The sequence below is a fragment of the Lonchura striata genome, chromosome Z (genome assembly GCF_046129695.1).
Source record: "Lonchura striata isolate bLonStr1 chromosome Z, bLonStr1.mat, whole genome shotgun sequence".
NCBI lineage: Eukaryota > Metazoa > Chordata > Aves > Passeriformes > Estrildidae > Lonchura > Lonchura striata.
The window spans coordinates 46,552,903-46,660,422 of NC_134642.1; the positions used below are offsets into that span (position 1 = coordinate 46,552,903).

At 44.2% G+C, this 107,520-nt stretch overlaps 3 protein-coding genes across 3 annotated transcripts; 1 reads left to right on the forward strand and 2 right to left on the reverse strand.

The window, feature by feature from the left end:
* Positions 1 to 14,707: 14,707 nt before the first annotated feature.
* Positions 14,708 to 22,965, forward strand: SIGLEC15 (sialic acid binding Ig like lectin 15). Its single transcript, XM_077789942.1, has 5 exons — positions 14,708 to 14,759; positions 16,635 to 17,018; positions 19,509 to 19,868; positions 20,816 to 20,846; positions 22,875 to 22,965. Exons 1-5 carry the CDS (start codon positions 14,708 to 14,710, stop codon positions 22,963 to 22,965), a joined length of 918 nt encoding a protein of 305 aa, XP_077646068.1.
* Positions 22,966 to 25,017: 2,052 nt separating this feature from the next.
* On the reverse strand, positions 25,018 to 81,482 carry EPG5 (ectopic P-granules 5 autophagy tethering factor). Its single transcript, XM_077790117.1, has 44 exons — positions 81,405 to 81,482; positions 76,914 to 77,831; positions 74,548 to 74,791; positions 73,567 to 73,703; positions 72,898 to 73,005; positions 71,855 to 71,928; positions 69,981 to 70,089; positions 68,839 to 68,953; positions 68,185 to 68,335; positions 67,160 to 67,315; positions 66,649 to 66,806; positions 62,910 to 63,064; positions 62,222 to 62,362; positions 61,856 to 62,020; positions 60,532 to 60,654; positions 57,115 to 57,374; positions 55,111 to 55,251; positions 54,567 to 54,711; positions 53,574 to 53,771; positions 52,753 to 52,863; positions 51,891 to 52,010; positions 50,324 to 50,490; positions 49,908 to 50,132; positions 47,954 to 48,077; positions 46,913 to 47,054; positions 45,702 to 45,873; positions 44,392 to 44,554; positions 43,667 to 43,809; positions 42,258 to 42,414; positions 41,065 to 41,259; positions 39,913 to 40,126; positions 38,991 to 39,151; positions 38,674 to 38,881; positions 37,880 to 37,955; positions 36,952 to 37,055; positions 36,589 to 36,764; positions 35,940 to 36,125; positions 34,262 to 34,471; positions 33,975 to 34,119; positions 32,722 to 32,964; positions 30,994 to 31,213; positions 29,273 to 29,488; positions 28,067 to 28,181; positions 25,018 to 27,001 (listed from the first exon to the last, which is right to left on the reverse strand). The coding sequence occupies exons 1-44, from the start codon at positions 81,450 to 81,452 to the stop codon at positions 26,819 to 26,821; spliced, it is 7,722 nt and encodes a 2,573-aa protein (XP_077646243.1). The 5' UTR covers positions 81,453 to 81,482; the 3' UTR covers positions 25,018 to 26,818.
* Positions 81,483 to 84,719: 3,237 nt separating this feature from the next.
* On the reverse strand, positions 84,720 to 104,860 carry PSTPIP2 (proline-serine-threonine phosphatase interacting protein 2). Its single transcript, XM_031507508.2, has 15 exons — positions 104,791 to 104,860; positions 97,370 to 97,470; positions 95,712 to 95,789; positions 94,806 to 94,840; positions 93,235 to 93,341; positions 92,489 to 92,551; positions 91,561 to 91,659; positions 91,337 to 91,382; positions 90,867 to 90,946; positions 89,246 to 89,344; positions 88,645 to 88,741; positions 88,263 to 88,344; positions 87,529 to 87,563; positions 87,186 to 87,223; positions 84,720 to 86,650 (listed from the first exon to the last, which is right to left on the reverse strand). Exons 1-15 carry the CDS (start codon positions 104,821 to 104,823, stop codon positions 86,186 to 86,188), a joined length of 1,458 nt encoding a protein of 485 aa, XP_031363368.2. The 5' UTR covers positions 104,824 to 104,860; the 3' UTR covers positions 84,720 to 86,185.
* Between the last annotated feature and the right edge of the window lie 2,660 nt (positions 104,861 to 107,520).

Here is a 107,520-nt window from a genome sequence, read left to right on the forward strand (position 1 = left end):
GACTTGATTTTGGTGATTTTTGAGTTAATCTCATGATTTCTTTTAATATTCAAATTTGGTAATGGGCTAGCAAAGGAGGGGACATCAAGAAAGTCATTGCTGTCCCTTTCCTATGCAATAAAATGGCTCTGTTCAGTCAATGCACAAAAATAGAACTAAATTGAACTGATCTTCTGGACTTCTCTCCCTCCACTCAGCTCAGGAATATCAAACAGCAAAATGTTGCACTGTCCCAGCTTGCTGCTGAAGCTCAGGAGGCTCAGAGGGAACCTTCTGGCTCTGCGCGACTCTTGACAGGAGGGGACAGCCAGGGGACAACTTCAAGGGAGCAGGGAGAGGAGGAGAGGAACTGGCCTCAAATTGTGCCAGGGGAGGTTTCAATTGGATTGGATTATTGGGGATAATCTCTTCACATAAATGGCTATCAAGCCTAGGAACAAGCTGTTTGGGGCAGCAGTGGCATCCCCATCCCTGGAGGGTTTTAAAGGCCTTGTGGGTGTGACACATGGGGACATGGGACATGGGTCAGTGGCAACAATTCCATGATTCTGTGAAGCTGCTGCTCTGCCATTCCTCTCTGCCCCACAGTGGGAATGGGACATTTGAGGACCCTTCCATTTTGGCAGTCCAGCAGAGCTCTGCAGGACACCAGCCATGTGCCACCTCTGCCCAGGCTCCCAGGGTGTGCAGGCAGGGAAGAGGGAAGCAGTCCTTGCACTCAGCAGTGTGGGTGACCTCAACAGGCATTGACTCAGCCCCTCAACCTTTCAGCCTGGCTCACTGACATACTCTGTCTCATGTAGAAGCTCATATCTTCACTGAAACTATTCCATGTGCTCAAGTTCTTCAGCTGACAGAGCCTACATGCATTAACGTCACACCAGGAAAAGCAAATCAAAACCTGTTTTCCATGTAGTAGATGAAATAAAATCAAGCATGAGTTTGGTGTTCGGAATGGGGGAAAAAAAACCCAAACCAGGTATTTTTGCAAAAATCACAAAGGCCTGACTGTAAAACATTTGTGATGAACTGTTGGCAGTATCTTCTGGTGAAGTTTTAGGTTTTCAGATGTTCAACAGGATTTCTGTATGACTGATACTCACTTGTAAAATGTAGCATTTCCATGATTTACTTAATAAATAGCCACATAATGTTCTGTGGAGTTAATTTCTAAAACAAACATACATACTTTTTCGAGTTTGCTTTAAGTTTCTCTCTCTTTATTATCATTAAGTTCTTCCAAAGGTAGGTTACCTCTTAAACAAGTAGTGTAGAAGACACTGGAAAATAAAACTTCTAAATCAGTGTGTGTAGAATACATAGGAAACTTTTAAAATCTGTTATTTGTGCTTATCACACAATCACAGAATCACAAAATTGTTTGGGTTAAAGGGCCCTTATTCTATCGCCCCTGCCATGGGCAGGACACCTTCCATTGTCCCAGGTTCTCAAGCCCCATCCATCCTGGCCTTGGACACTCCCAGGGATCCAGGGACAGCCACAGCTGCTCTGGGCACCCTGTGCCAGGGCCTGCCCACCCTCCCAGCCAGCAATTCCTTCCCAATATCCCATCTGTCCCTGCCCTCTGGGACAGATTCCCAGAGGGAATCTGGGAATTCCACTGATTCCCCCTGCCACCCAAGACTTAGCCAGAATCCTCCTCCAGCTCTCCTGGAGCCATTTTAGGCACTCAAAGGAGCTCTAAGTCCTCCTCAGAGCCTTCTCCAGTATGAACAGCTCCAGGTCTCTCAGTCCTTTTGCATCAAACCTCCATAAACCTGCAAGTGCAAAGCCTGGTAATACACAGGAGGCACAATCACCCCAAGGGACAGCACTGGGTCAACAGAGCTCTAGTCAGAGCTACAGAAACCTCCTCAAGACCAGGCAGTGGTTCATTCCTAGAGGAGATGCTGGACAGACCCCCAGACTGGGGTTAGATGAGGCCATGTTTTGTCTAGAATATTCCTGGAGCAGGCACAGAGGGCTGTGGAGATGCCCTGGGGTTTGGAGTTCCTCTGCTTTGGAGCCAGGATGGGAGAGCTGGAGGTGCTCACCTGGAGAAGAGAAGGCTCTAGGGAGATTATTTTGTGGCTTCTCAGTATTCGTAGATTTCTTTAAGAAAAATGTAGACAAACTTTAAATCAGGGCCCGTTGCAATGGGAAATGGGTTCATGGCTTTAAACTAAAAGTGAATCAATTCTGACCAAATTAAAAGAAATTTTTAATGGGTAGGGTGGTGAGACACTGGCTCACTGCCCAGACATATGGTAGATGTTCCATCCCTGGAAAAAGTCAAGGTCCACTTGGACAGGTCTCTGAGCCATTTGGTGCAGTAGAAGTTCCTGCCCATTGCAGGGGGTTGGACTGATGATATTCAGGTGCCCAACACAACCCAAACCATTCTCTGGTTCTGTGATTTACCAAACTGTAGTGTAAAAGGGAATTTTAATGTCTGAACTGGGATCTCCCCACCTGGGACCAAAAGTGCCCCAGAGAGGCAAACCAACAGAAGTTGCTTTTACCCTGATGTCAAAATATGCACTCGAGCAAGAGAACACAGTTTATGTCCAGTGTAAATCAGCAGATTTCCTCTGACTGGTGCTATTCCAGCCTGCTGTTGCTGAGCAACAGGGACATTTTGGCAGTACCATAAAGAAATCATACACACAGAACTGAAAAACAACAAAAGATGAAGGCTATGTCCCAGTCATTTTGAAAGATTTTACACATCATTCAGAATTAATTCTACATTTTACATTATCCAGAGAATTTATTCTTCCCATCACCAAATAGCAAATAACAGCAATTTGGAAATTTGACATGTAAGTCAGTCAGAACATACATATTATGCTTTTTCCCATTATTGTTCAAAACACTGTCTTCGCTAACAGAACTAATTTATCTTATTACTGAAACTGGGTTTTTTGGCAGGTTTTCTTTCTTTTTTTTTTCTTTTTCTATTTTTTTTTTTTTGTCTTTATATCGGATAAATACTATTCAGGTCACCCTTCTTTTTCAAGCATTCTTTTTTCAGTGTTGTCTCTGATACCCAAGTGATACCAGTGAAACACAGTGGGCAGAAATGTTGGGGTATTCCCCTGGACTATCTCCCTCCCAGTGCCAGCAAAGAGATGTCATTGTGTACAGTTCTGAAAAGAAATACATATATAAATAAAATAAATAAATACAATTAAAAGTAATTCACTGGGGGAGATTTAATAAAAACAAAGAAACAAACCAAACATAAATAAAAAAGTAAAGTTTTATTAAAAAAAAAAAAAAAAAAAAAAACATAACTACTGGGAAACATCTGCTGGAAGTCACATTTTATCCAAAAGTCTAACTCAAATGAACTGCCTGACACACTCCTAAGCTGCTTTCATTGATGATGTCTCATGTGCACAATTATCCCCAAGGCTCCCAGTTTCATGTCAAGTGCTCAAATCTGGGGAAATGCAACAATGCAACATCCTTTATCTGATCCTCCAGGACTGTAGCAGGTTTTGTTTGGTTTTCTGAGCTGCACATGAAATATAAACTGTATAAAGAATGCTGGTGTTGATAATTATCTAATCTTTTGAATCTTGACACAAAGTGAGAATGAATTGACACAGAATTTGGCTATAGCTGGGCATAATTCACCTGCTAAGAAAGATGCTACCCATGAGGAAGGAGGACTGTGCATTGAAAAGATTATTCTTGATTATTTCCTGATTGTTTCCCTCTTCCCTCATTCACTGTATGACAGGTGAATTGTTAGGCACAAATTAGCACCTTTCTGAAGTTTCCCTTTGTCTTGCCATGGAAAACTGCCTTCAGGTAGAAAGGCCCATTTTGTTACCAGTAACTGAGCTTTTTCTGGATTTGGAATGAGTGAGGAAACTGTACAACTCTCAAAGCAAATACACTTCAATAACTTAGGGCCATCACTCTCCATCTTCTCAGAGGCACAGACAGACCATGCAATTGACTTTACATATGTTGAAACAGAAACTGTTTAAACAGGAGTTGGAGGCCTTCATATTTCAGGGATGTGGGTCAGAAGGATCATTTTAGCTCCCCAAAGGTGCTTTATTTGCAAAGGGGCTGTGAAGGATGAATTACTTACCTTGAGGCTGAGGCACCCTGACTTGCTGTTACCCTCCAGTGCATAGCAGAATCATAGAATAGAATCACAGAATGTCAAGGTTGAAAAATATCAAGTTCCCCCTAGCACTGCCAAGGCCGCCGCTGGCCCCTGTCCCCAGGTTCCACATCCACATAGCTTTTAAATCCCTCCAAACATGGAGTCTCCCACCACTGCTCTGGGCAGGACCAGCCAGGGCTGGACAACCCTTTGAGTGAAGAAATTTTTCTGTGGGAGCCCAGGGCAAGGGGAATATCTCCCTGTCTGACCTGGGGTACTCTGACTCCCAGGAAAGCACTGACTTTGACCTTCATTCATGGAGAAAGCCTCCAAAGCTTCAAAGTAAACTGGAAACCATAAAAGTGTGAAATAGATTGTAGAGAGTAGTTTAGTATGTCACGTGGGTCAGTTTAGGTTTTAGGATTTTTAGCATACTGTAGATGGGTACAAGACGGAGGGTACAGGGTGTTGTCTCAAGTTCCTTTCTTCTTTATTCTTCTTCCTTCTTCTTCCTTCTTCTTCTTAGGTTTGGGTGATATGTTGTAATTGGGTAGAAAAATCCACATTGCAGGTCTCTAGGGGTCAGTTATTGGGTTAGAAAGGGAAATAATCTAGATGTCACTTCTTAATTGGATAGTTTCGTTTTTTATTAGACTTAAAAGGCCTTGCAACATGAGGTCATTAGCCATTTTTTGTGCTGTTTTCCTTCATGCAATATCTCTGTGAAAGAATTCTGACTTCTCCACCCCACTCAACATTTCAAATCCACTAATCCTTGACATTCTTTAGCTGCAACACCTCCAGTTTCTACCAGAGGTAATTCAGTATCTCCTTGCACCTTCACTGTCTATCTGCAGTCACCCATGAGCAGGATCCTCACCGGAGTTCACCCCACCCCAGCTGCCCTCAGGAGCTTATTAGGAAGTACATACTATCCATTTCTCTCCTGATAAAAAAACCCTAAAGACACAGAATTCTATTTCTGTGGGATGGAGAATGATAAAAAACATGTAACCTGATAAAAGGCTCCACAGCTCTAGCAACTTACTCCATCCAGGTGCAGGATCAACATTAAAGACCTTGAGAAATCAACAAAACCATCACTGAGGCATTCAGAATGGGCAGATGACACGTAATTTGACCCCCTTTCAATCCCATGATAGAGAAGACATTTTCAGATTACACTAACTATCTAGAAAATAAAAAAAAATCAAAAAAACCACCAAACTGATTAAAAAAGGAAAGGATCCACACAGCAATGCAACGAAAGACCAAAACATAATGGGGTTTTAAATAAGACAGCACAAGATTATCCATAGCCAAAACATGAGTGATACAGCTTTGAGATTAATTTGCCATTTTACAGTTTTTTATTTTACTAAGACAAGGGTGAATGCTGATCAAGGCAGAGAGAGGAGATAGAATAGTTTTGAAAGGGCAAATTCACCTAATAAACCAAATGAGAGATGTTTGATGTGGCCTCAAGTTGTGCCAGGGGAGATTTGGCCCGGATATTGTGAAAATTTTCTCCACAGAAAAGATGGTTGGGCACTGGAACAGGGTACTCAGTGCACTGGTGGAATCTGCATCCCTGGAAGTGTTCAAAAGGCATGTGGCACTTGGGGCCATGGCTGAGTGGCGAATTCAGTGCTATTTCAGGTTGGAGGCTGAACTCTATGATCTCAGAGCTCTTTTCCAATCTTAATGGTTGAGCCTATGATTTTATGTTGTGAACTGCAAGTCCTGCTGGAGAATAAGAGCAGAGTAGCAAGAGCAGAACAGAAAAGGAGACCTGTGCTTATCCCTGAGGTGTTTGAAGATGTGATGAGAGGCAGCGACGGGGGTGTCACAGAAACGAGTGACATCTAACATCTAATGTTCTGCCTCAGACACAGGCTGAGTGAGACTAAGACATCCAGGCTTTACTCACTGAATATCAAAGGCTTTTTTCATTATCACAGAAGAATTCATTTTTTTTATATTTTGCCTGGAATGGAAATTCCAGAAGAACATTTTCGCCTGACTAGTACCTGCTGAAAGCAGAACTTGTCTTTCATCCTTAGCACCAGCAGGTGCCAAAAGAGGAATTGCACACAGGGGATGCAATCTGTACAGGTCCAGCCTAAACTCTGCTGAGACTTTGTGTGATGGTCCTCCATAGCAAATCAAACCATCCATTAGGTCCCTCCCAGTGCTGGAAATCTCATCTGTAAGCACATCACTGCCTCCCAGAGTGGGAATTCTGCAGGGAATCCACCAGGCTTACACACACCACCCAGGCAGAACCAGTGCCTGCCTTCAAGCTAGAGCACATGGCAGGCCAGGGGATTTTGAAGCCCAAATAGCTGAGGAGGAATGTCCAGAAGAATGCCACACAGGAAAGTCCATGCAACAATGCTTCTCCCAAAGGAGACTGCTAACTTGGATGCTGCAGGTTTAGGTAATAAATCCAAGGAGGCAACAGAAGCCCCATTTGTGATGTGACTTATAATCATACCAGCAATTTTTGCACATTCCTTTGTTGCATTTTCCTTCCAAAGAATGATGGCTGTTTGTAAGACTTGCAGAAATATGTGATTTTAGATTAAGCTCTGAGAAAGCAACAAAAGAAAAGCACCCAAACAGTCTGACTTAGACATATGGGGCTGTTCCAGTGCTCCTCATGTACACATGACCAAAATTTCCACTGGTCACAGGAGGGGTAACCACAAACCAGGACTGGAGAAGACAGTTGCCTACAGGCATGTTACAAATCCATCCAAGATTTAAGTTCTCCTGGGAACTTATCCAACAGCATTCAGAAGATAACTCAGAATTGTTTATATACTCAGAGAAAAAGGGCAAAACCCTGACTATTCAAAATAACTAACCTGACCAACAAATGAGTGATTGTCTGTCATCATGGGCTAGTCTTTCCATAATGTGATTATCTGTACCAAAACAATGCTCTTTGTCTACAAGAAATTGGCTGTGTTTCATCAACATGGGCTGAATAATAAATTCTCTCTATGACAAACTGGCACAGGGTGCCCAGAGCAGCTGTGGCTGCCCCATCCCTGGAAGTGCCCAAGGCCAGTTTGAACAGGGCTTGGAGCAACCTGGGATAGTGGAAGGAGTCCCTGCCCATGGCAGCAGGTGGAACTGATTGAGCTTTAAAGGTCCTTTCTAACCCAAACTATTTTATGATGCGATGACCTGCATTCCACTGCTTCCAAGCCTGCCTGTGGATGGCCTCAGTCACCCACATCCCCAACAGAAACAGAAACCTCCTTTCCATCTTACATCCTGGGAACTACAACATGAGCAACCTAGGGCCACATGTTTTTAACACTTTGCATGCTTAAGGACACGCTACAAACATGGCAGAATGAATCTCAAAAACCCCAAAGGTAAGCCCAGACCCAGCCCAGTGGATTGTGGAAAGCCCAGGAAAAGCTTGTCTGCAGAGACTGCAGAGCCCTTCTGGTTAAGCGCACCGAGGTCTCTGAGGATGTCACATGAGAAGCAGAGCTTTGTGAGAAACCCGCCTGCCCTGTCTGCCAAGAATGCCATTAACTGTTCTCTCCATCCATCATGTCCACTCCTAACCAGCACAGTCCCTTCACCACCTGCTTTACCTGATCTCAGCTCTAGTCCACCAGTGTTTTATCTACCCTGCAGCCTGACCAAATTTCATTGTGCTGGTGCCCTGGCTCCGTCCCATCCCACTGTGCTTTAAGGCAGTCTCTTCATAAAGGTCACAATCCATAAGAGGGCTCAGGACTGGAGAGAAGAGAAATTATTGTATGGAAATGGTAGGCAGCAATCTCTGCTGTCTGTGAGCAGGGACAGGACCAAAGGGATGGCTGGACCTCTCTCAGGAGAGCATAAGGTTGGATATCAGGAAAATAGGTTCTTCCCCCAGAGGTTTCTGGGCACTGCCCAGGCTCCCCAGGGAATGGGCACAGCCCTGAGGCTGCAGAGCTCCAGGAGAGTTTGGACAGCACTGCCAGGGATGTCCAGGGTGGGATTGCTGGGGTGTCTGTGCAGGGCTGTGAGCTGGACTCCATGATCCTGTGGGTCCCTCCCAACACAGGATATTCTGTGAAGTATCCTCATGCAAGGGGGTCCTTCCTGCCCTCAGCTCCATGGTTCTGCTGTTCTCTGACAATGCAGCATCACCTCTGCCACACTCCAGGCTGCACCCCTCCTCCACCCCATCTTGCCACCACACTTCCTCAGCGTCTCTCACTCTGCCACCTCTGTTTCAAGAATTCTGGGAAGTTCCCTTTCCAATCCTGCCTGTACAGGAACTCTGAGCTTCCAGCAAGGCCCTGCCAGTGAGGCAACAGCAACGTGCACACACAGCTGTGAGCAGGGAGTATTGAGGAATGTAAATTATCTACTGTTTGCTCCAACCCGCATGAGGCGAGAGTTGATATGAACAATGCACTCCCCATAGCACCTCTCCTCCACCTTATCAGCCTCTGATCTTAATCCCAGGAGTCAATGCCATCATCAATCACTGTTAATGAGATTGAGCTCCCCTAGGCAGGGGCCTTATCGCACTCTGTATCTCAAGAGACACATGAGGTTATGTCAGTCTTGCAATTAAGTAAAGGTTACACTGGCCTTTAGAGTTAGCACTGGCTTTTTTGGGAGTACTTCTGGGCTATCAGAGATCAGATGAAGCAAAAGTAAAAAAGGCAAGTTTTCTTCAAACTGAGAGTAGGTGTAGATTAGATGTTAGGGAAAAATTCTCCCTTGTGAGGGAGACTGACAAAGGTTGCCCGGTGAAGCTGTGACCATTCCATCCCTGGAAGTGTTCAAGGCCAGGCTGGACAGGGCTTGGAACAACATGGGATAGTGGAAGGTGTCTCTGTCCGTGGCAGGGAAGTTGAAACTAGGTGATCTTTAAGGTGCCTTAACCCAACCCACTCTATGATTCTATACATTCCTTTACATGCTACATGATACTTCCATTTTTGGTACTTTCTGATCCAGCTCAGTACCAACAGCACAGAAATAGCAGGTTTTGGACACTTACATATATTTTGCCACCTATTGCCACTAAAGGTTCCACTTTACCTGAAATGTTTCCTGAGGTTAAAGTAAAGAGTAAACACACAGGCAGTAACTTTGAGTTTGTGTTTCTGCATTTATATGATTTTGATTTAGTAAGTCCTCTGTAAGCCCTGCTGCCTGCATCAGTCAGAAAATCACACCCACTGAGGAAAACCAGACTCCAAGAACAACCCCAGTGAAAGTTTAACTGCAAGAAAAGCCCACCACCAAACTGCCTTCTGAAAAACCCCTGCCACAAGGCAAAAATTATTTCTCTTGGCTCTGCCAGAGGCAGATCACTCCATCAGGGCAAGGGAAGTTGCTGCCTTCATCTCTCTCATCTAATTCCTGTCCCAGCTAGAAAGGAGCTGATCTTTCACTGACAGGCTCTGCCAAGAATTCAAGTCAAGGTCTCCTGTTCCAACACCAGTTCAGAACACTGCCTGCTCTTCACCCAGGTCATGTGCTACCTACAAAAATTATTTGTTGTGGTCTCCTTAAAGGCACAGGTATCTACAATGCCATTAAAACACTCTAGCCTCTGCCTATAACTCAGTGGCAGATTTAACTGTAGCGTAGACAGTCCTGGGACAATCAGGTCAAGGCTGTCAGTGAATATTGCCTCTGGACACAGTTTGTGGGGAAGAGTGATCACGCAGCCCTGCCTCATTTATTATCTCAACAGCTTGGCTTCAGAGCTGCAGCTCTCCTCCCAAAATGGCCCAGTGCAGGAGCTGTGGGAGCTGTGCCTCCCTCCACTCCTTTCTTCCACACATGGTATCTCAGCACTGAGGTCAAATCCAAGGTTTGGAATTCAGTTCAGGAGAAAATGGATGAAAACCCTCTAGGCTATGCTAGGAATTACATAACAGAACAGATTAACAGACACAATGGTATCATCTGGCCTTTATTAGTTTCAAACTCATGCTGGGCCATTTCTAAGAGTTGAGATGATAGTGAGGTACCCTTGCAAGGTTACAAACCTGTGGATGATGCTTACAGAAGCTGAGGAGCAGTCAAAGCACTTCTGGAGTTACACAGCAACAGGTAATGCCAAGTGGAGAAATTCAGCTGAAGTTCACCAGCAAGGGGAAATGGCTAAACAGTCCAGGTTTAACCACCAAGATTCCAGAAAAAAAAAAAGAAGGACAAAGGACAACAGGGTGGAACATTTCTCAGAGAAGATGCCACAATAAATGCCACTTTAAAGGGCACAGGATCTCAAGCAAGGCAGGATGTGGGTGAGTGAGTGACAAGTGACAAGAGGTGCAGAGTTATTCTCCAGAGGCATATTCTAGAGAGGTGCCACATTCATTACTACAGAGTTCTTCTGAATCTGTTTGGAATCTGTGAAGTGAGGCAGCAAAGCTCAGATCATGGATCAGACCCACCCCTTTTCACTGGTCAAAAGTGTTCTGTCAAAGGAAAGTTCAGGATGTGCTTCAGATATTGTGTGGCCTAGTGGGAAAAAACAGTCCACACTCTTCCCAAAGGAGAGCAGCTCTCATCCCAGAGAAGGGCTATGAAATCTACAACTAGAGGATCATAAATGCTTAAATCACCAGCTGTGCCCATTCAGCAGGGAGAGACAGAGCACATAAATCTCCAAAGGCTCACTTTCAGTGGGAAGGGTAGGCAGGGACCACTGTTCTGGTGGCATTTCAAGTGCCTTTGATCAGACACATCATTTGGATTAGTCTAATTGGATGTTTGGCATCTCTGGCCTGCCAGCTGGCTCAGCTCCTGGCTCAGGCTAATCCCAGTATCACACAGAGACCAAGCCAGATCCTCTGTGCTTGTTTGGGTGACATAATGGCCAGGCCAGGATAGAACACTCAGTGGCTGGTGAGCTGACATGGGTCTGAGGAGGCTGGCAGTCCTAAAACATTCCACAGCTGTCATTTAGCCAGTTGATACAGATGCCTTGTGAGTCAGAGGTCTCTTGGGGTTCCTGTAATGAGTGGCCACATCAGCACCAAGCCGTGGTTAGAGCAGGGGAATCTACACAGTTGGCTGAGCTTAGGACCAGGGCCAGTCTGCAGGAGTGAGGACCAGCACTATCAAGGCCCCAGGATCATCCCCTTATTGGCTTTGACCTGCCTGGGTATGGGCAGAGCAGAGAGCAGCACAGCACTGCCTGTCTGCAGGTGTCCCACGGTCAGAGCAGGGCACAGGATGTGAACAGGCAGCAGCAGGGGCAGAAATGCAAAGGTTTGGGAGATCAGAGCAGTTCACCCAGCTCAATGGACATCACTACATCCAGCTACATCAACAAACAGCTTAGAAAGAGACACTTCCTTTGCCTTTTTCCACTGTCATGCACTGCTGTTTTTCGTGCAGTAATTGCCTGCTAGGTGCAAATTACTCAATTATGCACTTAATTTGCTTTGGCTGATGCTCACCAGAGGCAACAAAGGCTCACCAGCACCCATGTTCCAGCTCCATCAGCCTGCCAACACATCTTTGGTGATAGAACAGGCCCACACTTGGAGCAATGGGGTGGCAGTCAGGAGAACCTCCCAGGTCAGGAGCATTGGTGAGGGGCTGAGCAAACACCACAGGCAGGACACTGCACCTATAGAATTTTGTAATTTTCAAACCAGATCAGCAGGAGCTTGAGGCAGTGGTGACAGTGTTCTGCAGCAACACTCAAAGCCAGGAAACAGGATCAGTGTCACCAACAATAATGGTGCCTGCATTTTACACCTTTCTACTTTCCCTGCTCTCTGTAGGTTCACCCACAATTTTTTTTTCAGCCTCTTACTTGGTGAGGATGAAGTGGACGCAGAGGGAAGACGGGCAGCCCACAGAAGCTTCACAAAAAGAGGAGCATGGCTCCGGTTTCTTCTCCTGACAGGGACCAGACAGCGGCAAAAGCCCCCTGTCCTCCCAGCTTCCCTTCCCAGTGCATCACAGAGCCAATCCCTTCAGGGAAGAGAGCCAGATGTGACAAAACAGCAGGCTTTTGCTTTGAATGTGTGCAGGTTGGCACTCTCAGAGCACTGGGTGCAGCTATACAAATAACTCTTTGCTTTAGACCTCCTGGGACCAGGAAGGATGAGCTCTGATGTGTTCATCTCCAGCTACACATTGCAATTTGGGTGCAGATCATCACCACCCAACCACAGAGCCATGGAGCCATTTAGGTTGAAAAGCCCTCTGAAACCATCCAGTTCATCACAAAAAACTGCAGGAATTTCTTAAGGAGACAGGAGAAATGTCATTATTTGCAGCCTTTAAATTTACTAGTACTAAAACCAGTATTTGATAATTATGGACGGCATCCTGGTTTTGGTATTGGACCAGAAGCAGGCATCCATACTGAAATCTTACATACTATTTAAGTACAGACCAGGAGAAAAAAGGTCACACAGTCTGTGGATCATCCATACTCATGGATGATTTTGTTTACAAAATTTTTTGGCTGATTCAAATAATAGTAAATCTTTTCAGCTATATGTTACCAACTCTGTATTTTAAACACTAAAATCCTTCATTCCAACAGCCATGGGATGAAAATTTTCTTCTTCCAATAATAAAATCAGTCCACAGATAAAACTCAAAGGATTTGTAGCTCTGCTCTGATTTTCCAGATTTTTTTTTTTTTTTTTTTTTTTTTTTGGAGATGCTGCAGTAAAACATTAAAGAGGAAGAGGATCATCCTGGTGTTAACTGCAGCTGTTCTTCACATGAATCATTTATGCTTCACTGTAACAAGATGTTTATAACATGGATTTCACTTTAATCTTTTACTTCAATCCACTGAGTCCCACTGTGCCATGAGTGGTGAAATGCTTAAAAGTCACACCACCAAAAACTTTACATCACAAATAAATAAAATCAAACCACACATAGGGGAAGAAAGAGGAGGCACACAGAAAAGGAACATAGCACAGATGTGATAGAGATTACAGTCTCTCACCCTTACCCTCTGGTTCCTCAGCGGCTGGTGGCATGAATTATGTTTAACAGCTACTAAGGACAGTTTGCTAAGTAATCAGACCACTGGTCCTGATGCTTCTGCTCAAGGATGACCTGCAGAAGGGACAGGTCAGGGATCTAAGTGGGCATTTGAAAAATTAACACCCTTGGCTGAGTAGCAACAGGTCCAAACAACCTTAAATAAGAACTGGGTACTCTCAGAGCCTCCTCCAAAAAGCCTGGGGAAACCAGAAATCTCTCTCTTGACAAACACTGTACACAGAAGGAAGAAAGGGATCAGGAAGTGGTGAACACACTGCACACTACCACATCTCCAGGGCCCCCTCCTAGGAGATTTTCCTCAAGTTCAGAAGGGAACAGAGGTGCAGGAGCAGGGATGAAGCGCCAAGGGGGGCCCTGGCATCGCTCCTGTGGGTGGGCGCTGGCTCTGGGCACACGGAAAGTGGCAGCAGCCACTCAGCAACATCTTGTCCTGGCTCTGGGAGCCCTCCAGCGGCTGCCTACAGAGGGAATCACGGAATGCTTTTGGATGGGAGGCGCCTGAAACATCATCCCGTTCCCACCAGGGGCAGAGACACCTTCCACTAGACCAGGCTGCTGCAAGCCCTGCCCAAGCTGTCTGTGAGTCGGGTGGGTGCTGCTGTCCCTGTCACCATCCAGGAGGGAGGCAGCACCCCGGACAAAGCGAGAGCCTTCAGGGATACACCATTCCTCCCTCCTTCCTTTGGCCTGAAGCAATGGCAACCAACCTCAAGGTGAACCCAGACAGGGAATTCACGCCCCAGAGTTGTTAAACCTAGCCACGAGATTGCCATAAGGGAGATGGCCGGGGGAAACACCATTAGCTCCCCATAGGCCCCAAGCTCTGCAGATGAGCAAGCTGCACAGTTAATTTGATAAAACTAAATCCAGAAGAAAAGCAGTAAGCATCTGCACAAGGATGCTGGGCAAAGAACTGGAATTCATCTTATTTCAAAGGAGGGAATGACTCATGGCTCATCAGGATCATGTGAGTGTGGACAGAGCAGGGTGCCAGGGCACACCAAACCACTCATCCACCAGTGAATCTTGGCACAAGTGCCTTCAAAAGAAGAGTGGTTTGAGGTTTTTTCAATACCTAGGGATTACAATATCCAGTGAGCACAAGGGGTAAAGCACAGTTGGTTTGAAGGCTCCAGGTTCAAGAGAAGGAAGTGCCTTAAGCTAGGACAGTAAGAGTCTTGCTTGTTACAGCCTCAGGCATATTGCAAAGGATTTCCTCTGGGCTGGTGACTGGGTGGCAAAAGCCATCCCCTCTTGTCCCATCACACACATGGCACTGGATGTTTGCAGCTCCAGTCTGCAATTCCCTCCTTTTAGCTGGAAAATGATTAATACTGTGATCCTTCTGCTGTAATTTTCATATGACTGACCGCTGAACTATTAATACCTAAACCCAGAGCTGGTTCAGCTCAACAACTCATTCCCTCCAAGGAGGAGAAAACCACAACTTCTCCTACCCCTGGAAAAACCTTTCATCACTGCAAGATCAGCAGCTCAGATGTAACAAGATGGTTCTGGTTTGCTGATGCCTCTTAGGGGAGAACATCGTGCAGCATGAGAGAGCTCAGCTTGGTTCTCCTGTGCCTTCTCCGCATCTCCAGGAAGGGTGAGTTCTGAGCGTGCTATCAGCCCCTGTCTGATCACAGCTTCTCCTCTCACCCTAGTCCAAGTGACAGGGAACTGCCTGCTACAACAGACTCTCCAAGAATTGCATTCTCCATCACATTGCTTAGAAGTATCCTGAAATTCCAAGTGCATATTACAACACTGAGAAAACTCAGGCTTAGCAATTGTCAGAGAGGTCATCAGTTTGTGGGTGTTTTTGCATTTTTCTGTTTTCCTAACTTGAGCAGGAGGTTCATCTGACTTTTCCCCAGCTTTGTTCAGCGGATGCAGCATTTTCATCACTGGTCTGCTTCATATTCCTTAGGAGTTATTATGCAACAATATTTTCCAGTTCCACTGAGCACAAGCTCACATTACTTCAAATATGTGTTTAAATTCCATTAAACTCCATAGGATTTGCTAAGCTTCACTGCCAAACAGCAATTGCCAGAGCAAATGTAGTTGTGAGCTGGTCCCCAGCTCTTGCTGTTGTCCTCATGACTTTTCCCACTGACCACCAGCAGTAACACTGACCTAACAACTTCTTTTGGAGGTACCTTCTGTAAGGTGTGTAGGCTATTTGCCTGTCTCTTTCTTGTGAGAGCTACAGTTCCATTAGCAAACGGAGGCTGGATGGTAACAAAAGGAATATGAAAGATCTGCCACTCTGAGGCTTTAGAGTTAAGGGTAAATTATACAGAGAAAGTTGACAGCTCACTTCACTCATAACTAGGCAAAATGTGTTTCCATGGAAATGGGCGGAGATGCTAACATTAAAATAACTTCTTTTTAACATTATTTTTCATCTGGAAGGCAAGGGGGGCTTATGTGCTAAAAAAAAAAAAAGTGTTCTTTGCTTAAGATTGAAAACAAACAAAAAAAAAAGGCAAATCAAAGGGGTGGCAGAGAGAAGCATGTCATACTCAAAAGGATACCACCTACAGTTCTCCTAAAGTAAAGGTTACAGTGACATGCTGCAAAATAACTAAAACAATAGCAAATAAGCTAGAAAACAATAGCAATTACTGTTTTCAGTGCCAGATGTTTGTGCTCAAAGCCCATGAGCTTCATGAAGCTCCTGCAGTGCTGCAGCATTGTTTATTAGATTACCTGGGCTGGAAAAGGCGCCCATACCATTATTGTGTATGACAGGGCAGCACAACTCCAGGTCTCAGTAATCAAAATACTGGCTTAGAGCTGACTCTATGTAAATATCTGAACAGAGAACTGGCCCTAGGATGGCCTTTGTCCATTGTGTAACACACAATAGATTAATACAAGCTGCTCTGCCACGTAGGTGTTTGTCAAGGGTTATGGACCACAGATACAGGAACAAAAAAGAAATCTTGAGTCTACAGGAGTAATCCAACAGCTGAATGCCCAGCTGTTGGATTACAGACCTGGTCTTACAACAAGACCAGGGATGGGTGGAAATACTTACAGGATGCTTTTCCATTTTACAGGTGTTCTTAGCTATTGAGAGCCCCGATATAATGGAGCTTCACAAGACAGGAATGTAGGCACAGATGTTTCTGAAGACATAATCTGCTGCTACAGCTGTTGATAGCAGCAGAACACTGGGTAGATATATGTCTAGACATGTCTATAGATTAAACTGAAAGAGGGGAGATTTATATTAGATACTAGGAAGAAATTCTTGGCTGTGGGGGTGGTGAGGCCCTGGCACAGGTTGCCCAAAGAAGCTGTGGGTGCCTCTGGATCCTTGGAAGTGTCCAAAGCCACACTGAATGGGGCTTGGAGCAACCTGGGCTAGGAGAAGGTGGTCCTGTCCATGACAGAGGGGTGGAGTGAAACAAATTTTAAGGCCCCTTCCAGCCAACCATTCCACAGTTCCATGATCCCTTTTTGCTTGTAGGTGTGCAGTGCAATGGCTGGTCTGTCCACGTCCCATCTGACGTTACTGGAGAGCTTGGGAAGATGGTTATCCTGCCCTGCACCTTCACACACCCCTACAAAACATTTGACCGGGCCCTCACGGCCATCTGGAGGATCAAGGAGCCTTACAACGGCACAGTGATCTTCAAGTGTGTGAGCCAGAGCAGCAGTGAGCTCTGCAAGACTGCCATCAGCCACAAGAACAAGTACAAACTGCTGGGCAATCCCCGGCACAAGGACCTGTCCATCAGGGTGGACAACCTGACCTGGAGCGACAGCGAAAGGTACTTCTGTCGGGTGGAGCTGGCTGGAGATATCCAGGACAAGTATGAAAGCAGGAATGGGATAAAGCTGCATGTGATTGGTAAGAGGGCCTGAGAGGTAAAGGAGGCAAAGCCACCATCTGGGGAAGAACGACGGGGTGTGGGAAATGACAAATGGCAGCAGAAATTTACCGGAGGTGGTTTTCCAAAGGGTTGGGTTTTCTTTCTCCATTATAACAGGGAAAATTCATTGTCCTCCTCAGACAGTGGGGGAAGGGAACAGGAACAAAACTGGTAAGGAAATGGCAGCTGGGGTGAGAGCCCACCAAAAGCTGTGCATCCCACTTTGTCCCTTGCAGCACAGGATCAGGGCAGGCAGCAGAGGGAAAGTGGGGTTAGCTAAGCTGGGGTTAAAGACATCCTCTCCATCAGCCCCTGAACTGGAGAGCCCAGGTGCTGAGCACAAGTTCACAGATGTCAGCACTGCAGGGCCTGGGGGGGTGACAGGGGATTGGAAAGACAAGATACCTGGTACCCAGGTGCCATAAATCTTCTGGAGCATGAAACACAAACCTGGAAACCTTTTTTCCCCTGGAAAACCAGCTCAGAGCAAAAAATGTCAAATGTTAATCCCACTTCCTGGGGCAAGCTCACAGATCAAGGGGGAGCTAGGAGACACAGGAGGTCTCAGAAGCAGACTCAGATCTTACCTAGGCTATGAGGTTGAATGATTTTGCTTTTGAGAGGAAGTTCCTTATGCCTGTTGTGCAGTGTGGGTGTCCAGATGGGACCCGAGGATAAGCTTGGCTGTTTCTTGAGAAGTTCTGCTCAGCTGAGGCTCTCCTTCAGTTGCACCAGTTCCTGAATACCCACAAACAGCAGGACCAGGGCAGGATGGCAGCAAGACCTGTCTCTCAGGGTCTGTGTGGATTTTAACACCAGAGGAATGATAACACACACGAATACAGTACCCTGCTCAGGAATGGGACCTGACACTGTGATTGGGAGGGCTTAATTAGTGCTTGAAAATTTAATTTAAATACCAAAACACACAGACACATGACACACAGCCTCAGATTCCTCTTGCACTACATGGACAGAGAATGACTTGTAGTAGGTGTTTGCAAACTCTGTTTTTGTTGTCTAGTCTGAAAAAAATGAATTCCTGCTCTTCCACTACGAGGACATTTAATGCTCTTCACTTTCTGTAACACCTTTTTAAACACTTCCAGGGGTGAGGGCTCCACCATCTCCCTGGGCAGCCCCTTCCAATATCCAATCAACCTTTCAGTGAAGAAATTTCTCCTAATGTCCAACCTGAAAGTGACCTGGTAACTCTGGGGCTGGAAAAAAAGTGATCAAAAATAGATTGTGGCGAGAAGCAGATATCTTCCCTATAATAAACCTGCCAAATGCAGCAAGTCTCAGGCACCGAGGAAAGGGCTCACACAAACGGGTCCTTCCACATGCAGTGCACTCTGCAGGTCAGAGATCAAAGAAACAGCCACAAAATGCTTGTGCAAAATACTGTGGGTGACATGTCCTGGACCTTGTGGAGATGCAGCCAAGTCCAGTAAGGTCACCAGCTGCACCTGTGCCTGCAATGGTGGATGGCACTTCTCTGCCTTCTGCCCCCAAAAAAGGTGTGCCCAACAGCTGAAGATGGGCAAAGTTCAGAAGAATGTGTGAGCCATTACTGAGATAAAACAAACAGAGGTCACATCCTTACATCCAGGCTTTGCTGGGTGAATCCTTTTGTCCCTCTATCCAACACAGGCTGAGTGGGGAAATCTAGAAGAAAGTGCCAAGAAAAACAGGGAAGGAGAAGGCTGATCCAACCTTCCATAGAGTCATTACATAGTTTCTATTGAAGAGAACCTTTAAAGCTCATCTTGTCCAACCCCCCTGCCATGGGCAGGGAACACCTTCCATTAGATGATGTTGCTCCAAAGCCTGTCCAACCTGGCCTTGGAGACTTCCAGGGATCCAGAGGCAGTGACAGCTTCTCTGGGCAACCCTCTTTTCAAAAAAAATTCCTCTTTACATCAAATCTAGATCTCAAATCTTTTAGCTTCAAAACATCAACCCTTGTGCTGTCACAAAATGTCCTGCTAAAAAATGTATCCCCATTTTGCTTGGAGCCCCTTGAGGCCCTGGCAGGGGCTCTGAGCTCTCCCTGGAGCCTTCTCTTGTGCAGGTGAACAGCTCCAGCTCTGCCAGGCTGGCTCCAGAACAGAGGGGCTCCAGCCCTGGCAGCTGCTCCGTGGCCTCCTCTGGAATGGCTCCAGCAGCTCCACGTCCTTGTGCTGTTGGAGCCAGGGCTGGGGCAGTTCTGCAGGTGGGGTCTCAGCTGAGCTCAGGGGCAGAGGGGCAGAATCCCCCCTGCCCTGCTGCCCACGCTGGGGGATCAGCCCAGGGCAGGGGGGTTCAGGCTGGGGCAGGTCCAGCTCTCACCCACCAGAATCCAACTTTACCCTGAAAGAACAACGCTGAGGGTCCACCAAGACCAAATCTTCATTCCAGCTGTTCTGCACCTGATCTTCCTTTGCAGCCTGACCCACTTTCCCTCCCCTCCATTGTGATACCCGCAGCCGCCCCCAGGATCATTAACATCACGGTCAGCTCCAGCAGGGACCACACCTTCCAGGCCCGCTGCACGGCCGAGGGGGAGCCAACACCCGCCCTGACCTGGAGTGGGCCCCCCTACAGCAACCTGAGCTCCACCAGCAGCTCCAGCCACCGCGTCACCAAGGAGCTGCGATCCCTGACCCACGATGGGAAATACACCTGCACTGCTGTCAACAGCCACGGCAGGGCAGAGGGGGCCATCTACTTCTACAAATTCAGAGCCTCCGACAGCTCCTCCTTCATGATCCTGATCTTTGTCCTACTGGGAATCAAGGCGGTCATTTTGCTGGTGATACTGAGCTTCAGCGCTTTCCCCAGAGAAGGTCAGTGTCCAGACTTCCCTCCATCCGACTGGCAATCAGGGATGGATGTGCAGACAGATCAGGCAGAAGGGGACTGGGTTTGTTTGGGGGAGGGAGTGTTAATGATTTTATGATTTTCTGCCCTAGGAGAAGCACAATTCTAGCCGAAAACCTAAGAGCCAAGACCTTTTGGCTGTCTCTTCACAGGCTGCTGTGAAATTTGGAAATTTCCTTTGGAAATTCAGAGGGAGCAGGAGTTTCCCTGTGCCCAAGAAGAAATGTTGATAAGGGGAAATCAGTGGAGAACCCACTGCCTACATAACCAGATTTTTTTTTTTTCCCTTGAAGCAGGCTAATTACTATCTGTTCCCCTGTAGCCCACAGCCCAGGATTCACCTTTGCTGCATTCCACCCAAGTTTAATCTCCTGGGATGGGCATCCTCATTTTACAGACTGCCCCTGTCAGTCCTCCAGTGTCTCACTACCCAGTACTTCCCAAGATTTGTGAAATCCCAGTCACGCCAAGGCTGTGAGATCAGGGAGAGATTACAGGAGATGAAAATCAGACCATGGTCTTAGGGATACCACATCCCAAACAGTCAGGAGGCCACTGGTCCCCAGCCCTCCAGTGCTGCTGAGTGGTGGCATGGGCAGGAGAGGACTGAAAAGAATGAGACGTCACATCACTGTGACCCGTCTGCAGGGACAGTCTGATGTCACAGTCATGGAAGCCACCACTTGCCTTGAACAGTAGAAGTTGTGAGACCAACCCAAAATGCTTTGCTCCTTATATTCCAGTGCCTAATTCCCAAGCACACAGAGAGGGCCACATGCCAGACTTCAGGGCTTCTTCTCATTCACTGTAGTGTCACAACCACACTCCAGTGCAGATTCTCAGGAGCTCTAGGTCACTCCTGGCTCCCCCAGCCCACTCTGACCTAACCCACATCATCATTTCCACTTCACAGGTCCCCCCTCTGCTCCACCCAGCCTGGCCAGGTAAGGATGTCTTGCCTTCTAGTCGTGTTATCCTGCAGGAGAGTGAGGATGGCCAAGGTGAGAAATGCAGCTTGTCCTTGGTCTTGGTAACGATTTTCTGGCCTCAGAGCAGGCTGCTGAGGCAAGGAGAGGGTTGAGCTGGTGGCCAAGTGAGCTAGTATGAGGGAACAAGGGCTGGACATTGTTGGGAGGAAGTTGTGGCTTGGACACAGCTGAGAGGAGACCCCAGTGGAGTGAGGACAAGGGACTGGACAGCAGTTTGGAGAGACTGGAGCACATGGCTGCTGTAGCAGCAAAGGGCTGACAGAAGTTTAGATGTGCCATAAACCCAGAGCATGGCTGGAAGGTTGCAGACAGGCTGGGGCTGTTCACCTGCACAAGAGAAGGCTCCAGGGAGAGCTCAGAGCCCCTGCCAGGGCCTCAAGGGGCTCCAGGAGAGCTGCAGAGGGACTGGGGACAAGGCAGGGAGGGACAGGACACAGGGAATGGCTTCCACTGCCAGAGGGCAGGGACAGATGGGATCATTGGGAAGGAATTGCTGGCTGGGAGGGTGGGCAGGCCCTGGCACAGGGTGCCCAGAACAGCTGTGGCTGCCCCTGGATCCCTGGAAGTGTCTCAGGCCACGTAGGACAGGGCTTGGAGCAGCCTAGGATAATGGAAGGTGCCCCTGCCCATGTTAAGGGGTGGAACTGAATGAGGTTTACGGTTCCTCCCAACCCAAACCATTCTGTGGTTCTGTGATGCCACATTAAACCAACAATAGATCATCCACCCAAGGGAAAGGTCAGGGATGGGGTATGTACTGACACTGTCAAACAGAAATCTTCCCCTCCCTCTGCACCCCAGTTTGTAATGGAGTAGAAAAAGTTAACACAACAAAGCTGATGAGCTCAGCCAAGCATGCAGGGAGAGACTGCAAACAGCCCAGCTCAGGTGTGACAGGGCCTGATTCTTGGGCTGGCATCCACACCATGCTCCCACAAACCTCTGGCATTTCCCATGGCCCAACACAACTGATCTTGGACACTCCTGACAGCTGGGGTGGCCAAACTTCTGATGTGAAAAAAATTTGTAAAAATTAAAAAAAAAAAAAAACTCAAAAAAAAAAAAACCACACACACACACGAAAAAAAAAAAAAAAATCCCACCAAAACCAATCCTCAACCTAATAGTAAAGAAGACTTATCTGAGGTCAAGGATAATTACATCTGCGTGTGGTGTCTCCCTTACAATCTGAGTCATTTCTTTGTGATACTTCCTTCCTGAGTTACCCCACATGTCTCCTTCTCTGACCATTCCAGTAGGACAGTCAAGTGGACAAGGAGGGCACAGCTAAAGAAACAAGGAATTCATTTAATCCTACACTCAAATCTCTAATTTCTTGTAAAATAGCATTAAAAAGCACTGTTTTTCTGATTTATCAGGATCTAAACCACATTGTACCCTTGGTTAAGTTTGCATAGATACCTACACAGATAAGAATGCTTAAAGTCAACACTTACATGAGAAGATCCTGCTAGAAAAGGTTTCACAGTATTCACAGAATGACTGGGTTGGAAGAGACCTTAACGATCATTGGGTCCAACTCATGTCCTAATACCTCAACTAAACCATGGCACTGAGTGCCACATCCAGTCTTTTCTTAAACACATCCAGGGATGGTGACTCCACCACCTCCCCAGGCAGACTACTCCAGAACTTTATCACTCTTTCTGTAAAAAATTTTTTCCTAATATCCAACCTGTATTTCTGTTGGCGCAGCTTGGTTTGTCACAACCTCACGAGGTTCTGGGCAGGACAGTAGCACAGTGGCTGCTAAAGGTGCAGGAGAGTGTTCTGCATGCTTTAAGATGTAAAAGCTTTATGGTGTAAAACAGTAGTTGCAGCTGAGACCCTTAAAACTTCTGTGAAGTAGAAGAAGCTCTGTCTCAGAGTGTCACAGACACTTCCCCTGACATCCACTGGAACCACTGGGAAATCCCAGAGCAACCTGAAATGCCCTCACTGTTCCCACATTCCTCCTGCCAGGCCACAGCTGCCGGAGTGCACCTACGAGAATTGTGACCGCAGACACAGCCAGACCCAGCCCAGGGCAGGGGCAACGCCCAGGTGCAGCTGAGGGACCAGCGGGACCCATCCCCACGGATCTCCTTCCCCAGGGAGCACAGAACCAGCCTTGGCTGAGGCACAGGGGTTCAGACCAGCCTCGGGGAGCTTGGAACTGCATCATCCCTAAACTCCCTTCCACAATGCAATGAATTCCAGCCCTCCTTCTCCTCACAAGTGAAAGCAGCCTTTTTGGTGAAAAGAGAAGAAAGAGTGATGGAGCTGGAAGGACAAAACGTGATCAATTTTAACTTATCTGTGTTATTAGCCCCTGTCAAATATCTAAGCAAGCAGGCAATAGTATAGAATTGCCTCAAAGCTTTTTGCTTTGGTATTTTTCAAACATTGCTCTGAAAAGCATTTTCACCACTCCACTTCTCCAACCACATCCAAATGGCTACTGACGTGATAGAAATCCTAGCTGCGGCAAAACACTACTGGAATTTCTGATGGAGCTTGTTCCTTTTTTAAAAAATTATTATTATTCCTAAATGCCCAAAAGAGTTTATTTTAGAGTTTAAAAGGAAACCTTAACTTTAAAGAGGAGTCCAAGAAAAAAGATGTTTTCCAAAAACTGGTAGAACTGAAAGCAGGATATGAGAAGTCTAAAGTAGACTGTGTTGTAACTCTGCTTCAGGTCCTAATGCCCAGAAACTCAGAGCTTTGTGATAAATTTTCCAATACACAAAATTGTTAGGTTGGTTTTTTGTTATGTTTTTAATGGCTAAAAAATATTTCTAAACAATTTCCATCTCTGTATTACACAAAGGAGTTTCTTTAAGGTCTGACTACTCATTTCTTAAATCTCTCTCTTCTGAGATGAAGTCACTACTGCAAAATCACAAAGACCATTAAGTCCCTAAGGCAAACCACAGCCAAATCTCTTACACAACTGTAAACATCCTCCAAGATCAAGTGAACAGATACAGCTTATGGTATAGGGCAATGTGGGTCAACCTGGAGTCCTGGGGAGGCAAGCAGAGGCCCAGGATAGAGCTGGAGACAGCAACAGGTTGGCTTAGATGGGGAGGAGGAGAAAGAATTTAGAAAGAGCAGTTGGCTTGAACTTACTTTCACATTTATACTGCTGGATTTGATGCTCTGTGCAACCATCTCAGTGCAGCAGCTCCAAAACTGTTCCCCAAACAATCCTGCTTCTGGTAACAACCACCAAACTGCTATCATCAAGCTTACAAGCTTGACCCCAGGCTGCAAATCATTATTTTAAAGCTCACCTCTTCATAAGATCTGCACTGGGAGAGCAAAGCAGAATTTTAAATTACTTGGCCAGAATGATAAGGGGGAAAGAAAAAATAAATGGGAGGATATACTTGAACCTTATCTTTTAAATCCCTACATAAAATTCCAGCAGTGACAAAGCCAGATTTAATAAAAAATAAGAAGAGATGTAAAGAGAAAAGGGAAGTTAAGGCAGACAGTGTAGTCACAGACCTGTAAGCTCAGTTTCACGGGTGTCAGAGATGAAAGAGACCTCAGAGACATCAGTTGGACAAACTGAATTGGATTTCTGAGCCCTTATGATTTACAGACATACAGTAATGAGATCTCACTTCTACCTGTGAATATGATTTAGGCTTGGCTTCCTGAATTTTTCTCTCAAAAATTCTTTCTTTAACTCAGGTAGTTTGGGTCCAAATAGAAGCATCAGACTCCTCAGGTCCCAAAACCAGCTGGTTTCCCCTGGTCCTCATAGGAGACTCAAACCACCCACTCAAACCAGTATAAATTGGAGGAACAAAACACAGCAGTGCACCCACCAGGATGCTTCTGGTATTGAACTCGTCTGGGAGATGCGGGGAATGCCAAAGCCCTTCCAGTAAAACTAGAAGGAATAAAAAGTCAATCTGTTTGGCACCACTTGGAAAATAAAGCCCCAAACTCTGGAGTTCACATGTGCACGGAGAACTGCAATACAGGTTCAGACTTCAGCCACCACACTGATCAAGAAGCCAGAAGACTGTCTGCAGGTGACACATACAGCAATTATGTATTGTCAGACATGGATCCTTCTACCAAGCTGAAAATATCACAGTGTCTGTCACCATCTGGTTGATTTTCCATTTTTATTTTGCATGGTCTTTGCAGACAGAGCATGTTATAAATACAACATTTGTAAAAACTCAACAGCTGAAACAATTCCTCATTTTGAAAGTGCATGTCAAACACGTATTTCTGACTTCTTCACATTTATATGCAACTGATCAATAACATTTAACCTAATAAACCCAGTGCTTTTAAGTCTTTGGGGGGAAAAGCAGCAGAATGCATTTCTCCAGACATGAATTTTCCAAAAAGGTCTGTTAAAAACCATGCTGCATTGGTATCTGGTTACTATACAGAGGGATGTACATATATATATTTATTTATAGGCTCGCAGATAGAGCAGAGAACTCTAAGACCACATTAAAATGACGGTGATCTAATGACCCAGCTGGCATAATTAGCAGAATCTGCCAAGAAGAAAAAGGTAATCTGTCCTCTAGCACCAGAACCATGGTTTAAGAGCAACAGCTCAAAGCATCATTGACCAGTAGGTAGCACATTTCTATCCCCTATTGACCCAAACTCATGTTTTAACATGCAACCATGTCAAAAACACAAAGGCACAATTAATGGAGGAAGAGGAAAAAATGATCAGTTCCTTCATAGAGCTGTAGGGACTGGGATTGCAGGACCTTGGGCCAGCTCAAACAGATCAATCATTAAAGGGACATCAGACAAGCACCAGGAAAAATTCGCCTTCTGCTTTTCCTAAACAAAAGTGCATCCTATGATCAGACAAGGCAACAAAACCAGTGATCGTTCAGCTGAAACAATAGATTTACAGGCTCAATGGTTCATGCTTTGGCAACAGAATTTTAACAAGTGATCACCAAATTTAATACAACAAAAATACCTCTTCACAGTGTCACCTAAAATCCTGTCATGTCATGGCCAGCCAGGCAGAAGAAAATAAGCTTAAGTGGTGGTTATTAAACATTTCCTAAACAACTGGACTTAGGAATTAAGGAATCCTATTTAACATGATTGTAACTGACTGTTCCCCTCTCAGACACTAAAGATCCAGAAAATATGTCTCTGGATTTAAATCCCCTTGAACTTGGCTAGAAGTTACTTGCATTTAATCAAGCAATACAGATGCAGACACACTATATTTAGAAAACAGGGAAAAACAATGTTCTTAGTTCCTATTTGTGTTGGTATTTACAGGAGTGGGTAAAGATTGTAGGCATGCCTCTAAACTATTGACTTCTGTGGGATAGCAAAAAAGTCAAAGTTTAAAATACCATCCTTTCAAATACAGGGACTTCACAAAAATTGTTAGACACACAGGTAAGACTCAGGTAAAATTGTAAGACTCAGAGGTATCCTGGTTAAGAAAGTCAAACCTCTTTTACACACAATCCTCCACTCACTTTTGAACTGGTCTGAATGATGACACGCTGGAAAATAAAAAAAAAGGCACCAAGCAAAAAATTCAGATACTATAGGATGAGCTGTGCTGACTAGTGATTTGTACACCTATCCCCAGGCACCCCTTCTCTCCAAAGGGCACCACACACAGAAGATATTAAGAGCTTTCATTCAAAAAAATAAAAAACAAAACAAACAAACAAAAAAACCAAAACAAGACCAGAAATGCAAACCATTAAGCAATTCCACAAGCCGAACAAACAAAAGGAAAGCAAGAAAACCTTGAAGTGGAGAAAACTTGACAGTGTGCAGTTCTTATTCATAGGTCTGACTTAATTAAAGTGGAACTCTGAAGGTAAAAATCATTTGTGCAATAAGGACACTGTTTGTAAACCAGAGCCACCGCCGGTCCTGCCACCCACCCAGCACCGCTACCGGATGCTGTCCAAAAAATGCACTTCTGGGTACAGCGTGTTCACCAGGAGGGACAGGAGGTTATTGCCATCCTGAAGGCAGTGCTCAGGGTGCTTGATGAACAAAGAGGCCTGGGACAGCTGCTCTTGGTAATCCATGTATTGTTTGTTGGATGACATGGCTTCGAGAGCACTCAGTGCCTACACCAAAAAGGGAAAATTCTGTTAATTTTGTGCATTTTAGTCTGTGACACAACACCATCTGCACAATTCCCCTAAAGGATCTTCACCTACTACAGAACACAGAGTACTCAGAAAAAACAGTTGCAAACTGCCATCTCATAACAGTATTTCAGGTCACCTTGTATTTTTCAACCTGTTCTCTTCAAGATCAACACAAAATCTGTCCTGTTATTGCTTCCTAGGATTCTGTAACCCAAATATTGTCAAATATCAACTTCATGAACTCAAGACAGAGTTTCACAGAAATTATGTCAAACTACAAGCTGCAAAACACTTAAATATTTACTTTAGGTTGTTCTTATAAACATATTGACTTTCATGAGAGTATTGTTTTGCTCCCATTAATAGTATTGAAGTTAGATATTAACTGTCAAGTTAAAAATCTTATGTAGAGAAGTCGGTTGGCAGGATGAGCACGGGCAAATGTAGAAAGTATTTCTGAACAAGTTTTGTTCTCTTCTTAAAGAAACAAGCTGTACCAAGCTACTTTACTTTGGTTTTTAACCAACTCCTTCCTTTTCTCAAGCACTTACTGAAAGAACACCATGATCAGTGCACATGCTAAAGGGGAAATGTTTATTTGTCACAGGCCTTTTAAACCCTGACCTTACATAAACAAATGTCAGCGTGAGTGTAGCCCTGCTTTATCACTGAAAAGCAGTGCAAACACATCAGCACTGTTTTTTCCTGTTTGTTTTAAATTCCTTCTACCTGCTATGCACCAAACTTTCTGAGTCAGGCTTTACAGACGTAAGTTCATCTGCTCCTTTTAAATGTCTCAGATTCAAAAATGAATTTTTGAAAAAGAATGAATTCATATTAACACAGAACATTGTATGAAGTTTTACCCAGGATCACCTTTTGGACAAAGTCAAACACAACAGTCCTGCTGCCAAAACTTAGCAAAAAGGTGAAAGCAGGACTGACCTTGAAGAAATACTTGACTCTTACAAAGTTCACCCCAAAAGCTAAACGAGCAGGTGGAGAGGGCATGTCAAGCAGCCAGAGATGGGCACACCTCACCTGCTGAGCCTTCTGAGACAGTCTGGGCTCCAAGCCAGCCTTGAGGCGCACCTGGCTCTCTGCAGGGATCTGCACCAGGAGGAAGGTGGACAAACTGCGGGCAACCACCCGGAACCTGCACGGGGAGAGCACCGAGGGGCAGGGTGACACCAGATCTGCAAGTCTCAACAGCAGATAAATTGTAAGGTCTATCCATAAGTCATCTCTTGCATGAGGAACAAAGTAAAGGCTTCAGAGGAGCTATTCCAATGCATCAGAAACCACTTCAGTCTCACAGAATCCCAGCGTGGTTTGAGTTGGAAAGGATCTTGTTCCACCCCCTGCCATGGCAGGGACACTTTCCACAGGACCAGGCTGCTCCAAGCCCCATCCAACCCAGACCTGAACAATTCCAGGCGTGGAAGGGGATCCCAGCTTCTCTGGGTATACACACAATAGGACACAACACATAGTAGAAGATAATGTAATACTTTTATAGGAAATACTGCATCTATTTCAAGCCTACCTGAAACATTTCTGACCTCACATCTGAAATACTCCTCGCATGACAATGTAAAACACTGCTATCACCCAAATCAAGGGATGAGTTGAATGACATCAAGAATTCAGGGCAATTTGAACAGCAGTGCATCCCAGAAAGTCTTGAAAAATATGAAGATATCTTTAGGTGCAGAATTGAGTGTTGTTCCACAAACATTTATGGGTTTTTTTCCTCAGCATTCTTTCCAGAATGAATTTGATTTTGACACCTAACAATCAAACTTGGTGTCTCTGTTTAGAAGATAGAGTGAATCACAATGCTCCTTTGCACATCACTTAACATTTCCAATACCTCAAGGTTAGGACAGAAATTCTAACATGTCTGTTTTTATACAAAATCTCGGGAAGTCAACTGACATAGTTTTCTATAAATCAGATTCAAGTGCCTTCCTCTAACCAACAGTCTCCTACAAACTTTGCTTAAGGAGGACTTGAAGTCAGATTTAGAACTGCATTTTCTTTCTTTTTTCACCACAACCTTTGCAGAGGTTGATACTTGCTTCTTAACCTGATTAACACTCTCACTGTGCTGTTTCTGTGACAGGCCCAAAGAACATTATAGATCTGGGGTAAATGTGGATTCTGATCACCTTTTAACACTGCGCTGGACCTAGGCTGGGCATGCATGTCCCAAACCAGTTAATTCACCACAGCTTCAGCCCTCACCTGGGTGACAAAGGAGACTTCCTGCCTAAACCAATAGCACCAAGTATTCCAGAAGTGAGTCTCTCTTCAGCCAGCTGGCTCTGCCGGGCCTGGATAGACAGCAGGGTCCGGATGACAGATTCAATCAGAATGGGATCATCTTGCTCCAGCTGCACCAAGGATAACTGTATGGCTTTATGCCACCAGAGAAACAGCTTTGCCTCTTCCTTTGCTGAGCTTTAGGTAAAATTTAAAGAAATATGTAAGAGAAAATAAAAATTTAAGTCAGAGCATATGTTAAGAAGTTTATTCCCCTCCCCATTTGGTCCATGAAAAATTCAGCTTGTTAATTAATAACTGCTAATTTTATCACATGAGGATAGCATAACTATACTACCCCACCAGATATTATACTGCTGTGACTGCTACTGTTATGGATTTGATTCACCAGCTATCAGATTTTAAGGGCCTGTAACTAAACAAAGAACAGCTTCCTTTTAAGCTTTACAACTAGAAATAAATGCTACTGCAGTTGTAAGTGGATTTAAACTTGCCTAAGACTTGGCACAAAAGGAATGAAGCTGTATCTCTAACTTGTTTGTTCTTTTCTTTACTTACCAATAAAACACTTTAGGAAGTACTGGATGTTGTTACCACAACAACTTAGATATTTAATATAATCCTTGAGAAAAGGGAAGATTAAAGCTTTTTGTTGAGCAAAGCCTGAAGTGAAGTTCCCCCTATGCTATTTTTAATCTTTCCCCAAACAGTTGGCAGTTTAAATTAACAAGCTCAGATTTTCCACATAAAGCACCATCACAAGTTTCCTGCATCAGACTATCCTCACATTACTCCTCCCAGTTGTTTCCCATCACAGGCAGTCTCAGATCTGATGTTTAGAGCAAGGGTTAGTCTGCTTTATATGGTGGCTTTGCTGTCTCCTTCATACCTTGACAATGAAATTACTACAGTACCTACCAGTGAAAATATTTTTTTGAATTTCAAGAAACAGCAAGAACATACATTTTTCCAAATTGTTCTTTTACAGAAAATATGAACATTATCAACATTAACATGGAAAACTAATATTCACGTTTGCTAAATCCTGGCAATTTCAGTAGCAACTCTAACTACAGTTGCTACACGCATTAAATATTTTTATTTTGACCCCAAAGCTATGCATCCTTTCCCCTCAGAACCTGGTTATCTCAGAGGTTTTGCAGCAGCACAGGCCGCTAACCCTGGGCATCCCATCAGATGCACTGGCTCCAGGTTTGGTTCAGAGCTGGTGCACAGCCCCCATACAGCAGCTTTCAACACCAGGTGTCTCAAGAGTGCCAGACTGAATATTCGGCACAGAACTCATCCCACCTTGTGGACTCACTGGGAAGTGTAACCCAGAATCATTCAGGGTTTGCTTTGAGTCATTTTAACAGAGCACAAATCCAGACTGTTATTGAACCAAGCTCATCTGACTGAAAAATGACTGGAACTCACTCATTTTCTAGCAGATTAAATTCCTTCTTCCATTTAACCACAACTACTTTCAGTTGGCACTGCAGATGGACAGACCCTGTATTAGCAGATATAGAAGGACACACCATTTCATCCAGCACTCTGCTTAATTAACCAGGGCTACCTAATTATATCAGCTCTACGACTCTAAATAAACTTTAATATAAGTAACAATAATAATAATAATCCAAAACTCCAGGTACATTCAGAAGCTCCAAGTTTCATACCTGGGGTACACTTGCTCCAGCCATTTGCTGATGGTTAACAGGATTTTCATTTCATTAGTAAGGGTTTGATCAGTGTTCAGGCATTGCAGCAGGTAGACGTAGAGTGTCAAGTAACTTCCTAAAGACAGGCACTCCTGCAGGAATTCTTCCATGGTTAGCTCAGGAACTTGGAGGGAAGCAAGTATAGGGCCCCAGCCTAACTCCTGGCAGTGAGGGGAATCTTTGAAGAAAGAAGGAAATAAAAAAAAGTAAGTGAGAAAGCAGCACTTGGTAAAACCTAAGAACCAGGACTACTAGTTCAGAGATTGTGGGCTGGTTGTTTTTCAGGTAATCAGCATGTCATGCAACTCTGATGGAGAGAACAGAAGAATTCCATTATCATAGGGCACCTCCTTGAGGTCAAGGTGAGATATTTTCCCAGCATTCAGCCAGGACTAGAACTTGAACATTTTTGCAATGGAATTAAATGTATTTCCCTCAGGTGTACTGAAATCTTCCACACAGTGAAAGAAATAAAAATGTAGTTCCACAAGGATTACGTAAACAGAAAGAAGAAGAAAAAAAAAAAAAATCACACACACCACACTTTCAGAGTATTACCAAACCAGACAGATTTTTTCTTAAATTAGCCTACAGAACACTAGAGAAGGGGGAAAATGTCTTCAGCTCTCTTGGGGTGGCTTTTTTTTTTAATAAAGTCCTCCACTTTAGCTGGAAAAATGGCAACACTACACAGAGCAAATCAGTTTTCACAGAGACAGGTATTAAGATATTAATGGATATTAGGATGGATATTAGGAGATGGATATCACACAATTAGGGCAGCTGCAAGACCACAGTCACAGAATCCCAGTATGGTTTGGATTGGAAGGGACATAAAAGACCATCTTATACTATCCCCTGCCATAGGCAGGGGACACTTTCCACTACCGCAGGTTGGTCCAAGCCCCAGCCCACCTGGCCTTGGACACTTCCAGGGAAGCCACAGCTTCTCTGGGAAATCTGTGGCAGGGCCTCCCCACCCTGAAAGGGAAGAATTTCTCTTTTGATGCCCAGTCTACCCTTGTGACACTGTGAAGCCATTTCCACATGGCAGAGAGGCTGGAACAAGGTCGTCTTTAATGACCCTTCCAAGCCAAACAAGTCGATTAATTCCAGACAATTTGTGTTCAGCAGCATCCCATGTCAGATTAAGCCCTTTTCTGACCCAGAGATAGGGCAACTGAGAGGGATTTTAAAAATTTTTATCCCTCTTTCAGTCTCATGAGAAGGGTAAGACAATATAGATGCTATAATTCACAATTATCTATTTTGAATTATCCAATTATCCATCAAAATCAGAAGCCATACTGTAATTATTCCCTAATTACAGAACATTATAAGTGTTTCTTGGTCTATCAGGTTTTGCCACGCCATGCTGTAAACGTCTTAATGCCAATCATCTAAAACTACCCCTCCTGGGTCCCACTACAATGCATCTTTCATAATTCTATTTCTCCAAAGTATGCAGTCTTATTTGCAAGGCCATCCTTCAAAACTTTTTTCTAGCTCCGTTTCTCTCTCAACAATGTCTATCCTATTCCATGGCATTTCTAAGTCAGCACTTCATATCTCAAAGTTTGCACACAGATGCACACTGTGTGGGCGTTCTGTCAGGCCCTGAGAACTCTCTACAAATCCATTTGCCGCAGTGCCAGGCCACCCAGAGGCTGTGAGACAGGCTCCTACCGTCGCTGAAATAGGAGGTGATGCAGGCCTCCGTGGTCTCGGCCATATGGCGCACGGAGGCCAGGCTGTGGCAGGCGGCCGTGAGGAGGGGCATGGCCAGCAGCCCCTGCACTCTGCTGTCAATCCACTTGCGCAGGCTGCTCCGCAGGGACTCGGCCATGGCGATGCTGGAATTGTTCAGCATCATCAGAGTCTCCGTGAACAGGCTGCTGAGGGCCAGGTGACGCGTCTGCAGATCCATGTCTGCAAAGCAGAAAGCAGAGAACCGTCTCACTGAAGAGACACAGGAACCCACATTCAGCTTCACCACTGGGCACTTTCTGGGAAAAGCCTCTTCCTCAGTACACACCCATGGGCCGGAAGAGACACAAACCCTCACAACCATTTCAGTGGAGTATAGTGAGACATGGATTTCACCTGAATGCATAGTTTGACAGAGGAACCTCAAGATGGTCCTAGTAATAAAAATGAGACCTAAATGATCTCACCACACAATCCAGGGTGTCTGGACGTGTTATACCACTACGGTACACCAGTATACCTCTTCAACACTGCCAAGTTTTCCTGGTTTTATAATTTAGAACCATTTCTGAGTCACAGAATCATAGAATATTAAGGGTTGGAAAGAAGTTTAAATATCATCTAGGGTTCAACCCTCCTGCCATAGGCAGGGACACTTCCACTAGATCATGTTGCTCAAGGCCTTTCCCAATGTGGCCTAGAGCACTGGGGTTGAGGCAACCCCAGCTTCCTTAGGCAACCTGTATCACTGTATCACCACCCTCACTGTAAGCTTTTATTCTTAATACCTAATATAATCTTCCCAATTTCAGTTTGTACCCATTGCTCCTAAACCCTCAGGACCAAGAGAATGGATTCGTGCCCTTCTTCCCTTTAAAAAAGAGGTAAATGACAAGTAAAATAAAAATTAGAAAAAACCCCGAACCACCAGATGACTAAGAAACTAATTGCTTAAGCTCCTGTATGTCAGCCAGTTTTACTCACAAATTTAACCCCTGTTTTTAATGTTGCTTCTGTCACTCTTGACAGCTCTGCAGGGCGAGATTAATATTTTTGCTTTGTGCTAATATACCACCTATGTATACATCACCAAAGCACCATGCCATGCTGCCCGTAAGGGAGACATGACACCAATGCAAGTAATTAAATCGTCACAGATGTTCATCAATCCACTCAGTGCAATAAAGGATTTTGAGAGCTTTAAAGTAATTTGCCATTTCCTCAACACAAACCTGGGGGATTAAAGATGACTACATCATCTAGCAACTTGGCCATTTCTTGTTCCAATACTGCAAGCGTTATCTTTCCACTTTGTTCTAAGGTGCTGAGGAACTGAACCACCTGGCGAATGTATACTCGGCACTTCAGTGTTGCATCCTATCAAACAAAATTAAAATCAATTAGGGACAAAAAAATTTTAAAAAAGAGAAATCACACTTAGAACTCTTTCCATATTTTGTAATATACACAAGGAGAACTTCACAAAAACCAAGAACAGTTCAAAACTAGTTTAACTCACAAGGTGGATGTGACTATCTGAAGATGCTCCAAAGCCTGCTGAGATTTTCAGTAGCTTCACAATCAGTTCAGCTCCAGCATCCTTAGCAAGGATAACAGAGGGAGGGTAGTGACTGTTGCAGTAGCTGATGATGCTTTCATAAGATGAAATGCCCACAAGCTGCCAAGGAAGGGAGCTGGTCTGTCCAAGAAGATTTATGAGTGGAGACTCCTGCAGATTTAAAGACATCAGTTTAAGCTGCACCTTCATTGCAGTTTTCAATTCATACTCACAGTACTCAATATTGGAAGGAAGCTCTGGCTTCAGAGAATTTGAAGGAGATGAAAACCCACAGAAATAGATGACCTTAGGGAGTCTGTCTGAAAAGTACTTCCTTATTCAAGCAGTAAGCTAACACAAATACTTTATTTCTAGTGCTTGTAGAACCGTATCAGCCTGTTACAGCAGCTCTAACAAGTCTGTGAAAAATTACTTGACATGTAAACATGTAAAGACAGCTAGAAAGATATGGAGACCCTTCAAGTTAACATCACTTCAGTACAAGTTTAAAACAGGCATTAAAATATTATTTGTGAAAATGCATTAATGTAAGTTCACAGAAGGAATTGTCTCACTCATTTTCTATTTAGTGAATCATCCACCAACCTTGGGACTCCTCATGTTGTTATTCTCCTAAGTACAACCCTGAACAGCATAGCAGCCTCACAGCTCACACATTCAATGCAAGTCAGCAGATGTAAAAGTCTCTCTGTCTACAGGCAGCTTCCCAGCTATTCTTAAACATCTGCAGTGAAAAAGAGCCCCCTGGACACAGAGAAACACCAAGTGGTATGGAGCTTTGTTAGAAGTTTAGACTAGATATCAGGTAAAGGTTCTTCCCCCAGAGAGTGCTGGGCATTGCCCAGGCTCCCCAGGGAATGAGCACAGCCCCGAGACTGCCAGAGCTCCAGGAGCCTTTGGACAGCACTACCACAGATGCCCAGGCTGGGATTGTTGGGGTGCCTGTGCAGGGACAGGAGCTGGACTGGATGATCACTTCCAGCTAAGGATATTCTATATCCTATTCTATGTTTCCACAGGTTTTAGAATGAACAAATACTGGAATTGTGGTGACAATCCAGAACTAACCCAAATTACACTACTTCTACAGAAACGTGACACTGGTACAAGTACTACTCAGGTTGCTCATGTCCTGGAACACAGGGCTGAGAAAGTCTGAGATTTAGATCAAGGTGTCACTGGGAGGCAAAAACCTCCTGACAGTGGGTCAATTTAACTGCTGGAGGGAAGGAGGGAATTCCTGAGGCTGACTCAAGATTGTGCAAACAGCTATCTTCTGAAGCTTGAGAAGTTTCTGAAAAGCAAACACATTCAAGGTCAAAGCATGTGAACTCTGGTAATTTTCCTAAACTGAAATATAACAATGGTCAAAGGCTGTTGGGTGACATCTTGGGGCAGCATCTTGTGCAGCATTCATTTCAGAGGAAATGGAGAGCAGAAGATTCTGCAAGTGGAAGAAAGCTGACAGATGTGAAATGGGACTTCTTGAAGATGATCAAGACCCTCTGAAGACTCCTCCAGAAGCAATAAAATGGATTTAGTCACAACATCTTGTGTCCTTTCTAGTAAAGGATTACTTTTCTTTCAAGAGATGGGTATGAACCATCACAAAAATTACCTCTTCGCCTATAAGCTGTTCCTCCTTTGCCAACAGGACCATCATATACAGCAAACACACAATCATGCTGTGAGTCTGAGGGTGAGGGTTGGGATTCCAGGCATCAGAGAGGACACTGACCCAGTTTACTTCACATAAAACATAACCCAAGAACAAGAAACAACTCTTGGGGCTCCCTCTTTCAATCTAGGAACGAGAAAGGGAAAAAGACATGTGCATAAAATTATGTAAGACATAAGTACCTTTATACTTTTCAGTTCCTTAGCCAACTGTAAATCTACAGCAGCATTTTAGGTCAGCAGAGGAGTAGACAAATGTCTTTTCTCTATTATTTCATTCTCTCTCTTGCAGCTTTACCTTGTCTCAGACAACTTGAAGTGAGAACAACATGGCAAACAATGCCAAAAATACCAAATCTAACTAAAAATATTACATACATATCAATAAAGAGGGAGCTGTACAGCTCCCCTCAACTTTGTCTACAACTGAAAAGCACTCCTTCATAAAAATCCATCACAAATTGAGCAGCTGTGAATGCTAAAAACAAACTTTAAAAGCCTACTTGTTAATGGAACTGTCTCCTGCTCTCCAGCTATTTTCAAGGGCAGCACTGACTAGGAACTTAATTCAACAGATGCCAGAAACTCACTTTAAAGAACTCTTCCATAAGCATCTGGTCTGGATGCATTTCCTTCCATGGAAGCCTCCTGAACTCAGTGTGGAAAGCATAGAGAATAAACTCTGGCATTTTGGGGGCTGTGCAACACTCACAGTAATACATTAGGTGTAACCAGAGAGCCCCATGGTGGCTTGGCAACAGCTTTTCTAGAATCAAAGAAAATGGCTGAATTAACAACAGAAAAAAAATCAGATAAATATTGATTTCAGAAGGAAGTCTATTTTTGAAGATTAAAAACCTGTAAATTACACTCAAAAAAAAAAAAAAAAAAGCACACTAAAGTATTTTTTCCTCCAAATCAACAAGTGGGGAGGCTTAGGATTTCATGCTCACCTTTGAAGCTCTCATGCAAAAACTTGATGCAATCTGCAAAAAGACAGACCATGGTGGAGGCTACAGGAGTGTCACTCTCCAGCCAAGGGTAGCAAGGCTGGCTGCTGAAAAGAAGCACAACCCCAATTTCAGTGTTCAGTTACCTGAGCATAAGTATTTGCAATTTAAATACTCTAAAGCAGTGAAGTACAGGTATCAGCAGTCCTTCCAATTTCAGCTTTTTGGACCCTCCTCTTCTTCCTTAGAAGAGCTGCATTGTTCACTACCCTACTGAAGATCCACTGAGTAACCAGAAATTACTTGTTTGTTTTGATATTTCATAACAGAATTGAAACAACATTTTCTCAATTACATTATTCACCAACTGCAAACAACCTTCTAACTTCAGTGCTGAAGGCTGCACTCAAACTCCAAAAGCTTTTAATTTTAAAAGAAAACAAAATTTAAATGCGTAGAAGCATAAGTAACTTTTCATGTGAAGACAGAGGTACACAAGGCAATAAATCACCACAGCAGCCTAAAGTTTCTTTACATACCACTGGTATTTGGGGTTGATTTGTTTGGCTTTTTTGTTTTCTTTTAAACAGGCATTATAGATATAATGGAAGCTAAAAAAATGGGAATTCGGAATTCAAGTTTTAGTGTTTTTAAAACTGAGTGAAACCCTTCAATTAATCAAGCCTTGTTCACATTATTATAAGATCTTTCTCATATCTAAAATAGTTATTCTATCCAAAACTTGGAAAACTTTATACAGGTCATGAATTAATTTTGTAATTATTAAGGAAATTACAAAGTGAGAGCTATTTAAATGGAAGGCAAGAGAGTCACAAATTATTAAAAACCAGGTAATAATGAAAGCCATTCTTACAGGACTAAAGTCTCTACTTTAGCAAAAATTCATTTAATTTTAAAGTGCAACATATACCTTGAATCTTCCTTCTCCAACACCAGTATCCATGGTTTAAAGAGTCCAGCAATGACTGAGTACAAGGACTGTATTGCTAAAGGAAACAAAACATAGTTACTTTTTTTCTTCAAATCAAAAACAGTGAACATATTACACTTTCCTAAATTTGCATATAGTATCTTTTTTCATTCTAACATTCACAGAATTATAAAATAATAAAGGCTGGAAAATACCTCTAAGGTCATTGAGTCCAACCATTCAATCAGCCCTTTCTAGTCAAATAAAAATTTTTAAATACAATATGCTTAATAATAACTCAAGTTAACAAAAGGGCTGTTTTAACAACCATGACAGTACTTTGCATTGTTAAGATGTTTTACTAGTACAGCTTTAATAACACACCAGAGATTATGGGGGCAATAACAATTCACACTTTAAATCTGCACATATCAAAATGTGTTAATTAATATTTAAATTAAAATTAGTTAAAAAAAAGTTAAAAAAAAGTAAAAGCCAACGTTTTTCAAATTTAAATCATGCATGATGAAATCCAGTAGTGTCTCCTTCCAAACCTCTGCTCAGTGCAAAAGACTATTTTTCTTAAGAAAGTATAATCACTTCATAAAATAATTCTGAAGCAAGCTCAAATATTAAAAAAGCTTCCTCACAGCTTATGGCCATGGTCTGTACTTTAATATTATCATTACTTCTCAAATGCAAAGTAAGAAGATTTTACTGTATATTTAAGTGGCCCTTAACAGAGGGAATTAGAGAAATCAGGTCTGCTCCTATGTAATTTAAAGACACATTACCTGCTAAAATTCTGCTACTGCCAACAGGCTCTTGGGCTAAATTAGCAACTTCAGTGTCAATCAGTTGTTTAATGAGATACTCCAGGAATGTCTTCACTTCAGCCACATAAGGAGTCCATTTTGAAAAGAGGCCAAAAGTCCTGAAGTCCACTGAGGACAGTCGGAGTTTGCAGAAGGATGTAGAAAGCCACTCTATTGTCTCTCTGACCTGTAAAAAGAGGAAGCTATTAACAGCTGCAAAAAGGCTGCACAGCAGTGTTATCTGTCACTGGAGGGCATCTATTTCACCTGAAAAACATAAATCAAAAGGCACCCACCTGTTCTATGGAGAGCAAAGTTTTTGCAGCATCCCTCATTACAGAACCTTCAACAGAATCACTTTTCTTGAAACTGCCCTGCTCAGCCACTGCTGAATCACACCTCAAAGCTTGAAGGGATGCCTTCCAACAGTCGGGGCTTAGAAGCTGCTCTGATGAGCCTTAGGAGAAAGAAGGGAATGCATTTGTGAAAGCCAGAAAGATGTTAGTCCCTTTCTCAAAAAAAGTAAAAAAATGTTGAAATTAGAGCTCCCTGCTACATGAAAAATTAGGTGAAGTGGGAGTTTGAAAGTCACAAGTTTAATGGTGAGAGATTATCTCTAGTTTGCAAATGTAATCAACAGTTATTTTTAGAATCTACATGTTTCTCTTCTTAGACAGCTTCCCAGGCACTTTGTACATCCCTGACTGCAAATACCCACTAACAGACAGCTGCTCCCTCAGCAGGTATGGTTTGACAAAGAGATGCACTTTAGTTCTTATTTGAGGGGCACATCAGAATATGGTGGCATCAAATGTCAACCAGGACATTTTCAGCAGATTTCAGCATCAGTTACACATCTTCCTAATTCCAGCTGTCCACCTTACACTGAAGGGTAATCAAAAACAAGGGTTCTGCATTACAGACCATGGCATAACTATCATTAATAGCTGCTTCCATTAACAGAAGACTCTCCTCCATCCTTCTCTTGTTACATGTACTGAAATATCTGTTGTCACTGATGTGTGTGCCTTGACCCACAGAAGAGCTACAATATGTCTAAAAAAACCACATTACATAGCAAGGCATGTAAAAATGCCCTAGGCAGAAACCTAAGGAAATGTAAATCATTCTGCAGTTTAACTCTACTGCACAGAGTTCGTATTTTTAAGCCAGAAGGGCTCTGCACAAGGGCTCAGGATGCATCACCTCAGAACTCACTTTGCACAAACAACCTTAAGAAATCACTGTAGTGGTCAGGGAACTGATACTGGAGAAGGTTAGTCCAATGCTTGCAGAAGATATTAAATGGCATCAAAATATCTTCTTCAGGTTCCAGGCCACATGCACTGAGAGCCAAATGAATGGACTCCAGGAGCTGGGTACGCTCTGAGAGAGGCGGCTTGGCCATACTCAACCACTGGGTCAGGTCAAACTACAACAGAGCACAGGGAGCATTTGTGATTAAACAGACACAACACCTTTAGCAGGAAGGAGAAGCCACCAGGGAAATTAAATCTTGACATTTTTATGAATCTAAGAAAAACCTACTGAATTTGCATCTTGTAAGCCCAAACTCCAAACCTCACCCTCCAAAGGCTATGATTTAGCATACTGCAAAAGTCTCCAGATCTGTGGAACAGCCCTTGGGCAAGGGGCTCAGATTCAAAGATGTGTCTCATGTTTCCACTCAAGCATTAAACTGGACTGATGCCCACAGTCCCTACATTTTCAGGTGGAGGAGCAAAGCTTTTGTAGCCCTTGAGCACGTGCTCGGACCTTGGTCAGCAGGGACAACACTGGCCACTGCCACCATGGATAGCTTGAAGTCCTGCCCAGGACAGACTGCTTCCTGCTTCCAGCTGTCTCCCTGTAACTGAAGAGGAGAATCAGAGCAGAATCAAAGGCCATGAGTTACACAGATTTCTCCACTGGCAGTATCAATAGTAACAGGAGATGTGCAAATCACATCTTGCTATTACCTTACTGTTTTAAGACAGGCAGGAAGGATACAGGTGCCAAACAGACACTAGCCCAAATTTTTTTTGATTGTTAGATACCTGGCATTCACTGGCTATTGTAATGAATACCTTTGCAGAGACACCAGGCAGAAGAAATCAAGAGATGGTTTTAATTTCAGCAGTAAGCCTTGGGAAGCACGTAAGTGATACTATCTGGGCTAGAAAAGGCTTCTTGAGCTATTTGCTTTTGACTCCAGCCCCTCTTGAGCTTAAATGTAACACCATTCAGTATAACCAACACAGCTCTACAGAGCCTGTTAATGCTATTTTGAAGTACCAGATTTGCACCTCTTTCCTCTTTAGCTTAAGGACATGGTCTTTAGGCAAAGAACACCCACAGACCAGACTTCACCTTTGTCAGCAGCATGAAGACAACATCGCTGTTATCTTCACTCAGAAAGGCCACAACTTTTTTGTATAAGGTCACAAATTCACTGGGAGAGGCTCCAGGAGTGAAGTAAGGAGAAAGGAGAGTACAGAGCCTCCGATTCTGTAGGATCGTCTGGAGCAGATGTTTGCACTCTGATTTGGTCCCACTGATGAACACCTGAGAGAAGAGGGAATGGTAGAAAAAATAACACCCATATATCAGTCAACTGTAAAATACACCTCTTAAGCTTGTTGTTGAGACACCCACAGTTTTGGTCCTTTTATAAAAAGGGAAGTTTTTCTCAAAAACAAGAGACTGAAATTGTAAGATTAACATCAACTAAATGCTGTTATTCCACAAGCTATAACACAGAACAAACATGTCTTCCTAGCTCACTTTAGACAAACATTTGTGATAGCATATGTTGTCTAAAAATACTCAGAAATATCACTTTTTCTGATGGAATAGCATAAGAAAATGAATACTGATTTAACCAGCCCTGCTTCATAATAGGACAACAGAATTACAGCTGTGAAGAACTTCTCAGTATTTCAGCTGTTAGAGATGCTCAAGGACAGCTGCACATTGAAATAAGGTGCATCTAAGATAAAAGTAAGTATCTGGACCCAAAGCAGAGGCTAATGATTTTTCTCAGAGGACAAACAGAGCAACCATTACCACCACCACCACACATTTGTCTTCTCTACCAGGAAACTTCTGACATAACTCACTACACAGAGAACACTGCAAAGCTGCAGAAGAAAGGTGTCTAAATACAGAGGCTGACAAAATGTGCATCAAACAGAAAGCGACAGGTAAAAGAAAGTCTATGCTGAAACACACTTTTTTGAACAGAAAGTATCCAAACCTTAGTTACCTGCCCAAAACTCCAGCATTTAACTAACACAATGACAATTAATTAACACTAACCAGAGGCACCTCAGAGCAACAGTTTTTATTTTGCTTAAATGCAAGCTTCACCTCTCCTAAAGACTTTACATTACACAATTAATGGAAAACAAAATGGGATAGAAGCTTAGAAATTAACTTTAAGGCTTGTAACTTGTTTAGGACCACATCCCCCACCCCATTAACAGCAGTGAAGTTGGAATAAGCATCAAAAATCACATTTTAAAAATTCAGAAAATATTTTGATATTCAAAAAATAAACTCACTTGGCCCAGAATCTCTATGCAGGATGTGAAGAACTGTCTTGTGGGAGGGTTACGTTGAGTTTCATCACACACATATTCTACCAATGTAAAAAACAAACCAATTCCAACTTTCTTGATTGCAGGCATAGGCTGCACCTTGTAGATATTTATCAAGGCCCTAAAAAAAAATAAGTTAAAAGGCAAATTAAATTTACATACAGAGAATAACCTATGACAATAAAGAAATGTTTCTTGCCAATATATAGCCTTGAGATGAGTATTTGTGATACTCTCTGAGTATCCCTCCTTCTCATAATCAGACTGAAAAGACACAGATTTAGCTCATGTAATTTTGCTGCCTGAAATGGGTACTTCCAAACTTAGAAAGTCCCCATAATCAGAGTCAGAAAGTGAATGCTGAAGGATTTCCAAAGGACAGTTCCAATGGATTATTTCTCCCTTAAATCAGGTACTCCTCATATTCTGATGGCATCTCAACGGACTTTGTACTACAAGGAAAACTACTCCATTTTATTTCACAGGCTCAATAATAAAAGAATTAAAACAGAATCAATCTTCTCTTGCACATTGCCAAGTAAATGTTTCATTGAGACCAAACCCCTGTCTTCACTAAATCCGAATTAAAATAGGTGAAGAAGATGCAATTCCACAGATGTAAATCCCAAGAACTTTCTCAAGTACAGAATTTTTCAGATTAATGATCAAGAATTAAAAAGCAGAAGTAGTACATAAATCTTTTACTTGTACAATCATTACAATTTATAGTAAACCAGCTACACTAAGAGAATCCCAGCAGAAATCTGGAAGATTGAGGATGAAGTTGCTAAAGTGGACCTCTGGGATGAACTGTAAAAGTGAGGAAGAGGGCCTTGGACAACCTCATTTTATTCATACCCCCCTCAAAAAAAACGTAGTATTATCTAGCCTGCTTCCACTGCATCATTTTGTTTCACCTATTAAAAAACTACTTCAAATTTTAGCACTCTATTATGTCTTGCACTATAATGAAGAAAAACCTATAGAGAGTCATATTCAAATCATATAATTTAGCCTATGGCTGAGACAGCTGTGGTACAAGTCTGCCACTTCCTAAAGTTTAGCACAGCATCCTTGTCATTACTCATTGTCCTTTTACAGGATTAGGAGGGCTATTATAATGCACAGAACAATAAAAAGAAGTGGAAAACAAACAGAATTACAACACAATAGTGTGTGCCCTGTTGAGCCTGAGAGACCCTCTGATAATAATACTGTGCCACAAACACACAGGTCTCAGGATTCCAACTCTGTTGCTGGTCCAAGCTGATGAGCATGATGAAAAACACATGAACAGGTTCCACATTTTAACTCTAACACACCAAAATGGAAGCACAAACATCACTACCCAGAACAGCATCTGAACAACCTACGTTATGAAATTCTCCACGTGTACAGCTGCTTCCACAACACCCAGGGAAGGTGGCTTCATGGCTTCTGCCTGCAGCTGTCTCACTTCTTTACGCAAAGCATGAAGCTGCTGGCTCACTGCTTCATTTTTGTGTTTCCCTTCAAACTAAATGACAAAAAGACACACATTCATTGCAGAATTAACACAATTTTGCTAGAACTCTTCCACGTTGCAGGTGTTTCCAAAAACGAAGCAGAGTCCAGTCAGAGGGCTCTAAATTTGGGTGGCTTCCCCCCTGAGAGCTTTCATCAGATTTAGTACATTGCGCCCAAGCACACATCCTTGGGCATGTTCCCAATTAATTATCACAAACACTAATAGAATTCATGTCTTTTATCTCAGGCTTTTAATCTACAGGGACTGAAACTTAGAGGGGATCAAAAAATTAATTCACTAGGCAACATGGGATTATTTCCATAAACGTTTTCATGTTTCTGTTCCTATCAGCAAGCAAATTCCCACATCCATACACTGGGAATCAGTTTAGAATGGATGCCATAAGCAAAACAAATTATGCAACAACTTCCTCTTCAGCGTTGATCTGCTTCTCCTTTTGAGCATTATACATGAGGTGTTTTAGATCACTAATATGTGCGTGAATTTATTACTTTTGTAATAATTCAGCCATTTCACACTCATCCACTAGGTTCACCAGCCCCAAAACACAGGTGATGCCATGCTTCTAACCTGGATGGTGAGCTGAGCTGCTCCCTGGCAACCTTTGTTGGAAGTTCCCCGGCACTCCAGGTGGAGAGTAATCTGCTCCTCCCTGTTGACATACAGCTTAGGCACAGTGTCCAGGATCTCACTGTTCAGAGCAACATGTTGAGACTCCCAGAGAGCTGCAGTTCTGAAAGGCATTTATTAATAAAATTACCAAAATCTTTCCTGAAAACAGCAATGCTGAGAATTTATAAGAGAAGCGCTCTTTAATGTGCTGCACTGAGACTCATGACACATTCCTGGAAAACATAAAAGGCTATTAAATGAAATTGAGCTAAAACTTCAAAGTAACAACACTTCAAAGTAAAAAAAACAGGTTCATAAGAACAAAACTATTCAAGTATGTGTGAGTTCTTTTGAATTACTAGGTATGAAAACCTGGAAGGAAACTGAACAGAATAATCTCTATAGGAAATGCAATTTTCCATGAGACAGAAAAAAAAAAAAAAAAAAAAAAAACACAGGAGGAAAAAGAGAATCCACCTAAAATTGATACTGGAATTATTTAGACTCAGCCTCTCATGGGCTTAGTAGCTTTTGTTCTGGTTCATAATATTGCTATAAAATTACTACATTAGGTAAGAACAGCTATAGATTAACCAGTTGTGATTGAAAATAATTCAGATGGATTATCTGAGTTGGAGTATTAAAAACAGAAAGTATCTTTCATTCACAAAGCTAACAGAGCCAGAAACTAGATATCTCTCCTGGATCCTTCATATTGCAACTACTACTTTAGGGTTAAATAACTCATTGTCAACAAATCTAGCCTAAAAGGAGACTTTAGATCAGGAAATATGCCATAGGAGAAAATAAGTTAGATGCCATCTGATGTAATCTCAGACATTAGATAAGATTTATGCATTCTTATGTCAGCTGAAGAAGTAGAATAATAACCTGATAGACCAGAAGAAAGAGAAAACGAATGGGACAAGAAGCAGAAGTCAAGTACTGACAATCTTGTGCTAACACCACAAATGAGGACACTGTGAAGGGCATCTTTAGGAAGAAATTGTTCCCTGTAAGAGTGGGGAAGCCCTGGCACAGGGTGACCAGGGCAGCTGTGGCTGCCCCATCCCTGGAAGTGTCCAAGGCCAGGCTGGATGGGGCTTGGAGCAACCTGGGATAGTGGAAGGTGTCCCTGCCTATGGCAAGGGGTAGGATGGGCTGAGCTTTAAGGTGCCTCCCATCCCAAACCATTCTGTGACTCCATGATAATTTTAAGGCACTGCTGGACACACTGGAGAGGCACAAGAAGCACAGACATGACTCACTTTGCATGCTGCTGCAAGATCTTCAGGTCCCTGCGCATGAGCTGGATCGCATCTTTCTGGCTCACGAGAGTGGCAGAGGAAATCACTGGCACAGGAGCTTTCATCGTCTGCAGAGGCAGAGGGGGCTTGGGAGTATCAAGCTTCTTCAAATTATTCATGATCCTCACTTTGGCTACAAATTTTTTTTAAAAAAAAGCAGAAGCAAGTTTTGTCAATAAGAAAAGTTTAGGAGAAACTGAAGAAAAAGATTTGGTTTTTTGCATGAAGCATTTTTAACTGCAGGGAAATATTTCTCAGGTTTCCCTCTTAAAAAAAAAACATCACTCAAGTAATATTTTTGTTTTTTCAAATATTGACTTCTCACAGCTTATTTTCACAACCAGCTCTTCCATCACACAAAGATTAACCCACTGGTTTTCTTGTTTTCCCCAAACACACCTAACTTCCAGTTTTCCCGTCACTCCATTTATTTTGCATCTGACACAGGCACCCAGACAAAATTCTGTGCAAAATTAATCTTCCTTTCCCTAAACCTGTAGTCTTGTCAGTGTCAATTCCTTCTCAGAGCACAACCTCTCTCTGGTTCAGCCCTCTCCTCCTGCTGATTTCCAGTCCATTTCTTTGTCCTAACAGTGTAAATTCACCTATGAAACTATTCCAGTTCCATTCTATTCCCTCACTCCTTCCTCTTCTTTGGATCAGCCCCAAATCCAATCTCTCCATATCTTTAATGCAACAGCTATGAGTGTCATCCCTTCTGCACCCCTTTCACTATGCCAAAATTCCAGGGGAAACACATGGGGAAAAACAACACCCAAAAAAAAAACCTAACAAAGAAAACTAAGCTTAAAAAAATCCAGAACCAATATGTCTTCAGGCACAGCTGGTTTTACCTTTGCTTGCACCTGTCTTTCTCTAAATTTTGGGAAAATGTCTGGATGCAGAGGAACTTTCAGAGAGCTTTCCCATGATGCCCTAGCTCTGCTCTGTGACGGCAAACTTGAAGCCAAAAAGCATCAATGTCAGCTTCTCACAGGAAAATCTTAGTGAGAAAACCATGACAACTTCATGGAAAATATTGAACCCACAGAAAACAAACCATATTAGTATCTTTATTCACAGGGATCATCAAGATGCTAAAGAAACCAGGGCTTTGACATCCCAGTAGTTTTTTAAAGTGCAGTTTCCTTAACAGTATTTTTATCTCTTACCTGACAAAGGGTTGGTGAAATCTGTTTCCCCTGCAGAAGCACAGGCTGGATGTGATTCAAGCTGAACCTGCAGCCAAAGGTTCAGAGCTTCCTGAAATTCATGGTGTATGAGCTCCACATTGACATACTCCATCCACAGATCCTGGAGCACACAAGAATTAAATTGTCATCCTCCATTTTGGTCAGCACCATATGCTGTCCACCCATCCTAATATCTGTGAAACTAAAATAAGTACATAAAAAACATACTCTGCAGTTTTAAGTCACAGGAAATCTATTACTATTAGGGCAAAAAAACTAAACTGAAGAAAAACAGTGAGCTATTTTTATTAGATATATACATATCTACTGAAAAACATTTTGACATTTAGAGATGAAGCCTGACACATGGTATAATTGCTAATACATAGAGACAAAGGGAAAGACGTATTGTTAAAAACCTGCTCCTAAAAAGGGAATACAAGAGACCAAGACAGTCCAAAATATGGCATGATTAACTGCAGCCAGGCTAAAGCAGGCTGCATTTCCAGTAGTCATATACACTGGAGGAGTGAAAACAAAGCAAGCATAAGGAAATGCCCTTCCAAAATAAGTCTTTAGGCTTGAAGAATAGAATAATAGGAGAATAATTCAAGAATAGAATAATACACACTCACTAACTTATATTTGAATCTGACATTTTACAGACTACCAACACAAGCAGGTTTTGGCTTCCAGTCTTTTGTTATTTAAAGCTGAAACTTAAATAATCCTCTAATACTAACTTAGAACATAAAAAGATTTACAGAGCAGTACAGAAAAATGATTGTGTTGCAAGAAATGACAGATAGGCAATGAAGCTACATCTAAGTTCCCTTTCGAACATAAAGGAAGGAAGTTTGGCATAGCACAGGATTTTAGGGGAAAAGTTAGAGGCACGAAGGTATTATACATGCTGTATATGTATTAAAAAACAGTAACAGCTCTCTCTCTCACTCATTAAAGACTCATTTTAGCAAGTGGACTTTAAATTTCAGATTTTCAGTGTTATTAGCAACCCACCTGTTGATTCTGCATGACTTTAGCAAGTCTATGTGCATCATACTGCTTTGGTAAAGAGGGAATGTATGTATCTCCTTTCTGGAAATTCTCATCTTCCAACCACAAAATTAAAACATTACAAAGTCTTAAGGGGAAAAAAGAAAAAAAGGGAAAAAATCAGTGTGAATTTGATTGTTCTGAAGTTAGAATTAGGGAAACAAATAATGCTACAAGGTGGCATGGTTAAAAAAAAGATATTTTGGGTGCATTTTCACTCATTTACTGCCAAGTTAAAGACCCATAGAGTAAAGGAGGCACTTAGAAAAATATGAAGGGTAGCAACAAAGAGTAAGAGCACAAATTCTGAAAAGGAAAACATTCATGCAAACTAGCATAAGACCCAGGACTGGAATAATCTCTTATGTCAGAAATTACCACCATAATCCAATTCAGAAGATCAATGGAATAAACAGAATGCATGTGAGCAAGTTCGGCTTCTCACTCCAGAATCTCTCTGCAGTGCCTACTCCAAAAAGTCATGCCTGAGTTAAGTCACATATTTTCTTTTCAGGGTTTCATTCATTACTAGTTCATTCTCATTTCCTCCTTTGTTAAAACTTTAACACAAATACACCTTTTTTTCAGCTGACATCCTTCCACCAACTGCTACCATTTTTACAGTCACACCATCCAAGCCTTCCTGACAAGGAAGCACAAGAATGTCATTAAATCTTCACATTGTGGTATTAAATATCACTAGCAAATTCCTGCTTCTTTCATAAGTGTAATTGGTGAAAAAATGGAAGTAGACCAATTCCAAGAATCAGCCCCTAAAAACCCTACTAATAATTTCCGTCTTGTGTAGGAAACTAGACAGGCGATTAAACTTCCAGAGTATAAGATTTATTTGGGTGTATAGCACTCTCGTTTTCTGTTGGAGCAGGAAACTTATTTGAAATGAAAGACTGAAAGTATTAATCAAGTTCACCCGGTGACCATCTCTGGATTATTTTTCACAGACTATCAAGTGGGATTTATGGTCTCCCTCATTTGTTTGTACAATACGTACTGAGTGTTGAGGGGAACCCTGAGCAGGAGCTCAGATTACACATGTCCAGGACCCCTGAACAAGGGGCTCTTTAAAAATAATCCTTTCAACTATTTCCTCGCAATATTCACTTAATTTTTCAGTTCAGTGAACATGAGGTATAGATATTTCTTAGGAGCTACTATTCCTCACAAAAGTGGAAATTCACCAACTGAGTATCAGTGAGTGACTATCCTCCTCCTTAGCCTGTTCCAAGATAAAAAGTGAGTCCTGTGGCAAGGTTTTGGTAAGCAGATTTATCATTTTTCAGATCGCACAGAACACACTTGGCAGAGCTCACATTTAGGTTGCTAACTAAGCAAAGTGCTTGAACCATGTGCTGAAGACCACGTGAAGTAATGAAGTAATGCCTGATGAAGTAATCTTACTCAGACATAAATTCAGGCCCTGGTCTGTGACAAACATATACAGACACCAAGTAACCATTTCCATTTATAGCTAGTGATGTATATATGAGTAGCAGATATGCCTAAATAATAAATATTTTGCCAGCATGGGGCTACCTTTCATTAAAAAGCAAGACTTTTCCCCTAAAGGGAGTGACAAGCCTATCAACAATGCTTTATTTTTAGTAGTAAAACCAGCCCCCTCTCAAACTAAACAAATGCAAATAGAAGAATGGATTTGAGCCCAGCTATGCACCTGGAGACATGGGTTAATGGTGGCCTTGACAATGCTGGGTTAAGTGCTGGACTTGATCTTGGAAGGCTTTTTCAAACCTGAATATTCTACGACCTTATGTTTTAATAAGTGCCTGCAGTACATCTAAGGTAACATCCCTACATTCCTCACACAGCTATGACTGTGCTGTAGCAGTTACTCAGGCAGTTGCACTGATTAATGTGGAACTGGGCAGGCTTTTTTTACCTGACGAGTTCCTTATGCAGCTCAGGTGAAGTCAGGTAATCAGGTGAGCAGCTGGTCTTCTCTGGTGACTTGTCATTGCTCTCAGGACTCTCCACTCTCAGTGCTTTACTGGCAGCATGGTGGAAGTCTGCCACCTCTGTCAGCCGCTGCTTCATCTCACTTAGCAAGTTAACATGAGCTGCACTCTGAAAAAAGCGTCTTCCAATACAGCCATCTACAGGTAATCTACAAATGGACAATAAAGCATAACTAAGTCTTGTTGCAAATGTCAAATCAGCATCTCTGCACACAAACTGTCTCACCAGAGAAGCTGCTGATACCCACTGCTTTCAGAAGCAGTCAGTGTAATGCACTGACTCTCACTTGCTGTGCATTTAATTAGCAATTGATAGTCTGCTGGACCAGGTCAGACTCACCCATACTGCGGTCCAGGTCGGTGAAGGTACAGGAAGAAGAATTTCTGCCAGATTAGTGGCATGAGAGGGTGATCTGCAGGGGTAGCAAGGGCCTGGTGAGCCCAGCGGTAAATCATGAGCCTCTGGAGGGAAGGGACAATGGGCAGCTTCAGCTGGGTCTGGGCTTTCTGTAGAAACAACATTTCCAGACAGTGTGGTGCTGTTAACAGACTGTCACAGGTTAACTGAGCAGATTAACACAGTGTGAACACTTAGAGGAAAAAACTTTGGAAGCAGTCACACATCTGTTACAGGCCTTGAAGAATAAGCTGCCCATCTCAAAGTTATGTGCAGAGCAGACCTACATCTCTGATGCTTACAAACCCCCAGCATGATGGCTCTGACACAAGGCAAACATATGGGCCCTGGTGTTAATTACAGTTAATTACTGTTCTTCCTCACAGAAGTAGATGTTCCCAGTTTAGATCTCCAAAATGCTTCTTTTAGCTTTTTCCAGATTACATTTCATACAGCTCTAGTGAAAATTTGAAATGCAAAGTATAACTAATGTGAAGAAAGAACACAGAAGCAAAAGCAGAACAAAAACAAAGCAACCTATGAGTAGCAGCATCCCATCTTAACAACATCACAGACCCACTAAATCATTAAACAGTCCCACTCCAAGCTCATCTGGACTGTGCCTGAAGCAGGGGAATGGGAGGCTTTTCTGAGTTCCCAAGACTGGAAGCAGACCCTGGCACTTCTTCATCCCATACACCAAACCTCTTCTCCACACACTGCCCACAGTCTTTTTTTTTTCCCAGCTAAATCAAGACACTCAAGCAAAGAACAAATGTTCTCCAGACCAGTTCCAAGGATGCAAGATATGTACTTGTCACAGGCCAAGCAAACCTATTTTCACAGAGCCACTTCCTTCACTGAAACACACTGAAACAGCTGAGATGAAGGATGGGCCAAAAGTTACACTTTGAGAATGGACAGCTTTGGTTTCCACTTGCTTCCCTCCAGAATTTCTAACTGAATTTGGGCAAAGAAGCTGGAAAAGGCTGCAATGTAGCCTGAAGTACAGCTGATTAAGTGCCTTGTTAAAGGAGAGATCTAAATAGTTTTGAAAGCCTTGGAAAATAATTCAGAAAACAGAGAAAAGTAAAGGCCAGTCTTCTGCACAATTCAGATAATCTGTTTGAAATACAGACACGTTTTCCCACCTGAAAAATAAGCGTTCCCCATATCAGGGGTATAGATTAAATCCACTGAAGGTTGTGAGGCATTTAGAAGACCCAGAAAATTATGCAAAAACACAAATTAGCTTTCTTTAAATATTGGTATAGTAAAATGAGGTATTTCCATTGTGGCTTGTAAATGTAAAAGAACTCAAATACACTTAAAATGTCAATGAAAATTTCCCTGCAGTATATCTTGTCCTGCACAGCCAAGTAAAGAATTATTTATATATTTGTCCTGGTAAGAAAGTAGTACATAAGAGAAAAACTACATTATACAAGGGAATACTGTTCTCCAGCAGTTCTCTCTAATTTTAATGCAAATAGATGACCAGTTCTCTCACCTTCAAAGCTTGATCAGGAGTTAAAGCATTGATAACCAGCTCCCCCTCCACAACTCTGCGAAGCTGTGAATCTTCTTCAAATATTGATTCCATATTTAATACCGTCCATGCAAACCAGACCTGGACAAAACAGAAATGACAAAAATATTAACAACAAAACAGCAGGGGGCAGGATCAGGAAGCTTGATGATTTCTTAAGAGGAGTAAGTGTTTGACAGATTCTCACTGCAGAGCTGCAAAAAGCACTATCACATCTCAACAACAAAAGCTCTTTATACTTCCCTTTTGTACAATTTTGAAAACGAAGGGGAAAAGCAGACACAACTGCAGATAGAATCACCCAGAGAGCTCAACAACCTTCTCAAACTCAGTAAAACAGAGAGGAAACAACCTTCCTAAAACAGTTTCCTCGGAAACAACCTTCTCAAACTCAGTAAAACAAGATCTCCTTTCTTCCACCTGCACTACACATCTCTGTCTGGGGTACTCCGAGATTTTTCTTTCCTTTTTTCTTGAGTAAGGAGCTCACTTAAGCAGAAAGAAAGTAATTCGAATTCAAAATATTTGTCAGATAAAGACTGATCTGAAAGAAAAGTCAGGCTTTACAGATTTTGTCTTTTTAAACAGATTAAGAACAATAGTAAATTAGAAGAAAATTTAACTAATAAATCCTATTATATGAATTCTTGGATGCAGATTAGACAAACTCTCCCTGTGCAAAATATTCATGTTCCTTTAGTGAAATAGTGCAAAAAAACCCATAGCATTCTCTTAGGCTAAACTGGGACTTTATCACAAGAAGAAAAGTCCCCTAGACCAGTATGCTGCTTTTCCCATCACAAAACGCCATCATGGCACTCACCTGAGAGGAGTTGGCATTGCCTTCCAGAAAGGATGGTGTGACATTACCTGCCACAATCCAGCTGACCAGTGAAGACAGCATACCCTTGTCACAGTGATAGCCCAAAGCATTCTGTAAAGAAACAGAAAACATTTGGGTTTTTTTCATGACCAGGTGATTTAGAAGCTACAGGTAGATCACTTAATTTTTATCCAGGTTCCTTTCCACCTCCTGTTGCTACTTTACAACCTCAGCTCAGCCAGGAACCACTGAAATGCCTGCTTGGAGTTTCTATTTCAGTGAAAAAATCCTGTTGCAGAAACTTTGGTTTTTTTGTTTTTTCAGGAGAGGGCACTTCATTTCTGTCCTAAACACTCCATCAAAGATTTGAAATGCAAAGAAGACAAACCACAATAGAATGAAAACTGTGTTCCAAACTGGTTTTAGTAGTAATTATTATCATTATTATTAAAATATCGGGCATTTCATTAATCTTGACCCACTCAGAAAAAAAATTTCTTGACCAACTAATAAAAAAATCAGATCACCTCATCCCACATCATCATGACTAGCTGTCCAGAAAAGCTGTCACTGCCTCATCCCTGGAAGTGCTAAAAAGCAGTTTGGACAGTGTTTGGAACAACCTGGGATAGCAGAAGGTGTCCCTGGACAGGGGAACTGGATGGGCTGTAAAGTCCCTCCCAACCCAAACCATACTAGGGTTTCACAGTCATTCTTGCTGCACTTCAGGAAAACACATTCACATGAAAACCCAACTGTGCAACAGATGAGCTGACCATTTACCCAACAGCAACACCAAAACACCACAGCTATTTGTTTACCTTGTGCTGCTGGTAAAGCAGTTTTTGCACACAGTCCTCCTGGCTGTACTGAAAAGCAGCTTTGCACAACTCATCCAGCAGGCAGAGCGTGGCCCAGTCCCTGTGCCACAGCTGCTGGCTGGTGAGGACCTGCACCCAGAACTCCAGGACTGCAGCTGGCCCCACTCCATTCGGATGGTCACTTAGAAAAATGTGAGTCTGACAAATTAAAGGGTAAAATTATCAACAGATCACAGCTTTAAGTAAAGCTTTAGAATTTATTGGAGAACTGTTCACTTGCTTGAGGCTGTGGGGCTATTCTTAAATTAAATAATTTACAACAACACTCTCTATATCCAAGTAAGGACAGCTTTGTCATCTTCAGCTTCCAAACTTCTGCAGATTCTGAAGCCTAGAGAGCAGAGGACCTTGTGCAATCAGCAAAAACACAGACAGAAGCCTTAAGCAGGAGACCTGAAGGCATAAACAGCACCTACTTCCAAAGTCCAAGCTGCTGCAGACCTTCCCAGAGTAGGTCTCTTTCCATTATCCCTCTCTAATGTTAGAGGGCCTTGGATTTTGACCTCTCTGCATTTAAAAAACACTACTGCTCCCTAACTCAAGAACATTTTTCCATTCCACAGCCCTAAATTAATGGTGAAAAGCAGAACATGCAAACATTAATATCTCTGCTACAGTCCTCAAATAAGACAGACAAGAAAGGAGTGCTGCATTTTACATTTTCTTTTTTAAAGTTTTAACCTGGCATGGGAAAATTAGTTGTCCAAGAAGTCTGAAAGGTAAATATTGTTGTTAGTGTCACATGCATTGCCAGATTTAGACAAGTTTAAGCAGGAGCATTTTAAGAAACCAAATCTCAACTCCTAATGCTTGATACATGGTACTCTGACTGAATGCTAGGTTCAGTACCCTTTCTAACCTTTAACATTAACTCAGTCAAATAAGCTTAGTTTTAAACACTCTCTCCCCCTTTTCTGTTTTAAATAATCTCACCTGTATCATACTACTGAGCAGCTTAACATTTTCTCCATAGTTCACTCCTGTCAAGTGCTGTGTCACTTTATGGGTAACCTGCTGGGTCACTCCTTGAGGGACTCCACTATCCAGGTGAAGGAACAGTTCCACATAAGATAAAAACCTAGGGATGTCAACAAATAAAATTAAAATATCCCTTACTGCAAATTAAATAGAAAGTCTGCTTCTAGAGAATTTAAAACCAGCTCAATAGCACCAGTGAGACACATATTGAAAGGCTTTGATTCACAAACACAATGCAGATTTAATTGGTCCAGCTCAGCCATACACTAGGCACAGTATGAACATTTCACACCGACCTGTAATTCAAGACAGCTCATCAGGACTAAATACCAGTTCTTGATGTACATCATCACCCAAATATCACTCAGGATTTGTCTGGGTGACTGTCAGGTGTCTAAACCAAAAGATTATTATTAACTTTTACTGCAATCATGAATAAATTAAGTAAGCAAATGTACAAAATTTAAAAATTAACATATTATGAACATATAATGCTTACTGTTCATTCTTCAGGAGGTAATACTGGCAAGAATAAAACAAAGGTAAAATTTTATCCAGCACATGGACTACTGTTCTCAGATGTCTAGACTGGACTAGTACACCCAAAAGAGGAATCCCTTCAGCACAGAACTTCTCGATGCTGTCAGAAAACAAAACAAAAAAATTTATGAAAAACACATTCACTATCAGCAGAAAGGAGGACAATATGTTGATTTAGTTTTTATTAAATGAGATGTAAATACATTCATAACTTTACACTTTATCTTTGAAAATCTAAATAGTGAAACACAGAGTCTTTTTCTTCAGCTGTAGGAGTCATGCAATAGCTGAGAGATTTCCCAAGTATTTCCTTCTCAAATATTTACTAAGTATCTCCTTCCTTCACAAATCCCCTTCTGGGGATTAGTGTCCCATTTTTCAAAAATCACTAGAGATGCAAGTCTTTATCAAGTTTCTATCACTTTAAACTCACTGCTCTTGCCTAACTTGGACAATTCACCTCCCACTCCAGGGAAAAGGCCAAAGGCCAAACAGAGAAGGTGCAGGGGAACAGACTAAAAGAGGTTATTTTGTTTTTTATTTCGTGCTCAAAGTCAGGGAAAAATTTACACTCTCAACCCAGAATACCTTAATACCAAGCTCAAACTACTCCAGTGCTTTAAAGTATACATGGCATAATCTTATCATGAAGCAATGATAAGATTATGAAGCAATAATAATTCTCCTTCCTTGGGGAAGAAGAAAGGCCAGATATTTTTTCCTTAAAAGATTAACATAATATTATATGTAGAAAATAAGTTAGTGAAAATCTTGAATAGCACAGCATATAACCAAAGGGATCACAGACTCAGGAAAAACAGTTCTTGGTGAGAACTGATAAAATTTTGTGTGGCTCTGTACCTCAAACAAGAACATTTGATTACAGCCAAAAGCCTTAACTACAAACCAGCCAGAAGCACTGGAAAAGACTGTGTTGGAACACAGTCATGGCTGAGGTTCACTGCTCTTATAATGCTCTTTATTCACCGTTCCCAGAGTGAGTGGACTTCTTCTCCTCACTATTTTCTGAATGCAATGCTGCCCCAATAAGAGAAATTACCTCTAGAACAACTTTTTCAGTAAGTGTGGTTCAAAGTTACTCCTGTCCAGAGAAATTACTGTTAATCCCCAGTTTCAGTACAATTTCCTATGACTGGATTCTGAAGTGCAGGAAGCAAAAGTATTACTAGCAAAATAAAGGAAATAGCATGTTGTTTGAAAGAATTCAGGAATAATTTCTTCAGAAAAAGGATTATTAAGCACTGGAACAGGGTGTCCATGGAGTTGTTGGACTCCTCATCCCTGGAGGTGTCCAAGGAATGATGTGGCACTCAGTGCTCTGGGCTGGGTGACAAGGTGGGGCATTATCACAGGTTGGACTTGATGACCTTGGAGGTCTTTTCCAACCTAAATGATTCTGGGATTCTGTGAAACTACATTCACAGAAAGCTGGGGTTGGAAAAGACTTTGAGATTATCCAATCCAAACCCTTCCAAGGCAGGGTCACTCAGAGCAGGAGACAAAGGAACAAGTCCAGGTGGGTTTGGAATGTCTCCAGAGAGGGAGAATCATGATTTCCTTGGGCAGCTGTTCCAGGGCTCTGCTATCCTCAGCAAAATGAAGTTCTTCCCCATGTTGAGGTGAAACTGCTTGTGTTTTAGTAGTGGCCATTGCTTGCTGGATAGAAAGCTGGATTTTCAGCACCACTGTAAAGAGTCCAGCACCATCCTCTGGACACCTGCCTTTGAGATGTTTGTCTGCATCAATGAGATCCCCTCTCAGCCTTCTCCAGACTGACCAGGCTCAGCTCCTCCTCCTAACAGAGATGACAAGCTGCTCAACCCCTGGCATCACACACCCTTTAAATAAGCACAAAGCTGTTAACAACCCTCAGCTCAACATTAGGGAGGCTGCTCAGTCTCTGGGGCCATCCACCCAAGGCACACACCCAAAAAGCCCCCACCTGTGTCCCAGGGTGGTCATTGCCAGTGCCAGGTAGCAGCCGATGGGGACATTTGCCTTCACAGCCTTGAGCAGGGGATGCAGCATGACCGATTCAGCCGTGTCCAGTGCGCTGTCACACACGGGGACAGCCAGCCCGCTCTGCTGCACCCCACGGTCATTCCTGTGCAGCTTCAGCCTCAAAACCAAACTCCACGCCCACTGATTGAAGGAAGTCTCTGGTGTTTCCCCATAGCGAACGATGCTGGCCAGGTAGGAGACCTGGAACAGAGCAGCAGGAGCAGGAATGAGAGGAAGCACAGCCATAACACAGCACATGTGGCACTGGACTGGGACTTGGTCTGTGGAGGGGGAACTGGATAATCTCTGGGGTCCCTTCCAACCCAAATCTCCTAGGATCAGACCAACAGCAATTATTTTTTTAGACATACCATGTAGTTTATCTAACCACTCTCTTCCTACACCCTCACTTTCTACCTCCCTCTTCTTCCTCCATCCCTTTAAGTAAAGGCTACAAACTTACACTGTCTGCTTCCATTTTTCCAAGCTATTTACTGACCTTGAATTAAATTTTAATATTGAGAAAAAATAAAAAAAAACAGACACAACTTTCAATAAGGTTTAAAACATTTAAGACTGCTAGTGAAAGGAAACAAAAATCTATGCAAAAATATTATCTGTCAGCGAAAATCCAAAAACCTGGCAGGCTCTCCTTAGAAAAAAGCCTGTATGTGGACAGGCAGAGTCACATGTGTATGTGTCCACTGTCATAAAGATCATGTCTAGATCACAACGAATTATACATATGTGGAGAAAAAAAATTACACATTCTGGCAGAGCAGTGCAAATTGCAGAGCTGAAAGGCGATGCAGGTATTTCATCCTGAGTAGGAGTACAAGCACCTAAGCACTATTTTCTCTCAAATTCTAGTTATAGGCTCATGCAAGTCCAGACAGATTCACCTGCGCAAGTGGCAACTAAGGCTGACACTGGCTTAAAAACAATTACTCATCTGGCTGGCACAAGACAACAAACCATGGATAAGTGCAGAGGAACAAGTCAGAACAGAGCTGAGATAACAAAGAACATTCAGAGTGTTTGCCATGGTTTGACCCTGGTGTAATGCCAGTGTCCTCATGAAAATACATCCTCCCCAAATGAGTGCTGTGAGATGCAATCAGGAACAGAGCAGAGCAGCCTCAAGCTTAGAAATAAAAGACAAAACTTTATTAAAACCTACTACTATAATAAAAGACACACGCAGAATCCAGGATTAAAACCTTCCAAACATTCCTCCTCCCCCATGCAATTTCCACCAAAACACAGTGAGACACAATCCTGGATTCCTGATCAAGTTATCACCCTTCAGATAATCACTTCTTAGTTCATCAAGGAAGATAGGAGTCTCTCCTGTGCCAGACCCTCAGGAAACACAACTGCAACCTCCTGTGTTTCCATGTCACACATGGCACTGCCCAGAGAAAACCTACCAGTGTGACACCCTTCTTGCCATGTCACAGTGCTCTCACCACCGTGCATGGACTGAAACTGCTCATAGGGTTTCCCGTCAAGGATGCTTTGCCAAGGACCAAAGAGCAACAATTTCTCCTTTTTTAGGGCAGCAATGTCCCCCCATTTTCTTCTCCCCTGGGGCTGAGGGTCTTGAGAACAGAGATCTTCTTCCCTGAAGACAGAAGGCATCACCACACCCTCCTCAACTTTCCTCTGTTCACTCCACTCCTGTCACACTCCTGGCATCACTGCAGCAGGTCACTCTCTTGGCTCCAACCATTGCATCTCCCTAAAAATGCAGTCACTGTGTTGCATGAGAAATTGGTTCAGTCTATGGCTATACAAGAAAACTCCAGCCAAGGCCACTCCATCATCTCTCTCCACCTAAGATTCTTTCCCATCTTCTTCTAACATCTCAGGTCCCAGGCTGTCTCTCTTCTCTTTCAGATCAAGATTAAAGTTTCACAAAGCTTTCTTTGTCCAAGAAGGGGTTAAAAGTCTCAGACTCCCAGGATGGCTGAAAGTCTGGGCTCCCAGAACTCCAACTCCCACAGCCAGGCACCTTCCCCCTGCCACCCCCTCACTTTCTCCTCTGCCGGCTTACTGCCAGCACAGTCTCTGTCTCTGTCGCTCTCTCTCCCTCTGGTGGGTGGAACGATGACATCTCAGATTTCCTCCACCCTTCCATCCGCAGGGCCCAGCTCGGTTCCAGTCCCTGCACCCCCTGGCCTGCCTCCCCAGGGGCTGGGCAGGGGAGAGTCTGCACCCTCCGATGACTGGAACCAGAGACAGTTCTCCTGGGAGTTCTTGCTTTTAACCCCTGTGTTCTCAGAGATGGTTACTCCAGGTACCAGTATCCAAACCTGACCACTGATTGGTTTGACCCCAACTTCCTGAGAAAATTCACTTCCATGTCAAACCATGACAGTGTGGGAAGAAAAGGCTGGAGAAAAAAAAGTACAGAGGAGAAATCAACGTACAAAAAATACTGAGAAGAAAAAGCCCAGCACAATCTGTATAAATAAATAAAAGCATCTTGGACTGAATATCCAACACAGGGACTTTTTAACTTTGATCTTTCTATCCTTTAATTTGCATTCTGTAACTTGGAGCTATCCCTTCTTGAATTCAGTGTGCTGTAAAATCTATTTAATAAACACCTGTGGTGTGTTCAGGTCACATAACACTGCCCACTGCTGAAAAGCTCCAAAAAAGATTAACACTTGAGTCTTCAAGTAAGACAAGAGCTGGAATGAGCTCTCTTATTCTCACCAGGAATGAAAATAGCCTTGCATTAGCAAGTACTGTCTACCTCTGCATGAGTAAAGGAGGAGCAGTTTGTGACTATTTACAAACCTGCAAGTGGGTCAAAATTAAAATGTCAATTTCAAGAAAGATAAAGAGAGATTGTCAAGAGCATGGAATGACAGGACAAGGGAGAATGGCTTCAAACAGAGAGAGTAGATTCAGATCAGATACTAGGAAGAAATTATTTCCTGTGAGGGCGGGAAGGCCCTCGCACAGGCTTCCCAGAGCAGCTGTGGCTGTCCCTGGATTCCTGGAAGTGCCCAAAGCCAGGCTGGACAGGGCTTGGAGCAACCTGGGATAGTGAAAGGTGTCCCTACCCATGGCAGGGGGTGGAACTGTATGATCTTTAAGGTCCCTCGTACCCAAATCATTCTATGATTCTGTGATTCTCACACAGATGTTCAGAAGCCTCGTAGAATTTTCAAATAGCTCTGTGGGTGCAGACAACACTTGAGTTGTTGGTATGTTACAAAATTATAGCTGGATAAAGAACAGCTTAAAAAGAAGGTGAAATAAAGTGAAAACAAGATCTTGCCCTACGGCTTTTCCCATTTACAGCCGTCCATAAGTATTCCTTGTAAGCAAGAAGAAAGGATACCTGTTTTATGCCTTCAGAAAGCAGTCCAGCATATGGTTTTTGGGAGAGATATTTCTGATACGCTTCCAGGACCATCAATGCAACTTCAGAATGGACAGCTGGATCCAGGTGAAGAGTATTCTGCTAAAAACAGTGTCAGAACACAAAACATTGAGTCATTTAAGAGGACTCTACAACTGTACACTCAGCTGCACCACAGAGAAATAACTCCTAGTCTTTTTCTGGCTGTTCAAAATAATTATTGCAATATCAAGGCAAAAATTTTGCCCAGTGAAAAAATTCAGCTTGATGTTAAAGAGTACCAGGCTCACACTGGAAAATACAAAGCCCAACAACTAGATTATTTATTAAAAGGCATCATAATATTCACTTTCCACATGTATTTTATGAACATACAATAATTAATAAAAAAAATCATAGATACCATTTTAAATTTGGTAACAGAGACACTTGAACTCTTGCCTTTAGAAACAAAACCAAATCCCACCACCGTGTTTTTTGTACAAATTCCTCCATCAGTTGCCATATTAGAGAGCCATTTTTCCCCACATCAAAGGGCACAGAAATGGTATTGCTATTGCACAGCAAAGAATTCTGTTAATTTTCCCTAACATTCATTTTTATTTACATGTCTACAAGAAACAAGGAGAAATAGTGAGTGAATATTCTTGTACAATCATCAGCATGGCAAAGAAAAGAGTTCAGCATGACCAAATGCACAGAATGAAATGCTGAACTAAATCACTAAGAACAGGCAACATTATTCCCCCAATCTATTTCTGTTTTTCTCTGAAACAGCACTCACCCTCAATTATACCCTGACCTCATGGAGCTCCATGAACAATCCAATATTATGGAATAATTCCCAATCATTTAAATGATGCTCAGAGTTTTGAAATGTCACATTTCAATCATTACTTTTCTTGCATTGTGAAAACATATCTAGATACCAGCATGCAAACTACAGTCACACCAGTCTCCTACACAATTTTTGGAAGATTCCTCTATTTCTGCAGCCAAAAGCATTTTAATTATGTGACTCATTAAAAATTGTCCTGTCAGCTATTTCCTCGTTTAGAGAGGGAAAAATCACTGCTTAAATATCTGTTTTAAACTCAGCTGCACACTATAAGAAAGCAGAACAAACAAGTCCTCAGACAGAGTGATGTAAAATTATTATGAAATTCCCATTTTGTGCCATTAGGTGTACAGCCATAATATAAAAGCATGCAATTAAATGTTTTCAAATTCTGCTCTACTCCCAGGTGGAGTTTAACTTTTGCTCTGAAAAAGGAGGTTCAAGGCTCCTGTTTTCAATACCTACATGCTCACCAAATCCCCAGTTCAGCCCTTCCAAGATAATGCAAGCCAGTTTATTCTCCACTGCTGTCAGGCTGTAATTTAACAGCCAGTCACGGATCAGGGCTATCTCTGATGAAGAAGGCTTCCACAGGTACAGGGGCAGTTCTTTAAACAGATACAAAGAAACCTTTGAGGAAAGGGAGCAAAGAGTGAAATCAGTACTCCGTACACAACAATTATCAGCACTGTGCTCTGCAATCTGAAAGAGAGGTATGACCAAAAACCCCACAGAGACCTCTTTAACACATCCATTCATAACAACCTGGTATGGCCTCTTAGTTTAACTGCATGTCTGATTTAAATGATTTAAATAGACATCAGCACTTACCATCCCCACCTTCTCAATGGTCTCTCTAATCCGATCCAGCAGTACAGAAATAATCTGTGTGTGGATGCTGGCAATGGCTCCCAAGAGTTCCCGACCAACCTTGGAAAATGTCTCTCTTGTGGAAAGACTAACATAGGACACCTGAGAAAATGAGCAGGGAGAAGTTACTGCTTCTGGCTGACCTCCACTAACATGGAAATAAAATGTCTTTTGGAAAACACAGGATTAAATTGCTCTTGGTTGTCGCAGACAAAGTGGATAAATGCCCATATGAAAAGTGAAACTGACTGCCCTAACAGACCAGGGAAGTAAAAACTGTCCAAAACTAAAATACAGGAACAACACAGCCACAGGCATTAAAAAAAAATCTCACCAAAAACAACAGAAGAAACACCACATAAGGAATTCCAGAGCTACAAGTTAGGCCTGAATGAGAAATACAAAATAAAATAAATGTATTTTTATTTATTTGTTTCATTCTGGCTTCACTTACAGAAAAGCTGTTCTTTTTCCCAAAAAAACAAGTACTTCAGGCAATTTTAATTCAGTGCCTTTTTAAAAAGTAGCACTTTTTTAATTCCATGGTAGAACAAACTACAGAAGCCATGAAAGCTTCACACCTTCCACTGTTACAAATACAAAGAGCATTTTCATTCTTTTTCCTGAATGGACCAGTAACATTACTCACCTCATATATCTCCAAAACAATGATTTTGATAAAATCCTCATCAACATCAGCCCGTTTGGTTTGTGCCATCTGAGCAAATGTGGTGAGCAGACAAATTTCTTCTGAGCAGTTCATTGACTGGAGATACTTTTCAAACTGTGCAAGGTGCTCTGGATCTACAAAAAAATCAAGTGAAAGAAACATGATAAAAGTGCAATAGGACTCACATCAGCAGCATTTATGTAGTTATTCACTCAAATCCCAGAGAAGTGATCTGTGGAGATCATTCCATGCCAACTACAAATAAAAATTTGGCAAATATCTAGCCCAGATCTTGATTACATCCAAGACCTACAAAGAAAGACCAACTATAGATTCCCAAAAACAACACAAGAAGAAAACACTGGATGCACTTGTTTAGAATATATCTCTGAAAACAGAGAACCTACACAACCTATCTCTGAAACTGAACATTCACAAGCAGGAAGGGTAAGATATGCTTTCACTCAAATTCAAGGCAGGTTTCCTCTTTAAACCCTAAAGAGATATTGCCAAAAGCAAATAAACATTCCATCCCTCAAATTCAAGGCAGGTTTCCTTTTTAAACTCAAAAGAGATATTGCCAAAATCAAATAAACATTCCATTCCTCAGGGTGTGGGACATCAGGAAGATAAGGCTACAAAGGAATCTGTACAAGGCTTTAATTTTTTTTTATTTCTTCCAAATAACTTTAAATAATCTGTGCAGCAAAACAAGCACTGAAAGTAGCATTTGAGCTGTAAAATGTTTTGGAGAGTGAACTGCCTTCTCTGAACCACAACATGTGATTTTATCATAGCAGCTGAATATACAGAAAAAGCATCCATTGTGCACTCAGCTACCTAACCTGAACGTGCACGTGCTCAGTGTTCTTGTGATCAAACACTTGCACTCAGATTACATTCTATTTTAAGGGCTTTCAAGAATTTTGCAACTCTACTCCAACCTGAGAAGGTCAGACCTGTACAGGCAAAACAGCTCATGGAACAGCATGCTAGAGGATTGTGCAATTTAAGAAAACAGTTTCTTCCAAACAGTAAGAGAAACCACACTGCTGATAGATACAGCAGGCAAACAGGGGTGCCTCATCCACTCACCTCCATTCCTTAATCCTATTTTTTTAGCCTAATGCTGAAGTTACAGATTACTCTTTTCCCCCTTGTACTTCAGGTTTTTTTAACATGATGCAGGACATTAAAAATGATCACATCATTATTGTATCTAAAGGCACAGCAGGGTGACCCATAGTGGGGAGAAGGGGTCAGCTGTGGGTCCACACTAATCTCAAACCCACACCAAGTTATAGTCTGAGACTGAAGATGCGGACAAGGAATAAGGGAAGCAGAAAGACTCCACCCAAATCCTGTCATCTCACAGTGGAGAAGTAACATCTTCACCATCCACTTAGTACTTGACCCTGTTCCTTTCCTCCAATCACACAATTCAAGTTCAGGCCACCATAAAAATCACTGACTTCTCAAACCTTGATACTGGCAGCAAGGAAATTGTGACCACAAATAAACTCATAGTATCCTTGAAATAAAGGGTTATTAAATATTACCTAATTTAAAATCACTGTCATGGGATTTTACATCCAAGAGCTACATCCCCTGCCATGGGATTTTAAATTCACTAGAACAGAAAAGATGCTCCTGATGCCTTAACATTTTAGCTTTTATATTTTTCATATACTTTTATTCCTGCAATTCTTTAGGGTATAACTCTCGACTCCATATATACTGTTAGCTACTGCTTTTCCATTTTGGTCAGACTAAACAATTCCTCTCTAGGTCTGGGAATCAAGGGAATATGGGAATCAACCTTACTGCCTCAGACCCTGAGAAATGTAAACAAAAGTAAATTGGGGGACAGCAACCTTGGGGTAAATGACTTCATGCTCTGAAGCTGTAATTGGAAGATTAACCCCCAATATGCAAATAGACCAGACTTATAAAAGTATGAAAACCCATGACCCACTGTTCGGTTTGGGTGTAGCCCCTGGGCCTACATCTGCCCAAAATGTACCTGAAGGCCCTTCAATAAATATAACTGCTTTTTATTCCCTTAATTTTGTCCGGCCTCTGTTTTTAGGTAATCCCAAAAGGGCATTATTCCCATCCCTATGGATTCGATGTCTAAAGCTTCCATCAATTACCAAGGCTTAATTCCACCTGTAGATTCATCATCCTTTTCTCATGCTTAATTTGGGAGAAGAAATCACTAAAAAAGTTTCTCTCTCAAGAGAATGTTAATGTCATGGTCTTCCAGGGTGCAAATTACAGAAAATTAAGCATTAATTTGTTAAGTGTCAGTTAAAAGAAAATATTTCAGATTAGAACTTTCACTATAAGAACTGTTGATATTCCCTGTCTAGACACTGGTGAAAAACAGTATTATGCTGACAGAAGTCACTGAGGAGAATGAAAAAGATAAAAAAATCCTGCATCAGCATACCAGGGACTTTGAAACAAAAGTTAGCTAGAAGCAAAACAGTGTTTGATAAGATAATTATATTAAAATTGAAAAAGATAATTATATACTTTTTAAAAATCTGTGTTTGTTACTGCAATCCATAATAGGTGCAGTAAAAAATTTCTAGCAAAACCAAAAATAAAGAAGTTCTACTGGCACAGTGTAACAGATACTGTTTTGGCTGGCAAGTGCTTATCAGATCAGCACTTCATCAAGTGCGCACAACTACAATCCTGGTATCTCTCTCCCTTTCTGTGTACATCACCTTAAATTACCTGAGATTGCACAGAGTCAAGATACTCAGTAGCCTCTCAGAATCACCATTTTCTCCTGCTTCTCCATGAAGTTTGGGCACATGGGGTAACAGCTGTCTGGGACACCAGCCAGCTGAGAAGTAAAACTGACAAAAATGAGATCTGCTCTCCCTGAAGACAGCAAAGAAGCTGTAAGTTAGGGAGCAACAAACTGTTTGTTTACCTGGCCCCCTATCAATCAAGTCCTAAAATATTATCCATGGATGCAACAGCAGAAGGAAATTAGCATTCCAGCTGGCCTCTAAATAGTTCTACTATAGCTGAAGACACCATGTTCACCATGGAGATCAACATGGGACAAAAGTCAAGAGGAAATAAAAATAAAGCCACTTAGGACAAGAAATGCAAAAAGAAGGCTTGAGATAAAGGAAACATAATTGGGGATGATAACCAGTCTCCCACAATGTGAATTTCTAAAGCCAAAATTAACAAGTTCAGTGGGAAAAAAAGGACGACTCTAAAAACACAGAGGACTATCAGCAGCTGACCCAGTCACAAAAAAAAAAAAAAAAAAAAAAAACCACAAAAAAAATCCCAACAAATAAACCAAACCAAAAAACTGCCACACCAACCCTACATGATACAGAAGTCTGTACTTAAGGATTTAAACCTCCAAACTCTCCAAATACCGTTGAAGGTCAAGATGGGAAGTCATACAAGAATACACAAGAGGTACCTCCTGCATGTCACTCCTGCAGCTCTGAGACCACCACAGAGAAAACTAGGACAGTAAATGTATCAGCTGCTGTTAAAATGACAATTTGGGCAAACAGGTACTGGAAAGACATGAATGGCCCAAGACATTTCAGCAGCCACTGGACCAGTCATGCTGCCAAAGGTGCATTTAACAATGCATCCCGCAAAGAGTTAAACCCACAGCGGATGCAGAAGCAGTTGAATGAACTAGAATTGGTTCTGTGTGGGGGATTTTTACCTCTGAGTCTTTGCTTGTAGTCAGCAGGCTGAAGAGTAGAGCAGAGCTGTTCTAGGTGCTCATTCTCAGCACAGTGCATGACAAAGAAGAGCCTCCAAAGCATGCTGCTGGACAAGGTCCCATAAGGCATCTCAGACATGAATAGCCAGACTCCCAACCTATTGGATTTGAAGAGGCAGTTAGGAATGGTTCCACCCGAACAAATCCCAGCACTTGGAAAGGAGACAACTCTGGCCCACATCTCTGCTATATAACAGAATTAGGAATGTAAGAATGTGTATTAGCACCTCAGATTCTCAGCCAACCTTACTGTGGACTGACCAAGATTTCAGAGCTTCTGTCAGTTGCTGCAATTCATGTCCTAATTCCTCCCCACCTTGATGCTACCAATGCACTGGAAAATCCTACTTATTTCAGTCTTGTTTAAAACTTCAAGTATTTAAAGCTACTCCAAATCCCTGTTACAAGTATTCAACTCCTCCAAAACTAAGCCAGTGAAGGGATTACCCACCTTTTTGCCTTCAGAACATGTAGAACAGCTCTAAAAAACAGCTCATCAAACTCCAGTTGCAATTTCTCCACAGAGTAGGGATGTTCTACCAATCCATATTGTTTATTGCCACTAACATATTGGGCCCAGTGGTCACTCACATGACACAGTGTCATCCTACACAGCAGAACAAACAAGTCGAAGAAGGATCATAAAGTATGTCATCACCACAGGAAAACACAGACCAGGGCAACCAGATTAGGGTCTAGACACATGAGACATATCCAACATTTTGCGTTCTGGGTTCCAGAGGTTTCTATATAAATTGTATCAGTCAAATATCTGTGTTCTCTTTCCTTGGTTTTGCAAGCTCACAAGGCATAATATTCTGTTACACCAAATTAGTTTGTGTGTGACCTTTGGAGCCTTAAGGTAACTGTACAGGATGAAATGGCAGAAAGCTCATACAAAAATAATTACACTGAGAAAGCTACTGCCTTCATAGCACAAAGAAAAAGATGGATTTTGCTTCTGATTTTTTTATTATGTTGAGAATACACTCATAGAAGCCATGCAGAGTAAATGATAGAGATTTAAAAATTAAGAGCAGCATTTAGGCTTCAATTACATTTACTTACTGCAACAATAGGACAATTTGCAGGAAGCAAACTAAAAACCCCAAAACAATTCTGGGCAACAACAGAAATAAAACAGTAACATTGGTTATAGATAGGGGAAATTCTCTTTGCTTGTTTCAGTGATTACCCAAGACAAGCCTAACAACATCACTAATGGAAGCCAGTCTGGTGTTCCACAGCTAACCTGGCTTCTTTGCATCCACAGCATTTAGATTTTGCAATTCCCCATTTTAGATTCCCAGACTGGCTAATATTGAACTGACCAAATAGAGGAAAACCTATCTGAGAACTGTTTGTGTGGGGTTTGGATTTTTTTGGTTGTTGGATGTTTGGTTCTGGGGAATTTTTAAAATCTAATATATGTATAAAACATATTCAATCACACCACAGAGAAAAAAAATCTCTTACTTGATGAGTTGACCAATTCTCTTCACAAACTGTCGGTATCGTGCTCTGTTAAATGTTTCTAATCCCACAGACAGAAGTTCCACTAAGGAATTTGCAAAGGCAAAAATCTTCATCATCTTCTGGGGAGAAGTTTTTTCAGGAAAATAAGCACCTAAGATGGAGACATAAAAATAAGAGTAAAAAAAAAAAAAAGAGTATGAATTCTGGATTTTTAAGTAACTTAACAAGCATTCAAAGCAACAGTTCACCATATTGTGAACTGAAATGTATGCTTTGTTTATTAAATGAACAATAAATACCTGCTATGTATGACAGTACAAATAAACTATGCAGGTAGTAAACTTCTGGCAAGCAATTACAACTAAGAGGTGAGTGGGAAATACAGTTCTGACAGCACTTTTGGGAGTAAACAGACAACCAAACCCAAACTAAGGGAAAAGGCTCTAATATTTTGCATATTGCTATGAGGTTTTAATTTATCCCATACACATGGCATATACTTCCATCTCCTCTCTTTAGCCTGCAAGCTGTTGCACAGGTTCATTATTATTTTTCTCAGAGAGTTTCATAATACAGCAGCACTCTTGGCAGTGGCAGTCATTAATACATTTAGCATAAACAAAATGAAGAATTACTCTCTAGCAACTGATTTACCTTCAGACGTAAAACCAAGGAACTGCTGAAAGAGTTCATGAAATGGGAACTGTGACAACAGAGCAATCAAGTCGTCTTCCAAGAGTAGAATCCAGCTTGTTTCAGGATCCTCATCCTATAGACAAATACAGGTATTTTCTAGCTCTACAGTGAAACCAATAGTAAAGGGCTTCACTATTGTACTAATTACAGTTTTGTTAGGAGTAACTGAAGTATTTTAATTCTCTCTGCTAATACTCACTACTGTAAGCTCCACTCTCTTCAGTTATACCACAGTGATAAAATAAGACTAAAATAGAAGCAAATTCAAATCATGCTTTTTAACTTAAAAAGTCAGATTTTCTTCATCCATTTCAGAAAAATCAATGAGTTTGAACAAAACCGTATGTGGGAACTCAAAATGTCCCTCAGACATTTTTAGAGGTTCCAGGCCTTGGTCAGAAGCATTCTAGACCCTGGCAGACAGCTGAAAAACAGCTGTGATTTTGAGTTTGAGCCATGGAATGAATTACCAACTTTGGAGGTGGAACAAGCAGTCACAAAAGGTTAGATAGTATAGTATAAGTAATTACAAAATAGAGGGGAAATTTTTTTAGTATTGTACAGGGGGGTTTTAACACATGTACAGGGGGGTTTTCACTTTGTACATGGGGGTCAGAAGTTCTAAGATGGAGGAAAGTGGGCTGATCCTGTTCTTCCTCCTTTTTCCTTACCTCCATGTTCTTGGTGATGTTGGCACTCACAGATTGGTTTAGAGTAGAAAAACACTTGGCAACGTAGGTAGTAGGTATTGGGGAATAACTGTAAACATGTTTAATTGTTTAACGTAATATATCTTATAAAATATAGCAGCAGCCCTGGGCGGAGAGAGAGACGAAGAAGACAGCAGACAGAGAGGATGTCAGGGTGTGTGTGTCTCTACCCAGGCCGCTGATCAAATAGCCACAGACCAAGAACATAATCTGTTAGATAACTAGCAATAAACTGCCTTGAGACCGAACAGCTAAAGCCTGCGGAGTTTTTCTTTGGAAGCACGGGTTGGAGGAGGAATTTCACCACCACATGAGACCCCAGAGCAAGGCCGGGGTTCTCACACCATAAAGGACAAAACAAAGAGAAACAAAATAAGTCATCTGCTGTACCTCTTCTCCTCCTTCATCTACCAGAGTCCAGTTCCCAGATTCCTTTCCAGAAGAAGAGGAATTTTTCCTTTCAATTGGTTTCATATGGCACATGAAGTCCACACGATTTCTGGTTTAAAGTGAAAAATCAAGTGTAAAAAATTAGAAAATTCAAAATTCTGAATTCAGTCACGATTTCTGGTTTAAAGTGAAAAATCAAGTGTAACAAAATAGAAAATTCAAAATTCTGAATTCAGTAATCTTTCAAATAAGGAAAGATATTAAAAAATCCAGATACAAGAGGAAGAAAATAGCAAGTAAATCAGAAAAATGCCTTGCAAGGAAGGCCCTGGGGGTGCAGGTGCCAGCAGCTGGACATGAGCCCAGGGTGCCCGGGGGGCAAGAGGCCAATGGCCCCTGGGCTGCCCCAGCCAGGGTGTGACACAGCCCCAGGGCAGTGCCCGTCCCTGTGCTGGCACTGCTGGGGCACCTCCAGTGCTGGGGACAGCTCTGGGCCTCAGGCCAAGGGAGACACGGAGGGGCTGGAGCGTGTCCAGGGCAGGGAACGGAGCTGGGGAAGGGGCTGGAGCCCCAGGAGGGGCTGAGGGAGCTGGAAAGGGGCTCAGCCTGGAGAAAAGGAGGCTCAGGGGGATCCTGTGGCCCTGTACAACTCCCTGCCAGGATTGCAGTGTCCCCTTGGGGACAGTCAGAGGGGACTGGATTCTGCTCCCAAGTTACAAGTGACAGGACCATAAACAGCCTCAAATTGCACTAGAGGAGGTTTGGATTAGATATTACGGAAAATTTTTTCATGGAAACTTGGTCAGGCACTGCAACAGATTGTTTAGGACAGTGGAAGAGTCAACATCTCTGGAAGTGTTCAGAAGGCTTGTGGATGACGCACCAGAGGACATGGCTCAGCAGTGGACACAGTAATTCTAGGTTAAGGGTTGGACTCAACAACCTTGAAGGTGTTTTCCAACCTAAACAATGCTGTGATTGTAAATGACTCTAGGATAACCTGGTTCCTGACATGCAGGAGCTGTAACAGACAAGCTTCAGCTCTTTTACCAGTAAGAGCAGACCCTGTGGAGGATCTAAGTTCTGGTATCAACATTTAGAGCAGCACCCCAGACACATTAAGATGGCCCTTGTTCCAAACACAACTATCAAAAGGCACTGGCAACACACATTCCCTCAGGATACACTGATGTCCCCAGGCAATTCTAGAAATTAAATGTAAAAATAAAACCCTTTAAAATAACAGCTTTCAATAAACAAGACTCTCATTTAACCTGGACTGAAACTATGAAGATCATAGTGACAACCCTAAATACCAGCAGATTGATTCTTTGACTTCAAAACTTGGGCAGAGGGAGAGGAAAATTATGTATTTTATCTGGAGAACATAACCGCTTTCACTCATGACTAATTTAATTAACTAGCTTCTCCAAATATTACATTCCTACTAGATTAAAAAAAAGAAAATTAAAAGGATGAAAAATAAATCAAAATATCCAATCAGTGTGTACACCAGTTCAGCCCCTTTACTCAGGGGATTCTACTGCAGAGACAGTATAAAAAACAGGCCATGGTGCAAAGCAAGAGATATTTCAGAAGTCACAGTTATAAAACCTGTGGGTTTGTCAGTATTCACAAGCTATTTCACAGCTGAAAGAAAGCTGCATCACACTGTGTACAGCACAAGGAGATACTGCCAAGGCTGAATTTTAAGATGAATGAGTAAAAAAAGTTTGGATTAAACTGTGAATCTGTTTGTGCCCACTTTTATGACTTTGCCTGCAATGAACTTTCAGAGTTTTACAAATAATTTGTGTTGTGTCCTCTACTCTTACATAATCAGAACATATTTATAAAATCACGTTTATACTTACTTGACAGGAGACATAAGCAAGGCAAGAGATTGCATGAAATGAAATACACCTGACGGGTTACCAAAGACTTTGATCTGAAATTAAATGCAAAAATCTAAGTAAATCCAAACAAGCAATGGGCAAATTGTTCTTAGCAGAGAAATTACATTTCTTACTAGCTTTTTGATAAGACTTAAAAGAATCTGTAAAATACAGCATCCACACTTTGGACAAAGTGTGGCAAAATATTGTTACTTATCCAAAAGAATTACTTAGAAAAATTAAAAGATCAAAAAATTAAAAGATCAAAACCTCCATAAAAAACCCACAACTTCTCTCTTTGTGCCATATGTAGCTCTAGGCACCAGGGTAATTCAGAAACTGAGCACAGGGTTACCACATTAGGTTAATTAGACTCAGTGATATTAAGGGTCTTTCCCAAGCTAATTTATTCTATTCTACACTTCTATTGCATTGTTTGCCTTTCCTGTTAGTGTAATTGAAGCCCTTTTCCTGTGACTAGATTTACAACGATTTCTCCTCTTAGAAGAGCAAATATGTTCTCTGAAAGAACACCCTGGTGCCTTTGGACAGCTGCACTCGCTCCGACCTAGACAAAGTGAACCCTTTCCTTTATCCCTGAACTTTCCAGGGAAATCAGTCCACTTCAATGTATAGGATATGAAAAAATCTGTTCCTCCTGATCCCTTACACATCACAGAGCTGACTCCAATCTCACTTTTTATATACAGCTGCTGCTTCAACTCCAAATATGCTTTCCACTTTTTGGAGAACACTCTCAAAACCTGGTGCATAAGGCCTTGACTCCCTCTCATGGAATCTCTCCAGTCAAAAGTGAAGGGTGCTCCCCTGTCAACCTGCATATGGTTGGCGTAACATGGAAAAATGTATTCCCTGACAAACCCCTCAAGGTCACCATGATTCCACATATCTAGAAAGGCAGTGTGGGTCACGAGGAATTAAGCAGGCAGAAGACACTCTCCTCTCCTAACCATGCCACTCCCACTCCAACCTGCTGGCAGTAAAGAATGAAACATTCACACCTGAATGAATGGACAAGCCCACTCGCTGATGCCAGCTGGACACCGAAGGATGTGGTTGAAGAGGAAGAGATGATCACCTGGACAGCCAATTCTCTGCAGCACAGACACCTAGAGGGAAGTATATTGAAATCAAGTAAATAATTTTGAAGTTCATTTCCTTACAGTCTTGCTAACTAGAGTAATACTGTTCAAGTCTCACACTTTCTAACAAACCTAAATTTTCAGAGCATGTTACAGAAGAACAATATTTAAAATCTGTTTGCTTGCCTTATGAGCTACAAACTGTTTGCTTTGGCATAAAGTAATTATTTTCATACAACTGCATTAAAATCGAATTTATTTAGAAATTGGCAAGAACAAAAGTTTTTTCAACATGACAAGTCTGACCAGTTCTAATTTCAAAATAAGTAAAAGCACAATGAGTATTATTAAATTCACTGTGAGCACTATTGGCTGCTCAGGTGCCAATCCTCATTAATGGTTCTTGACTTATCAGCCAAGGGAATCAATTCTAATGATCTGCTAAGCGATTCTGTTCCTCAAGTGGAACAAACCCCACCAAAAAAACCACCGCCCATAGGCAAGGAAGTCCTCATAGCCAGACTTCCAGAAATTATTCCAAATTCATCCTGTGTGTTGGATCAGATATATCCATGTCTAGTTCCTCACCAGTCTCTGCAGCCACATGAGAAGGTCACTGTGAAACTGAGGATCTTCAATAACCCTGCGAGTGAAGCTGAAAAGGACACTGATACATTCCTTCAAGTGGCTCAAGTCTGAAGAGAGATTTTCTGTCTGCTTCAAAACTGTAAATTAAAAACAGAATAAATGAAGCTTTGACAAGAAGTAGCAACATGAACAATGGTTTTGGGCTGGATATAAAACTGCTCTCTGTATCTGCAGACACCAAGACATTTCAACACAGCTGCCTGCTAAATCTGTCAGAAGAGAATACTTAGAGCACTTTGTTTCATCTTATAATTAAGCTCTGGACACTAATTATAAGAAGAAGATACTGTGGTTACTCTCACAAAAGGCCTTCCCTCAACATCAGCTTTGTAAGAACCACCGTTTACTATGCATATAAACTATCTGGGAGGTGGAGTGCAATGGGAGGAGCAGTAAGAAAGAAAAATATCTGGGGCAGGAGGAGGAGAAATACTTTAGCTAGAAGATTATATTGGTACAAATTCAAACAAAACATTCAAGATGAAAACCAAAGATAATTCTAAATATTAAGAGATTAAGATTTCAAATGGCCTTCCAAGAGGAAATAAAGAAGGAAAAGCATTCTTAGAATTGGCAAAAAAAAAACTGTATTAGATATTGCCTTGGACAACAAAATATTGGGAATTTAGTTATCCCATCCACACAGTGTTTCTGTACAGTAATCAGTGTCAGTCTGCAGCTCAGACAGCAGAAGTCACCCCTGCATTCAGCTTTCACTGCCCAGGTGATAAAGTCAAGGGAATTGGACATTTTCCTCTGAGAAAAAGGTTTCACTGATCCTTGCATAAGACCAACAGTTTTTTGTAACAGAGGAAAAACACTCTAGTAGACAAATTCCACCACAAGAGTCCGAAACTGCAGCCACACAAGGCACTGGACACCCTGACAAGGACTGGGAGCAGCCCAGACCAGCAAACACACCTTGCTCTTGCTGCTGCAGGGCCACAGATCTCAGCAGGGACGAGCTGCTGAGCAGCCTGTAAACATAGGACTCCACTTGCAAGCGGGACAGCACCGAAGTGTAGGAGTGCAGTGCCAGAGTCTGGTGCACGTGCTCTGCTTTGGCCTCAAACAGCTTCTTCAGCTCCCCCAGCACACTCTCGTTTAGCTCCACTGTCTGGTAGCGGTGGTGACCTGTCACCTTGCACTGATCTGCACACACACCCTGAAAAGAGAGCAAATATTTTATGTCAGCAGTTCTGACATTTTGCCAGGTCGCCCTAAATGAAATCAATTATGACATAACCCTCTCTTAAACAGATTTCAAGGCTTTCATAAAAGGGGACATTTCATAAATGGAAAAGACAAATATTTGGCAATATCCAATGTGCTTTTTAGAGGTACCAATCACTGAAGATTCATATCCTTGACTTCTGAAGAAAAAATATTTTATAAACCCTCAGTAACTCAGGTTTGGCAACAGCCAGAAGTTAGTTGCCTGCAGCACTGAGAGATGTGAACAAAACCAGGCATCTCACTCCCAGTGACTGCACCTGCTTCGTAGTTTACAAATTTCCATATATATTTGGACCTGCTATATTAAAGCTAAAACAATCACTGGAACAAGACAAATATTTCCCAAACTCCCAGGACGGATAATTTGCAGTAATTCCCTACAGCATGTTTAAAATGTCTTCCTCTGCCTCATCTCTACCTCTTCAGCACAAGAAAAGCAGAATAAAGAACATTATTGTTATTCTTACAATAAATAACATTCCTGTTAATCTTTTATGCAATCAGGAAACATTCCTAAGAACCACTACTGTGAAAGCTTACCTTGAAAGCATCCCTGTGTTTCCTAAATTAGTAGAATAAGAACTTCAAATTGGTATAAAGACAACAATTATTCTGTAAACACAGTAAATATATAGTAAATTGGTATAAAAGCAAGTAGCAATCTTACACAACTCTATGGTGATTTTAGAAGATACAAGAGTAAAGCCAAAATTGCTTTTGGTACAGAAAATGATCGCTGCAAACCTTAGAATCCAGTGAGGTTAAGTGTTATTGCCCAAGAAAAAGGAATTAATTCAGATGTGTTCAGTTCCTCAACTCTGATGAACTGCACTCACTGAAACAGTAAAATCTACCCTATGCATGAGTATCTTTGGACAATTTTGATGATGTGTGAGCTACAAACAGCACCAGAACAGTTTCATTCACTCCCAGTGTAATACTGAGCTCCAAAGGCAAGTGTCACAGAAGGAGTCTGGGAGAAAACTTTTCTGATGTGTGCCCCAAAGAGCTCCATAAAGCTCTCTGGTTTGCAGACGAAAATGTTACAGGGTACCATGCCCATTCTGGAAGTAAGAAAAAACACAGCTACATTCATAGGACAAGTTACCGCAAGTAGACAGCCCAAATGCTCCCTCTGAGCTATGGGGCTGCTCCTGAGCACAAGTCAAGCTCCCCTGCAGCTGCCACTCTGACAGCAGCAATGACATCAATGGAAACTGTCCCTACAGCTGGCAGCAGGACAGGCAGGACATCACTGCTACAGTCACTTCACAACTGTCCCCTGTATCTGCTTGGAGTGCTGTGAAACTTCACCTAACACCACAGACAGAACTGGGTGTACACAACTTATCCTTTCTGACTCCAAAAGAAATCACCAACATATATCCCACTGCCCTGAACATGTCAGAAGTTAAAAATCAAGCAACAAACTGATTCTAGTCTCAAAAGGATGATATTCTGAAGTACTGGGGGTCAGTGGAGAGACAGAAACCAAAGGCAATAATCTCTCAACATGGAACTTTAGAGACAGAGGAAGTCCAGAGGAAGCAAAAAAGTCAGTAAGAGGACTGGAGTCCCCTTCTGCTGAAGACAAGCTGAGAAAGTTCAGCCTGAAGAAGAGGAGTGTAGAGACCTCACAGCACCTTCCAATACCTGGAAGGGGCCTACAGGGAAGCTGGACAGGGATTCTTTATCAGGAACTGTAGTGACAGGACAAGGACTAAAGGGATTAGGCTGAAACAAGGGGAAATTTAGGTTAGATATTAGGAAAAAAAAATCTTTATTGTGAATAGTGTGGTAAGACACTGGCACAGACTGCCCAGGAAGGTTGCCCCAGTCCTGGCAGGCTGCTCAAAGCCAGGTTGGATAAAGCCTTGAACAACCTGATCTAGTGGGAGGTGTTCCTGCCCATAGAAGGCAGGGTTGGGATTAGATGATTTTTAAAGTCACCTCCAACCCTTTTACAACAAAACAGCTTAACTACAATAAACCTGGCAAGTAAAGCTAATTCCTGAATAGTTTGGGTTCAAAAGTAGATTCAACAACAGCACCTGCACAGTTTTCTGTTGTTCCTTCAAAGTCCACAATCTCCCCTTCACATTTTGGCAGTCTGTTGTCATGGCCTGCAGTTCTGCCTCAGCTAAGAGCAGCTGCTTTCTGCAGCGCATGTAGTTCAGGAGCAGCTCGTAGAACTCATGCCTGTCCTGGTGAGCCACACTCTCAAATTCCTCAGCATAGGAGTCAACATTCTCCAGCCACGAACAAGGCTCAAAGATCTTCAGCTGCTCCCTGGTGAATGGCACCAGCTCTGGCTCGGAGGGGAGCTCTGGGTACAGCCTCTCATGGTGCAGCAGGGGCTTTACTGCCATGATGGTGGGCTTCTCGTAGGACAGCTCCAAGGACAGGTCTGGATAAACCGGCCGTGGAACACACACCTTGGATTTCTCAGAGCGCTGTGAGGTGCTGAGAGGAAGCTTCTCTAAAGAGCAGGAAAGAGGATCTCTAAAGTCTTGTCGGTTTTCAGCTCTTCTGCCCTGTACAAAACCCATCACTGACAGAGGGGCAGCAGCACTGGACTGAATAGTACTCCTCAATAAATCAGAATTTCTAGATCCACTATCAACTGCCTCCACAGAGCTCTGAGATTTGTCCAACTTGCTCTTCTCAACATCCCCCACACATTCCTCCTGGGGAGGATCAGCTTTGGCCTCTTCTGCATCTCTGGGAGGCTCCAGAGACACTGCCAGAGCCCCTTCATTTGCTGAAGATAAATGACTTTGGGGGATGTCAGACACATCATTTATAATTCTCCTATTGTCTACTTCATCTCTGAGCTGAATTTCTGTGAATTCTTCAGGATGTTCCACTTGCACTGTCCTGGCTTGAGAAGATCCTTCTGCCATAGGAGGCAGGAAAACATCATCAGGCTCTTGTACCTGGGGCTCCTCACTACTTCTTTTCTTTTTCTCCTAAGAAAACAAAAAATTAACAGTGTCACTGCCAAGTGAATCTCTTCATCTTGCATCCCAAATCCCAACAACACCAAAAGTAGTATTTGTTAGCATTATCACTCCAAAAGCCCTTTTTAAACATATTAGTTTTCATAATATTAAAGATAAAAACAATATACCAAACAAACCTCTGCTCTTTAGCTGCCCTATGAAGACTGTCCACCAGTGTGTGGTTTTGTGCTCTTGCACAAGGCTTCAAAACTTCTAAGCAAAAATCTATAAATATCACAGGACAGATTGTTTCATCAACACAGAAAATAATCAGCCTAACAGATCCCTGACACCTAAGAAGAGTTACTCAATTTCACCTAGTTACAAAAAAAAAAAAAAAAAAAAAAAAAAGAGAGCTACTCTGTGATCTAGAGCCATCTTAAGTTTTACAAAATATATTAGTGACTGGAAAAATATTTTCAAAACAGCAATTTCAGAATAAAGCATGTCTGGAATGTAACCCTTACTACATTCTAAAACCATGGTACCATCTGAACAATTACTGAAATACCTATTTTCAGTATGCAGTACACATTGGAGATGTAGAAAAACTTAACAGTGCCATTAAAATAAATTTAAAATTACAATTAGTTTGAGGCTAAATAATTCCCATAAACCTAATGGAAGGAGTAGATTAGCTTCCTTCCCAAAAGCACAGCATAGGAAATGAACTAAAATATTGATAAACTGTAAGCCATTTACCAACTTGTAAAACAAAGAACTCAAAAAGTGATTAGCCCATCTGTAAATTAAGTAAACTTAGCACTTTATTAGGAGCAAAACTGAGAAGTTAGGTCACAGTGCTCCAGTTTTGGATGACGCAGATAATGTAACAATGAACACAGGTGAAATGAGTACAAGCCTTTAATTTGGGGAACTAATAATTGGAAAAAGATTGCAGTTTTGGAAACTTGCTCACAATATCACACATATTTTTACTAAATATCTGAATGTTTTTTTCCTTAAGAGAAAGTATAAATGAAAACAGCTCAAATCAAAGCACTAGCTCACCTTGATCTCAAGGCCAATTTTACTCTGAACATATGGTTGTAGGCCCTGGCTTTGCTTTTATGCTGTTTTCTGGTGTATTAAAACCTGTAAACACTTCTGATCACAAAACAGTTCTGACTCACTAGCTAAAGCTGCAGGTGAGAGGTTAAAAATACATCAGTGCAATTCTTTAAGCTAGGCCTTCTCATAATAAGCATCTCCTGATAATTACCTCAAAGTCAATAATTTCCACAGGATATTGTATCACTAAATTATATTTATACGGTGTATTGATCCACATACTTCACAAACACATGCTGGTCCTCTCCCCTCTACAATCTCAACATTTCCTCTTGCAGACCTCAAACAGAATAAACTCCCTTTATATCTCAGTATCAGCCTGCATCCCTCCCAGACACAGCTGTTTTTAAAATTTATGATGTGCCTTTCAGTTCTCACTTTCCTAGGCCAAAAAAAAAAGAAAAAGGCATAATCATTAAGAGAGTTTTCATCTGAAAAAGAATGAGAGAAATCAAGTTCTGAACATGGAGGAAAATTCGGCTTAAGTCACATGTGAAAGAATTCCAGAATGTTTTGGGTTGGAAAGGACCTCAAAGACTATGCCCTTCCATAGGCAGGGACATTTCCACTAGAACGGGTCACTCCAAGTCCCATCCAACCTGGTCTGTAACACTCCCAGGAATGAGAAAATGGCATTTGCTCATTAGCCTTGCCCATGCCTGATGCTGTTGGTGCTGCACAAGTTCAACTTAGGGGCTACTACAGTCAAAAAGCCCTGGGCTCCATTCCACCACTTGGCAGCTCTGAAGCTGAGCCAGCCTTTCATTCAGCTCACAAGAATTCCAGCTTTTCAAAGAATTACATTACATCTTTTTCTGTGGCATGGGAATGGAAAAGTCCTTAATATGACTGACTTGCAAACTCCATCCTCAGGCACGCCCGGATATTAACAGAGGGGAGCACAACAATAATAGCCACAGAAATACGAGAAATGGGTCAAGTGTAGCACTGGTGATTTCAGAGTTCTCACATGTGACACTTCCAGTGAATTGTTTCACAGTGAATTTCACCTGGAAGGGATGGCTAAAGACTGGAGTCACCAGACACATGTCCTTAATGAAACAGCAGTGTCATCCATTACTCACCACCTTTCTGCAGGGAACCAATTCTCTTAGGCAGCAGTTTGAAGGTTTGACTGCTTTGCACACACCAAGAGGCTGAATCAAAACCAAAACGACACAGTAATTCTTCTGGGATCGCTTTTTCCTGCAATCTTTATTTGCCTTCCATTCAGGAAGCACACCCACATTTGACATTTAGATTTAACCCTGGTTTTACAGAACAGTGGTCAATTAATTCAGTGTTTTCAAAGAGCTTTGACAGTCATGACTTCAATGTCCTTGCTCTATATGACTGTCCACAGGGACGACAAGAAAGAGGTTAAGAAACCAAGGAAAACATTTCCACTATGTCAAGTAGTTCAGATCATTCCCACAAACATTCTGTGTAAAGAAAACAAAGCCTCCAGAAAGCTGCCAGTACTAATATCATGAACAAGGAACAACTCAAAACAGGATAAAAACCCAGGAAGAGTGATACTTAAAAACTACAGCACCAACTGATGAAGAAGAAGCGGCACTATCATGTGTTACACGCGGCATGATGCTCTCAGCATTTCACAACCAAACATAGACAAGATGGAGTATCACAGAATCACTGAATGATCTGGGTTAGAAGGGAACTTAAAGACCAGTGCCACCCCTTACCATGGGCAGGGGCACTTCCCTCTATCCCAAGGTGTCCAAAACTCCATCCAGCCTGGCCTTGCACACTGCCAGGGATCCAGGGGCAGCCACAGCTGCTCTGGGCACCCTGTGCCAGGGCCTGCCCACCCACCCAGCCAGCAATTCCTTCCCAATATCCCATCTGTCCCTGCCCTCTGGCAGTGGAAGCCATTCCCTGTGTCCTGTCCCTCCCTGCCTTGTCCCCAGTCCCTCTGCAGCTCTCCTGGAGCCCCTTGAGGCCCTGGCAGGGGCTCTGAGCTCTCCCTGGAGCCTTCTCCTGTGCAGGTGAACAGCCCCAGCTCCGTCTGTAGGACTCTCCCCCCACTGCAGAAAAACACTGTAAATGCAGGCAAGCTCCACTGCAGCGCATTCCGCAGCTCTCCCACATGTCACAGGACCCCTGAGGAGGGCGTAAAACATAATAAAAATCCTGTTTACATGGTACTACAGCACAAGGCCTGTCACAACCCTCACACGCCTGGCAAACACTATAAATCCATGGATACGGAGTTCAGAACAGCAGGAAACAGCAGGAATCCTTCCACGGAACAAAAAAGAAAAAAAGAAACCACAACATTACCCACACACGCACCCCCACTCTCCACCCACCACCATTAGAGGCCGCACAAACACGGATGTAAACACGGCCTGGCGCGGCCAACCCACACGCGGGTCGCTCCCTCGGCCCGGCGCCCGCAGAGGCCGCCCCGAGCCGCCCTCGCTGCCGCCCTGGCTGCCGCCTTACCTTGGGGCGGGCGCGGCCGCGGCGCGGGGGTCGCACGGCCTCGGCCATGGCCCCGCGCGGAGCGGCACCGGCCGCGCAGCGACGGGCGGCGGGACACGCCCCCGCCGCGACAGCCAATCGCGGGGCGCGACGGGCGGCGGGACACGCCCCCGCCGCGACAGCCAATCGCGGGGCGCGACGGGCGGCGGGACACGCCCCCGCCGCGACAGCCAATCGCGGGGCGCGAAGGGCGAAGGGACACGCCCCCGCCGCGAGAGCCAATCGCGGGGCGCGAAGGGCGAAGGGACACGCCCCCGCCGCGACAGCCAATCGCGGGGCGCGAAGGGCGAAGGGACACGCCCCCGCCGCGACAGCCAATCACAGAGCGCGGCTCCGGGGGCGGGGCCGCAGCCGTGAAAGCGGGACGGGGCGGGGTGACACACAGACACTCGTGGGGATACGCAGGCACTCCGTAGTGACACACAGACACTCGTGGGGACACACAGACACTCGTGGAGACACAGACACAGACACTCGTGGGGACACGCAGGCACTCGTGGGGACACACAGACGCTCCTGGGGACACACTGATACTCGTGGGGATACACAGACACTCGTGGGGACACAGACACAGACACTCGTGGGGACACACAGGCACTCATGGGGACACACAGGCACTCGTGGGGACACACAGGCACTCCGTAGGGACACACAGACACTCGTGGGGACACACAGACACTCGTGGGGACACACAGACACTCGTGGGGACATGCAGGCACTCGTGGGGACACGCAGGCACTCGTGGGGATACACAGACACTAGTGGGGACACAGATACTCGTGGGGACACACAGACACTCGTGGAGACACACAGGCACTCATGGGGACACAGATACTCGTGGGGACACACAGGCACTCGTGGGGACACACAGACACTCGTGGGGACACGCAGGCACTCGTGGGGATACACAGACACTAGTGGGGACACAGATACTCGTGGGGACACACAGACACTCGTGGAGACACACAGGCACTCTGTAGTGACACACAGACACTCGTGGGGACACACAGACACTCGTGGGGACACGCAGGCACTCATGGGGACACAGATACTCGTGGGGACACACAGGCACTCGTGGGGACACACAGACACTCGTGGGGACACGCAGGCACTCGTGGGGATACACAGACACTAGTGGGGACACAGATACTCGTGGGGACACACAGACACTCGTGGAGACACACAGGCACTCTGTAGTGACACACAGACACTCGTGGGGACACACAGACACTCGTGGGGACACAGACACAGACACTCGTGGGGACACATAGGCACTCATGGGGACACACAGACACTCGTGGGGACACACAGGCACTCCATAGGGACACACAGACACTCGTGGGGACACACAGACACTCGTGGGGACACGCAGGCACTCGTGGGGATACACAGACACTAGTGGGGACACAGATACTCGTGGGGACACACAGACACTCGTGGAGACACACAGGCACTCTGTAGTGACACACAGACACTCGTGGGGACACACAGACACTCGTGGGGACACAGACATAGACACTCGTGGGGACACACAGGCACTCATGGGGACACACAGACACTCGTGGGGACACACAGGCACTCCGTAGGGACACACAGACACTCGTGGGGACACACAGACACTCGTGGGGACACGCAGGCACTCGTGGGGATACACAGACACTAGTGGGGACACAGATACTCATGGGGACACACAGACACTCGTGGAGACACACAGGCACTCATGGGGACACAGATAGTCGTGGGGACACACAGGCACTCGTGGGGACACACAGACACTCGTGGGGACACACAGACACTGAGTGGGGACACGCAAGCACTCGTTGGGATACACTGGTACTCGGTGGGGACACACAGATACTCGTGGGGACACACAGACACTCCTGGAGACACGCAGGCACTCGTGGGGACACAGAGATGCGTGGGGACACACAGGCACTCATGGGGGACACACAGACACTGAGTGGGGTCACACAGGCCATCCATGGGTACACACAGAGTGCCCATGGGATCACACAAAGTGTCCATGGGGACACAGCATCCATAGGGACTCACAGAACAGCCATGGCAGCTGACCATCCATGGGGACACACAAAGCATCCACAGGGACTCACACAGTATCCATGGGCACACAGACCATCTATGGGGACCCCGCAGACCATCCCTAGGTGAGTGGGGCCTGCTGTAGGGACACAGAAAGCAGCCCTAGGGACCCACAGGTTGTCCATAGAGGCTGAGACACTCCATAGATGACCAGGGCCCACTATAGGGACCCAGAGATCATCCACAGAGACATAAAAACCATCCATAGGGACTGACAGGGGGACACACAGACTGCTGTAGGGACCCATAGACTGCCCAGAGAGACTTACAGAGTCTGTAGTGAACCAGAGACTGCTACAGGGACTCAAAGACTGTCCATAGGACCAACCCAACTTTCTGCTATAGGGAATGTGGGATGAGAAGCCAAGCCCCCACTAGATGGGGAGTATAAGGTCACTCCTGTCTGCCCCGGGCATGAGACTCCAGCACAGCAGGAATGCTGGCTCAGCCCCTGACCAGGAACTGCTGTCCCTCAGAGCCCTGTCCTGGCATCCAGCCATCCCCCAGAGAAGCCGGAGCAGGGCCCAAGGCCCATGGGGAGCAGGAGTTACTTCTCCCAGTGCCCAGGAGGATGAGCCCCCCTAGAGTTCAGTGGCACTTTGCAGAACGCATCACAGTCCTGTTAATGGGCTTTAACAGGTCTCTCTGTGGGACCTAGGGCTTGAGAAGTCTTTACATTACTAGTGTAACCTGGAATATGTAGTATCTATGGGAAAGATAAACTGCGTGTGGAGAAGGGGGAAACCTTTCCCAGCACCCCGATTTTGGGATTACTTCTGTGCTTTTAGTAAATGTGCAATTTTAGCCTCACTGGGCACCTCTAGATCCAGAAAAGCCAAACAGCATCTATTGTGCTCAGTCAGTGGAAAAATCCCAGAAAAGAAACCATACAAGTTTTTGCATAGCAGACACTCTTCCAGGGCAAACAGCCCTGCCTGGTCTGCAGCTCATGGCTAATCATAAGCACTTCTCATGCCATTCTCTTTTGGGGTGTTTTCTCCCACTGCTGTGTTGGTATTGAGCAAGGACTGAAATAAAGGCTGAGCAAGGATGTGATCTTGTAGGCTTCCATCCAGGAGAGACTAGGATGCTTTGCATGGATCACAAACCCATCCCCAACAGAAAGTGAACACAACTTTAAAAAAGAATGCATATCCAGAACACAAGACTCAAAACTTATTTTTTAAAATATATATTTATAGAACTAAGACTACAGCAGGCTCCTTCAGAAGAGCATTTGTATCCTTGGTCTTTCAGAAATAAATATTCCTTGCCATGTGCACTCTGCACAGCTCACAGCTCACTGTGAGGCAGCAGGGCAGATGTTAGAGCTCATTGTCTTCTTCCCCACACAAATAAATCCAATAAAAACCCTAAGGACTGGTGGGCTGAGGCACCTGCTGAAGCCATGCAGATTCAACTTGAAAAACATCATAAAAACAACAAATCCTGTTTCTCCAGGTTAGTGACCTGGCACCAGGTTTAGACAGATAAACTGTGTTTATCCCCATGTCCTGTGTTCCTGTATACAGTGAAATAAGGCTGAGGAGCAGTGAAGCAGCACTGCACACAGGAACATCAGAGAGACCAGCAGCCCTGAGGCACATAAGCTGCTGAACCATAGCCATAATCATATCTATATATGTGGCAACAACAAGGGCAAGAGCTTTCTGGAGATGTGGTCAGAAAAACAAGTTTCATGCTCTATTTGTAGATAAGTTTGTTTCCAGTGGTGCATAGTCAGAACAAGTCAGAAGTTTAGAGAATCATAGAGGTTAATTAAATCATAGAATCAGAGAATCCCAGGATAGTTTGGGTAGGGAGGGACCTTAAAGACCACCTAGTTCTGATGCCTTAAGATTTTAGCTTTTATATTTTTCATATATTTGTAATCCTGCAATTATTTAGGATATAACTCTAAACCCCATACAAAGTGTTAACTACTGCTTTCCCATTTTGGTCAGACTAAACAATTCCTCTCCAGGCTGTGGAATCAAGTACACCTCACTGTCTCAGGCTCTGAGAAATGTAAACAAAAGTGAGTTGAGGGGCAGCAAACTTGGGGTAAATAACTTAATTACCTGAAGCTGTAATTGGAAAATCAACCCCCAATATGCAAATACACTAAACTTACAAAAGTATTAAAATCTGTGACACACTGTCCATTTTTTTGGGTGTAGCCTCTGGGGGGACTTTGTCTGCCCAAAATGTACTTGAAGGCCCTTCAATAAATATAACCACTTTTTATTCCCTTAATTTTGTCTGGCCATTGTTTTTAGGAAGTCCCAAAAAGGCATCAGTTCCAACTCGCAGGGACATCTTCCACTAGACTAGATTGCTCCAGACTCCATCCAGCCTGGTCTCTAGACCTTACCAGGGACAACCTGGTAAACCTAAAACCTAAAAACCCTCATAAGAGAGGTGGCAGCAGAGTTGAATAAATTCCTTCAGATCCTTTCTGGGAACTCCCAGCAGGTTGGGTGTGACACAGCCTCTCCCTGAGGGGATGCAGATCAGCTTCCAGTGTCAGCAGTTAAGCATGAAGCACAGCTACAGCTAAGCCAGATATTCGGTGCAACTGCTGGTGCCCTCTAAGTAAGATTTCTGAGGGATATCAGTAAAATTTGACCTAAATGACAAGTTTAATCCCCACTAATGAAAGACTTCAGGTACAGGCAAGAGCCTTTAGGAACAGGCAAAACTTGAGATCTGAGAGGGATGCACATACCCTGAACAGAAGCCAGCAAGCCCAAAGCATCATGCAGCACTCCTCCCAGCACATACAACTTTTTAGTTATATAGAGACTGGGAGGCCCCAGATTTTCTAGATGGCCACACTTTAGAAGAACTTCAGATCTTTTTCTGACACAGATCATGCCTGTGTCTGGTCCTTTTCTTCCTGGAATGTGAAGATCCATCCAAGGAGTTTGCTGATCACAGACATAGATTTTTAGTAAGCACTTTCTGAATGTACAAATAATTATTGTAGTCCTCAAATATTCTCTTGAAAAGCAGAAGCACTTCATCTCTGTGTGTCTGGGAATAACTGAAAACGCCATCTCTACCACGCTGGTCAGACCAACAGTGTCTTCTGCCTTCTGGAAAACCTAGAGAACAGAATCAACAATGTCTAACCACAGCTACAGTTCAGACAAGCAATGGGAGGGTTGACAGGAGCATCACTTCCAATTAGTCACCTCAAAATGTCATTCCTTAACCAATGGCCTATCTTTCTCCACTGTCCCTCCTCTGTGTAGATTCATCTCATATTAATCCTTTCTTACAGAATCACAAAATGGTTTGGGTTGGAATGGACCATCAGGACCATCTAATTCCAACCCCCATGCCATGGACAGGGACACCTTCCACTATCCCAGATTACTCCAAGCCCCATCCAACCTGGCCTGGAACACTTCCAGGTATGGGGCAGTCACAGCTTGTCTGAGCAGCCTGAGCCAGGGCCTCACCACCCTCACAGGGAAGAATTTCTCCTTTCTAGCTGATCTAAATCTACACTCTTTTAGTATAAACCTTTCCTCCTTGTCATAATACTATCTGCCCAGGTAAAAAATTCCTCCCCCTCTTACATTTAAGCATCATTCAATCAAAAGTGGGTACTTACTGTGACTGTTAGAAACGTACCAAGCTGTAGCCATCAACTGTGGCATAATCAGGCTCCCCTGAAACACAGAGCACATAAAATCCCCTCAGGTTTCCCATGAGAAGTGCTTATTATGTGGCTTTAAACAGAGCAGAAGCACCACACACTGCCATCCATGTTTAAACAGATGGGATGCCAGAGTGAATGAGGCTCAACTAGACTGGGAGAGCTGGGACTGTTCACTTGGAGAAGAAAAGGCTCCAAGGAGACCTTAAGAGTTCCTTCCAGTGCCTACAGGGGGTCCAAAGGAGCTGGAAAGGGACTTTGGGCAAGGGCTGAAGTGACAGCTCCCACGGCCAGAAAGCCCATGAAGCAGTAACTCACCTGGTGCACTGGTCGGGGTGGGCAGAGGTCCCCTCCTGTACAGAAGGAACACAGAGCTGAGGATCTGCATGGCTAAGGGACTCCCTTTGCCCTGGTTCTGCACCCCCCAGCTCCCCTCCCCAGAGCTGGTGGGAGGGAAGTAGGTCTGGCCATCCTGGGCTTTGTGGAGACCTGACAAAGCAAGTCATGGTGGGCTCACCACCCACAGCCCACTTGGCAAACACGGGAATTGAACCTGACACAGTAGAGAAGAGGAAAAATAACCGGAGAGCACTGACCCAGGGAAAAATTCACAAGTGAGCCTCAGGGCATGTCTTTGTACATGCCTTTGCCCAGAGTGAGACATCAGGAAGCCATAATTGTACATGACTCTTCTCTCAGTGTGGCAGACAAAGTGGCAATTCATCCTTAGCATAAGTCTTGGCCCCGGTCATCATCTTGCCCCCGACAGAAAAATCCTTCACTGTGTCCTCTCTGCCCAGCTTCTGTCTCACGAGAATGAATCCAGCTCTGCAGCTCCTCCCTCCACCCACAAATGCTTTTAGCTCTCCTCAGATCTCCTCCTGTGATCTGTCTTGGTGACAAGTCACACCAAGAGCCATGCAAGCATGTATTTTCCTCTAATACCCTTAAGTTAAGCTTCCAATCGACTGAAAGGAATAAAATATGCCTGTTTTGGGGGAGCAAGCATCATCTGCAATAAAACTTGCAGTTGTACATATTACACACCTTACCTTGATATAGGTACAGGAGCTGGACTTCTCACAGGAGTCACATTTCTCTGGGCATTATAGTAGTTTTCATAAACAACAGGCGCTAGGAAAAGTTGACAGTACTGAAGTACAAGCTTCTTACAAACATAAAATACTTGCTATACCAGCATTCAGCTGTTAAGTCTTTCCCCTATCCAAGAAAATGCTTGATAGAAAACTAAAAAAATTTGAGACTATGATCTCCAGGAGCTGTCAAAAGTGGAAGAGACTAGTGTTGCAAGGCACCAAATGAAATGCAAAATGAGTGTTTTCTGCCCACAAAATGATGCTAACCAGAGCAGCCAGCTCCATGAGGAGTACAGAGCAATCAGCATTACTTTCTGAGATTCTATTAAGCTCTTACCTGGAGCCAAACTTCCAGTTTTGCGTAAATTTACAAAAAAGTCAACATCCTTCTCAATGCTGCACATTTCCAAACTCTTGCGAATTTCCTCATATTTCTGCAAAAGGGAAATAAAGTGCTTTTGTATACATCAGGTCAAAAAACAAGGCTTTTTCCCAATTGCTTACCACACATAGGGTGAAAGCCCAGTACTCACACAAGCTTCAGTGTCAAGGGAATAACAGAATCCCAGAACAGTTTGGATTGGAAAGGAACTTTAAAGCCCATCCCATTCCACTCCTTGCCATGGGCAGGACACCTTCCACTAGATCAGATTGCTCCAAGTCCTGTCCAACCTAGCCTTGGACATTTCCAGGGATGGAGCAACCACAGCTTCTCTGGCAAACCTGTGCCAGGGCCTCACCACTCTCAAAAAATGTGGAAATCCCAGAGAAAACCCCGTTTGCAAGAGTTTTGGCCAATCATTCTGCTTGCCCACTAAATGCTGGTGTCTATGGTTATTCATGGGCCACAGCCCAACCCAGATGTAAACACAGCTTAGTGCCCAGGAAAACAAATTAGGCTTTGCTTTCTACAAAGAAAAATTAAGGTTTTCAGGTACCTCATCATTCTGGACACAGCCCAGGGAGAGCTGGTTGACGTGGAGCCAGAGGGCATTACGGAAATAGTTGATCCGCTCGCACTCCTGAGTCTCAAAGAACTGAAACAACACAGACAAAACTGTCCATAACATCTTCAAAACAAGGACAAATTTCTTTTGTCCTGATTGCTTCTCACCCCCATGTGCCACAGCAAAGCTAACTGCCAGGAGCAGTTGGTGCTTGTCTTCTGCAGAAAACTAGGAAGCCATGAGGCCTCTGGCATGCCCAGAGAAGCAATCAACTAATTCAAAGGTGAGTACTAAGCTTGGAAAATCTGCAAGACTAATGTGGAGGGGATCACCCAGCACATTTCTGCCTCTGGGGAGACCAAGCCAGCTCCCTAAAGGCAATACTTATAAATTGCAGAGCAATTTTAAAAGCCACTGGGGATGTATGAAAGCAGAGGTATTTGTTTCCTTCCTGCCTAGGCCTTTTCCAAGTAAGTTTAAATCCTTTTGAAATCTGCTGTCCAGTACACCTCAATTTCACATGCTTTTACACATTTCCATGAACATCCACACTTGTTACCATTTAAGACCTTTGCAACACATGGAGAGGAAAACTTCCACATCATCCATCTACAAAAGTAAAGCTGCTGCTTTCCACTCCCCAGCACAGAATCATTAGGGCTCGAAAATCTGTCTAAGAACATTAAGTCCAACCACTAACCCAGCACTGCCAAGCCACCACTAAACTGTGTTCCCATCTTAGAGGCTTCTAAAGAAGGCAACAAAAGCACACCAGCACAGAGACACCCACACACACTACATGAAACAGACAGAAAATTCAGTTCAAATGGGAAAATTAGAATAGCAGCCTGAAGAGAGATAACTTGGAAGAGATCAGCACAGCTGGGAATGGGAAAGCTGGTTGCAAGCCTGAAGCAGATCTGGGATAAAATCTGTCTTTGCAGTTTCTGTCCATTCCTCAGTCACAGATCACAGACCAGCAGCAGAGCTGCTGCTCAGCCCTCTTGCTACAAGTCTGAAATTCCCCAGTGTGTGCTGGAAATCCCAGAGAAATCCCCAGTGCTGGACCACTTCTCTCTGAGGCAGTCTGCTTCAGGCTGATATACCGACTCAGAGGGGTTCCCATACTACCGCACGGTCTGTGAGACAAAAGATGAAGTGCTCTTGGCACAGTATGCATGTGGAGATGGCTCCACCCACATCCCCAGCCTCTGCTGAAAAGTAATGTAAAGTCTTCCAGAGTTTTGGACAGCCTTCTGAGCAACAAAAGAGTTGTTGAGGCTCCAGGACATACTGGAGTATACAGAGGTGACCACAGCTGTTCAAGATGACAGCCATGCCACACTTGCAAGGAGGTAGTGGGCAAAAATGTCACTACTTTGACTCTGTCAATTTTAGAAGGTGGTGGAAAAATGAAGAGCAGTAATCTTGAAGCAGTGGGGCTTTGAATCCAGAAGCCAATGCTTAAGACACACACACAGGGACTACATCCTGCTGCTTCACTGCCAGAGGAATACAAAACCAGCAAATCTGCACTGTCCCTGAGCCCTGCAGTCAGGATTGCAAACCCAGAGGACCAGGCTGCCATGTGCAGGTGTTTAGGGGCATTTACCTCGCAAGCTTTGATGTGCTCGTTCTGCCACTCATCCCGGATCTTCTCCATTGTGGTCACACTCTGCTGGTAACTCCTGTCTGTGAGACAAATCATATTTTGGCTGAAGGTGTCTCTGCCCATGGCAGTGGGGTTGGAATGAGATGACCTTTAAGGTCCCTTCCAATTTTATGATTCTGTGATTCTATGATTAACAGTCATTAAAAAATCCCTTCACTAGAAGGTAACTCTAGGGCTGGGGAAAAGGCTGGAAAGGATGGGAGATCAGGGATAAAGCAGAAGGATATGGCTTTAGTGGGCTCGTGTAGGCTTCTCCAGGGACATTGCCCACTGCTGCTATCTTGGGCATGTGTTTCCAAGGAGTCATGCCTAAGACTTGGAGCTGACCCATGAACCACGCCACGGCTTCACAATCCGCTGCCCCTAGAAACACTGCCCTCGCCCTCCCAACATGGCCTTTCCACACTCACCAGTATCCTCCAGTGCTGATTTTGTCTGAGCCAGCTTCAGAAACAGCTGCCAAAAATGGGAGAGATGAGGAAGGTGGAGAAGAGGCTGGGTGCATCACCAATAGCACTGCAGCCCCACTGGGGAGCATCACCAGTCTCCCCATCTCACCTCAAAACCCAGAGGTGGGACAAGAGCTGTGAGGCATGAGAGCTGCAAGAAAAGACATCCCTTTCCCCTCCTATACCTTCTCCTGCTGCTTCTGCGTGACCAGGTTGGCGTTGCGGTGCACAGCCTGCTCTGCCTCGTCCTTGTCCCGGCAGCGCTGCTCATACAGACGCTTGGCCTAGGACAGACACCAAACACACCTCATGGGGAGGCCTTGGGGGAGAGCTCAGCCTGAGAGGGAGCAGACTGCCTGCAGAGCAGGGAATGGCATAGAAGGTGCCTGCAGCTTGGGGAAAGCCTCGCAAGGTAGGCTGCTCTTGGATTAGGGTGAAAAGCTTCTGGCAATTGAGGCATGTCCAGAGATGGGCTGGGGAACAGGCAGGAGCATAAGTTCTATGAGAAGCAGCTGAGAGAGCTGGGAAAGGGGCTCAGCTTGGAGAAAAGGAGGCTCAGGGGGACCTTTAGGCTCTGCACAACTCCCTGACAGGATGGGGCAGCCAGATGGGGGTTGGGCTCTACTCTCAGGGAACAAGGGAGAAGAGGAGAGGAAGTGGCCTCAAGTTGCATCAGAGGAGGTTTGGAGTAGATGTTCAGAGAGACTTCTTCACAGAAAGAGTTTTCATGCCCTGGGCAGTGGTGCAGTCACCATCCACAGAAATGCTCCAAAAAGGTGTGGACGTGGCACTTGGGGAGAAGGGTTAGTGATGGGCTTGGCAGTGTTGGGCAAATGGTTGGACTCAAGCATCTTAGAGGCTTTTCCAACCTGAATAATTCTCTTACTCTAACCCATTTGTATCCAACCCTGCAAGGCTACCAGTGGCCATGTCTTTGGCGTGCTCTTCACTGCTTCTGAGCACACCCTGCACACCACTCACACAGACACAGCATCAAGAGTCACAGCAGAGGAGGAAACTCCTTCTCATTTAAGCCTGTCCCAATGCTCAGTGTGGGTGTGTGTGAGTAGCATCAAACCCACATGGCATGAAACAGCAGCACATTTGCTTTACCTCCATGGTCTTCTTGTACTGAAGATTCCTGTTTTTGTGAATCGCCTCCATTATCAGCTCTATCTGTGAAGACAACAGACCTGGGGTTAGCACATCACTGACCATCAAAGCTCCAGGACACACGGTGTCTCAGAAGAGGAAGAGACACAGACCACATTGAGATGTGTTTAAAGACCTTCATCCACCCAAATCATCTTCACAAAACTGATCTTTTGTGCTTCTGCCTAAGACTTGAAATGTAGGCAATTGTAGCCTTTGTGTATGCAAAGGTGCTCTACAAACTAAATCCCAGCAATATATAGTACTGAATTACCTCCACAGACTCTGGCAAAACTGGGAAGCCCACTCCCCTCTGCTAAGTCCAAACCAGTCTCTGGTTCTACCAGTTTTCCCTGGTTTTCCAGACAAAGGAATCTCAAGCCAGAAGTTAAAAGGCTTGGCCATTTTAGCAGCCCCTATGAAGATCATAGAGCACTATACACAAATGTTTTAAAAACATTCCAGTGCTGTGGCTGACCCCAAAAGACACACAGAGAAGATGTGGAAGTGAGAAGACGGAAGTTGAAGGTTACTACACAGTTCAACACAGTTACAACACATAAGAAAGAGCCCAGTACTTCCCAGCAGCACAGGCAGTGGGGGCATGGCAGGGGCTGGGACATGGCATGAGACAGCACCAGGATCAGCCCCTTGCTGGGGAAGGATCAACACCCTGCAGGAAGGTACATCTCCCTGGGGTGCCTGACCTTTTTCCGATGTAGCTTTTGCTTTTCCCTGAAATCCTCCATCTTCTTTGCTTCCTCCCGAAGGGTTTGCGCCAGCTGGATATGACCTTGTCCCACATTGTCTATCTCTGCAAAGAGAAAACAAATTCAATATTTTTATATCTGTATATATATTCCTGAAGAGACTGTACCTCAAGTCAACTTAGAGCACGCCACACATCCCCTTTCAGAAATGTGAAAAATCTCCAGCTTTTTTGAAGCAGCCTCCAAGCAGTGCTCACCAAGGTAAGGATCAGTCCTGCTGGGACCTGCTCCCCAGTTTGAGAAAACTCTCCCCCTCACACAGGTAAATCTAGGCATGTTTCAACACATTGCATTGCCCCAGGCCAGCAGGCAACAGAAAAATGAAGGCTAAAACAATCTCAGGCTCCTCTGGCTGACGGCGAGCAGCCACACTGTGAAACACCGCTCCAGGATCCACCAAGGGAATGGAGCCAAATGGCAGCTCCCAATTCAACCCCCAAAGCTGCTCCAAACCCACAGCTGTGAATTGTCAGCAGTGGTGAGGGCAGAGCCATGTTAGGGAGGTCCACAGGGGCAGCAAAGAAACCTGGATCAGGCAAGGGATGGACTGGGCACAGGATAGCAGAGTGCTCACCCTCCAGGTTCCATCTGATGGTACCATGGCAGGATGTGACACAAGACAATGTACAGTGGCCAAAGCACTATCTTTTAGATGCTCCAGTTAGAATCACAATCATTTAGATTGTAAAAGCCCTCTTAAGATCCTCAAGTTCAGCCATTCCCCAGCACTGCCAAAGTCAAGGCCACCACTAACCCATCTCCCCAAGTGCCACATCCATATGTTTTTTTAATTGATCTGGGGATGGGGACTCCCCCACTGCCCCGTGTCAGGGCTGGACAACTTTTTCCATGAGAAAATTTCCCTAATATCCAGTCTAAACCTGTCCTGGCCCAGCGTGAGGCCGTTCACTCTCCTCCTGTCCCTGTTCCCTGGGAGCAGAGCCCGACCCCTCTGGCTGTCCCCTCCTGGCAGGGGGATGTGCAGAGCCACAAGGTCCCCCTGAGCATCCTTTTCTCCAGGCTGAGCCCCTTTCCAGCTCCTTCAGCCCCTCCTGGGGTTCCAGCCCCTTCCCAGCTCCATTCCCTTCCCTGGACATGCTCCAGCCCCTCAATGTCCTTCTTGTTCTAAGTGCTCAAAGCTGTCCTAGGTTCAAGATATGAGTTACAGTGTCTCTGTGAAGAGTACAAGCCTGTCAAACAAACTCCAGATGAGCTTCCTGTGCACAGCTTCCTATGGACAACATAAATATGACCTCTGAGCTGCAGACAGACCTGAAAGCCCAAGAGATCCCAAAATGATGCCCTGTGGGTCTCCTGTCCCACACATGTCCTGGACCACTTTGTCTCAAAACCCACACATTGGGATGTACCAGGCCAGCAGCAGTAAAGCCTTTGCCTGGCCTCAGCACTGCACAGACTTAGAGATTTCTCTGATATTTTCTTCCCAAGCAGTTGCCTTCAGGATTTAACACTGCCAAGTGTCCTGGCAAACATGAAGAATTACTTACGTTGCTTGAAAACATCAAGGGATCTCTTCAGTGTGCTGAAAAACACAGGCAGGGCATTAAAAAGGGTGGAGAAGCACAGCCAGGCACAGGCATCAACAGAGCACCTCTTACAAAACAGAACTCTCTCAACAATGGCCAAAGTACTTCAAAGCAGACTTACTCATCCTCTTAGTACCGCCACTTTTTCCCCTCTCACAGGTACAACAGTTCACTTGGTTTGACACCTACTTTACATCTTTCTGAGCACTGGATGCTATTAAAAATTCAAAGTTTTGTGACAAATGTTTCTGGCATTTGGAACAATTTGGATTTTCTGGCATTTGGAACATCATTTGGAACAATTTCAACATGGTGCATTTGCGAATGGCTGGAAAAATAGGAAACTTTTCCCCCTATCAATATTGCACAGTAAAGATGGCAGAAACATTTTAACTAACACCTCAATATGCAAGTAAAGTGAAAGACATGGGCATGTATAAAATACAGAAATAAAAGAGGAAGCAGAAGGCACTGAGGGTCACTTGGGAAATGGAACAAACCATGGTGGCCACAGCATGCTGGGCTCTAAAGATGTGCATGGTTTGAGTAAAGAAGTACCTGTACTTCCCTCTGGCTACAAACCTGTCCGGGGGTAACCCAAGGTCTCATGATCCCCAGCTTTCTGCTGACCCACCAGCCCACACCCCCCGGGCATCTACAGTGCTTTGGTTAATCTGTGGCTAAGGGGCATTTGGTGGGCTCCAACTCAAAGCCAATTAGAACCCAACTGGGCACGTCTCATTCATAAGAATGATTTCAGCTCATCTTCTGAATGCCTCAATCACATTTCAATTCTGTTTTGTCTTCCTTCCTTCTCTTCCTCCTTCACTGCTTCAGGGACACCCATAAAAGCAACTATGAACTTACTTCAGCTCTGTCTGCCCACAGGGCTTCTTCTTTGACAAGTTAATGAGCTCCTTGCCATATTTTTCTTCTATAATTGCTCTGTTGAGGAAAGAGAGTCATCAAAGAGAGAAATAATTTATTGGTTTGGTTTGGAAGAGACCCGAAAAGCTCATTCAGTTCTACCCTTTGCCATGGGTAGGGACACCTTCCACTACCCCAGGGTGCTCAAAGCAACATGGCCTTAGACACTTGCAGGATGGGGCAGCCACAACTGCTCTGGAAAACCTGTGCCAGAGAGGGTCCCACCACTCTCACAGCCAAGAATTCCTTCCCAATATCCCATCTAGCCTTGCCCTCTGTCAATGTGTGGCAATAAGTACTCTCTGTACTTGGCACTAATCCTTGGGGAGAGCATCTGAAAAAGAGACCAAATCTCATGAGGTGAAATAAATAACATCTTTGAGGGACCATATTGGAATAAAGGAAGGAGGAAAAGTCACCTCCTGTGTTGCAGCGTAAGAATTACCAGTTCTTTGCAGCTGCTTTGAAATCACTACAGACAACCAGGGCTGGAATTGCTTGGTCAAATGTAGTTCTCTCCATGTGGCCAGCAGAAAGGAAGAAGTACTGCTAGAGGCTGCCATTAGAACATCTACTGGATACAACAAATAACTTTCTAAAATGCCTTAAAAACTAACACAGATGGATACCTCTGTGTGGCTGATTTCTGGAGTTTGGCAGTGGAATTCACCTACCTTAACTCTAAAAACCCCAAAAGCTAATAGGGAAAATGAAAAAAAAATGTATTATAGATGGATTTTTTTTTTTTAATATCCATCAACATTCCCATGAACTTTGAGACAAAACATCCAGCAGGCACATTCTCCATAGCTGGAACTGTGTAACAGCCATGCTGGACAACTGGGCCAAGTCCAGAGAGTGGCAAATTCAGGCCGAACCCCTCTGATCTCCTCCTAGCCAGATACTTCAATGGCAACCTACACCTCCTTCAAGACCAAAGAGGGCACAGGGTGTAAAGGAGCTTTTTGCACTCTGCATCGTCATGGATGAGTGAGACTTGGTTCTCAGGGTCTACTTCCTCATGTGGAAGGTCCAAATTTTCCTGGAACATGGGATTATAGCCTGAACAGAGGTAGGTGCATTAGACACTTTTAAGTGCAGTTCTCCTCCTGTTCATCCCCATTTTGTTTGATCTAGGATGCTCTGTACCAAGTCATGCAGTCAGAGGTTGGTTTTCCCAGCTGTCATTACCAAAATGACATTCATTCAATGTACAGTGTTCTACACTAGACATGCGCTCCTCATATTTAGCCACTGCTAACCAGGTGAACCATAAAGGTAAAATACATAGCTAGATGTATTTTATACATCACCAGCCACACAATCTCTGCTTATGTTATCTCCTCTGATTAATAATAGCAGTACCTAACCCTACCACTTCTTAACACTAAATCTGTGGGGTGTTCAAGCCATGTCTCTCCTAGGCCAGGATCTTCTAACCTGATCTTCTGCAAGTCAAACAGCAAGGAACTTCATGGGACAGCATTTTAAGGTCAGTGAAACATGGCATAAATCAAACTGGGATACCAGGAGAAGGAGTAGCACCACAGCACCATTCCCAGGCTCAACCCAACCTGTTGTCAGAGGCAGCTCCCTACCTTTCCTTCAGAAAGTCTTCAAACTCTTTGCAGTTTTTCCTGCCATCATTCAGATGCTGAATGATGCTGTCGTAGCCAACAGTGCTGGTCAGATCCGTGCTCTGAAAACACAGGAACAGGAGTCATGTCCTTGTCAGTGCAATGCATGGCCACTAGCACCTCCTGAGGCATTTGTACAGGCCATGGCTCAGTGGGAGCAAGCGTGCAAGTGCCTCTTTATGAAATAAAATCTTTTATTTTAGGGGTGGGAGACACTCCAAAATGAGAACAATGGTGGCAATTAGAGACAAGGTACATCTATGCCACCCACACTTGCCATAGACTTATGAAGGGTCATTTTCTTCATATATTGCACAGATGCTTGTAGAAAAAAAGAAAAAGGAAAGAAAAGGAAAAGGAAAAGGAAAAGGAAAAGGAAAAGGAAAAGGAAAAGGAAAAGGAAAAGGAAAAGGAAAAGGAAAAGGAAAAGGAAAAGGAAAAGGAAAAGGAAAAGGAAAAGGAAAAGGAAAAGGAAAAGGAAAAGGAAAAGGAAAAGGAAAAGGAAAAGGAAAAGGAAAAGGAAAATAAGAAAAAGCAGCAACGATGGAGGCTGACTTACTCTGCCCCATTCTTTCCCCATTCCTGTGCATGGCTGCAGAAAAGGAAGCAATAGTAGGAGCAGGAAATAAAGCCCACAAATGTTATCAAGAAACCTGAAGAAGATAGTGGCAGGATGGAGAGATTCAGCAAATGGTTCAAAGCCAGCACAATAGTATGTAGAGATCTGGCATAACAGTGTGGGAAGCAGAAGAGAGGATGTCACAAGAATTTATTCCTGGTACAATAAAGGAGAAGGAACAGGGCTGGTATTTGTGATAAAGGAACAGTTTAATTAAGTGGAATTCCCTATTCAAGTACTTGACTGTCAGTGATCAGAAAGCAGGAAGTAAAGGGGAGATGTGGTGGAGTGGGACTGGCAGAAAATCCACAGCTACCCCAGATCAGCTTTGCATGGGCTGTGGACAAGACTGTGGAGTAGGACCTAAGCAGAAACCAAACTTCCTTTACAAAGTACAAATGCCTGTCCAAGATGAGGTTAGTGAGGTTAGTACTGATAAACCCACAACCAGTTCTCAGGTTCTCCACATCTTCACTAACCAGGTCTGTGAAAAAGAAACACTGCACTGAGTCAGGCAAAACACAGGAACAGCCTCACTTGAATTCCTATCCTCACTTTCAAAGGTCACAAAATGGATGCAAAGCACAACTGCTGGCCATTGTAAGCCCAGGCAGAAGGGAGGGTCAGAGCCCCATCACTGCATGTCCAGGGGCACCCGGAGGGTCCTGCATCCCGCTCTGCTGCCTGGCACTCTTGGGCTCTCTGTGCCAGGCAGAAGGGTCAAGGGGAAACCTGTGCACACATCAATAGTGGGCACTAAGCTCCTTGTTTTATCACTCATCCTCATACAGTAGAAGGATTTAATTCCAGCACGTGTGTTTCCTAAGCACCCAAGGCAGGACCAGACATCAGGGTGCAAGATGTTACATGAAACACAGAATCACACAATTGTTCAAGTTGGAAAAACCCTCCGAGATCATCGAGTCTAAACATTCCCCAGCACTGCCAAACCATTCACCTACCCATGTCCCATTTATATGGGTTTTAAATTCCTCCATGTGACTTTTCCATGGGAGGAACTCCCAGCCCAGATGGAGCTCGGCAGGGTTGTATGGTGTCAAATCAGCCTTTGCAGATGGGACTAGAAATGGGGGTGCAGGACACAGGGAATGGCTTCCACTGTCAGAGGGCAGGGACAGATGGGATATTGGGAAGGAATTGTTCCCTGTGAGGGTGGGAAGACCCTGGCACAGGTTTCCCAGAGAAGCTGTGGCTGCCCCTGGATCCCTGGAAGTGTCCAAGGCCAGGCGGGATGGGGCTTGGAGGGTTCAGGGGACATGCAACTCCATTTGCTTCCTGATTTCCTGCCTGGATTTGCACCCAATGGACTCACTAACAAGAAGGAATTTGTATGCTGCTCGTGATGTTTTGGGGTTTGGCTACACTTTCAGCCAAAAGTGGAGCTAAAATGCTCAACTGAGGATGGGAAAGCATGTCATGATCCTGTCTGAGTCACAGCAAGCTGCTGAGCTTGACGCTTCCTGTCTCAATTTACACAGAAAACCCCTGCAGACACACATCCTGTGAAGAAAATGACAGCGGAGAAATGTTTCAATTAGAAAAGTCCTCTAAGACTGTGAAGTCCAACCACTCCCCAGCATTGCCCACTCCATCACAAACCCATCTCCCCAAGTACCACATTCACATGGCTTTAAAATCCCTCTGGGGATGGGGACTCTCCTACTGCCCTGGGCAGCATGTTGCTAGGATTAATAACCCTTGCCATGAAGAAATTTTCCCTAATATCCAATCCAAACATCACTTGACACAACCTGAGGCCATTCCCTCTCCTCCTGTCCCTGTTCCCTGGGAGCAGAGCCCGACTCCCCCAGCTGTCCCCTCCTGGCAGGGGGATGTGCAGAGCCACAAGGTCCCCCCTGAGCCTCCTTTTCTCCAGGCTGAGCCCCTTTCCAGCTCCCTCAGCCCCTCCTGGGGCTCCAGCCCCTTCCCCAGCTCCGTTCCCTGCCCTGGACACGCTCCAGCCCCTCCGTGTCTCCCTTGGCCTGAGGCCCAGAGCTGTCCCCAGCACTGGAGGTGCCCCAGCAGTGCCAGCACAGGGACGGGCACTGCCCTGGGGCTGTGTCACACCCTGGCTGGGGCAGCCCAGGGGCCATTGGCCTCTTGCCCCCCGGGCACCCTGGGCTCGTGTCCAGCTGCTGGCACCGGCACCCCCAGGGCCTTTCCCAAAGGGTGCTTTCCCTTTCCAGCCCCTCTGCTCCAGCTGGGAGCTGCAGGGGTTGGGTGACCCAAGCGCAAGTTCCACCACTTGCAGCCCCTCACACCACTGGCCTCAGCCCATTGATCCAGCCTGTCCAGATCCCTCTGCAGAGCCTTCCTGCCCTCCACCTGTCTGTCCAACCTTCCCAAACCGAAAGGTTTGGTGCACTGCACACACTCATGGACCACCTCTAGAAAGACCTGTATTTATTTCAACTCTCAGTATGTTTTATCAGCCTGCTTAGAGGAATGCACCAAAAGCTGGTGACTATTTTAGGAGCTGGAAACACTGTGCAACTGTAGCTGGCCATGCTGTCCTTGCCCACAGTCAGTGCAGCCTCAAAATCACTCAGTGTCCGCAGAAGTTACTGAGACGAAGAAAAGTGCTTTATGCTGATCCCTGCAGGGAGCAGGGTGAGGAGAGGCTGCACAAGGCTGCAGCTCCTCCCTAACCCACAACCAGGAGGGTACAACAGGACGGACAAAACTCATTGCAGGGAGGAAAAGGCCTCACTGCAAATCCACCCACCTAGGAGGAGCATCCTCCAGAAAGCAGCTTTTTGATTAGTAATTTTCCATTTGAAGTTTCCTTCCCCTATGCCAGCACCTTCCCTGCTCGTCCCAGAGACACCAAAAGCAATGGGCTATTCTGCCTTGATGCAACTACTTCTTCCCACAAATCCCACCTTGTTCCTTTGAGACAAGGACCTGGGGATTTCACAATGCTGCTGCTAAGTTCCACCAAGACAGTGCCCATTTAGAGAAGGACAAGCAGGGGGAAGGGGAAGTGAAACAGTCACTATCAGTCAGCAGCCAGCAAATAAACCCAGGAACCCAGGGCTGCATCCCCCCAGCCATAGGCTGTTTTAGCAGCATCACTAAAACCACTGCAGGGAGCAGAGCACTGCCTCATTGAAGGCAAAATGACCAAAATTTCACTCTGTTTAGCCCACAGATCAGAATTAGAGTGGTTCTTAGCATTATTGTCATTTCTATTTTTACCATGTGACCAAAGTGAACTGGTAAGACCCAAGGCTGTTGGGTTACCTGAAATATGTGTGAGAACAGGCTTGTGGAAAACAAGGCATGCAGTAAGAAAATGAAAAAAGTGAAAGAAAAGACCTCACATAGTAAAAGAAGAAGTGCAGATTGCAAAAACTAATGAAAACAAAATGTCAGGCTTGCCCAACTCATGGCAATCACTACAGTCAGGGCAAGGGCAAACAAACATGAGCTTTGGGGGTATTTTTGTTTTTGCACAGCTCCCTCACAGGCAGACAGCTCCCTCACAGGCCTGTGAGAGTGAGTGACATGGGAGTCAGAGCACTCAGGTTAAAAATTGTTCAGCTTCAGGCATATTTGGACTTCAATCCCTGGGCAAGCAGGAGCTGCAGTGGGGTGCCAAGGAGCAAACACCTTTATTCAAGAAAATTCACCATCTTGTCTTCAGACCCAAGAGCATGAGCAAACTTCAGAACAGAGAGCCAAGTGGGCCTGTGTTTTCCTGACAGAGCACATCGGGAATATCACACCTTCAGCTCCAGCGAGGAACAGGGGCCATTGCAGAAGCAGACACAGCACCCACCAAAGGAACCAGAACGTTGAGGTTTAAAACTAAATCAGTCCCCAGGTGAGGCTGGAAGCACAGTCCTGCTATCCCAACAGAGCAAAGGGTGGGCTGCAGCTTATCCAAGAATGGTTCGGGTTGTCAGGGACCTTAAACCTCATCCCATTCCACCATTCCATGCCCTGCCATGGGCAGGGACACCTTCCACTGTCCCAGGTTACTCCGAGCCCTGTACAACCTGGCCTTGGACGCTACCAGGTATCCAGGGACAGCTACAGCTGCTCTGGAAAACCTGTGCCAAGGCCTCCCCACTCTCACACTTACTACCGTATTCCCACAAAGAAATCTGGAGGTCATCACTCACAACCAGTCACAGTTCAATACCAAAACTGGCCTAGGTTTTAAGCATTTGCACATTTTTTAGACTTTGTCCCATCAGTTGGAGCATGCTTCTCCTGGAGCACTCCCAAAGAACCCTCCTTCTTATCAGGCTGTCCTAACCACTGAGAAACTTGCTCCAGTCAGAGTAACATACATTTTCCTCAGTATCTAGGGATTCTGCAGGTAGAATGGAATGATCAGCTAACTTGGGAGGGGGTGGGGGGGAAAGACGTGGACATTTTGTTGGACCAGCAGATCTGAAGCTGAACTAGCCTCACCACTAGAGAGCAACGTATGGCAGCATCTGCCACAGGCCCAGCATCACGCCACAATGGCCGTCTTGGTCTCACCTTGTCTGACAGGTGAAGAACATACAGAAGACAAAAGTTGTACCTTGCCAAGCTCTTTGTAATGATAGGACAAAAAATGATGGTTTTAAACAAAAAGACAGGAGATTCATATTAAATACGGGGCAGTAATTGTTTGGATTGTTTATGACTCAGGGTATTAAAACACCAGCACAGGTTACACACACAAGCTGTGGCTACATCATCCCTGGAAGTATTCCAAGCCAGGCTGGACAAGGCACAGAGCAACCTGGTCTCATGGAATGTGTCCCTGACCATAGCAGAGTGGTGGACTAGATGGTTTGTAAGGTCTTTCCCAACTCAAACTGCTCAATATTTCTATGACTATAAGAAATCACTTGTTTCAGCAAAGACTTCTTCTATTTTTGCCTTATACAAAGCAATCTAAGAGGAAAATTGCAGGAGGAAGTGCTTGCCCACTCACAGCACACAGCAGCAGGTGGAAGCTGGATGTGCAGCCCTACACATTCATCTTGATTTGTTTTTTTTCCTTCCTATCCTTATTCACCCCTCCTCCCCAGGCCTCACAGCTGATGCACAGTCACCAGTACATGGTGTGGCAGCTGCTTGGGATGGTACTTGCCTTTTCCATGGGCCCAGTGACTGCAGAAGGGCCTCAGTTTCTCCACTGAGTCACATCCATCACATTCCCATCCAACCTCCACCCCAGCTGCCTGCCTCAGGCACATTTCCTTGGTGAGGGGCCCTGGAGCACACAGGTTTCAGAAAGGACAAAGCCCAGGAAAAATCCCTGGCAGCACCAGCGGTTTAGAGCTCAGCAAGAACCAGGAATTATTCAGAAAATAGTCATGTTCGCAGTAGAAGTGGTCAAGCAGAGATGAGTGCCCCACACAAGACCCCAGATCCTCCTTGTCTTAGGAGCTGGAGACTGCTCCTGTCCTGGTGTTCTCTCCCACTGAGCCCCCTCCTCCCTCCTCCAAAATCCTCCTTCAAAAAGCACCACACCACTGCTGGAGAGGAACAAACCAGGCAGAAACAACCAAAGTATGCCCTGCAGTGAGAAGGTCTTCTTCAATCCAGTGTGTCACTGAGGCACAACAAACCCTGCCTGCTCAGCCTTTCTGGCATCACACTTGTTCCTCCAGCCCAGGAGGTGCTGCCACCACCCTCAAAACCTGTCCTCTGCATCTGCAAAGCAAAGGGAGCACTGTGGAAAACTTCAGTGTAACAAACAGCTGGGAAGCAGCTGTCAGATGCAAAGTTGGCTTTATTCTCAACAACCTGTGTGGGGTCTATGTATTCAACAACGCCATACCAGTTACCTCGTTAATGAGGCTGAGTGAGGCTCTACACTTATTCCTCAACACTCAGGAGCCCCAAACCTGGTGCTTCTCTCCCACATCCTACAAGACGGGAGCTACTTCCAGGCAACACCTGGGAAACCCCAAGCACCATTTACAGATGAGGATTTTCAGCTCCAAAGGACCAAATTTGGTAATTTACTTCCTGGTTGCCAATACCTAGAATGAAGGTTCACCACCAGAGGAACTGAGTAGCCACAGCAGATATGCTTTGCAGCAGATATGTGGATTTCCTGCACTTCTCCTTTTATAAAAGCATAATTCAGACAGAAAAGAATAAATTGTGGTTTTCCCCAAACTGGGTTTTCCTCCATGGCTCAACAGCTGGCAGTAGCACCACACCAAGTGACTTGCTCCTAGATTAGTTCCAAATCAAAAGAACATTTTTCACCATGCTGTCTTTAAGCAGTTCACCAAAAACAAATTAATGATATCAAACCCTTCAGCCTGGCACTGACTTCCTCCAGTAAGGCAGCAGTCACTTGCCGGGATTATTTTGGCTGCATGGAGTAGGCTGTAAAACCACAACTCTCAAGACATGCATGGTGGGCAGTGCCTGCCAGGGATCACAGAATCCCAGAATGTTTGGGTTGGAAGGGACCTTAATGAACAGTTCATTCCACCTCCTGCCATGGGCAGGAACACCTTCCACTATTCCAGGCTCCTCCAAGCCCTGTGCAACCTGGCCTTAGACACTTCCAATGATGGGGCAGCCACAGCTGCTCTGGGAAACCTGTGCCAGTTTTCTATGGACCCAGAGCACTCAGCAAAGTCACCCCACGACCACGACCGTTGGCTTTGAAGCCAGCTCTAACCAGAGAGCAGCGATCCCTCCACCTCTAGCTGCGTCCCCCCGGCACCGGCTGCCTCTGCCCCCGCTGTCTCGGTCCCGCCGTGCTCCCACTCACCCAGAAGTTGTCCCTGAACCGCGCCTCCCGCATCCTGCCGCCGCCGCCGCCGCCGCACTCCGCCGCTCCCTGTCCGGCCCGCCCCGTGGAGTCTCCTCCCCGCACGGGTGCTCCCGCCCCGGGCTGCCCGCGGGTCGAGGAGCGGGACGTGCTGCAGCAGGCGGGTGGGGCCGGCCGGGAAGGGAGGCTCGGCACCGGCGCCGTGGGACAAACCCATCCGCGACGGCCGATCCCGCTGAGCCGCGCGGCTTCCCCAGGGAAAGACGGAGCGCAGCGGGAGCATCTCGACCGGCAGCTGCACAGCCGTGCCCAGCTACCTGCAGTACCCTGCCCGCCCGGCTCGGAGCTTCAGGGATACTTTGGGAAGGTTTCATGGAATCATAAATTTGCTGAGGTTGCAAAAGGCCTCCAAGGTCATCCAGGCCAACCCTTCGCCCAGCACTACCAAGCCCACCCATGTCCCATACATCCAAATCCATAGGATTTTTTAATCCAAGGATGAGGACTTCACCACTGCCCTGGGAAGCCTGTGCTAAGGCAGGAAAACTCTCCAGGTCAGGAAACTTGTAATATTCAGTCTAAACCTATACTGGCACAGCTGCAGGCTGTTGCCTGTCCTGTCCCTGTTCCCTGGGAGCAGAGCCCGACTCTCCCCGCAGCTGTCCTCTCCTGTCGGCAGTTGTACAGAGCCACAAGATCCCCCCTGAGCCTCCATTTCTCCAGCCCCTTCCCCAGTCACTCCTGAACATACACAACTCTCCTTCACCACACACATCCCTGTGTCACACAGTGGATTAGGGGGCCATTGCCTGACACAAGGCACTTCAGGAGGGACCTCTGAACAACGCTTGGAAAATATGAAAGCAAAGATTGGACACTATGTACTGAAAGGCCACAATCACACCCACCACACTCAATTGCTGCCTCTGCTTGAACACAGGAACAGCTAAAACACTACAGTAGTGTAAAAAAAGGCACTTTAAACTTACTGAAATAAGTCTGCTCAATTGTAACCTGAGGCTGATTTAGGCAGACTAACCCTGTGTGTAGCCTCTCCCGACACAAGAGAGCACAAACCATCACCATGAATCCATGCCATCAAGCACCTAAATGGGCTCCAAAAGAGCTGGAGAGGGACTTTGGATATAGGCACAAGTAACAGAGCAAGGGAGAAATGTCTTCTGACTGAGAGAAGGCAGGGATAGATGGGATGCTGGGTGGAGACTTCCCAGAGAAGATGGTGAGGCCAGGCACAGGTTTCCCAGAGCAGCTGTGGTTCGCCACACCTGGCAGTGTCCAAGGCCAGGCTGGATGGGCTTGGAACAGCCTGGGAGCACCAGGTGCCCTGCCCACAGCAGCAGGTGAACATAGATGATCTTTACTGTCCCTTTCAAACCAAACCACTGTGATTCTGTGATCAACTCTCCACTTTCCAGCTTCCCAGCGCTTGGCTGGGGCAGCCCACAGCACCACTCAGGAACATTTATCTTAGGTTATTAGAAAAAATACATCTCTGTTTTGAACTAAGATACTTTTCAGCTCAGCACTTTCAACTACAGCAGCACATAAATTAAACAGGGCACAAGAACATCAAGTAGCAACCAGGGTTTAGTCACTGAGCAGAAAGAGTCACAAGCTGTGAAAGCTTCCTGGAAGGAACATGATGTTGGACAGATCAGAGTGGAAATGTTCCACAGCAGTATTCCCTCATACCTGTGAGGCTCCCCAGCCACCTCTTCTGGGGCTGTGGGGTAGAAGAAACAAGATAGTGAAAAACCAAAGATATGCACAGGATCCTCCTTCTGAAGTACAGCACTAACTGTTCCCAAAAACGTTTTTTGCCATCTCTGGATTTCAAGTGTTTATTTTTGCACAGTAGCCCAGAGCCCACTCTCTCAAAGGACTCAGGCCATTAACAAGAGAAGCTTGTTAGCCAGAACCGCATGAGAATGTTTCCAGCTGCCTGTAACTCCACAGCTGGACTGGGAGGCAGGACACTGCTGTACAGGAAGCTAACTGGGGACTGCACACATCACAAGCAGTTCTGCCCAAGCCTGAACACCCCTGCCCTGGGCTGATCCCCCTGCGTGGGCAGCAGGGATTCTGCCCCTCTGCCCCTGAGCTCAGCTGAGACCCCACCTGCTGCCCCAGCCCTGGCTCCAACAGCACAAGGACGTGGAGCTGCTGGAGCCAGACCAGAGGAGGCACCAAGGTGATCAGAGGGCTAAGCAGCTCTGCTTAGAGAATTGGGATTGTTCAGCCTGAGAAGAGGCAGCTCTGGGAGGACCTAATTGCAGCCTTCCAGCACCTGAAGGGAGTTGACAAGAAAGATGGAGATAGATTATTTACATGGGCCTGGAATGACAAGGAGCAATGGCTTAATAGTGACAGAGGTGAGATGGGATATTGGAAAGAAATTCTTGGCTGTGAGGCTGGCGAGGCCCTGACACATTGCTCTGATCAGCTGTGGTTGCCGCCCCATCACTGGAAGTGTTCACAGCCAGGCTGGACAGGCTTGCAGTGACCTGGGATAGTGGAAGGTGTCCCTGCCCATGGCAGAAGGGTTGAGCAAGACTATCTTCAAGGTCTTCTGCAAAACTATTCTGGGATTCTCAGATTTAAATCTCTAGCTATTACTGCTGTGACAGCTACACCTGCAGCTGTCCTGAGACTCAAAGACCAGCATTCCAAAGCCCAGGCACCAGGATGGGTCAGGCAGCAATCCCAAGA

Bases quoted from the DNA above. Each gene is read 5' to 3' on its own strand.
- PSTPIP2 (XM_031507508.2), bottom strand. From the start codon at position 104,823: ATGCGGGAGGCGCGGTTCAGGGACAACTTCTGG. The intron at 93,342-94,805 runs GTAAGTAATTCT...TTCTCTTTGCAG, and splicing joins CCTTGATGTTTTCAAGCAAC to AGATAGACAATGTGGGACAA. The intron at 88,345-88,644 runs GTAAGAGCTTAA...AACTTTTCCTAG, and splicing joins AACTGGAAGTTTGGCTCCAG to CGCCTGTTGTTTATGAAAAC.
- EPG5 (XM_077790117.1), bottom strand. From the start codon at position 81,452: ATGGCCGAGGCCGTGCGACCCCCGCGCCGCGGCCGCGCCCGCCCCAAG. The intron at 40,127-41,064 runs GTGAAGTCTGGT...GCTCTGTTGTAG, and splicing joins TCTTCATGCTGCTGACAAAG to TTTGACCTGACCCAGTGGTT. The intron at 32,965-33,974 runs GTTTGTGTTGAG...TCTGCTTTGCAG, and splicing joins AGTCATCTTTAATCCCCCAG to ACATGGATCTGCAGACGCGT.
- SIGLEC15 (XM_077789942.1), top strand. From the start codon at position 14,708: ATGAGAGAGCTCAGCTTGGTTCTCCTGTGCCTTCTCCGCATCTCCAGG. The intron at 14,760-16,634 runs GTGAGTTCTGAG...TTTTGCTTGTAG, and splicing joins TCTCCGCATCTCCAGGAAGG to GTGTGCAGTGCAATGGCTGG. The intron at 19,869-20,815 runs GTCAGTGTCCAG...TCCACTTCACAG, and splicing joins CAGCGCTTTCCCCAGAGAAG to GTCCCCCCTCTGCTCCACCC.